Raw genomic sequence first — 126,042 nt, 5'->3', positions numbered from 1 at the left:
ATTTACAAGAGTTCGGCTCGATCGAACTCCTGGCCTCTTTGCACGCGCGCAAACGTTCGCGTGACCGTACGCATTGCGGTCATAAATTGCCTGCTCGACGTATCGCCAAGGGACCCAAGGTTGTTGTTTGTTCACCGGAAAGAATTTTCCAAAGACTTCCGTCGAGCTCGGCAACAAGAAAAAAAAAGGGTAAAGTTCGTAACATTTTTCGAGCGAGCATCTCTCGCAAGAAAAACATTAACGCTTCGCTAACTACGTTCTTCCGTGCACTATCGTCCGTAAGTGCAATCGCATTTTCAGATAATAAGATACTGTTTAATTTAAAATTTATAAGTTTTAGAGTCGAAATCAAATTGTTATTCGTACATAGGTGAGAAGGAATTAATTGTTATTCGTACATAGGTGAGAAGGAATTAATCGCGTGGGTATTATGGTTAAAATGTACAAGTACAATCGCATTTTTAGATACTTAGATATGCTGCTTAATTTAAAATTTCTTAATTTAAAATTTATAAGTTTTAGATTCGAAACGAAATGTTATTCGTACATGGGTGAGAAGGAATTAATTGCGTGGGTATTATGGTTAAAATGGTTAAAAATGGCCCCTTGGAATGAAGCACAGGGTGAAATCAGTGGCCATCCAGGGGTTTTAATATACTATGTAGCGCGAGGAGCAACTGCAATTTTGGAATATGGATAGTTGGTCTCACGAGAGTCGATCGATTGGTAAAGGAATGCACAATTGAGTAAATGGAATTGCGTTGTATCGGTTTCGCGAAGAATTGGTAACCGGGAGGAGCAACGACGTCGAGGACGTCGCGTTCATAAAAACACGCAAATTTATGCTTTTGAAATCCCATAAATATGCATCTGGCGCAGATCCATTAGCGAGAATCGTTAAGAAAAGTAACATTGTAGATAAAATGTTCGAGAAAAAAATTCGAGTAGGTGCCTTTTTTGGGCGAAATTGAACAATTTCAAATCGTTCTAGAAAAATTATTTTCGATTGCAGGAGTCAAATACAATCATTTTTGGTCGATAGACATATCCACGAAATCCTAACAATTTCCGAGAAAAAAATTCGAGTAGGTGGATAAAGTCGACAAAATTAAAAAATTTCAAATTGTTCTGGAAAAATTATTTTCGGTTGCGGGGGTCAATCACAATTATTTTTGGTCGATAGACATACCCACGAAATCCTAACAATTTCCGAGAAAAAAATTCGAGTAGGTGCCTAAATTGGGCAAAATTGAACAATTTCAAATCGTTCTAGAAAAATTATTTTCGATTGCAGGAGTCAAATACAATCATTTTTGGTCGATAGACATATCCACGAAATCCTAACAATTTCCGAGAAAAAAATTCGAGTAGGTGGACGAAGTCGACAAAATTAAAAAATTTCAAATCGTTCTGGAAAAATTATTTTTGGTTGCAAGGGTCAATTACAATTATTTTTGGCGAAGAGACATACCTCCGAAATCCTACGTACTTTCGAGAAAAAAATTCAATCAACAAATTAACATTTGCTTCCATGGCCATCTCAAAGTCCCGATCGAGTATTTGTGGGAGGAATTAGATCGTTAAATAATTGTAACTGAAAGATACACAAAATCAAAATTTATAGAAGCATTGAAGACAAAATAGAACGAATTAAGCTCCACAAAATGAATTAAGATGTGCGTTAAATTACAATGTCGACATACTTTTCGTCTTCAGTTACATTAAACATTCTGGTTTTTAGATAACTTTGAATCTGTATATAGGAATTAGTTTGCATTTCATGTATTTTCTTCTTTTCGTTAAACTTCACACTAAATAAGCTTTTGCATTTGTGTCATTAGCTTTATTTTCGATCGTTTATAACAGAACCTTACGTGTCAACATAAATACCGACGGGAGTGTATATAAGACGGAGGAAGTGTTTTTGTCAAGGAGCGCGATTGCTGCCTTTTCGCACCCTCTGGGTGCGCCATTGCATCTAACACGAGAATCGTGCCCTTGCATTTCTAATTACCGATAAACGACAGGCAGTAAGAAACGAAATGGATAAGAAGCCATGGCATTGGCAGAGAATAGTTATAAATAAAAACTTAAGGGCGATGAGTTTTCCACCACTCCACGGAATACATGGAATTTTCCAAAAGTGCTAAGGATGACAAACTTTTTGGCCATGCACGTGCAATGCATCAGTCAACGATAACAGCGTCGACAAAGCGCCAGATGTGATTGGAGACCCAAGTTGGGCGTTCCATAAATAACTGAAATCAATCAGCATTATTGTATTAAAATCTCGACTGTGTGGGGAAGGAAATGACCAGGATTATGGAGAAACGGTTGAGTGTTTTGCGTTGGGACGAGCCACTCTACGTCATGGTTTCCAAAGGAATTTTTAATCGATAGGATCGTCGCTCGATCGACTCTCAGATCTTGCTCCCGACGTCTTCCTCGTCTCCAAGATGCGGTCCGTGCTCAAAGGAACCCATTCTCTATCGATAGACAAGGTGAAAGCAAAAGCTCCTGAACAGTCTAGCAGAAAATGATCCGCACCATTGCTTTGAACAGTGACAGCATCGCATACAGCCGCGAAGTCAGCTCAGAAGGGGACTACTTTGAGGGCATCGTAATTTTCCACGTTACGCGATTAAAAATACTTGCAAAGTCAGTAAGACTCTATAGGCAATTAACCACATTTCTTTCAATTTTTCTTTATTTTGTTGTGTACATTGGAAAAATCGTTCCTTTCGTATAACCGTGTTTCAATATTTTGGCCGTAGGCTTTCTGCTTTCGATACTGCATTTGTTTACCAATGATTTTAATAACACCGTGTTACATTTCGTTAAGCTCATAAATTTTCGGTGTGTTTCAATCGATCAGGGTCTCCCTTCTGTCAGAAAATAATTTTATTTTTGGCAAATAGTATCGTCGAACGTACGTATTCACAGATATGCTGATTTATAGTACCCATAAGATGGCCACGTCACGACGGTGCCGTCGCCATATTTTAATGTTTGGTTTACATGCTGGGACCCGAGACATTTACCCGCCCTTTTCTAGTACAAGGTTCTACCATCTGATGACGTTCTATTGATTTTCGCTGAAACCTTGTACGTTTTTGCAAAACTTTAGCGAGCTTTTAGGTTTTTCTTCTAGAACGTTAGTTCCCGTTGTTATCCTCTGCGCACAGGATCGGCCAAATAAAACGCTACCAGCTGTTTATTCGGAAATTACTGCGGACATCGACTACGATGCTATTCGATTAAGTGGTTAGCTCGCCTCGTAGCGTCTCAAAAATACCGCATTTATGGACAGAAACACGTTTTTTTCGTAATCGCCGATTGACGATCGATCGTCGTTTATTACTCGAGAAACTTTAGAGCTGTAATTTTTTTTCAACGCAGATGCTCTGCTTGAAACTCGGAGGAATTTAAGTTTTCAACAAGATGGACCACATTTCGGTAAAAGTGTCAGGGACTTTTTGAATAAACAATACGGTTGCCGGGTCGATAGTAATGGCGAAGTAGTTTGGCCATCGTGCTCCTTGGAGTTAACACCGTCGGATTTTTACTTATGGAGCTACGCCAAGACTTTCGTGTACGGGAAGAGGAATGTAGAACGTTTGGAAACAGAAAAGACTCTCGAAAACGTTCACGAAAGGCTATGACGATTAATTATACTTCGAGCATTCCATTCTTCGTTGTACAGTTCTTTTACAGTACCTAGATTGTTTCAATTTTATTTATTCCTGTGTTCTCATAACACCAGAAAAGTGATTTATTTCTTTAAAGAAATGTCAAGTGAATATTCCAATGAAAAGTAGGGTAAAATTACCCTTACTGCCCTTATTACCTTACAGAATGCAAAATTATAATTAATATGTAAAAATATAAGAAATACTTGAAATAAGGTACGACTTATTATATTTAGGGGAGACAACCCTCTACAAAGCTCCCATTTCATTAATTCTATTAATCTAAATATAAATTTGCATAAACAAATCTATTTATCACTAGACTGTAAATGTTTATGCAAATGGACGTGTCTCTAGGAAGTAGATAAAAGAGCGAAACCTAAATAGAAGTTTCTTTCGTCATTAGAGGTTCTTAAAAATATATTTTTTATTTTACATATTTTGCATTATTTATTACATTTGTTTTCATCGAATAAATGCTTATATGAGCTTCCGAACATCTATTTTAATCTACTAATTCAACGTTTGTATACAATAGTCGTGGCAGAAATGACAGCATAGGTATTTATACGTCTCGTGTTTGCGTATAGTGAATCATTAATGGTAGCAGTTTATAGATTCTACGAATAGTATTAATCAGTTATTCTCAAGTATTCCTGGCTGATAGGTTCTACGGAAATGAATTTCATGAGGTCAGATTCTTAAAGAACCTAAAACAATCAAAGCAAATTATGCCCCAATCTTGCAATGTTGAGCGTTCGTTTTCAGCCTATAAATTGACTTATAACTCTGAAAATATTGAAAAAATACTGGTAACATATTGTAACTTAAATTATAATTGATTATTATTATGTTTAAGTAACACAATTATTTGAACATATCTTGAATATATTTTGCATATTTCGATATAAACATCCGCAGTGTACTTATCATACACTGTAAAATCCAATCTTGTTAGAATTTCCACAGTAGTAAAGATATTCCAATAACAGATTTTCATACGAGAAGGTAGTCTTTCCTTTGTTACCGGGGTAGTTGTTTCCAGAACACTTTCCAGTTTCAAACATTCGAGCATCTTGCGGACGAAGTTCCAAAGCGAGAATCGCGAAGCCCCCGGACTGCAAAGGCAGTCGAATAAAGTTGAACGTTCGCGATCCGCGCGAACGGAGGAAGCCTGGCGAACATTTTCGGGGGGTGGTGCGAATCGCAGCGTCAGGAAGGATTCGCAAGGTGTGCCGTAGTCCGAAGGGTGGGGGATGGCGAGCAAGGGCGCGAGCCCCGTATATGGGTAGAAAGCTGGCGGGGTGGCGACGGTGGGGGTTAGCAGCCGCGAAGCAGCAGTGCGTCGCGACGCTGCTTGCCACGCGGTTGCTGCTCCTCTCCTATCTCGATCCCTTTTTCTATCTCGAACTCTCTGTTTCACGGCCTACGCGCTCTCCTCGTGCTCGTACATCTTTCGTCCCGCTCGTCGTCCCATTGTCTCCATTCCATCAGCCACACTCCACGTTCCTCGATACCGTTGCTCTTTTCACCCTCGTCTCGCCACCCCCCCTCTCCCCCACCTCGACGTCGCCCCTCTTTCCCCTTTGCCCCGACCCGCGTCACTGGCTCCGTTCTTCCTTTCCCCGCCTTTCGAACCGTTACCCGTTGCCGATTTTCTCCGTTTCATCGCCTCCTCCGCCACATGATTATTCCGTTCACCCTTCGTGCAACCCTCCCGTCGATGTTTCCGCTCTTCTTCCTTCTCGTTCGCCACCTGCTCCGCGTTTCCCGTCCGTTACTTCGGACGAGCGCATAAGATCTCCTTTCACGGGACGGTTCTCACACCCCCCGCCCCCGGAAGCCTGGTAAAGAGAAGAGAATATTGGGCGACGCGTGCAGGGTGTTTGTGAACGTAAATGTCGCTTGCCGTAGAAGCTACTCCTTAACTAGCGTGAATTTAACACGAGTCGCGGAGGACAGTTTCCTCTGTTCCGGTGAGTACTCGACGCATTCCGTCTTCCTCTTCTGACGTTCCCTCGCGCCTGGTGTCCAGTTGGAGAGTCGTCTCGAGAGTGGCTACCAACAGTAAGGGCTCCCTCGAGAACTCATTATTGATATCCTCTCTGCGAAGCAAATTTTTATCCACGATCAACGAGTCCAATTTCTACGAACGAATCTAGAATTTTTGTTCGTTGGTCGCGAATAAAATTTCACCGACTCTGCTCCAAAATGGATACCACGGGTATCGTGTTTCTTTTTCTTTTGCGTTGAACGTTCTTCCTAAGGAGGTATTCTAGTCTAGAGACATTAAAACAAAATTTATCAGACAGCCACGTTCGTACTGAACAAAATGGTTTTTGGTTTGTTCGTTTTAGATAAGCAGAACGGTCGGAATCTAGGCAACCGTGAAGACACGTTCGAAAATGGGGCTCCGGCGAAACAACTGTGTCTTCGACGATTTTGAATATTTTTATACGAATTCTGTAAATTTTTTAAATATAAACCGAAACCATCCAACCGCTGAGAACAGAAAATATCGAGTCTAGACTAGAATACTAGAATATTTACATACTTATTCGACGTCCATCGGAGGGTTTTGTTCTCATAAAAATGGCTATCGAGGGCTCGTATGCGATACACGTATGATTGGATACCGATAGTACATGTAAACTCGATAAAACCGTTCTCGGAGACTACGGTGAGATCAAAGGTCTCGACACGTATCGTCGTGTGAAATAACTCTAAGGCTCTCCGGTTGACGCAAAGTGTAAGGGTTCTTTCACACGGAGGAATCGACCTAACGAGTGACCGAGGCAACTTTCGAATGGCTCTTCAGTTTGCCCCGCGTAAAAGAGCTCCCATTTTCGATACCGACTTTCGAGAGCAAAACTTTCGAGTGGACAACGGGCATTGACCTTTAGACGACGAACGATGGAACTTATGAGGCTGGGTCATTCGTGACCCGTTACGAGAATCGTGAGGGAATTTTTATTTCTTTCGTTCAAGGTCACGTTCGTTGCAACGCTATATTCGTTTCCGCGGTGAGGGATATTTTTGGCAATTCGACTCGTCTAACCAGGCGTCGCGTTTCCTTCTCGCGTGCCTTTGCAGTTCGTTTTGTCCGTTCGGTTGGTAACGCCACGTCGAGGGATACGATTTTCACCTTCGACTTTTTCGCACGAAATTCTCTACAGCAGCGATGCACAACTTTTCTCGTTACCGGGCCAAATAAAATAGCACTTTCTGGGTGCCAAGAAGAACGAAATATTTTCTACGGTCCGAGCGAAATAATACGATTTAAAAGTAACGATCGATTTATAGAAAATATACATTTTGAAGGATTTATCAAACTGAATAAATTTGAATTTTATTTTTATTTAATTTGACGCGGTAAATAACGATGAATATGACAAGTTGACAGAGATTCTTCCATAATGATATAGAATACTTTACGTAATACTGAAGTCATTATTTTGTTGGTTTCGTGACTCAGCCTCTTTCGTAGCAAATTACATTGATGTTGAGCAACTTCATATTGAGCACCACTGATTCGCGGTAATACATTTTCTGAAAAGACCAACGAAAGGTACCTTCGTATATCCCGATGATGGGATATCGAGATCCACGTTGCTGTCAGTGTTATTCGTTCCCCGTTGCGACGTGCTTTGGCGTACAGCGAATGAACGGCTTTAATGTTTCAAGTTTCAAGCATTTAACCCGTTACGAGCACTTGGAATTGGAGCAACGCTGAAGTAGTTGTATTTTTCGTATTTAGCGACGTAATTGGATCAGCCGGCGATCGAAACATTTCTGATCGCGACCGGGTACACGAGGGGCTGAAAATCGGGTAAAAGAAAATCGCGCAAAAAACCTCATGCAAATACCTAGCAACAGAAATACACGAAACCTGTTTTAAAGGATTGGAATTGCACGTGAAGGCATTTAATTTCGCGTAACGTTAAAATCGAAGAAAATAAGAATGTTCGTAAACATAATTTTTTCAAAATGTGGCATGAATTTAAATCACCCATGTATACGAGTTTTTGGAGCTGTAACTTGTATCTAAGCGAAGATATAGATTATTAATACAGGGAAGAATCGTTTTATTTTAAAATGACATGCAATTGCATATTGCGCTTAATTGTTAATTCGAACCGTGCTTCTTCCTTTATAGAAATTGGATTCTTTCCGTCGTTCGGCATATAAAAGTATACGATCGTTGAAAATGTAAAACTTTACGAGATATTTCATATTTTATGTTTGATAATTACTTTATTCCACCAGGTACTCCAAACGTCCTGCCATTTCAGCGCAACGATTTTATTACTGGTTTCTTTATATTTTTCATTAGAGTTTTACATTTGCAGTTACGATCAGGCAATTAGTTTTAGTTTGAACTTTCGCTCGATCAAAGGCAATAATTTTATATTTGTAAGAATGTTATTATATAACAGGAGGTGGGGATTCGTTAATAACAGTTGTAAAATTGACTTTGAGGATAAAAAATCTGCAAAGAACCATGGAGTTGAAATTAGATTGAAAAGTGGTGTTTTCCCCATAATTCTTGAACAGATATTAGGCATTTAATTAGATTAGGGTCTTTCATATCGATTACAATGATTTTGATGCGAATGTCGCTTTAGTTTTTAAAATATTCTTGCAAATCTATTAGAATGGACGCTTAAATTGACGCGAAGTCACGCTCGGGAATATACTTATTATTTTAATTTAATGTACGTAACGTTAATATTTCTGAAGTTTCGGCCAATGTATTAATCCAATCCTACAGGGATGTGACTTTGAGTTGCATACCAAGCTTGATTAACCGTGGGATCTGCAAGTAAATTTACAGTACGAATGGCACTGTGTGTATCGTTAAATTATAAAATACATCAAATTATTATATTACTTGAAGATCCTGCAGTTACTCAAACTTGGTATCTGACCTGAAGTTACATCCCGGTAGGATTAAGGTTAAGCCCCTTTCAAATATAACCTGAGGTGAAGATGATGAATTGATAGTAATACGAGATATAAAAGTGAAAAACTGAATTAAAATAAATTTATATCGCAGAAACTGTCTATATCGATAATTGAAATCATTACAATTCGAATAGAGTAACGAAAAGCATTCGTATGATTACAAGAAATATTTCTCGAATTTGTCTTCATGATGTTCTTCTATACTATTACAAGTTAGGTATGAATTAATTCGCGGATAGATAATCAAGAAATACTTTCTTTTTTAAAAGATCAAATTATAAAATATGAAATATTGCGTGTTTGGAGCTCGATTCACCGTTTCGAAGCTTCGGCCCGGAATTAAAGAAAATGCCAAAAACGTTACGAAAAGAAACGGCAGGGGATTTTTTAGGGGATGAGGCGAGCACGTTGAAGTATCATCGATTAACAGCACGGTCTGGGTTAGGTTATGTTTGCGAGCTATACCGCAAGAAGTTACAAAGAATGCCCCTCGAGTGATGCTCGCAACGTAAAAAGAAATCCTTCCCTTTCGCTTGGAAATTGCGTGTTCGCGATAGCAATGTTTCCCAAGTTAGGAGAATTTAATGGAAATTGTAAATTTTATTCTTTAGATCCAAATTTGGAAGCTGTACAACAAAGCTGTAACAATTGAAAGGTAAATTGGTAATGGATCGCGGAAGGTCGCTTGAATGAGTTATTAATGGTCGTCTAAGGGTGCCTTGGATGCTAAAAAGAATAGGGGCAGGGCAATTTTCATAGGATGGGAGGAGTTTAAATTTATACTTGGCTTCTGAAAATGATTATACGACAGGACCATTAATAAACACTAATAATAGGATAAAAATTGAAACGTGAATTATAGGTTACCGGGGATGAGTTAACTGAATGAGTTATTAATGAAATAATGCGGTGGTCCTTGTCGCGTGGTCGTTGCAAGGGTTGAGCCTCCTCGACGCCAAAAGAAGTTAGGGGCGGGGCAATTTTCATACGGTTGGGGAAAAAAATCTGATAAATCGATGAAAAACTGTCCCTCGGTGAAACGCATTGGGTCGGTCAAGGTTACTATTCCTTATCGGCGATGGAGTCGAGACGAAACGGGTCATCTATGAATAACGTTTCGAAGTTTCCTTTCTGCATGGACTCTGTCTTCTCGTCCATCTCGGATGCTGACGTAATTCCATTGTAGGTCTAAATGAACATTTGCAAGACGCTCCAATACGGAATCGAACATCCCTGGCGCCTTGTTCTCGCAGAAGTACGCGCGGTGTACATTGTGGTGTACACGGCCCAAACGATTCTCTGTGTATCCTAACGGATGCACGGGAGATGCCTATTCCGGATGCAACTTCCGGTTCCCAGAATACGAATCTGTTATTCCTTCCTTAGTTCCTTCCGTACATATTTTGTATAAGATCTCTTCTCTTCTCTATTCTGTATAAATAGTTTCAGATGCGAAACTTCGTACGTAAAGTTACGAAATTTTATAATCATCTTAGAGAAAGCTGTTATCGAAGGCTCGATATCAAAGTTCCAATTAATTTCCCAGAGGTTAATTAAAATGTCCACAAAACATGCGGAAATTGAGGAGAATTCCACGGTCGTCTTTACATAATTTATTCGATCTAAAAACCGGTTTACTTTAATTGAAATATGCGACAATAAAATATTCTTCTGCGATTGGTTGGAAAATTCGTACATATATTGCGCGTTAGCTGACCCGATAAGGCTTATCTAAAGGATCGTGCAATTACTTAATAATTTATTATTGCATAATCGGTTTAAGCAGACTGTACAAACGATTAATGGCGTCGCGTTTAATAAGGGTCACAGACGTATCGATTTTTCGATGCTTTGTACAATTATCGTTTGTACGACTGTTTCGACGATAATTGGGAGATAGAACTATGCTCGAAAAACCATCGATTTTAGACGATTTTAGGATATCTAAACGAAATTGGTACACGAACAATTTTATCAATTTGCTTCGAGTTCTATCTTGTATGCTTATGCGAGCAAAGGAAGAAAATCCAAATTAAAGTTATTTTCTCTGTTTTGTTCCAACGAGTCGATGAAAATAAAGTGGTTATTTAATTCTCGGGAACCTTGGCGCCTCCTTTTTCGTTTCTTTTCGTCGATCTGCACGCGAAACGAGAAGGAAGGTGCGCGTGTCCTGTATCGATGACGACGTCGATATCTTAGCACGACGCGACACAGAGACGCAGGGGATGGATACGTTAACGAAGTTAGGGCAACAATCTGCCACGGTATCGCCAACTCGATATCTTTTGTCTCGGGACACTCTCGTGTGAAGAAATTGAGTTAGGGACGACGAGAACTGGACCACGCCAAGTTTCCAAGTGGCCCTTAAACGTGCTACATATATTTGTCTTCCCTTTCTTTTGCTCGCCAGCGAAAAAGTTTCACCACATTCACAAGAATACTCTAGCTACAATGGGCGGGGAAATTATTTATTAGTAACACTTGTTAAAAGTACGTTTTAAAATTGACGAAACAACCGTTCTCGATGGAGTTCGCTCTTTGTGCTCCATTGGCGTCGCCACGATGACGCATACGCGAATGCAACTTGTTTCAAATTTAGAGTAACGCAAACCCGAATCGACAAAATATACGAATTGAATTTCAATTATGAATGTTTCTCAATTTTTCTGAGAAAAACAAACGCTTTCGATCGATGAGAATTGATGAAACAAGCATCCTCGATGGAGTTCACCATTTGAGCTCCATTGGCGTCGTCACGATGATGCATACGCGAATGCAACTTGTTTCAAATTTAATTTAGAATAACGCAAACCGAATCAACAAAATGGACGAATTGAATTTGAATTTAAATTATGAATGTTTTTCAATTTTTCTGAGAAAAAGGACATTTTCAGTTAGCTTTACACCGAAAACAATTCTTGGAACGTAAAGGGTTAAAATTATCTTGCCAATGCAAAATATTTGATGTGTTCGTCGATGCTTTTAATTGAAAGAATCGATATTTAATACAAAAATGTATTCAGAGTGTGTCAAGAAGGTTTCGAGCTAAGGTACTTGCAAATATAGCTTAACCTCGATTGTTGCACGAGGTCCTCGATCGTTGCACGGTGTCAACAAGTAGAGGGGACGATCGCTAAGCAACAAGTAAGGCTGGAAACATTTCAGGATACACAGAGTAATCGTTGCTATTTTTTCGTCTCAATTCATGGCCTGAAATGCTAATAAGGAATTTATTGCCATTTTTTATTTCGAGAATTTCGTGTACCGCGAAACGGTATTAAGTTTGGCCCGGATATACTCCATACAAAGTGTGAAAATTCAACGCTTCGACAGCTGCTAGACGGGAACATAAACCGCACGAAACTTGCATCGCAGTTAAGAATAATCCGGACAAGTTTTCAACCAGCAACACGAAATTGGCGAGATTCAAAAAGAAGGAAAGTGGGTTCCTAGCAAACTGGTACTTACAAGCAAAGTCCGGCTCCGATTTGGATGAAACTTTGTAAGCTTGTAAAACAACCGAAAATAATATTTACGTGTTTTTTTTTAACTACGGTAACTCAAGTTTGAGGGGTGAAACCACCCTTCAAAGTTTGACCCCGAAAGTGCCAACTCGGAGACGGTTAGGGATAGAAAAAATATATTTTAACAAAAATTTAATGCTTTTTGGCACATGAGAAGAGAACGTTTGGGTTGTCAAAAAATTTTCAAAAATATTTAAAACAACGCATCCGTCATGTTTAACTCATCCATATACATGTACTTATAGTGTTCTCGATAGTTAATACATTCTGTCAATACTAATTGAACAAAATAAAAATACGGTCGATACTGTTTTGCGCAATATACACGTATTTAATTAAAAATAGAAGATGAACATTTTACGACGGAATAAATTTATATTATTCAGCGAGGAAATAAAAATTTTGCAGAATTACTGTCAACGAAAGAGACGTCGGAAACTACTTGAACGAACGAATCTTCCGATTATTTATTTGCGCGCCCGGCAATCGCGAAGGTGGCGGGAATTGGATTTTCGTTTATCTTTTTCGAACGGAACGAAACGAGATTCGCGTTCGAGGGGAAACAGTCGCCGGCGATTTGCAGACGATTTCCCATAAATGCATAAATATTCTTGCGCGCTCTCCATCTTTCCGAATCCGTATGCAAGGGGAAAGAAAAGCTACGCTCGACCTAATTTCAGAGCTTTTCACTCGGTAGATGGTGAATTATAAATGTCGTTTCGCCTCGTACCGAGAGTCGAATTTTAAATGGGGCCGGCTTTCGGCGCCTACAAAGCGTTTCGTTTCGTTTAGCAGAAGAGGCTCGATCCTGGACGACCCAATGAACGGGTGCAATCGAAGCAGGACAACCGTTTGGGATCGACCGCTATTAAAGACACACGAGATGTCGAAGTACGTGAGCGTACGAATCGATCCGTCGCGGAACTTCGTCCTCTGCAACGTTTACGAAAGAACGAACGCTTGGTTTCACAGTTATGGATAATAGAAACAGTATAGCTAATTGTATAAAAGCTCACGTGACGTCTGATCGTATGTTTGAAACGATTCATAGTCGAAACTTTTGAATATACTGGGAAAAATTTTAATGGGAGATTCTAGGGGCTAAAATAAGACGAAAATCAAGAATACCAATTTGTTGATCGAGGCTTCGTTAAAAAGTTATTAACGTTTAAAGTTCACATTATCACGCCATGGTGCGCACGCAGCTGTTTGCAAATTGCTGTTCTACAGGCGAAACTTTAAACGTTAATAACTTTTTAATAAAGCCTTAATCAACAAATTGGTATTCTTGATTTTCATCTTATTTTGGATCCTAGAATCTCCTAGAGAATCTAGAGATTACATTTTTAACTCATTTTATACTTATCTCAGACCCGATGTCAGCTATCACATGCTTGTTTAACCTCGTGAAGACGGTAGAAAGGTGTTTTAATAAACTTGTCCATATATCTTTGTATCGAGTTATATTCGGAATGTGTAATGGACTGTTTAAACCTCGATTATACCAAAACGGTTCCCGTTGAGCTGAATAAAATCATAGAGGCTATCTTTGAAACAGGCGTGTTGCAACTTTCGTTATTATTTTGGTGATATCCGCCTAAAAACGCTCGGAGAAGATGCTTCCTTAAATTTTCATGTATCGGATGAATAGCTGCTGCGACATGAGGATCTAAAGCTGGTTCATGTTGTCGATACTCTGTTAGCGTGTCACTTGCTTCAGCTTTCTTCCACTTACGTCAGCTTTCCTCCACTTACATCAGCTTTCCTTCGTTTCACATCAAACGCCACTGTTTGCCTGTCGAATATTTATACAAATACGTCAAATATATTCTTCACTCCGGACAAATGATTTTTGCCCACGCAATCGTTAATTTCACACGAGAGGAAACGAAATATTTATTTATAAACATTTTCAGGCTCCACCAAAGTCCAACGATCCAATCTTTCTTTCAACCCAGGCATTCTTTCGTAGTCTCGAAGGCAAGTTGGCTCGTTCCTTTGATCAATTACCCTTTGAGCTTTTCTTTAGCACTCTTATTCTCTTAGGTTCTGTTCTTTGCAATATAATCTCCCTTTTACAATATCCAATTAGAGAAGTTAAATCCTGGCGCGATGAAAATCTTCTTTCTCCGCCGAGCACAAGTACCCCCCGTGACGTAGTAATTTTTACTGCGCTCGTTTAGGAGCAATTTAAATTCAGATAACGACGTAGAATCGTCTGCTATTATGTCAATTTTCCAAAACGAGTTTTTCGAAATTTTCAGCCCTAAGATGAAATAAGAATGTAGCACCACTATTTGTCATTGATTATCAACGCGATAGTCGATCATTAGGTAGTTGCAGGGACAGTTATTTTTACGATTTTTGTCATAATGTATTATACTTTGAAAGGTAAGTTAGAACTTCCAATCCAACCCCTCCAATCTCGTAAGCTTCGCGCTAAATCCGCCCATTATTAATGTAACGGACGATCTTTAAATAGTTATAGTGCCAGTTCCATTATTTTTATGGTCTCGGTCCATCGATGCAGAAGAAAGAATTTTTCTCGATTTTTTGAAACTTTCGATCCAACTTCTCGAGCTTCGTAAAAGCTTCGCGATAGATCCGTCGCTCATTATTAATATAATGGTCGATTATTGACCGGATCACCGAGCTTGCGTGCGGTTCGTTAAATCTTGATTGTCGGGCAGGTGAAAAAGGTGAACGGCGAACCGGAATCCGCAAGACAAGGGGCACGGGGACCCCCCCTCTGTCTACGGCGTTTCTTTAATTAGATGAAAGCTGCGTAGTCAACAATTCCGGAAGTACAGCAGGTATCGGAGAAATTATCGATTTAGCCGTTTCACTTCACGCCTCGTGTTCGCGGTTGTTCTTTTGAAACGGCTTCCGTCGCTGCCCCAACGATCAACTAACGGGGCAAGGGCCCGTGAAATTGGGCAATATCGCGACCGCGACCGCCAATAAACGAGTCGTACGGTTCGGGTTGGATTGGTTACCGAAACTAACGCGACCATATTACCTCAGCATAAAAAACGCAATTGCCAGGTGGAAGGAATTTTACGAGCTACCGATTGAAAATGAAAATTTATTAAAAATTCCCAAAGACACGTCGTTTGTAACATTATATTGACCCTCTAGGGGCCGAAATTTTCTCCTTAAATGTAAACTCGCAAGGCATTTACTTTGATATTTCAGGATGATGGTGGTATTGATCAGATACATTATACAGGGTGTTTGGCCAACCTTGGGAACAATTTTAATGGGAGATTCTAGAGGCCAAAACAAGACAAAAATCAAGAATATCAATCTGTTGATTGAGGCTTCGTTAAAAAGTTATTAAAAAATTTTAAATCATTCTGAAAAAATTATTTTCGGTTGTAAGGGTGAATTACTATCATTTTTGGTCAATAGACATACCCACGAATTCCTAACAATTTCCGAGAAAAAAATTCGAATAGGTGGACAAAGTCGACAAAATTCAAAAATTTTAAACCATTCTGGAAAAATTAATTTCGGCTGTGGGGGTCAATTACAATCATTTTTGGTCATTACACATATCCCCGAAATCCTACGCATTTTCGAGAAAAAAATTCCTTACCGAAAATCTAATCTGAGACATGAAATGGTTCCCCGAAATTTCATGCGTATCTTTAAAATGTCGTAACTTCTGAACGAATTGAGGGATTTTAATGTTTCAAACGGCAAACAACGCGTATTTTAGTGAAGAATACGTAAAAATTCCAAGAATATCAGAAAATTTGTTCCTTAACCCCGTAAAGTGAGAAAACCCCCATAAAAGTGGTCCAATCTTCAAACGACCATAACTCCTAGAATAGTGAGTGTATCTCATTAAAATTTTTTCCTGAAGTAGAGCTCATGGATACCTACAAAAGAGTATTAGACAAAATTTCCGTACATCATCAAACAAATTTATTAAAAATGAAAAACTAATCTTTAAGAAAAATCGACAGAGGGTACTGCTGAAATTTTTCGACGAAATTGAAAAGTGTCAAATCATTCTGGAAAAATTATTTTCGGTTGCGGGGGGCAATTACAATCAATTTTGGTGAATAGTCATATCCCCGAAATCCTATGCATTTTCGAGAAAAAAATTCGGGTAGGTGCCTAAATTTTTCGTCGAAAAACAAAATTTCAAATCATCCTGGAAAAATTATTTTTAGTTGCAGGGGCCAATTACAATCATTTTTGGTGATTTGAAATACCCCCAAAATCCTACGCATTTTCGAGAAAAAAATTCGAGTGGGTGGACAAAGTCGGCAAAATTAAAAAATTTTTAATCATTCTATAAAAATTATTTTCAGTTGCAGGGGTCAATTACAATCATTTTTGGTGATTTGAAATACCCTCAAAATCCTACGCATTTTCGAGAAAAAAATTCGAGTGGGTGGACAAAGTCGACAAAATTAAAAAATTTGTAATCATTCTATAAAAATTATTTTCAGTTGCAAGGGTCAATTACAATCAATTTTGGTGAATAGAAATACCCCCTAAATCCTACGCATTTTCGAGAAAAAAATTCGAGTATGTGGACAAAGTCGACAAAATTCAAAAATTTTAAATCATTCTGGAAAAATTATTTTCCGTTGCAAGGGTCAATTACAATCAATTTTGGTGAATAGAAATACTCCCGAAATCCTGTGCATTTTCGAGAAAAAAATTCGAGTAGGTGCCTAAATTTTTCGTCGAAAAACAAAATTTCAAATCATCGTGGAAAAATTATTTTCGGGTTAAATAACGCGTTAATGACGAAAGTGGTCTAGAGAAAATGTAAGTTAGATCGGAATAACAATTCGTACGTCTTAAAGATTTCTTTTTAATTGGCGAGCAACTCGGAAGAGGAAATGATAAATGCCACTGTTATGCAACGGAAGCTACACAAGAAACTGAAAGTTTGCACGGTTATACTACACGCTGGAGGTTAATAAGCACAAAATTGCGTTGTTGGAGATGTTAGTTAGCGATCAACCCCCGGTAGTTTCCTTCGAACAATCTTATAAGTTATATCCACGGAGCGATAAAGGATTTTTATGCTCCTTGAAATTCAGCTGGCGGATATTTTTTGGCCGGTGTGCCCGCCATTGCGTACGGTCGCTTTAACCAGAAGTCGTAAGGTCGAACTGCGGTTACATTTAGGTCAGCTCACGGACACGGATAATTTGCTGTTCCCGTGGCTGGGAGTCCGAAAAGTACCGTGTGGTTCGTGTTCTGCGAGAGGTTGCCACGTACAGACACACACACACACATTCGTAGACAATAAAAGTTATTGTTAATCGTGTATTGTATATCTTTCCGAGGTGGATACAATTTTTATCTAGAGGATCCTGTTATCCGCGGGGTAAAGATAGAAATACTAATTATAGAATGAAATATTCCACGGTGAACCAGACATAAATTTCAAACGTCGAAAGCAACGAGCGTTTAATCGCTCGATCGAATATAAATTGTTGTACGTCGGTTTTTATCGGTTATCCGCTGCCCGGATAAAAGTTTCCGCGGCTCTGGTGCATTTTACCGACTTGATTTACACCGTGCTCGTTTTTTATACGCGGAATAATGCGCGGCGAGCTTTTAAAAAATAATTACAGCCCAAAGGGTTGATACAGGGTTGGACTTAATGGCGGCCTATCGCTGAATCTTGTCCTTTGCGTTACAAATACGTGTCGCAAGCTGTAAAAATTACAAGCTACCGAATCGGAACGGAAACACGCGGTGGTAACGTATACATGCATGCAATAATAAAAACGTATTTTATAGGCAGATCGATAACTACGTTTTTCTGTCGATAAGACCAGCGCGTTAATTGAACTTTGGATCGAGAAATGAGAAGAATGTGTTGCTCTAAAGCACAATAGACATACGTGCACGTGTTATCGGTAAATCATCCGACAGTTCAAGTTTAAGCAAGAAATAAGATAAAACATACTTTTGATTGTTGTATTTTTCAATATTTCTACCGATAACGACTGTCAAGTACAAGAATCAACGTCATTTAAAGTCGACGTGAATTAGCAAACGGTAAAAGATATACATATTATTTATCGTTAGAAACAGGTGTTCAAGCTATCGATCGTTGGTGTATCGATACGATGCTGGAACTGCTGTTTCAGTCACATTTGTAACAATATCAGAATTAATTGATGCACAGGCTGCAGTAATCCGACGTTGAGATTGGTGGAATTGTATTCGAACAATAGACGACGAATAAAAGCACATTACCAGTGATTCATCGGCGTCATTTACTCGATCGGGCATTTATTCGGATAAGTTTCTAATCGTTCAACGCGGAATGCTTAATCGAGGCTAAAGACAGCCATTCACGTTTTTCTTTCTTTTTTAATTGCACGACGCTATAAATCCTTTCTTCGACGTCGACCGCGCGGATCGTTAATGTCGTCGAGATTCGTCGACATCGATAATGTTGTCGATCGTTCGCGGGCCCCCTTAAATCGAACTACGCGACGAAGCGGCGAGAGCAACGGGGCGTTCGTACGGAACGACGGTTTCGTACGGATCCGTGGCGAGATCGCAAAGAAATCGATCGTCGGGTTTATTTATTCTCGCCTTGTCCTCGACGGACCACCCCTATCTGCGTAAAAAGCGGGAAACGCGGGAAAAACGGTAGAACGGATTGAACGGAAGGGATTATTTTTAACGTCGTTCGGTGCGGTACCGTTTTGGTATCGCGTTGTCTTTATCGGTGTTTCGTTCGATCCAACGAACGACACGGCAACGGGATACGTATTATCGTCGAACGGCGAGACAAAGGCTAACACGACGGAAACGGAAGAGAGTCACGAAACGGGAAACGGTCGAAAGATAGTGCTCGATCCAGGCGCGAGATAATTATCGTCGGGGTATACGATAGAACCACCTACCCCCTTATTCGACCGCGTTTTAATTGGTCCCCGTTGTAACCAGGCATTCTAACCGCCTTCTAACCCTAACCGTAGCCTGGTTAACCGACGCGGATTACAGTAACCCATCAGAGAACCGGCTACCCAAGTCGTGCGGAGAGTTATTTAACCCTGAACGCTAAACTCTCATTTCACGTTTACGATTTGCGAAGCGATACCAAAGTACACCGTTACCATTTAATCGTGACATTATTTCCCAACGATAAAGTTAAAACTTTTAAGAAATTTAAAAGTGCTTAAGCATCTGAAATAATGTGTCAACGCGAGCATACTATTCGTGATACTGTATGTGACTGATATATTAACCAAGTGAATAATATACAGGGTGAAAGAATATCAATTTCTTGATTGAGGCTTCGTTAAAAGATTAAATTAAAAAATTTCAAATCATTCGGGAAAAAATATTTTTGGTCGCAGGGGTCAATTGCAATCATTTTTGGTCAATAGACATACCCTCGAAATCCTAACCATTTTTGAGAAAAAAATGACCGAAAATACAATGTCTGACCATGATTGACCAATGTCCGAGTCCCCTGAAATAGCATGCTTATGTTTAAAAAATCATAACTTCTGAACGGATTGGAGGATTTTAATGTTTCGAAAGGCAAACGACGCATATTTTGGTGAAGAATATGTAGAAATTCTAAGAATGTTCGGAAAGTTGGTCCTCAACCCCGTAAAGTGAGAAAAACCCCATAAAAGTGGTCCAATTTTCAAACGACCGTAACTCCTACAATAGCGAATATACTTCATTGAAATTTTTGGAGGAAGTAGAGCTCATGGATACCTACAAAAAGGTATTGGACAACTTTTCTGTAGAGCTTTAAACAAAATTACTAAAAATCAACAAATTAGTATCCTTGATTTTCGTCTTATTTTGACCTCGAACACCCTGTATATTATTGTACCTCTCTTATGTCATTACGAAAACTGTTTGACTTCACTTCATGTAATTTTTACACGTTTACTTATATTAATATTCAGATAAATTGTGTTATCAGTAAAGTGTCATTTTATATTCTTAATTGATCTAATTTAAATTAAGTACACCTCTGTTTAACAGAAAGCAATACCAAAGTATGCCATTACCATTTAAACGTGACATTATTTAATTTCAAATATAAGTTTAAAACTTTTAACTCTGTACTGTATACTAAATTTTGACACACACAGTATGTGTTACGGGAAGACAAATTTATTCGACTATTTTTCACCCAAAAACGAATAAGGTTGACTGTTAAAGCGCGTTGGACAGCTACTCGAGACCCCCATTCGCGACGCTTTTCAGCCGCCATTTTGATTTCTCCGTGCAACGATGCCGCGATTAGCCTATATACGAAACAATGGTTACAAGATGTTGAACATCAATGTTTTGTCTTCGCTCGTCGTTTTTATGACTTCAGAACGGATTGATAATATCTGGGGCATAATTGTTAAAGCTGTTTATGAGAATGGACGGCAATTTGCGTGCATTAGAAACTTGGGGAAGCTATTAGAGCAGATCCGGAGCAAAGCAGGCCTGGAAGACGTTTTAAACTCTTGCAAATAGTACGCCGCATCGCGTGTATCAAATTGTACTCGTTACGCGACTAATTATCATTATTATTATCGAAATAATGCATTTTAACGGGTAAAAACGGGATCCAAAATATTGTTATGCGCACATGCATTATGAAAATTAAAGGTTTTGGTTAAAAACTCGGCAGTGGCAATTTCAGTCTGTGAATCTGATCGATGCGAAAGGAAATAAACGGTGTTGTTATAGTTAAACCATCATAAATAAGATAGCATAAAATAGATATAAAAATAACAATTTAGATAGCTATTTAAAATGTTTAGAATGCTGTTGCAAAGGCTTTTTTAACGGTACAATAATTCACACACAAAGTCGAAGAAAAACTGACCAAGGAATTCACAAAATTAACTGAACTGCAGAAAAATTAGAGGTGCTTGTTAAAAGGAATGTTGAACTGGTTTAAAATGAGTAATACGGAAAGTAACGGGTTAGTTTTAATTCTAGGATATAGTAGATCTATGCTTTCGTCGCTCACTGACTTAGTTGAACGAACTTCATATGAATTGCTTTCGTTTATGTTGATAAACAGCACTAATGTTTACGTTTCGTCTACGGTAGTTTGTTCTCTCGACTGTTTCTATCAACGATTCCTATGGTGAAGGGCGAGGTGATTAACTGTGTGTAATTACTTGAACGTATACCATGGAACCGGCGGTGTCAGACGACGTTCCAATTTAGTTCATTAGACGTGTACAAATAGTTCTGTGTCTTGTTCCCTTGGTCGTAAAAACAAACTAAATTGAAAATCAATATTAGGACAACGACGACACGAATCGAAAATATGAAACGGTAAATGGTAACGCGATAAATAATATGTACTTTGCAAGCTAAACTCGATAAGGGCCACGCGAGCCGAAATTCCGATAAAATTTCTTTTTACGATCGTTTGAACGAGACGCCCAACTGTTTGTAATTTATATTAGGTTAAAAAGCTCGTGCGGTTCTCGACATGCAAATAGAAAGTAATTCTTTTATGGCAGGAAATATCTTCGATAATGAATTTTCTGCCCTAATTTACAAAACCATTCATAAAAATCCCCCTATTTTCTCATAAAAACCTAATCAAGAACCGTTTAATAGTCACTCGGGAATCGGAGCTTTATTCATTAAATTTGCAGAGAGCGAAACGGACGGTGAAACATTGTTATTTGAAACAAAACCACTTCCGTAATTATCGTCGTGCATTTTGCATAAAATTTTACAGGTTTTAAAATTATAAAGCAAATCCAATCTTCAAACATTTTTCGTTTTTTTTAGATTCAAATGACCTGTTTGGTTAATCCAATGTTCGTAGAGGGTTCAAAGGAGAAAATGATTGTTACGGTTTGTATTATTTGTGAAAAATTAATCGCCCGCAGACAATTATGGAAATTTTCTGCAGCTCAAAGGGAGAACCTCATTCAGACTTTCAAACAATTAAAGCGACACTTTGGTCCACGGGCTCTTTGGCTCGTACAAAGCCCGCCACTTTGAACAATCGATTCAATAATGTAATTGTATATTAATAGCATCGCTTATTATTATAGACATAAAGCTCGAAGTTAAGTGAATCTTTAAATTGTCTAGAAAACAGCTTCTTCGGTGAAGATCTCATTCGCAAAAATTATTTTCGGTGATTTTAAGGCCGCCTCTTGCTTTTTTAATTAGAGGCTTCTTTATTCGTGGCGGAACGGTGGATGTTTAGACGATTTCAACGATCTCTGGTACACGGTTGTTCGACGTGAAACAAAGGCACGGTGCAACGATTCTAATTGGTCCGTAATTACGAGTATCTGATCTCTTTCCGCCCTTATACGCCGAGATAACGGGACAAAATTTCCATTTAGAGGGAAGAAAGCCGGCTCTAATGGATTTATTAAAAATACGCCCCGAGATTCGTGTCGCGACAAATTTACAGGATTTGAATAAAATTGCCGGGATATTGTCATCGCCCGGATTACTCTCGAAAGTAAGAGGATTAAGGCACTCGAGTACTTCGCCTATATTAAAATTATAATGTAAGAACCGTCTTTTTGCTCCATTATTATTTATCGTCCAAGAACCTTGCGTCAGAAGTCGTTGAAATCGCCCAACCGCTAGTTTATTAGGGACAGAAGAATACAGCCATTTAACAAAATAAAGATCTCGATATTCCATCTACAAGAGAATTAAAACGGTTTGGTCAGTCTGTAATTTTGTTCACATTAAGTTTTCACTATTTTTTATTTCAGGATCATATTTTATGTAAAAAAAATGCACAACTTTTGTTCGAGACATTTTTTCGTAAGTTCAATATTTCTTAAAATATTCAGCTAATTTTTCGTAATTTTTATGTAAAAGATAATTTTGTTTTTCTATTAAATCGACAACGTTACTTTCTCCTGGAGGGCTTTTTATTTAATTTAAGAACATCATAATAAAACTTCTGGACACTTATCGAATCGTTTAAAAAACTAGTAGTGCCATTTGACTCTTATTTTTAATCACATGACTTCATCGTGTCAGTACCTTCGAGTTTGGGTACGACCATAAATCTAATGGTATTTGGAATTTTACGGAGTGACCTTTGAAGGTTAAAAATTTTATTGCCGATCGTCGAATTCCCGATAAATAAAACTAGTTGGAATTTGTTTATATGCCCGTTAGTCGCGCAATGACGTTGCCGATGGCCTCAGTTATCGATCAACCCTCGTATTTTCGTAATTACTGGTTTATCGAGGCGTTGGTCCGATCTCATAGGGGTCGAACAAAAATGTCTGCTCAATCGAACGCTGCGTTTCTCTGTCGAAGGTCGGGCATGGAGCGAAAAGGCGTGATCCTGACGGCGGTTTTCGGAACGCTCGGTGGTTTGGCGGTGCTGGTGGTCCTTGGATTGGCTGTCTGGCTCTACCTGCGCGCTAAAAAGTCGAAACAACGGGACGACGACGACGAGCCGCGGGACGAGCACGCCGACAATTTCAGCGACGATCGCCAGGGGAAAACGAAGAGGAATGGCTTCTTAAATCTGAAGACACCTTTGATTAGTACCAAAGTGTTTGGGTAAGCAGCAAACTTCAACCTTCTGTAACCACTGTCGAGAGAATAGTGATTTCACGAGGACAAGTTTTCTTTTTCGAATTTTGATATTTTAACGGAGTGTTCAGTGCGTGGGGATCGAAGCTTTATTAAAAATTGCAGCGAGCACGAAACGCGGAAATTACGATAACGGGCTTCCTTTTAGCGCGATACAGTGCGCGATAAAAAGATAGTGCGCTCCATAATTTTGTTCGTAACGTGAAAATAATTAAAAAAAAAGCACCTAGTATATTTTCATTACGGAAGATGAGCAAAGTTAATTTCAGCTAGGTATCCGACGTTCATTTTTTATTTAAGCTTCGCGGCTTCATAAACTCTCGCATATAAATGTCATACGAAAGACCGGGAATAAAAAAAATAATATCGAGCTAACGATATCGATGTAACGAAGGACTACGCTGTCGTTGCTATTCGTGGAAGATTTTAACGTTTTTCGTTAGAATGACTGAGCATTCGCGGTTAATATTTCAGAGATTGTTTATACCCACTGTCCCCTACACTTTCAACTTGGGATTCCCTATTTATAGCCCGATTCCGAGAAAGAAAGATCAATCCTAGGCGAGGGAGAACCTGGCACCGCGAGTAGAGAAAATTTGGACAATATCGAGACGGTATTCTATCGCTTATATGGGAGTTTTGTCTTTCTTGTCGACGGAGAGGTAGCCACGCGCACGAATGAGCAAACGCGCGCGAAAAAGAGCGACTTTCGTCGGTAAAGGTGGACGTAGGTTACCTCCGGTCGTCTATTATCGACCGACCAACCGTCCTATCCGCTGAAATTGCCCAGAAAAATCTAGCAGTACACGGTATAATACCGTCAGCGACGATCTATCCTCGTCTCTGCTCGTTGCATTAAAAGACAGAAAGTTTCGAATCATTTGGAACATTGTTAGAAGTTGGATGCTTTTGGAGACGGTGCTGCACCGCCGTAAAAAGCACAGACATTGTTCCCTTATTGACGCACGGTTACGAATTCGGCCGGCGACGCTTACGATCTTACCGACCACGGACAATCCGACTTTTTTACCTTCCGACGACGAAACGACGGGTGATTTGTCGTTAATTACGAGCACACTTCCGACGAGTGTACACGGAATCGGAAAAGTGAATTCGAGATCCGCCAATTCGCTTCCGTTTTTCCATTGAAAGGGCACATTGTGCGCCGGCCTCGCGCAAAGTTGCCTCTATGCTATCTGAAATGCATTCGAGTCATCGCCAATCAGCTTATGCATCCACCCTCGGTATTCCACCAATCGGAAATCGAAGGCCATCTGCGCGCCCCTGATTGGTAAACCGCGAATCGGTCCTCGCGATATCCGAAACGATCCTAACAGCTTAACGAGCAAACGTTTCAAACGTAACTTCGGTGGAATCGGCGGAGAAAAAACCGTTGGACGAATTCTCGTTGTCTAAATAATTCTAAATAAATAACAAATTAATTTTTCAGCGATATAAGTTCGAAATACGACTGCTCCTTTTATCGTTAAAATGAATTGCATGCTTTTGCGTAACAATTGAAAGCAGTTCCCGTATGAAAGGATCTAAACCACGAGATACACAGCCCGATATTACACTCTTGGCAATAAGTGTTTTTCCTTCTTTTTCCAACGTCGAGATGAACGCGCAACACACTTTTTTCTGTGGATCTCTTTTTGTCGCTGGTGTATTTGTGGAATGTCTTTCTGTCAAACATAATGGCGCTGACGTCGACGGACGATCATCCTCTTTTATTAGGCTGTGTAATAAGTCCGTTTCTTTACAAGGATCTTAAATACTGGCAATTTTCTTATGGAACTTGCTACGATCATCCGCCACCTTGGCTCGCAAACTCGTCGCTCTGTTTGTTAGAAATATTCAGGCGTATATTTATTTATTCGTACGATTTTCCATATTCGAGAGTAATTTTCAATGCACGAAAGAAGTAGAGATCGGAGAAGTCCTGATTTGATCTGTTATTCGCGGATAAAACGTTTCGTTTTCCTTATCAAAATGGCTGCCAAGCGTTCGCCGGTGCCAGCCAGACCCGAAGCGCCGTTTCTAAACCTAACCTCGTTCCCTTTCGTGGCTCGAACACGCGCGTCTCACGACGGATCAATATATTTCTAAAAACACTGCGGGCGATATTATTCCATAAAAAATATCGCCGCCATACGCGTTCGAATCATTCTTATCGCTACGAGGGGGAAAACTACGGCGTACGGGGACACGGATCGATGAATCCCGCGAGAACTATCGATAAGATCGGTAGATTACGAACGCCCCCGCGTTGTACGAATCGTAAACGCCCCGCGTCCGTGTGAACACCCAGTTACCGGTCGACAACGGCCAATAATTAACGTTCGAAGCGTTTTCGATCGACTGACTCGCTCGGAAAAAATCGGGAACAACGAAAAAGTGGAAAGCCAGCGCGTTATAAATTCCGTTATGCCCGACAAGGTGCCAATTGGAACCGTGCCAAGCAGTCGAGTGTTTCGTAGCACTTAAATCGACGAAACGCAACAGATGCCACTTGTTACGTTGCATACTATAACTGGCCTGGTCTTACTGTATCCGCTTCGTTCGTTCGTTTTTGATATTGGATTACGGTCGAGCAGCATCGGTTTAGGACGGAAGGAAGGGAAGACAATGAAGGATGATCGGCCGATTGGCCGTTTGCCCTCCCTCGCGATCCTCCGCGTGCCACACTCCATCATCGAATTTTTTTTCACGTATACCTGTTATTATTATCGTCGTTGAGCCTAAATATAAAAAAAAAACAATGTTAACTGGTAGGGACCAGAACAACAATACTCTTTATTTGAGAAAATGTCTTCCGTGTATTGAGAACATAATAATTTAAAAATAAGGAGATGGAGGATTGAATAGTTTCTTAGATAAAGAGCATTTATTATAAATTTTCAAACTTTATTTTATGGTGAAATTGTGGTCAGTAGGATGTGATTTGTAGTTAATAAGTCATCTTCCTCTTTAGTGGATTGGTATAACTAAATGTTGATCTTCCAAGACTGTTATTGGGAACACAATAATTCTAAGATAAAAAGATGGAGGATTGAATAGTTTCTCGGGAAAAAGGGCATTTTTTATAAATTTTCAAACTTAACTTTATAGTGAAATTGTGGTCAGTAGGATGTGATTTATAGTTAATAAATCACTTCCTCTCTAGTGGATTGGTACAACAAAATGGTGATCTTCCGAGTCTGTCATTGGGAATACAATAATTCTAAAATAAAAAGATAGACGATTGAATAGTTTCTTAGAAGAAGAGCATTTATTATAAATTTTCAAACCTTATTTTATAGTGAAATTGTGGTTAGAATTATGTGTTTTATAGTTAATAAATCACTTCTTCTTTAGTGGATTGGTATAAAAAAATATCGATCTTCCAAGACTGTCATTGTGAACAATAATTTAAAAATAAGAAAATGGACGTACATTACAAATGTTGAAACTTAATTTTATAGTAAAATAGTGGTCAGTAGGATGTGATTTATAGTTAATAAATCACTTCCTCTTTAGTGGATTGGTATAACAAAATGTTGATCTTCCAAGATTGCCATTGGGAACACAATAATTCTAAAATAAAAAGATGGACGATGAAATAGTTTCTTAGATAAAGAGCATTTAATATAAATTTTCAAACTTAATTTTATAGTGAAATTGTGGCCAGTAGGATGTGATTTATAGTTAATAAATCACTTCCTCTTTAGTGGATTGGTATAACAAAATGTTGATCTTCCAAGATTGCCATTGGGAACACAATAATTCTAAAATAAAAAGATGGACGATGAAATAGTTTCTTAGATAAAGAGCATTTAATATAAATTTTCAAACTTAATTTTATAGTAAAATTGTGGTCAGTAGGATGTGATTTGTAGTTAATAAATCACTTCCTCTTTAGTGGATTGGTACGACAAAATGTTGATCTTCCAAGACTCTCATTGGGAACATAATAATTCCAAAATAAAAAGATGGACGATTGAATAGTTTCTTAGAAAAAGAGCACTTATTATAAATTTTCAAACTTTATTTTATAGTGAAATTGTGTTCAGTAGGATGTGATTTGTAGCTAATAAATCACTTCCTCTTTAGTGGATTGGTACGACAAAATGGTGATCTTCCAAGACTCTCTTTGGGAACACAATAATTTTAAAATAAAAAGATGAACGATTGTTTGGTAATTGTTATTGTTGAATTGTGCTTGATTGGTTGATGGACGAATAGTTTCTTAGAAAAAGAGCACTTATTATAAATTTTCAAACTTTATTTTATAGTGAAATTGTGTTCAGTAGGATGTGATTTGTAGCTAATAAATCACTTCCTCTTTAGTGGATTGGTACGACAAAATGGTGATCTTCCAAGATTGTTATTGGGAACACAATAATTCTAAAATAAAAAGATGGCCGATTAAATAGTTTCTTAGATAAAGAACATTTATTATAAATTTTCAAACTTTATATTATAGTGAAATTGTGGTCCATAGACTGTCATTGGGGACACAATAATTCTAAAATAAGAAAATGGACGTACATTACAAATGTTGAAACTTAATTTTATAGTGAAATTGTAAAGAAATGTTAGCAGATAAAGCCAACAATCTTCCCAGGTTACATCCCCATTTAAATCTCATGTTTCGAGTCATGTAAGTGATTGAGACATTACTGTCAAACACGTATACACATACGACCAACCAACATATTAATTCCCTATCTAGTTTCTTCCTGTCGGGCCAAGAAATGCATTCTATCAGACTTTTTAAATATTCAAAGCTACGGAAATAATATTTAAAAATGTCTCGTTTCATATTTCCGTTTTATTATATTTTCAAACGTGTCCGTATATTTATATACGATGAAATAGTTTTCAAATTCGATTTCCAGCAAAATTATGCCGTGAATGTCGCTTTATATTTGGCATCCTCGGCAGTCTATTCTTTCCTGACTGAAATTCCGCGACATTGCGTAGCTCGTATATTAAGCTGTTCCACTTAATGTAAAGTACACGTCGTTACAGAACGATCGTCTAATTGGTCGGAAGCGGGGCCGAGGGCTGCTTTCGAAATCAACGCGAAAGCGAGGCGCGCAAGAAAATCGAAAATAAATCGTATTTGTACGTGTAGCGTTGACAACGGGAACGAAAGGAGGGAAAATTTAATCTTGACCTCGTTGCTGCCAGCCAAACACCGGTGATGCATTACGCTGTTGTGCATCTGACAGGTATATTGGAGCGATGTACGAGTAATCTATGCCGCGATCTACGTGTAATCTATGCAGGCGATGTCACCGAGCCAGCCGTCTTCGCCGTAACACTCGCGTGTCACTCGGTCTACACTTACGTGCTCGATTTATTTCACTTCCGATTTTCGTTATTGTCGTCGAAACATTTCGCGGTTTATTTCGAAAATTATCGTCCGCATCGACGCGGATCGTTCCAGACGATCGCGACGATAAACACGAGAGAGGTGGGGTGAAATAAATTACCTACTTTGGAGCAGAGATCCTCGTTTCATGCGTGAATCTCCGTTCGTAAATTTCGGAACAAAGTATAATTTATTTTACGGATTTTGAAACGAAAAACGAGAGAAAGCTTAATTAGGATGTGTTTGGCATGTATTAAAATAAAAGCAAAATGTCGATAATAAAAAAAAAAAAATATGGTAATGCTTCGATGTTTCATTATCGGGGTTTTTAATGATTTCCATCGTTTTTCGCGAGCTAAAAAAATATAAAAGAAACGGAAGAGTTCGTACGTACCGTTCGGATATTTTTTTTTTAATAATATTCCTCGCCTGAAGCGATTTTTTTGGAAGATTTACGAGCAAAGTATTAACGCGATAAAAGGATTTATGTTTTCTATATTAAAAATATTCTAGACTCCAAGGGTTGTGCACGGAGAATCTTTCTTATGGAAAATCGTGTTTTTAAATTCTCCGTTCACATGTATTTTTACATCGAAAATTTTTTAAAACACTGTTCTAAACAGTGTCGTCTGGCGATGTTAAATTCGATGCTCCTCTTCCGGCTCGTAGATGGAATCGAAAAGTTTTATTCGCCTTTTATCTTATAGCACCGGCTTAAAAGGCTTATAACTAATGCCGCGGATTAATGTAGAGCGCAAAGAATCTTTCGACTACTGATTAATGGAGTACGCGTCTCCAGTCTCATTCCACGAATCAAAAAGCCGGAGGCTTTACATTGTCCGTACGTCTGCGATACTATAGGCGGAATTGTTTGAACCGAGTGTATGTCAACTTCAAAGAAGTTCGTGGATTATGAAGAAGCGGCCGACATGATCGAAAGGTCTAAAGACGTACGCGGGAAAGTGGAACAAGGCAGAGTGATTCGATTGGTTAAAGGGGCAGTCGAGTCTGGAGCGAGCAAATTTAGGCTTCGTTCGCGTATTAGTCTAAAAGAATCTATCAAATCTTGTTCATACGTTTTACCCGTATTTCGAGTACTCCCACAGGTTTTTACAAGCATCGACCACCGTTCGTTCTCGAGTTATATACTGTTGTCTCGAAGTGCACGGACAGGAGTTTACGTTGTTTACGATTCGAGCAGCCGTTTCGTACAAAAAGTAAATCAAACTGATTTTTTTATTTCGGTAGAGATTTTACGACGCGATAAAAATTGGGTAAAAATTTTAGTGCTTATTGCGGAATAACAATAGAAGTTTCCAACGTAGAAAGTTAGTCCCAGTTCGTACAATAGAGAGACGTGTACTTTATGTGTGTGCAAAGTTTCGAGTGAATCGGCCCGGTACATCTTGAGGTATCGTGGGCATCAGTTCGAATAACGTCGTTCCGAGAAAAACGGCTTTAAAGTTTGACCTACAGTTTTAAGGTGTGCAAGATGTATGCACGAAATTTTTGCGATCTGTTTGTCAATGCATAGTCTCTGTACCGGGAACGTGGAAGCGTACGAAAATCGATTTTTCCAATTATCTAGACCGGGACTGCCCCTTTAATCTTTTCGCAAACGCGTTCCTTTTTTTCCCTCGACGCAAAGTATGCAATATGGCTGGTAATGGACTTTGACGGAAAGAAGTAACGTCCTTCGAGTCTTTCTGGCAAATATTAATATTAACATAATTAATCGCCGAAGAATATGAATTAAAATTTGCTCGTAGCCAGAGTTTGGTCAATCAATTTTAACTCTGCACAAAGAGTTCGGTCCAAAGCTCTATAAACTTTGCTAATTATTTAAAGTTCATCGTAATTGCTTTTAAGACTTTAAGAAAATCTATGAAAAATATTGTGAATTCGTGAATTTTTTAATGTTAACCTCCAAACCTCCGAAATAGTCGAAGCGAAAGAGCGATTTCGTTTTAAGGGGATGATCGCTTTTCCCCGGTTGAAAAGTAAGCATTCTTTGGGAATTTATACAAAGTAAACTGTGTAATCGATCCGCCGGTGGCTCTTGCTATTTATTTAGCATTGATTTCTATTGCAAAACGATATTTATGTACGTCGATAAAATAAATACCATTGGAGATATTTTTAATTAGAGAAACACGGTGCCTGCGTAATGGGATGCTCCACTTTAAATTGAGCTAGCTAACAAAGTTAGTTAGAGTTTTCCAAAACCATCCAAATAGTAATTTATGGCTTCTCAGATAAACTAGGATACCATGGTAATTTAAACAATTTACAAAGCGATGCTAATTTTTAGAAGAATTAAACTCTTTCGGGGAAGCATTTTCTCATTTCGCGAGCGTAAAAAAAACTGGCGGAAGTACAAGCATTATCCTGGTTCCGGTTATTGGCACGCTATAAAGGAGGGCTCGCTCTAAAGATGAAGTCAATCGGACTATTAATGTCGGAGTTATCCCTCCCACAATTACGAGAAATGTAGTTTCGAGAACAACGCGTTTAAAGTTCGTCTGGCATCTACTCGAACCGTGCTCGTTATACCTGCTCCCTTTATGCGCCGTGCTCTTCAAACTTTCATAACTTTTACAATTTTTCGAATGCGCCAGAAGTCAAACAGCGTTGTATTCTGTAGACTTCAAACTATTGACCAATGGAGGGGTGGGGGGGAAAGAATTTTTTTGCCATTCCGAACGCAAAGAACGATTTCACCTTTAATTAATAAAAATTTACAGAAACGCAGGACTGTGGGACAAATTTGAAATACTTTTATATGAAACAGTAAACATCGAAATACTTGCATACGTAAATACTATTTCATTAGATGTTTCAATCGTGAGAAAATACTATTTATTAATCACACTCGGTTTCAAATACGGAAAATAGTGAACTGAAAGTAAGAAATAAAAATTTTCAAACTAAACATATTTTGCAACTATTATTCGCTTATGTTATCGACATAAGTACATGGTATAATACTATTAGTTGCAATACCATTATTCTAAATCTATTTTAATGAAATACTTATTTCACAATATTATTGACACATGCAATAATACACACGAGTGAATAAAAATATTTATATTTACTATTTTTTAGAAATTATACTTTCACGAATATATTAATCGTTTCACCTCGGTAACACGATATTAAAAATAACATAAATCGTATCAACATTAATTTCTACAGTCGTCTGCATGCAAATGCAAAGGCGTCGAAAGAAACCATTAGGTTAAAATAAGTACACACGAAACCGGGGTAAAAACAGTGTTAAGATCGTCACCGCAAGTAGAAATGACCAGTAATGGTCAGACACGTTACTCGAATCGTGCTCAATTGCATGCCCAGCAAAAGATACGATTATGGCATAACGGCGAGGCGAAGTTTAATCTAATGGGAGTCTTTGAATTTATCGAAACGTTCGGACACGCTTGATACACTCGAAGTTCTAAGTATTCTTAGATCTTTCAAGAATTTACAGAGCACAGTTTTCTTTTACCTCTCGAGGAACAATTGTAAATTCGCAGCCATTACCTCGGTGTTACTCGCGTAGAAAAACTTTTCATCGTGTGTAACACCGTTTACCAGGTCTCACCACGAGGAGGTTGCTGCGTCCGGAGACCCAAAAAGAGATAGACGGAATTAAAGTTCCATCGATCTTTCTTTTATATTCTCAAAAACTAGATTGCTAAACTAAAGAGATAGAAGGAAACAAAGTTGCATCGATCTTCCCTTTATATTCTTAAAGACTAGATTGCTAAACTAAAGAGATAGGAGGAAACAAAGTTCCATCTTCTAGTTCTAATTATGTCAAGCAATTATTTCATGAAAGAAAACGAAGCTTTTAGAGAAACGCGACACGAACAGAATAGTGGGTCTAGGGGCTAGTTCGTTGCCTTTTAGCGATTCCGATCGAAAGGGAAGAGGCTCCCCAATTCTCCTATGCACCCCGCCAGGAGCTAAAAGAACCCGACTTAGGCTGACTGACGTAGGGAAGGGATCCTAAGTCGGAGGCTCCCGCAGACAGGCGAACCTCTCTACGGGCGAAATCATCTTTTTCTTCGATCGTCTCACCAGAGGACGGCAACTGACCTTTTGGACCAGCTAATCGGCCGATCGCCTGCTTGCTACATACAGGGTGTTCGGCCAACACTGGGAAAAATTTTACCGAGAGGTTCTGGAGGCCAAAATGAGACGAGAATCAAGAATATCAAATTTTTGGTTGAGGTTTCGTTAAAAAGTTAATAAAAAATTTCAAATCGTTCTGGAAAAATTATTTTTGGTTTCAGGGGTCAATTACAATCATTTTTGGTCATTATACATATCCTCGAAATCCTACGCACTTTCGAGAAAAAAATTCGAGTATGTGCCTTTTTTCGGCGAAATAGAAAAATTTTAAATCGTTCTAGAAAAATTATTTTCGATTGCAGGGGTCACTTACAATCATTTTTGGTGAATAGACATATTCCCGAAATCCTACGTACTTTCGAGAAAAAAATTCTTTACCGAGAATACAATGTCTGACCAATGTCTGATTCCCCTGAAATTGCATGCGAATGCTTAAAAAATCATAACTTCTGAACGAATCGGAGGATTTTAATGTTTCAAACGGCAAACAACGTGTATTTTGGCGAAGAATATGTAGAAATTCTAAGAATGTTCAGAAAGTTGGTCCTTAACCCCGTAAAGTGAGAAAAACCCCATAAAAGTGGCCCAATTTTCACACGACCATAACTCCTACAATAGTGAATATATTGCATCGAAATTTTGAGAGGAAGTAGTTGAGAGCAACTGTTTCTGTACCATGTCAAACAAAATTACAAAAAATCAAAAACTAATTATTAAGAAAAATCGACAGGCGAAAAAAAGAATTTCAAATCATTCTGGAAAAATTATTTTCGATTGCAGAGGACAATTGCAATCATTTTTGGTGAATACACATACCCCCGAAATCCTACGTACTTTCGAGAAAAAAATTCTTTTGCCGAAAATATACGCGTGGCCAGAAATGTTTCCCCGAAAATTCATGCGTATGTTTAAAAAATCATAACTTCTGGACGGATTGAAGGATTTTAATAATTCAAAATTCAAACAATGCGTATTAATGGAGCTCTAGACCCCCAAAAAATGGGCCTAAAAAATACATTGAATTTAAGGTCTACTCGTATATCTCGCACGCAGCTGTTCGCAGATTGCCGTTCCACAAGCAACACTTTAAACGTTAATAACATTCTAACGAAGCCTCAATCAACAAATTAGTATTATTGATTTTCGTCTTATTTTGCCCTCAAGAATCCCCCATTAAAATTTTTCTCAGGGTTGGCTGTACACCCTGTATAAGCAGTGATGATTGAGGCAAGGAACGGGAGAATGAGAGAGAAAGAAGCTACTTGTTCAATAATTACTTGGCAGGGTGCGGAGATGCGTGCAATAAAGAATGCTACGACGTTAATATTAAAATTATCGACTCAGCTTAGATCTAATCGACTTATAATTAAAAGTCCCTCGGCGGATGAAACCCTTAGCGGATGCGATGTCATCCTTCGATGCCCTTGCAATTAACACAAATGTAAACTGAAATTGAAATTGATATTTATATTACAGACGTGTGAAAGGAAACTTAAACAAATGTAGAAATAGAGAGAGGAACACAACAAGTCATTCTGAAAAAAGTCAGTGTGACCACGAATATCTGATTCCCCTGAAATTTCATGGGTATGTTTAAAAAATCATAACTTCTGAACGGATTGGAGGATTTTAATGTTACGAAATGCAAACAACGCATATTTTGATGAAGAATATGTAGAAATTCTAAGAATGTTCAGAAAGTTGGTCTTCAACCTCGTAAAGTGAGAAAAACCCCATAAAATTGGCCCAATTTTCAAACGTCCATAACTCCTACAATAGTAAATGATAGAAAAATCATCGATATTATGATTCATCAAGGTTTCCGTTGTGTGTATTTTATTCTGAAAGCCATTGCACAACATTTGGATCTCAAAATTGTATAAATAGATTACTCGAAAAAGCAGATATAATTGAACGATCATTATTATCCTTGCAGCGTATTGTAAATTAATTATATCGTTAAAGTGTTACAAAAGAGAACATTTACTACGTACAATCCGCATTTATCGTTCCTTGCATATTACATCTTTTGTAACAAAGGGTTTATTCTTCCCCTTAACGAATGAATAATAATAGTAATCAAAAGTCACAATGACCGTGGAAAAGCGTCGGGGCTAAGAGTTTCCATCGATCGGAAAGAATCTTCGAGAAGATCGAAACTCTTCTCGTGCGAGGGTAACGCGACAAAACGGCGACCGGTAATCACCGTCGAACGGCCGGCGCCCAGCCGTCGGGGGTTAGGCGAAAAGATTACTATGCTCGTAGCCGATACAGGTGGCGGCGATAACTTTGGACGAGATGAAGAGTTGAAGAGTAGAGCAGCGGGCGAGGGGAGGGGGAGGAAACGAGGAAGCAATAGGACGAAGCAGGACGCAGGATGCAGGAACGAAGGGGTGGGTGTACGGGTGTAGGGAGACGGAGAAAGAGGATCGGGAAAGGATGGCGAGCGTACCGTTGAAAAGGGACGTCGGGAGCGGGGTCGGGAAGGCAGGACGAGGACAGAAACGGGAATGACGAAGAGGAGAAAATGGTGGGCATCGAGAGGAGCAAGGGGTTGAGCGAGCAAGGGCGTACGGTGGTTGCGATGTAGAATCGGTCGGCAAAGGGTGGTTGGTAGGCTAAAACGGGAGGTGGCGGTGGCGGTGGTGGTGGCGACGGTGGAGGTGGAGGTCGAAAAGGGAGGGGAACACATGCCTAGTCGTAGCAGGAGTCGGAGGGAGGGTTTCGTTGGTCGAGGGCGAGGGACGCGTGGGGGGATGGAAACAGGACGGTTCGCAAGCGGGTTACGGAGAGGTAGGAACGGTAGGAACGAGGGCAGAGGCAGGAGGAGAAAGAGGAGCCGGAGGAGAAGGTAACGTGGATTGGTAGGTGGGGGACGACACAGGGGTAGCGATAGGATTCTGGGGGTTGGAAGCAGCTGAGAGCAGTACGCGAGTAGGTCACACCACAGAGGAGAGCGGTAGTTCGCGTTTGGCTGACGGTTCGTCCGTTCGATTGGACGGGACCTGCGATTCTCGTTCGACCGGCGCTAACGGTTACCATTCGCGATCGTCGTCGGGTGTCGAGGTGTCGGTGTCGTTTCGCAAGAACAAACGCTCCGGTGGCCGGACGGGTGAACGTTTTCGGCGATCGTCGATCCATCGGGCCCCCCCAGGGATCGCTGAACGACGACAAGTAAATTTCCACCGTTTCGCGAAACCGCTCAACCGCGATAGTTTTTTTTCCTCCCCCCCCCCTCTCTCCGGAAAAGATATTCCGTGTCTTCGGTGTAGGTAAGCCGCGCGCACGCACGCGACCCTCTTCGACGGGATTTCTCGACCAGCGATCGAAGACACGAAGGATCTTTTCGTTGTCTCGCATCTGGGCCAGAGAGAGAGAGAGAGAGAGAGAGAGAGAGAGAGAGAGAGAGAGAGAGATCGCTTACGCGCTCGCCTTCGACGCGTAACCAGCTTCGATCGGTTGATCATTTCGCGGCGAATTCGAATCAATCCTCGGAGCGACGAACGAAACCAAGAAAAGTGGGAAACCTCGGAGAAGGTGGAGAGGAGAACGCGCGACGCTCGACGGTTCTTCCAATGAATTTCTTCCAAGCCACGGAACACGGAGGAGACTCTTGACGTTCGAAAATATTTGAGAGAGAGAAAGAGAGAGAGAGGACGGGGTCGAGAAAAAGGAGGACGAAGTAGTTTGTTAGTTGCCAGTCGGAGTTTACCGCGTGCAAATTAGTCGCGATTAATATTGTTATCGTTGATTGTTATCCTCGTTTTGTACGTTTCTTGTTGTCGATCCTCGCCACCTGACGATGGCCGCAGTTTAGTCGGTTCGCGGTGCCAGGCGCGTAGACGAGGATACACGAAAAAGGTGGATCGTTCCGGGACGATTCGTCGCGTTATTTTTCTATCGATCTCTACCGACCCGTCGTCGGCGTAGAGAAACCGTTCTCGCGCTACGTGTACGAAATTTCGCCACCGAGGCCTTGGGTATTCGGGGGCTGTCATCTCGAGGGAAGACGAAACGCGCACAAGCCGAACGACCCCCTGTCGGCCAATTCGAATAATTCGAGTGCGCGTCGAGTTCGCCTCGAAGGCCGAATATCGCTCGTACCGAGCGTTGCCTCACTGGCTACCCAGACAGCCGCAGATTCCGTCGACTGTCAGGGATTAATTTTCTCTCTCTCTTTCTTAACCCGGAGGAACGTGGCGACGACTTGGAGAAAGGAAGAGGAGACCCGGAAACGAAAAGGAGGGAAACGCAGCGGAAAGGAGAGAAAACGATCGAAAGCGGTTTCTTCTTTTCTTTTAGAAGAGGTCGTATAGAGTGCGGCGGGTGGGGGGCAGCCAAGAAACGAAGGTGAATTACCTGTTTGTGCGCGCAAGAGCGTCGAACTTGTTAACGGGGTTCGTCGCCGGTTGCTCACCAGGGATAATAACGAATACAACGAAATATCACGAGGACGATCGACGACCAACGAGAGAAGAAGGGTCGCGATCACGGTCGTGAGAAAACACACACACAGGGGGGCGAAACGAATCATGCGATACGACTCGTTGTGGAACGGGTTCAGGGCTCGAAGCAACGAAATAACGGAGGAGAACGAGAACTCTCGATCGGAGTAATCGAGATTCGAACACTGGTCCTCTGGAAGCATATATACATATATATTACGTTTGGGTACCAAGGAGGGTCCCCGATAGATCGGAATCAACGACTCGCGGTTACGATTCGGTGAAACACGGTTAAAACCCGGTAGAAGGAGGGATCCGTCTGCGATCGGTTGGAATCGATCGAAGCCGTGCACGGCAAACTTTTCCTCCTTTAGTTCGGTTTGCCGGCGAACGATCGAATATGGAAATCGCAGCCTCTGCAATGTTGGATGGCCTGAAAAATAATCGAATCAGCAAGTTGGCACTGTCGCGGTTCTTGTCGCAGAGTCTGTGAGTAAATTAACCCCGGTCGTTGGTCACGAGCACGTAATCGATTCGACGCGATACGAGTAACGAGGGTGCTCGAAAGCATCGGCACGTAGCGCGCACTAATTGATTGCTTGGCTGTTGTCTATGCTTCTGCCGCGTTTCATCGTTAATTCTGGCCGGTTTGATACCCGCTCGCGTATATGCCTTCGCGCGACTCGTTTATATGCCCGTTTTGTTTGAACCACCCCCCCCCCCCCCTCGTGGCGCCAACGATCCCGCGCAGGCATAGCGTTACGTTTTTAGAGTCGTAGAAATTTTGTGGCGTAGATCGCGCGAACTGCAGGGTAACAACCACCGACGCGTCAGCTTCCCGTTGCCGCTTTCTAGTTACGCTTTTGTTCTCGCGCGACGGACAATCGGGGCGAGTAGCGCCCAACAGATTCGCCCGCGTTCACCAAAAGAACTCTCGATCTTTGCTTGTATCCACCCACCACCCAGCCCCCCCCCCCATATTTAGATCTCGACGGGATCTCGGACGATGTACGGTGCCAGACGACTCCCGAGACGCGATATACCAGTACGCGCGTTCGTAGAGGTAGAGGTAGTGGCTAGTAGGTAGAAGGTAGTTGTGAACGTAGACTGTAGAGGTAGAGAAACAGGGTTGATGAGACAGACGAAAAGATCGGGAGTGAGAAAGAGAGAATTTTTCGGTGAACGACGAATGGCATGGCAAGTATGCGGTTGGTGGCGATAACCACTGACAAAGGAACACTGCGGACTGTCAGACCTCGATTTTGTCGAAAGTTCGCACGAATGTTTCTCGATTACCACTACTTTTCGACCTCCCCTAATCCGTTTCGCTTTAACATCGATCGACCGCTCTTCTATTTGCCCCGTTCTATAATATGTACTCGGTTCTTATAGGTTTTAATCTTCCGTATTGCTCGAACGTTGTGGAAATTATACAATTTTATCGAGGGGGTGAAACTGGCACTTTCAAGCTTCTTCATTTCTTCATTATAATATATTTGGGCAGTCTATTATATTTTCAGTTGATCTATCGAGGCTATCGTAGACGACTCGACTCAAGGACGATTCTTCTCTATTAACGTTAAAAGTTTTCCTTTTTTATTTTTTTTTTTCGTAAAGAATCAAAAGTTCTATTCTACTAGACCCTTAAACTACACGAAAATATTTTTTTAGTCTTTTATTATCTTTTATTAAATAGTAGTTTTGTCTTTTAATCCTATTCGACGATGTTGACACTAGAACTACAATTATGGTGTATTTATTTGTACCAAAGAAATTAAAACGATAGATACTAGGAGAAATGTATAATGCAATGAAAATAAATGTGGATTCGTTCTTTTATAGAAAATTAGGGTAAATTTTCAAAAATTGAGTCGAGCATTGAATGGGTCATTTTCATCACTTTACAATAAACTGGTTGGTTTACACTAGTACTGAACCTATTTTTAACAAAAAAATATGGAAAATTTGAAAACCCATAGCATTTTGAAGAAAAAATTTCTATACCAAAAAAAGATTTTGTCTTCAAAAATAGTCTTTCAAATTTTCTATATTTTTTGCTTAAAATAGGTTCAGTACCAGTGGAAACCAACCAGCTTTAATTGCACCAACCATAATCACATCGTTCGATTTAAAAGACTTAACTATTTATTAAAAGATAATAAAAAAAGGACTACAAAAATATTTTCCTATAGTTTAAGGGTTTCTCTTCGTGTCCTTAAAGATCCGGTAGAATAGAACTTTGAATTCTTTACGAAAAGAATAAAAAAGGAAACTTTAATTAACGAAGCAAACGAAGAAATTTAATATTACGAGTGTTTATAAATTCCTCCGGGAAAGAATTTTAACATTCTTTAAAATGGCGTCGGAAGATTGGATTCGAGTAGCCAGCCACGTCAATTAAGATGGATTCTTGGAGTGCAACGGGTTAAAGTTGAGAAATGACAGGAACGAAATACGGGCATAGTTCTTAGTTTGGACCAGCGTTCGAACGTTCGCGCAAAGTTTCGTTAAAGTGGACGTCTGATAATTCGCAGTGTTCCCCCGCGAGCGACGAGTTTGCTCTACATGTGGCTACTGAATTTAAACGACAGAGATAATATAAATAATACAGGCGACAGCCACATTGTGGTTATGAAGCTTAAGGAGGGAACGAATCGTCGACGGCCCCGAATAGCTTAATCCTTTCGGACCTGGAATTTAAACGCGGTTTCCGGCCGGATTTCATTAACTGATAATTTCGTTTCAAGCACTTTCGGATATACCGTAAATGCACGCTGGAGAATATATCGGGCAAGATGCAAATACATATTGGACATCGTGAAATTATTAAATATTGGTATCGAGAGCAATAACAAATGCGATAGATAAGATTATTTTCAGTCTTTAAATATTCCTATTATCAGAACTGTTCTACTTTCTTCGTTCCCCTTATTTTTAATTTCCAAAAATCAACACAAGTTTAAACGCAAAAATACTTTATTTTCTTATAACCGTATTGCACTTGTCGTTGTTTTTAATACCAATCAAGTCACAAGTGAATGTTATTTGAAACTATCAAAAAGGAACTCCTTGTTGGTCTGTAGAATTATTAATTTTTGAATATCGTATCTGAAAAAGTTAAGAGTCATCGGAAACAAAAGATTCAGATTTCGATCGATTCTTTTTCGTCGACGATAGGAGAAAAGGTCTTCTGGGAATTCGCAGATATGAAATAACGTCCAACGGGGAAACGAGTCGCGTTCCAATTTTCGTTCAATTCGTTTTCCTAATTTGCTAATGTCGCCAGACACCGAACGTTCGGTTATTCCCATTTCGTTTCCATTGGCTTCAATTTGTTAGAGAACTGTCCGTTGCCTCATCAGGATAAAAATTAATCAAATTTCGAGCCGTGCAACGCGCGCTCGTCCTTTCAACTCCAGTAGTCGAATTTCGATCGGACGAGGAACATTTTAATCGGACAATAACGAGCGAAAACGACGTAATTTGTTCACAAAGTTCGTTCGATTGGACGGTTATACGTTTAAGCTTCGTTTCGTGGAAATTAAAATATCGTTAAATTAAACCTAAATGGTGAAAAAAAAGAAACTAAGAATAGTAACGAAAATATTAAAAAATGTATGAATCAGTTTCTACTGAAAAGTATTATACTGAAAAGTATTTGATAATTGGAAGGTTGTTAATTTTTACGATTCTACTCGTACAAGTTTGTCGATAAAAATATACTTTTAATCGTGAATTTTAAATAAATGCTTCTTAATCGGTTGGTTATATTGTGACCGATCTTTGTCTTTATTTATTTATGAATTTTTTAGCCGGTGAACCTAAATTTTTTTTAATACATTCACACATGTGAAGTACTTTGTTGGCTAGTTTGTGTGAAAAATTTATATACCTCTTTGTCTCCAATACATAGTCTTAATCTAGGGTATTTCATGTACTCAAGAAGTTTAAATGAAATAAGCCTCGTGTGGTCAGACAGTGAAAAGACCAAGGACTCTGTCAGCCATTTGATCACACATGACATTCATATCTTTTTACGGAATTAATAGAGATATGAGATTGAAACTTTTTACGTATATCTACGTACCTTTTTCTAAGCGTAAATAATTGATTTATTTTTAATGATAAATACTTTTGCACGGTGAATATACACAAACTTATGTCCGCGTTTGGCACGATACTTCTGTTTTGGTCATCCTATAAAGAATTTAATATTTTTGAAAGAAATAAGAAAACACGAATAATCGTAGCATATTTTTTAAAAATTCGATTTTTTCATCTTTATTGTTTCTTCAAATAGCAAATAGGAAATTTTCATAGGTATCAGAATTATTTTTGTTTGGACGAAAACTTTCGATTTCGATCGATCTATTAGCTCTCAAAATCTACAATTTCGAAGACTGTCATGGTCGAGGAAAATAGCTGAAGTTTAACGAGTCAGAGTTCGGCTGAAAATCCTATAACATCGCTAACTTTTCGAATTCCACAAAAATTGATTTCTGCTACCTTCGAACTGGTCAGCCCCTTCAAACTTTGTCGTACAATGTTACAGTATGGACGACAAGTCACCTGGATGATTCGCTTATTTTTAAAAAAAAGGAGAAGTCTGCTGACGTTTGTTTTGATTTTAGATGCATGCGCCAAGAACACTACATATTAATTAATTTTCGTTTAACCTAAACTACATACATTTCTATTTATCTTCCAATTACTTCAAAACCACAATTGATATATTGACAATAGGATTAAATGAGTCTTAAAAATTGCAGGCAATGTGTATTTTAAAGTGACACCAAGTTATGGCGAGTTAAGTGTTAAAAACGATGATCTCGATCGGTTATTGCATTTCATAGCGCGAGCTATTCATAACCGATTTTTTATGTCTTCCTCGGTTGTTGATACGTCGCTTTACGCTTCTGGACACACTATCGACTACCGTCATGTCCTTCGATATCAACGTGCAGCATACCCCCACACAATTATCATAATATTCTTTGTCCATGGCGAGAGAACGACGTGAACTTTTACTCTGGAAGAGCATTCAAACTTTTATAATGCTTGATATGAAAGAACAGAAAATCCATATTCAGCCGCGTCAGAACACGTGTCACCGTTCCAAGGTCATCATTTCGAACACTTAAATTAGAACCCGGAACATAAACATGCAAATCGATGAACCGTTACATCAGCCACGCGAAATTATCCTCCTTGTCACTATCTTTCAAAGACTCCGAATGACCTTGAACTGTAGGTCGTTGAATTCGTCTTGCAAGCCTCTGTTCGGAGAAAAATTTTTAAAATGTCTTCGCCGTGAAATTAAACAAATACGATAGAAACAAGGAGCACTACCGACAACTGTTCTTCAAGAAAATATAAAGAAAATTTTTTTTAAAGGTTTAAGGTAAAACACCCCCTTGATTTAATTCAAACTCCTATAATATTTAAAAATTTCGTTCAGTTTGGTTTTCTGGTTCTAAAATCAGGCAAAATACGTCCTCTCTGCCTAGCATTTCCAAGCCTATATTCCGAGACGGAGTACAAAGAGAAGAAATCGATACGTTTTTACCTTCTAACTCGACGGACGCGTGAAAGAGCATCTTGTCCAGAATCCGGAAACGTTTCCACGGATGGGAAGACATCCGGAATGGTCGGTAAGCGAGAAATTCGCCGGTAAGGTGTCGCTGGCCAGCGATTCTTTCGTTAAACGACGCATGTAATTCGGGAGTCGATACAATTTCCGCGACCGTTCGATCGTCATGCGCCGTTTACCGTCGACGGTTATTAAGACCCGAAAGGGACCATGGCTGAACGCGTAAGCGAGAAAACCCCGCGCCACAGGTGTGATAAAATGCCGGAAACGAGGGTCTGGCGCGGAGGACCTTCCGACGTACGACGCGTTTCTACACAAACGGAACAAAGCGCGGCGTCTGCTCGCGTTAGGACGATAATCGGTGTTCGTATCGCCCCGGGCGATAGGCATCCTGATCGGGACGCCTGCTACAGCGCGCGGCTCGGTTGTTTGCGCCCGAGGGGTACACTTGACGACACGGAACTTGTCCACAGTACGCGTGTTGCGTCCTGACTCTCAATTGGCGGAACACAAACCATCGTTCTACCAATCGGAAGCTTGAAACAAAATTTTTCGAGAAAAGAACTTGTATCGGTATCATAGAAAAGCCTGTAGTTGCAATCTGTTGCCTTGGACGCAAAGGATCTTAGTAAACTCGTACGAAAATGCAGAGTGTTTGGCTACCCCTGAGAAAAATTTTAATGAGAGATTCTAGAGGCCAAAATAAAACGAAAATCAAATGTACCTATTTGTTGATCGAGGCTTCGTTAAAAAGTTACTGACGTTTAAAGTTCCAACAGTTGCGTGGGTGTGATAGCTGTCCGCAGATTACCGTTCTACAGGCGGAACTTTAAACGTCAATAACTTTTTAACGAAGCCTCGATCAACAAATTGGTATTCGTGATTTTCGTCTCAATTTGGCCCCCGGAATCTCCCATTAAAATCTTTCCTGCACGTTCCTCGTGAATTTTAAGTATATCGACGCCATTTTGTTTCGCAAAAAATGTAATTGCCAGGCTCATTACACGTTTATTCGTGGTAACAAATATTCGGTTGAATAGGTCGTACGGTATTGTTATAAAAAATTGATAAAGACACGATGTGTATTGTCGCGTCGAAGGTGGCGTAACCCCTTAACGGTCGGTCCGTTAGCCGACGCGGGGACGCGCATGCGCGCACCCCCACAACCCATTTCCGTTCCTTTTATCCCTCCATCCGGTTTTTTCCTCTGCAACGAAGATACGAAGTAATTGAAAGGACACTGCTGGCCCAGTTTGTACCGCGATGCCTCGGGCTTTTTAGGATAAAGGAAAAAACGGGAACAACCTGCCAACCGAGGCCGTCGTTTCGTCGGTTCACTCGCGAGACGCGACCTCGTCGATTCGTCCTTTCCTCCGGACCTTGGTCCGTTCTTGCCGATTTCCGGTATGGAACAGTAGCCGTGAACGATCCTCCACGACCGTCCACAGGACAATGCTTTTTTGCAGACTCTACGAGGACCCTCGGTACAACAGAGAGTAAATAGAGTAAATAGTTTCAGGGAATTGTTAGGTTAGGAACACGCTATCGACATTCCGTCACGTGACAGCGAGCTTGTAGGTTGGAAACATTCAATCGACTTATGGGTTTATGTAGAGACGTCTGCCGGCTTGTTAACGACTATAGGGCGATGCTTCTTACCACCGCTGCTAGGTCTATACCGACTATAGTGCGACGGAAACTCGATAGTCTGAGGGAATCCTTAAAGTAGGGATGTAATATCAACTTTAGGTCGCATGAGAGTTTGGTTCAGGTTGTAAGACGCGTGTGAAACTAACAAAGCGACAGTTTCGTCTAGGTGGCGAAGAACAATGGCCAAATAAATTCGATCAAACTGACCGACGATTGCAGAATTTGTTACTGTGGATGGACAATCGATTAGTTCTCTGGAAACGGGACGCGTGTCGTACATTTTCAAGCTTATTTTTCTTGTGGAATCATGCTCTATTCTTAGTGGATTGTTACTTGCTTCCTCACACTTTGATACTAATTAGTTCTGAAGACGTATCAGTATCGATAGAAATTCGTAGATCAAAGTGTGTGGTACTTTGTAATGCTACAAGGGATTATAAAAGTCACAAGACTCGAACCTCCAAATTGATAAGTCGATGAAAGAATGAAATCACGCACGCGTGACTACGGCCGTTAAAGTGTTAAAACGAGGATAAGAGCGAATGAACGTAACATACGCCAATTTTCCAGGGAACTATCAAATTTAATAACGAAGCAAGGCCTCCCCGGTGCCATTAAAATTTTTTAATTCTTTTTACGAAGTTCCAAACCACCGAACACGGTGTTAAATCTGTCGGTGTCACGACTGTGCGCCCAGAGTTAATACTCTGGAATCATAGACGCGTCATCGATAAATAACGTCCCTTTCAAACCATTCTTCACGATTCTATGATTTACGAGACGATGCTTTTTATCGTCCCCACTATGTCCCTATCAATTCTCGCGCAACGAACAGTCGATGGTACGTATCTGACTTAAAGGCTACCTCGGAATCGATAGTTTATAGTATTTTTGGGCATATTTGCCATCTCTATAATTCTGTCGACTCTCGTGCGACGGAAAATCGATGGCCTTGATTGCCTATATTTACGATATAACACTTAAGTGAAGTTTCTTAAGAGCAATAGCCCATATTTATGCTACAAATTGTACCATAAATAAGTTCCACATCCCTTGGACTCTCCTTGTTGGATCAAAGATATCGACATTCTGCTCCACGATTGTTTTGGTCCAAATCGCTGAAGGGATCTAGATAGAGGGCGACTATAACTTGTTGACAATTCTTTGACTATAGGGCAATGCTTCTTTACGCCTCCAGTAGACCCGTATAACTGTCGCGCGACAGAAAGTCGATATGCCGAGCGAGCCCTTAGGCTAGGGACATCCTATTGACTTTCCAATCAATGACAGTTTGGTCTAGGTCGTGAAGGAAACCATGGACCTCTATGGGGACCTGTGTATTTTCGTAACATCCCCCATTCGAGCTACTCAGATTTATTTTTTTATGAATTTTATGCACGCAAAATAAACCTTCCAGAAATAAAGCGAAATTTATTTTATTTGACATTCGACATTCTTCCATATTTTGGTACAAAAATGCTTTTTTAGTATTGATAATAGACCTGCACGCGTGTTCTTGTAATCTTAGTATCTATCCTTTTTTAAACAACATAAATAGCAGAAACGGTATACTACCGAATAGAAGAATAAAAAACTTGGTTTTGAAACTGTAAAGATACATAAAATATTATTGCTCGTGGTATAGTAAAACACCACCGCTCCCATAAGAAGCAAAATACTTTACAGAAGTGCGGTAAGAAGTACAATAAGAAATAACTATTTGGCCTCGTAAACTTAGTGATATATTGGAGGAACAATAAAAAAAAAAGGTACATATTTCATTGATATAAGTTTCTGTGGTTTATTGTAGCACATTATGAGACACAAAAAACAACATTAAAAAGGAAAAAAGGAATGACATTCCAAAACTTTGAACACGTTTTTCTCGAAATTAGATCTTTGGGAATGGTGTGAACCGATTTGTATGAAACTTGGCATGCATCTTTAGTGTAACATTTATTAAGCATTGACGATCTAACATTTCCACTTTTGTAAAAATTATGAAAATATCAGTTATTTGTTGTTGATTTATTATAATTCATACCAAAAAGTTCTACGTTATATTTTTAATAAATATTACGCCAAAAATAAACACAATGTTTCTAAAAACCTAGTTTCGAGAGAAACGTGTTTAACACTAGGTTCACGGACACTCGTGCAAAGTATCGTAATTCGCTGTGTTTTCTTTTAATTAGGGTATATATTCGTATCATTGCATCAATTAAATTCAACATAAATTGCCAACAAATGAATTTTATGAGTTCTATAACGTTAGGTTTAGAATCTGAACGCGTCAAATTGACTTGACCGTAAAGCTAGTGTTATTTATGGTCTCATTTATAATTTTTTTTTTCAATGGTAAGTAGACTGTTGTGCACTGAGATTTTGCAGGCATATTTATTCATCTTACAAGGATATACAGTGTTTTTTTCATCTAAAAATATTAAAAATTGTGGGTGTTGTAGCTTCTTGTTTGATGGCTCTTCTGAAAAAGATGCTCCACTAACTTTCATGATTCCAGCCGATCCGCGCTAATGTGAAACAGAGGGGGCTAAAGTATCTATCATTAGGAAGGGTGTAGTTATAGTAGAAATTAGGTAGACGTCAAAATCTCGATAAATAAGGGAACGGTGGCACTTCAAGCTTCGAATTTCTATTTTTTAATCTTTTTTTTGACTTTGGCGTATTAAAATCGATAATATAACTCAATATTTGTTAAAATCTCTAGTTCCAGCGATGAAGGCGCGTCTGCTGAATATTCTCTCCAAATTTGAAGTCGATCGGTCCGCTAGATCTTGAAATATCATGGAAGTCAGCTGAGAAAAACGCATTTAAACAAGAAGTTATAATTCCTAGAATTTTTAATATTTTTTGATGAAAAAAATACTGTATATAGTTATAAGATGAATAGATATATCTGCAAAATCTCAGTATAAAATAGCCTACCTGCCATTAAAAAAAAAAAATCATAAAGAAAGCCGAACAAATGGCAGTTTAGACAGTAGTCTAGACAATACCCCCTTAACCCTTTGCACTCCTATGTCGAGTGCGATTCGACATCAATTTTTATCTCAGGAACTCCTTTGTCGAGTTCCAGTCGACATTTTTTCAAGTCCAAACCAAAGAGATATCTTGAAAATTACAAAATGCGACATCAGTGTAAATGAAACAGATATTTTAACAGGTAAATTTCGAAATAAAACACTTAAAGGCGTTGGGAGCTGCTGGTAACAAAATTGAAATATAACTCGGAGTGCAAAGGGTTAAAGTTTCGAAACGTAATTATTTTTCTCTTTAAAGCTTAAAGTCTTTGCACCTCATAATGTGTTAAAATAAAACCACAAAAACTAACGTCGATCAAATATCTACTTTCTGTTTATCGTTTCTCCAAAGTGTTACTAAATTTTAGACTAGTGACCTAACGATAAAAATCTATAAATAAACCGGTACGTGAATTTCGGATTCTACAAGGGTGACAATCGAAAATCACCGGTACAATAGCCCGTACCACGACGTTTTTCACCCCTTCCGGCGCGACTCGCAGCGACTTTTCGCGCAACGGAAAGTCGATAGTCTGAGCGCGGTCCTAACTAGACTTCGTACGATCGTATCGCGGCTTAATAGAAAAAGCGAAAAGTCCAATATCGATCGGACGCGGGACGCGCGCCGGTATGGAGCGTAATCCGCCGGAAATAAAGAGCCCGAGAGAGGTTTCGAGAGGGAAAGAGAGAGAGAGAGAGAGAGAGAGGGCTCGATTCGCGATAAGGCAAAGATTTTATGGAAAGTGCTGGCGGATCGAAGATGGAGGCAAAGAGGACGAGCGGGAAATGCTAGCGAGATAGAGCGAGAGAGGGAGGGGGAAAACTGCGAGACGCGGCGATGGAGGTGGGAGTCGGTCGGTCGGTCAGAGCGTAAGGGGATAGAGAGGAATATGATGAAGAGGGCGCAAGAGGCGGCTTCGAGGGTGGGTTGGGGGTCTGGTGGGGTTGGATGGAGGAGGAAGCGGAGACGCAGGGGGTGGGTTTGGTGCCCGGTGCGTAGGAGAGGCTCTGGCTATGGTGCCGGGAAATCCTTTGGTGAGCATCGAGGTGGCGCCAATGTATCGAAAGCTCGGTAAGCATCGATGCGTGCCGCGACTCCTACGGTCCCTTTTTCACGGGAGCGAAAGTTCAGTCGGTGATGCGACGCGGTTGCGGTCGGAGGGATGCGAGCTCGCGACGTCGCGTCTTGCGCGCAAAATCACTGGTGAAACGCAACAGGACGCGGTGCGTCGCGTCGTCGCGGCGTAGTCTCGCGACGCGTTTCGGTTCCAATTTCGTCCGATCGTTACTTTCGTTTCATCGATCGCGACCGGTCACCGTTTATTTTGACCCTTGGCCACCCGACGAACTCTCCGGTTCCTCTGTTACCCTCACCCTCCCCCCACCCGTTGTCCGTTCCTGGCCGCCGCACGTCCTCAGCCGATTCGACCGAGACCGTCAGGAACAGGGACAAGGACGCGCCTTTCCACGATTTTCGTGATCGACGACAGTTCCGTAAGTCGATCTCGTCGCGTATCGTTGCCCGAAACGGGGGGTGGGGGGGGCGGGGGATCAATCGAGGTTTAATGCGGTACAGTTTGCTTTCTATAACTCGTGCATCTTCAGTGACGTTCATCTGCACTTTCGAGTGGCTCGATGCACGAGTTCGAACCTTCGAATTAGTTTACTGCGGGTCTCGCGAGCCCTCGGTACTCCCCCGGAACACGTCAACACCCCCGCAAGTTTCGAGTGCTGCGGTACAACGTATCTCGCCGTCCGTAAAATTCCCGATTGTATTAACGATCCACTTTACGTAACGCGTAACGGCTTGTTGTTTTTTTTTTCTAAAAGTGGAAATTCCGATCGACGCGCGGTCGGCCAATATGGTCGCGTGCCACGCAACGCTCGGCCAGGAATTTTTCTCTGAACTCATTTTTCTCTCGTCGATACCGTTCGTGGAAGGCGAGGGGAAAACCCGGTCGCGAAATAGGCGCGGCGGAGACGAGAAAAGCGATAAGCGTCGCGTGTCGCGTGCCGCGTAGCGATCGTTAACGTGCAATCCCTTATGCACCTACGCGACGCGTTCTTGGAATACGCGAACCGAGTAACAGGTGGCACGAATACGGGGGTTCGCGAGTATCGGTAACGTCCGTTGCGGATACTACGTGTGCCGTGAAAGCCGCAAGATCCGTCCATGTTCGGGTACGCGCACCCAGAGAACGTTTCGAAAAGGAAATCGCAGTTGTGTAACACGTTTTTGCGCATCGTGCGCCACTCTTTGGCTCGCCACCGGTGCTCAATGCCTCTCCTCGGACCTTAATTAACCTCCTGGCGCGTGAGATCCTCGCTCCAAATAGGGAATCACGATTATTCGAAGGTAACAATCGGTTGGAAGCATAACTTCTCGTTGGACATCCATTTGTGTCGTCCCGGAGATTCCCGGTTGTCACGTAAGCGAACGGGACACGTTTCCTCCGTGGAAAGGACATATTCGGACCATTCTTCTTGTCAGAAAATGTGTATTTCTATTTCCATAAATTCTACCGTCTTCTTACGTCCACCTGGTAATATACGAGCGTTTTTAGTCGCGCTGGGAATTCAAATTTTATTCAGATTTTGTACTCGATAGCACAGAACTTGTAAATGTTATTGAAAGAAAAATTTCATTATAATATGAAATATCATCGCTTATTATTATTTCATTCTATGGTTCAGGCAACACGATCTGTCTATCGGTAAAAAGTCTTCCTCTCGCCATTTCGATACGATTTCCTCCGGCTCTCCGACGTTATCAGTTTTTCAGAACCACTCGTGAAATATTTATCGTCAGGAACGATAATTGCATCCGGTAGACCTAGATATCCACCTAACTCACCCCCCACGATCGCAAGCAACACGTTTCCTCGAAGGAAAAGAATTCTGTTCCTCTTGTCCATCGGTCAAAATGACGCGCCCGTCGATAGAATCGACCATTTCCGTTATCGGGAAACGTCCTTTTGTTCCTGCCTAGATAGGATCTGATTCGCCGACTTTATCCGCAGTCTGAGAAGTGTTCCTGAAATATTAACCACCCAGGCACCATAATTGCCCCTGGAAGACCCGTATCCATCACCCGAGATTCTCGACTGCCACGCAAGCGAGCGGAAACCTTCCCTCCGAGGAAATCTCCGTTCCTTCTGGCCATCGGTCAGAGGGGACGCGTTCATCGATAAAAACCGGCCACTTTCATCGTGAGAGGGAAAAGATCTTTCCGTTCTTGTTTCGCCACGATCCGATTGCTCGCCGATTTATCGACGCCTTTCGCCAGAACGAAAAGCCCCGTTGAGCCACGGAACGCGTGCCTCGGACCAGCCCCTAACGAGATACGATCGAAACGCACGTTTTCGGGGAACAAGGGACGCTTTTCCTTCTTTTCGTGGAATTTATGGCGCGCATATCCCGACCAGAAACCTGTTGCTTGGACGTTCTTCGGCATTGACCGAGCCCCGCCACGGCCAGGAACTCTCTTACCTTTGTCGTGCGCGTGCGTTCCGATCGATCGTCTCGACGATAATTTCCTTTCGTGCGAGAAACTCCCGGAGTTTTCGCTACTACAAAGTCACGCTGCCGCCCACTATTTCCAAACGAAACTATTCGCGTTCAGTCGCGCCGAGCTATTTCGCCAAAAGGTTGCTCCATTCGGTGAACTTTCCGTGGCTGTTCTCTCTATTGTCCGCCGCGTAACAAACGGAACGCCGTCGGAGGGGGGGAGGGGAAAAGTGACCTATAGAGGGGTGTAAACAGACGGGAAGGAGGGTCATCATCGTTAACCCTGGCAGTACTACGCATAGTCTCGTTAACGTTAGATGCACCGTAATCTCTCATATCTCGCGAAGCTACCACTAAAATTTATCGTTCGTGAAACACTTGTGTACGAAGACACGCTGCTATTGCAGCGTCGAGTGATCAACGTTTTACGCTAGAACTACCAGTAATTATAGTGTACTTGTTTGTACCAAAGAAATTCACCCTTAAAATAGGTGTTCGTTCTTTTATAGAAAATTACGGTAAATTTTTAAAAATTAGAAATCACGAATGGGTTTGGTGTTAACAAAGGGGAAGATTGTTTGGAATTAACAAAATTCTAGAAATAATTAACTGTTTCCCATGCTCTATTGCCTGCTATTTTTACGTTATATCGATCCCTTTATTGAAATTGCAAATCGGCGATAAAAATGAACGACGAACGCAGTCCCTCCCCCGTAGCGTTCCCAGGGTCGAATTCCTATTTCCCTTTTATCGCGTTGCTATATTTCAACGAAATTTGCATCGATCGAAAGCCCAATGTACAGTCGTATATATTTTCATCGACGACGCTGCCACAGGTACTGCACCCCAAATCGACCCTTTCGCGAATCGAATTCGCCCCGCAAATAACGCAGTGTCATTTTATCGTATTTTTTTTTCTTAACGATTACTTTGCATCGAATTTTATTTTCGTTGCTATACGAAAAATTTTGATTCGGCGAAGGGGTGAATTTTACCCGAATAGGGCCCGTGTAACTTTCACACGTCGACACTTTACCAAACAATTTTAGTTTTTTCCACAAGATGACTTAGAGATAATCAACTTAAAATATCAGAAAAAAATGCGCCCCAATGGAGGGTTGCTCGTAAAAAGGGTGAATGTGATAGGCGAAACGGTCAGTTTGGAGGGCAGAATTCGCGTAACGTTTATCGTAGGGGGTTTCGTCTTGGGGTTCGCATAAGCGGAGTTATGTCGGCGTTGACCAGTTAAGGGTGGTCCAAAAGAAGGGTTCGCGTGTCCAGCGAGATGCGCGCGCCGTGTCTATCGACCTTCGAGAACGTCGTTGCCACGTGCGCGACCCAATGCGTCCCTGACTCGATTTAGGATACATCGTTGATTTCGCAAACGTACACACGGACGATGTTGTGGACATTATCCTGAACGAGGGCAAATCGTCGGTTCGTTTCGTTCTATTCAACGTGCACGCTTATAGGTCGTTCGTGGTCGCGCGATTCCGAATCGCTTGTATTCTTGGTCTGCCGGTGGCGTTGTCACTAACAGCGAAGATACCAACATTGGCGTCGTTGATTGTACAGGTACAGTACTTGGTACAAATATTGTGACTTTCTTGAACACCTATCCGCCTCCTCGAGCGGTCTGTCATGCGATCTTCTTGCCGGGTACACATCAACAATAGCTTTGCCCCCATTGTCGAGCTGCCTACCACCCTCGGTGGATTTGAGTTAAGTTTACCGTTATCATCGTTATGGAACTTAGTTTTCACATATTTTCTCAACTGTGATTTCACCCAGGCGCGAGACTTTGGGTATTCACGATGTTTCAAGTATCCACGAGTTATTAAAATATTGCAACTTTCTCGTTATGGAACTTAGTTTTCACATATTTTCTCAACTGCGATTTCACCCAGGCGCGAGACTTTGGGTATCCACGAGTTATTAAAATATTGCAACTTTCTCGACCAAACCTCTGAAACGATCTGTCGTACAATCTTCTTGTAGGATACGCATCAACAATAGCTTTGCCCCCATTGTCGAGCTGCCTACCACCCTCGGTGGATTTGGGTTAACTTTACCGTTATCATCGTTATGGAACTTAGTTTTCACATATTTTCTCAACTGTAATTTCACCCAGGCGCGAGACTTTGGGTATTCACGATGTTTCAAGTATCCACGAGTTATTAAAATATTGCAACTTCCTCTGCAACGATCTGTCGTGCAATCTTCTTGTGGATACGCATCAACAATAGGCTTATCCTTATCGTGGAGACGCTTATTGGTTGCAACGCCCTACTTAGCGAATCTGGGTTGAGTTTATTATTATTTTGTTCTTTTTTTATCTTGGAAGTTGCTTTCCATACATTCTCTTCGTTATGATTCTATCGGGCTGCAACACGTATCCCCTTTTTGGACCCTCCACCCGAGAAGATGCGAATCTGCGTGAAAAAATAAGTTGAAAGTACAGAGCGACATCCTTTCGTACTTTGCATGGTACCAAAAGTGAAATGTGTTGCTTATCAGTTTTTTTTTCGACAAATAAATCTTCTTGGGTTATTTCAGAGACAATTAGCAAATTAAAAATGGCAGAATAAATCGATGTTGAAGAGTGCTCGTTTGATATTAGTAAATATCACTACACAGCGTCTGTGACGTTGCTCCAATTAATTAAATTAAATAGCGAACTCTTCTGGTCTCCAGCATCGATCTATTCCGTACGAAAAAAATGTCACTGTATTCACGAGTTTCTTTCATGTAAATTCACCCCTTTCCGTGGCGCGCGATCAGTACGAAAACATCCTGTATAAACTTATTTATAGACCCTAAAGTTGCTCGAACTTGCTATGTGACCCAAAGTCGCATCCCAGTAAGATTAGGGCTAACGCGTTCTCTGCCACCAATCGGTTGGAAAATTGTTCTCCAGAGACTACGTTATGGTTATAGTAATTTCATTAACACGTCGGCTGCTACGCCATTACCCGTGACATTTTCTATGGGGGATAAAATTTTACTTCCCGACACTTCGGAACTACGTAACTTCAACATCGTCGTGGTAATCGATTTTGCGACCTCATTGAAATTCACGAATCCTATCAAGATTTCTTTTCTAGCAAAATATTGGTAGACTTTCTACTTTCATCTCGTTTTTTTTTTTACTCACTTTGTACGTAAAGTACCGTTGGTTCGTTGAAAGAGAACGTTAGGCGAATAATCAAATGTATTGGTTCGAAGGTCTTTCTGACGTTTTCTGAAGGGTCACGCTTCGTGGTAACATAAACGTCGGTTAAATAAACTACTGTACACAGTATCGATGCCCGTAATTTCGAAACGAAGTGTACTAGCTTTCGAGCATAAAATAAAATTGAAGCGATAGAGCAGTAAAGTTAGGGGTATCATTACAGTCGCATATACGTGGCGTTGTTTCCTCACGAGATTCGCGTGTCACATATAGTGAGTCATAAAAGCTTTCGTATTGCATCATCTGCGGGCTTTAGATCGTTACTATCCGTTTCGAAAGGCGGGTAATAAATTTTATGGGGGTCTTAACCAGAAAAGTGTACATAGACCAAGATTTCCATCGAAGTAAACATCTTTGAAAAAATATGGAGAAATTTTGGAAATTTTTTTATTATTATTATTATTATTATTATTATTAAACGTGTTTATTATATACACGAGTACATATATTGTTCCACAATGGCGAGGGAGAAATTGGAGGCTATTTTTCAACACTGATCTCGAATATAGCGGTTCCATAGGTTCCATTAAATAATTATATTTTATGTGCAATAACAGATGAAGGGTTGTATGTGATTGGACCATGGTATTTTGGTATTTTTTTTTCAAATTAAATAAATCAAGCGGCGCAGCGTACGTCAATATTGATCACGCGTTACATCACGTTTTCAATTTATTTAATTTTTGGAAAAACACTGGCTTGAAAAAACCATGGATAAACCACCTACGGTCGTTGTGTATTATTGAGAAAGTAAAACACAATCACGGTAATATCACGTTGCAAAGCTGGTTAGTGACGTGGTTACGTAATCTCTGAAACATCGGTAGGAAATTTAAAATTCGTTTCAATCGCGTTTACGAAGTTTATATTAATTTTCGCTGTGAATGCAATCTCATTATTAATTTTACTTCCTGACGTTGACCTAAATGAAGGTTGGGAACGTCGGGAATAGGAAAGGGGTCGTGATTGTTCTGGAGATTCTAACAATTATTTGCCTTTTGCACGTATATGCAATTTTATTGTTTTAAAATATGGCGTACCAGTAAAATAAATTGGCAGAAACATTTTTAATAATAATATTACTTGGTAAAATCTTAGCAAGATGTGAAAAGACTTTTTAGACACAGATTTGGTCTTTTATTCACAAATAACGAATAAATCTTTTAGGTCCATTCGTAAACACAAACGATCTCTCTGATCGCGCATTGGCTATTAAAAAAGCTTTGTTTAAATCGTGTGGGGTGTATGTATGTTATCGGATTTCAATAAAACTATATTTAAACTCCATTCCTTCGCTTCAAGATCCGATTCGATTATCCCTCGTGGGCTCTCGTTTCTTTAAGTCTCCTTCTGTATTCTAATTTGTCACATTTTCCCGGATTATTGCGGACCATTAAACGTTGTCCCTTCGCGCGGTAACGAAGTTTCGTGCAATAAAGTTGCCCCGGCTTGAAAGTATTCGCAGTAAGTTAACCTCGTCTTTTCAATTTTTAAGAATGGCACTCGCAACAGGACAGAAATTTTTCTCATTATCCAGCCCGATTAAGAAGCTAATGAAGCATATAACAACGAGAAACGGGAGGTTCTTTCGGAATTTTGTACAAAAGTTTATTTTGAGAAATTTTCAGAAGCTGATAATACATATAATAACGATAAATAAGAGATTTTTTAGACCTTCGTACAAATGTAGTAAAAATTGTCCCCAGTTATTTTTAAAAATATTATTCTACGTGGGTGATTATTACCTTCAAATATATTAAATAGGATCGAAGTTTATTTTGAGAAATTTTCAGAAGCTAATAGTCCATATAATAACGATAAATAAGAGATTTTTTTAGACCTTCCTACAAACTTAACAAAAATTGTCCCTAGTTATTTTTAAAAATATTGTTTCACGTGGGTGATTATTACCTACAAATATAAATAGGATCAAAGTTTATTTTGAGAAATTTCCAAAAGCTAATAATGCATATAATAACGATAAATAAGAGATTTTTTTAGACCTTCGTACAAATGTAGTAAAAATCGTCTTCAGTTTATAAAAATATTGTTTTACGTGGGTGATTATTACCTTCCAATATATTAAATAGGATCAAAGTTTATTTTGAGAAATTTTCAGAAGCTGATAATGCATATAATAACGATCAATGAGAAATTCTTTCGGAACTTCGTACAAACGTAAAAATTGTCTCCAATTTTTAAAAATATTTTTTTACGTGGGTGATTATTACTTTGCAACTGGAATAGGATCAGAGGTTATTTCGAAAATATCTGTTAATTCGATTGAATGGTCTGGCGAGAGGCGCGAGGGAAATCTAGTTTACGATGTGATCTAAAATTTTTATTCGTCATTCATGAATAAAATCTGTGTACCGTCTTGGCTGCTCGCGTTTACGAGAGTCGCTATATTTGTTCCACCAAGTATAGCAGCGGCGGTGGTGGTGGCGGCGGTGGCGGTGGTACCGGCGAGTAGCTAAGATCGATCCAACAACCCCCTTCTTTCGACCGACCGACCGACCGACCGACCGACCGACCGACCAACCGTTCGCCCGACCAATCCAACAAGCAAATTTCTCCCTTTCCGTCAACCTACTGTCCACCATTGTCCTGTACGTGTCCTGTACATTCTCGCCGTGTCGTTCAGCCGTCGCCCGTTATTTTCGCCATATTGGATAATTCGAAGCGGCGGTTGCGCGCGTTACGGATCACGTTCGTGGCCGTTCGAAGGACGACGTTCGCACGCGGCCGCGAGACGCTTCCCGAGATGGCGTCGCGACGCGTCTCTCCTATCGTTTCACGCGGTGGAACGAACTAATTTTCGATTTATTTCGCTACCTCCCCCACGCAGGCCCCATATCGTACACCCTAGGCAATCTTTGGAATTTATTTTCACCCTTTTCACTATGAAAAAATTCAGCTAGAATATTGCCTTCCTTTTGTAACGATAGGAATATTCGTTTAAAATTATATTTATTCTAGGATCGTGGTGCACCATACGCCAAATTAACAGCTCGTGCATCGCGAGTAAGACTTAAAATTTATAATTTATTTTCATGATGAAAAAATTCACCTAAAATATTGCCTTCCTTTTGTAACGATAGGAATATTCATTTAAAATTATATTTATTCTAGGATCGTGGTGCACCATTCCATACGCCAAATTAACAGCTCGTGTATCGCGAGTAAGACTTATAATTTATAATTTATTTTCACTCTTTTCACGACGAAAAAATTCACCTAAAATATTGCCTTCCTTTTGTAACGAATATTCATTTAAAATTATATAAATCAAAATTACATTATTCTAGGATCGTGGTGCACCATTCCATACGCCAAATTAACAGCTCGTGGCATCGCCAGAAAGACTTATAATTTGTAATTTATTTTCACCCTTTTCACAACGAAAAAATTCACCTAAAATATTGCCTTCCTTTTGTAACGATAGAAATATTCATTTAAAATTATATTTATTCTAGGATCTTGGTGCACCATTCCTTAAGCCAAATTTACAGTTCGGACATAGCGAATAAGACTTATAATTTATAATTTATTTTCACGACGAAAAAATTCACCTAAAATATTGCCTTCATTTTGTAACGATAGAAATATTCATTTAAAATTATATTTATTCTAGGATCGTGGTGCACAAATTTATATTTATTCCAGTATCGTGATGCTCCATTCGATACGTAAAATTAAAAGCTCGTGCATCGCAATTAAGAATTAGTAATTGGAACACTCTGTTGGTTAACAACTGCAGCAATTTTTATCAATTATTTCCACTATTATTCCCGATGGAAAATCGTAAAACTAGAAAAATAAAACCACATATATGGACCACATGGCATATAAGGGAGACCAGGAATGAAAATATCATATATCGAATGTTTATCAGCACTGTTCGATGAATTTTCATTTTCCACGATTTTTAAAATTCTTTCAAAGCCAAGATTCCTTTCCTTGACCAGTGTAGACAAATAAAAGTACACCGAGTGTCAATATAGGGGCGTTCAAGATATCAAATGAAATGTTTATCAGCACTGCTCGATAAATTTTTATTTTTCGACAGCTTTTAGAAATTCTTTCCATAATTATTCCCGATTAAGAATCTTCCCTAGCTCCGATCAGCTTCCCAAAATCAAGATTCCTTTCCCTGATCAGTCTAGAAAAATGAAAGTATACGTGTCGATATAGGGGAGTCCCAGGGATGAAAATATCGTTTACCATCCAATGAATTCTAATTTCCGACAGTTTTTAAAATTCTTTCCACCTGGAAATGTTTTGATTTGATCCGAGTTCTCGTACGATCAAAGCACCGGTAGAGAATGGTCGAACCGATGCTTCCGGGAACCGTTGCGCGAGCATGGCATGATCACGATCGAGCATAGCGGATCCCGCAGCCAGCGGGATCGATCTCGCGTCGTGTTTTTGAACGACGAGCGTGTCTTCGATTTAAGAGAGAAGAGATCTACGCATCTTGGAAGAGAGTGAGGCGTGCGGGGGCACGCGACTCGCGCGTCTTCGAAATCGTACGAACGGACTAATTGCACGCGTTTCCGGGAAATGTGAACGCGGTTACGCGCGATAGTCGTGACTGTAAACAGTTTTGGAACGATAGAAACCATGTGGGCTGCCGTCTCGAGGTCTTTGGAAATACTGGTTGCCTTCTTCGAGTATTACACCGCCAGGTAAGAAGTGTCAACACGGGAAATTGATAACTAATGATAGAAATTTAGGGGTAGCGATCCGGCGACAGGGCGAGAACTCGCGTAGCGTTCATGGGGATGCTTCAACGAAGACGGATACGCAGTTTCGTCGAACGTTTCGCTGTTGATCAAAACAGGAATTCTCGTTCTTGGTCCTTTTTAAAATTCTCGATGCAATCATTTTTTGAAGATCAAGAATCTTGGAGTCGTGACAGTGAGAAAACAATCTGTTACGTGACGAAGTCGAGGAATTCAGGCAACGTAGCGGAGACTCCATATTGCGAATCTCTGAACATATACCAAACGAAAAAACCCTTGTGCAACTGTGAAAGGACTTTTTTAATTTCTTCGACATGTATACTGAAATTGTTCATGATTAGATATTTCTCCGTCGAGCATGACTGACGGCTAAGGGTTGCATTTTACGTAGACATCTGAAACAAAGTTGACTTGTACATACGTAGATTTAAAATTGTATATTAGATTAGAGCTTTTAGAGAACCCTTTACTCGTTGGAAGCCTCGTAGCTCGTTCTGTAGCTAATATTTCCGTAAATTGTGTAGCCTGTACGTAAACAGTAGCTAAAAAAATTTCGTCCGGTTTGGACGGAAATCCACAGATTTTTGAATTTTGTATTTAATAATTACCGCGAATTCTCTGTGAATATAAATCTCCATATTCCTGGAAAACCCCAAAATAATGTTTACGAACGCGATGTTAAATACAGATTTTATGCACAGGATTTTAAATATTAAATCTTCCTTCTCGTTACATTTAGATTTAAAAAATAAATAAAAATACACGTAAATTCCCTTCTTTTGTTCCTTTTTTATCATCGTAACGTTTCTTGATTTTCTTTTTTTCGAAATTGAGTTATCTTCGACAACAGATTCTTTACAAATTAATACTTAACATTTACGAACTATACAAATGATAAGACTGATTGAATTTGTTACTACTATGAAGAATTAGATTTAAAAAACGGGTGCGTTAAAAATTTTGGAAACTAGAGCTACTGGTGGAAACTAACTTTGTTACTTTTGTTTCTTTTGGCTTTTCTATCGGTAAATTAGAAATAAAATAGACAAAATTCAAATTTCAAATTGCGTTTTGTATTTATATTAGCTGCAGCGCATAAATGCACCGTATAAGAACACTTGACACTTTCGCGACCAAATGGCAAGCTGAGTGCCTTTGCCGTGATGCGACCTCACTACTTCAATCAAGATGATTATAATTGGCAGCATTCAGTCAGCTTTCGTGATTATATGGTGTGCTTTTGCGAGGGGTTAAACTTTGAGCATTCGATGAATAAATCCGCATAATGCAATTAAAAATCCATTGAATTCGCCGCGTACGCTAACAGTTGCACGTAAATGTTCTTACGTAACAATATTTTACTCGCATAACAAGCATTTTATTATTTTGATTTCGAGACTTCAACAAATTATTTACAATTTCCTATCTAATTCATAGTTTATTTTAAATAGCGTACCTAACTTTCGAACTTCTGCATTTAAAATCTTAACTCGACGTCGAGGTCGCAGCCATCTTTATAATATTGACCTCTCCGACGATATTACTCAGTTATCTCCGAGGACGTTCAAATTGAATAAACTCTAAAATTATATACTCAATAATTATCGCGTGATTAATTAAACGATTTTATAATCAAAATCGTTAGACAGAATTGCCTTAAAAACGACCGCGAAACATCTTCAGAGAGAATTTTATTAAGATGATCACGACCACCATGTTGCGTTAAGAAAACTATCACTATCTTAAAACACACGAATACAAAAGCTTAACAAAACAAGAAGTACATGCACTAACAACTTTACTTTTTTATAAAATTAAACAACTTCATAACAAACGAAAAAAGGGAACTTACGTGTGTCGAAACTAAACGAAAGCAATCGAAACTGACTGGTTTGTACAATTCGATGAAATTGCATAGCCAACTTCGAGAAAAAAAAATTCCGAGAGTTACCCTGTTCGTCAGCCTGTCACCCTGTCGTAACCCCTTAATACGATCGATAGCTTGTCCCAGCAATTTGCGAGTCCGCGAGCGATTTATGCTTCTTGGACGACTATTCGCGACACTCGGCGCATCTTTCTATCTCTTTCTCTCTCACTCACTCTGACTTTCCCTGTCTATAATATCCGGTTCTCTCCCGCTCCGAGTAGCCTTCCTCTCGCTGCTGCTTTCCAGATTTTCATGCGGCGCCGGTGCTTGATGCAACCGTTCGCGATGCACCCGACTCGGACGATGATTTTGCTTCTTTCTTCCCCTCGATTCAGACGTACGAAAGTACCGTTAAAGGTTAAGGTTGCGACCCTGCGAGACACGCCGACGCGAGAGCCTCGAATCTCACGTGGAAGCGAAAGTTCTCCGTCTCTATTCTTCTTCTTTTTCCCTTTTTTTTCTTAGTTCTCTCTCCTTTCGTCTATCGAAATCCTTCACGACGAGTTCAGGTTCATCCAAATTCATTAACTCCTGTTACATTTTCTTTTGTTTCATGCCTCCTTTCGGCGTGTTACCGTTGGAATCCAGAGCGCAATTGGAGTAAGTATACGAACGTGTTGGAGAATAGCGAAAACAATTTTTACTCGATACCTATTGTTTCTCTCATACTGCTTCACTTGACTCTTCTATCTTCTCTTTCAATTTTTCCTTCCTAATGGAAATATTCCGTTCTCGGATGGGCGCTGCTTTAATTGCGTAAGTAGTTCTATTCGATTAATCTGTCTTTTAGACCCTTGATCCCTTTGGGCACACCGTTGCGATCGCACACGCCGAACGTTTTATCCGTTCGACCGACGAACAATGTACGCAACTCGTGTACGGCCACGAATTTGTACAGCAACGTGTCCCTCGAGTTGTCGCGTAGTTAATTCCCCCATCGTATCCTGAGAAAACACTCGCACGAACCCTGTTCCCTGATCCCCGATCACGTTCATTGTTTCACACTTCGCGTCCCCGTTGTAAAATACTGTCTCTCAGGTTGTCACAGTCGTACCCATCACCGACAACCACATCACACTCTCATTCTTTCTCACTCTCGTCCCCGGTGTGTACAAAGTCGCGACCGGTGAACAGCGATCTAAATTTCGCCTGTGCGTCCCTCAAGTTGCCACTGCTCATTGTCAGTCCCGAGTCGTATAACAACCCGAGAGGCAATATACGAATACGAGCGCGTCGGGGAGACACAACGGCAAGCAAATTTCACCAATCTGTCTCTCAAGTTGTCACAGTTTCCTCCCGAGCCCCGTAACAACACAAGAAGCAAAGTACTGTGTACAAAGACGAGCGCGATACCTGAGAGATAACTGCGATAAAATTGGACCTATAAATCTCTCAGGTTGGCGCAAGTCGTGTCCCCGTGCCTTGTAACAACCCGAGGAGCAATATAATGCGCCAGCTAGAAAGATAACCATCGAATGAAAAATGCGAGCGTGTTCCAAGAGATGATTCCTACCTATTTGTCTCTCAGGTTATTACAACTCGTGTCCCAAGCCCTGTAACAACCCGAGAGGCAATATAATGCACACGATGGTAAACGAGCCGGGGAGATAAGAGCGACCAAATTTCACCTATTCGTCTCTTAAGTTGTCACAGCAGAGACAATATAGCGTGCACGAAGTCGCTGGAAAAGTAACAGCGTTCAAAATTCACCTTACTGTCTCTCAGATTGTCGCGACGATACAAAACCAGGGCTGTGCCTAGGTACTTTGGTGCCCTTCGTTCCCTTTGCAGTAGACATAGATACACATTGCGTGTTCTGCATCGTTCTGATAACAAAATTTCGATTCCCAAATCTTCGTAGAGAAAACCGACGTAGAAAATATCGTTTTATCTATTCTTTCGTAAGTTTTTAGTTATGAAAAGTAAATTGATCGTTTCAGTATCGATTATCAAGATACGTAAAATAGTTTCACGTGATCGTAATTTGTATTCCGCAAATAATAGATAAAGCGTTAGAGCAGTTTAACTCTTTTTTTTGTAATGTTGGATAATGCATGCGTTAGAAGAAATTATGTCTCATAGTCGAATCAGGCGGTTTATTTTTACGAGTATGGATAAGGATAAAATAAGAATCGATTACGAGACATGTAATTATTTGTTTGCTTTTAACGACGATTGCCTTCTGCCCCTGCCTTGTCACAGCCCTGAAAAAAAAGATCAAGTTTCATCTACCTGTCTCTCGGGTTGTCGCAGATTGGTAGAAAGCCAAAGAGACGATATACGGCATAAAATGTCGAGTTCGTTCAGAAAGACAATTAGGATCAAATTTTGAATACCCGAACCTCAGGTTGTCACACCTCGGTCCCGAACCTGGTAACGATACGACAAGCAATATACTGTACACGAATGAAATCTGAGAGATAACAACGGTTAAACTTCACCACTCTCAGGCTGTCGCAGCCAAGTCCAGAGCTCTGTCACAACCCGAGAGGCAATATACTGTGTACAGTGCCGGGGATGAACGGACACCACTTAATTCCTGGAACATTTACCTGTCCTTCGGGTTGTCACAGGCCACGGAACAGCCTGGGGGGCAACACTGTACCCGATCTCCGGTTTCGGATATTCGCAGAATATCCTTCGAAACGTACCGTCGCGCCTGTTTAGTCTGAATGTTTTAGAGCTGGGTAGAAAAAGAGACGAACGCAATATGCGCGATGCTTCGTAGCCTGCGTGCTTTAGATACTACCCCTGAGACGTTGTTCGTCGTAGTCAATAGTTCCCTCTCCGGTCGTCGTTGTCGTTGATTTCGTTTTCAACGACGTGACATTTACCCTCTATAACCAAAACTGTTTTGGCTGGTCTTTAAGTCAACCCTTCTACTTTGCTGTCTTGTGCACACTGTGGTAATCGTAATTGTACTTTGGGACAACATGCCAGGTTTGAGTCACTATAGGGTCTTTAGACGAATTTATATAGTAGTGATATTTCACGTATTCTGGAAATATTAAATTTATTTTTTATCTCTGGTAATCACCACCAGAGGGATCGCTCTCTCGCAAGCGCTTAACTGATACACTCCATGATTGACTACCCAATATCTCTTTTCCTTGTTCTGCCTTCAGGAGCACCACAATACGATAAGAGTTTGAAAGGATGGTTACCAAGAATAGTCAGTCACAACGGTCTTAATAATACCTAAAATGTCCATTACTATGTGAATCTTTTCACCCAGTTACTCAATCTTGGCAAGCGGGTTCATAAAAACGAACTACTGCCTCTCTTCTTGCAATCGAACAGAGATCGTCAGACTTCGTGTGGAGAGCTTTTCTCATCCTCGGATCTGATCGAACTCGGAACAACAGCCACTCGATAGTGTAATTAATAATGCAGCCGCCGAGGAAAACTTAGACGGCGGGTGCAGGTGATTGCAAGTATCCGTAACGCAAATTGGCTCAAGAAGCGAGGCAGTATTGCGCGGGTAGACGGGGAATGTGCAACTCGAGAGTCCACCACACAGGGGTTATAGAGGGTTAATTAATGGAAATAGGAGGAAATCGATAGCGAGAAATGTCGACAACGGCGACCTCGATGAAAGCAAAGGGAGGGGAAGGGGAAAGAAGCCGTCGGGGTAAGAAGAAGATGTAAAGGAGTGGTCGGTGTGTCGGTTTTGTTTCAGAACGACCGGTAGTCCGGCGAACAAGGCGGCGGGTACGACCGGTGGAACCGGCGTCGGAGGAAGCGGCGTGGTCGGGTCGAGCGCAGGAAGCGCAGGAGCGAGCGGATCGACGTCGAGCGCAGCACTAGGTGGCAGTGGTTCCGGGTCGGGGTCGGGGTCTGGGTCGGGGTCTGGCTCCGGATCCGGCATCGGGAATGCAAACGCTGGAACCAGCGGCATCGGGTCAGGCGCGAACGCCATTTCCGGCAGCGGCGTCGCCGGCGTCGCCGCTGGGACGGGGGAGCCCCGCACGCCGACCGCTGGCGCGCAAAACAAACAGCTGCAGAATGTCAAAGGGGATCACCCGTCGGTACGTTCAGTCGGGAAACATGTTCTTTTGGAGAAAAAAAAACAGATGGCGTTTGCGGACGAACACGCGGGGGCTCCCGATCGTTTTTCCAGCGGCTCGTAAAACGGTGATTCCGTGCCAAATCCGGACGCCCCTTGGAACAATATTTTCAACCAGCTTTTTCTCCGCGCTCCCGTTCGTCGGAAGTATTTCCCCAATTAACAGTTACCGTTTTTGTTTGCCCGTCTGTCGGGAAAGTATTTAAACAGGTTTTGAAGCATGCAGATTGCATTTTGGCTATTAAGATGATATTTGTGTTCTCGTTTCGAGAAGGGATTAGATTTCGAGCAAAATTTGTGTGTAATCTTATTTCTAGAATTTGCCTATGTAATTTCTGGCCAAATCGTTATTATTTATGGACAGACTTGGCCGAAAATCAAATCTCGAATCGAGAATGTATAATATCGAAGCGTCTCGTCGACTCGTTATCAAAAGTGGAAACACGTGTCTATTTAAACGAACTTGGAAAGAAACAAATATTGTTCACATAGAAAAATAAACTTTCTTTTTATTGACTCGTTAAATACCAATTTTCATATAGAAAATAACGTATATCGAAGTGGACGGAGGCTAATAAAAGACGCGAAATAATAATTACAGTTTCATTCTAGCAGCCATTCTCATTAGTCTCATTTTATAGATTTTCTTTTTTTTGTATCGAAGGGGGAGGGGAATTTCAACCCCTGTGGCAATCTTCCTCTCCCTGCTTTGTGTCCGCTACCGAGGTCTACATATCGTCTATTAAATAGAACACTGTACTAACCTCAATGTTAACGAGCATGTGCATATCGTGTGTTGATCCACATGTTAACGTTATGTCACGTAAAACACAGATGACGGGACTGTGTCTTGGAGCAATTTAAAAATAACTGGAAACCCGGTGCTCGTGTTTCGCGTACACGTAACGCGATAGTAATGTGTTTCCACTTGTATTGTTAGACCCGAGCGTTGTTCGGGAAGATCGGAAAAGAAAGAACCCAACGATCGATTCCGTTTCGATGTATCTCGTTTCAGAAAGCTTTCCTACAAAGCAGATCCATGTCCTTGGTCGACATGTACATCGACAACTCGGAACCTAGCGAAAACGTTGGCCAAATTCATTTCAGCCTGGAGTACGACTTTCAGAATACCACGCTCATCCTTCGTATTATACAGGTTAGTGGTTCGATGCGGAAACCTTCTTTCTCCCGTGATTCCGCTCTGGGACTTTGGCTTTTAATTTTTGTCGCTTCGTATCGCGTCTGATTGCTCTGGAACAACGGTTCTCGATGCACGCTCCGATAAATCCATTCAGACATTCTACGAAGTAAAAAATTCTTTTATAATATATACTGGTAAAGGAATACATCAAATATTCGTAGCTTAAATCGGTCTTGTTCCCTTTCAAATATTATCTTTTTAATTCACAATTTATTTTCTACCAGGTACTCAATGATATTGCGTCATAGTTTTTCAATTAAAACTGTGTTAACGAACGAATGGCGGAACCGTGTCTATTCTGACCCACGCTAACCTCTTAATAAAAATGTAATTTCACAATTTAGTTAGTTCGACAAAATTAGTTTACGAATATATTCTGAAATTCGTCGTATTTTATCCTATATTTACAGTGGCGGGACCGGGTCTATTCTGATCCTCGCTAACTTCTTAATAAAAATGTTATTTCACATTTTAATTAGTTTGATAACATTAGTTTACGAATATATTCTGAAATTCGTCGTATTTTATCCTATATTTACGGTCGTTGGTTGTGCACACATAAAAGATGGAGTAGCTTTGTTCCTTCTCGAAATTCCGTGCTCGATGTTCTAATTAAAAATGATTGCATCGCGTCTCATTGTAGTCCTCGTTGCCCAGAGGGACCATTTTCTTATCGCCTACTGTGCGACAAATAGAGTCAATGAAAACATCAAGTGACCGGGAAGATAACATAAACAATGTAGAAAACGTTTGATAACAAAGACGGAATATGGGTCAGAATTGATCCACATTCAACGACGGACTGCTAATTAATCATCTTTTTATTGCCTTAACAGGGAACACGAAACGAGCACGCGAACGTTCCCGGCGATATTATTCCACGACAATTTCATTAAACAGAATTTTTCAACCGCGGCCATCCTGGTCCGAGAAGTTATTATTAAATAACCGGAAAAAGTTCGTGGGGATTTACACTGTGAACTTCAAACAGTCACAACTTTCTTGCAATACAATTTTCATTCCAATAAAACAGTCCAAATTTTTTCCAACGTTCCGCGAAGCTCGCGAGCTACGGTAATGCAAAAGTCTCGAGTTTCTTCTCGCGAAAAATTAGGTAAAGGCCGTTTTAACGTTATCGTTGTTTCTGAAATGCTTATTTCCGGGAAAGTTCGTCGTGGACGAAAATAGGTGTGCAGTCGCGGAGAGATTCGAACCGTAGGATGTGGTGAAACTTTCCATCCGCCATCCCTTATCCGTCGAAAGTTTTATTCGCGTAATTCTTCATCCCTGGTGACGAATGGACGCCTCGAAAATTACTCCAAAACGTGTTCTAGCGTTCCGTTGCTTTGTTTCAAACCATTTGAATCAATTTCGCGCCGTCCCGCCAACTTTAAACTCGCTTCTGCGAAACAAAAAAGGGACGCATTTTTATGGTTTTGCTAAAACGTAACGAACGTATGAAAATGGAGAATCAATCGAGAAACTAGATAAATTTTCCATATTAATATCGTCACACTGTGCTGAAAATTGCTTGGAACGAACTTTTTCCGGTGTCCATTGCATTAAACATGAATAAATATTGAAAATGGAATCGAATCAGACTTTGAAAACGCAGATAATGAGTTGAAAGACACACGTGGAGTTATAGAAAGTTTAAAGCTTTAAAGCGTAATGCGACATACATCGATAGATACCACGTTGAGCTTCAAAGAATGCTTTTGAGCGGTGTTCACGATGTGAAAGAAATCCGTCCTTTTGTCCATAAAGTGCGTTTCCATGATACCACAGTCCTCCAGTTACGCGGATTTGTAGATGTATACATTGTTCTATCTCCACTCGAGTCTCTGTAAATATTTTGTATAAAAGTTTTATTTTCTTCAAATCTCTTCACAACATAAATTCGTATCTGTTTGCCTTCGACTTACTTTTTTAACGTGGATCTTACAGTAAATGCATTTGTAGGGGGAAAGAAGGATTGGTTCTTTAAAATGTTCCAAATTTTCCATTAGAATTTTCGAGATTTCCAGAGTATTAATCAATGATTTCTAGATATTAATAGTGTCTTTTAAAGAAGGCTGAATTGAAATTATAGTAACGAAAAAAGAGGGAAAATTACATTTATTTAAGGCAAAATATAATAATAACATGAGTATTTTACGGATGCACAACTATAGCGCCATTAGAATTTTTCGAGAGTTCCAGAGTATTAATCGATGATTTCTAGATATTAATAGTGTTATGGAAATAAGGCTGAAGTGAGATTATAGTTATGAAAAAAGAGGGAAAATTACATTTATTTGAGACAAAATATATTAATAACATGAGTATTTTACAGATGCACAACTATAGCGCCATTAGAATTTTTCGAGAGTTCCAGAGTATTAATCGATGATTTCTAGATATTAATAGTGTTATGGAAATAAGGCTGAAGTGAGATTATAGTTATGAAAAAAGAGGGAAAATTACATTTATTTGAGACAAAATATATTAATAACATGAGTATTTTACAGATGCACAACTATAGCGCCATTAGAATTTTTCGAGATTTCCAGAGTATTAATCGATGATTTCTAGATATTAATAGTGTTATGGAAATAAGGCTGAAGTGAGATTATAGTTATGAAAAAAGAGGGAAAATTACATTTATTTGAGACAAAATATATTAATAATATAAGTATTTTACGGATGCACGACTATAGCACCAATGAAGTTTTCGATTTCTAAATATTAATAGTATTAACATATGTCATATATGTATATTGCATTTCTTTTAATAAAATTACAAAAGAAGTACGTCAGTATTCTCCACTTGTAAATAATTTAATATCTCCTATTAAAAAAGTATTTGTCGAAATTATCGAAGAATTTTAGGAACACATTGTAACTGACATTATAATTGATTATTATTATGTTTAAGTAATACAATTATTTAAACATAGTTTGAGTATATTTTGCATATTCCTGTATATTTTGGCATGTTATTGATACATATTTGACATATTTTATTGACATAAGCATCCGCAGTGTAGTTATAATATACTATAAAAATATAACATAAAACTCTTTTTCCGTAATAATCTATCTTCTAATATAATATTTCTTTTTTCAATACCCTATATTCTATCCTATTATATCTTAGTATTGTAAACTTCATTAGTTACAATGCTTCTTCACGTTGTACAATTACTTTCTTTCAATTTTTCTTTCAAATCATAAAAATTTAAAAAATCAGTCAGTGGTGCTATAGTTACGCTCCACAGTGTACAAAGATGTTCTTTTTATCAGTAAAAATATTTATAGGAGTATCAAGTAAGTAACTTATTTATCCAAAATAATAACTCGTGGATGCTGGGAATAAAATGAAGGTATTATTATCGATTTTCGTAGAAATAACTTTTTTATAAATTCTTATTTTACAAATAACGTTTCACAAAGTTTTCTTCGCCCCGAGGTTCGCTGCGCGTCGGCCATTTTGTAGCCAATTAGTACGCGAGTTCGTGACGCGGCTATAATTGAAATATTCGAACGGTTCGAACGGAGATAAATTCGTCGAGCATCACCTTTCAGCGGAGACTCGTAACTTGATTTCAGGGTAAAGATTTGCCGGCGAAGGATCTGTCCGGGACGTCCGACCCTTACGTTCGCGTGACCCTTCTGCCGGACAAAAAGCACCGGCTCGAGACGAAGATAAAAAGGCGCACGCTGAACCCACGGTGGAACGAGACGTTCTACTTCGAAGGTATGAGGGAACGCGAAATCGAGTAAAGTCGAATTTCAGCACGACACGGCTCCGTGTACCCATTCCGACAACTTTCTGCCCGTATCGCAGGTTTCCCGATTCAAAAGTTGCAGAGCAGAGTGCTGCATTTACACGTGTTCGACTACGATCGATTCTCGAGGGACGATTCCATCGGGGAGATGTTTCTGCCTCTCTGCCAGGTAATTCTCGTTACCCGCCATGTTCGTTTCTACGGACGCTCCGAGGCTCGGTATCGTCGTAGCTGGCCATTAATTAATTGCAAGTAATCACGGGAATCGCGATCGTCAATTACGTATTCGTCGCGCGGATTAATCAACGATAATAAATTAGATTTCTAGCCTGCAATCACGCGGGCTATTCCAAAGGCGTGGATGGTAATTCTTGGGAAAGTATGCCGTTAATTTTTATTTGCGTCAGAATCGATGGATTCTAATGTACAAACAAAGTTAGGAATAGAGCGTAAACGGAAGCTAGTCTACTGATGAATATATAATTTCCCTTCGTTGATCGTGAATAAAATTTGTTACGTCTTTAAATCGTGTCAGAATCGAAGCGTCGGTGATTCATAATATTTTTAGCTTCAAAAAAAAAGACCATGTACAGGATAGGTCGTTACACATATCCCCATCTAGAATTACTGATTTTCTTGTAGGTGGACGTGTAGAGGGCACTTGAAGGTCAACGATTATTTAAACAGAATTATATATTTTTTATTGCATCAATCGATACTACTTGATATTCTCTACAAAAAAGTATTAATCCATTTATGTTAAAAAATCATCAATTTAGGAGATATTTTAATTTTAATGTTGCCAGAGACTCTCTCATCAATATTATGAATTTAATGTACATTACACAACACTTCCTGCATCGATAATACATGTCTTCGTACTTAGTGCTTTGTTTACAATTTTACTCAACATGTGAAAATAGTTCGACTTGAAAAATAAGTTGTATAACTACCATGGTTAATGTGAGTGATCGTGTCATTACTGGAACCATAAATCTATCGATTCAGAAAGGTCATCGCATTAAACGTTTCCTGTAGATAAAACCATTACACCATTAACAAAGTAGTCATAATTTTCTGATAACATTAATATTAAAATATCTCCTGAACTAATGATTTTTTATTACAAATAGGTTAACACTTTTTTGCAAAGAATGTCGAGGGGCATCGATTGATTTTAATTTCATTTAGAGAATCTCTACTTTGAACGGCAGCATGTAGCGACCCGCCCCGTATGTTTTATGCCGGCTGAAACATTCCATTAAAAGCAAATTAGTTTCACAATCGATAAACCTAATAACTTAACAAGTGTACAATCTCCGAAGGGTACGTTTAAGTATCGTTATTAGCGTGCCTATTATCAACTTACTGGCTCGATAAAAATGAATACTGTAATCGTTTCCGCCATTAACCGGCTACCCGTGTCCAATAATTGCCCGCGGTTCGATTACACGAGCCATTTATTAATAATTTACTGATTACTCAGCATTCGTAACCATGCATCATCGGGTTTGATCGCGCAGCAGTCATAATCGTTAATCATCGATTATATTACATTTCGCCCGACACTGAATACCGCAGAGCTTGCACGTCGACCCCCCCTCCTCCTCCCCCTCCCCCTATCTCTAATCGATTCGACGGTTCGTAGGTCGACTTCTCGGAGAAACCTAACTTTTGGAAAGCTCTTAAGCCTCCGGCAAAGGACAAATGCGGAGAGCTATTATGCTCGTTGTGCTATCATCCGAGCAATTCCGTGCTGACTCTGACGCTCATGAAAGCAAGGAACCTGAAGGCGAAGGATATCAACGGGAAGTCAGGTGAGACGGGGCGAATGCAAATGGCGGGCGCGGAACGGTGGCGGTAACGGGGAACGGAGAGCGAGGATCCCCCTTTTTCTGTCTCGTTGTTTAGATCCTTACGTGAAAGTGTGGCTGCAATTCGGCGACAAGAGAATCGAGAAACGAAAGACCCCGATATTCAAGTGCACTCTGAACCCGGTTTTCAACGAAGCGTTCTCCTTCAACGTGCCCTGGGAAAAGATTCGTGAGTGTTCGTTGGACGTGATGGTAATGGACTTTGATAACATCGGCCGGAACGAGCTGATCGGACGGATCCAACTGGCAGGTAAACCAAAGCGTGGAAATGTTAATTTTATTTTAATTCGATCGGTAGTTTCCCGACTATTCGATTCGAACGCAAGCATTTTTTATTGACATAACCAACGATGTCACTACTATTTTTAGTAAAGAAACGTTGACTTATTTTTCAAATTTCTATTTTTTGACGTATACATAAATTAATTCGATTCGAATCCAAGCATTTTTTATTGACATAATCAACGATGTCAATACTATTTTTAGTAAAGAGACGTTGAATTATTTTCCAAATTTCTACTTTTTAACGTATACATAAATTAATTCGAATCGAACGCAAGCATTTTTTATTGACATATCCAACGACGTCAGAATTATTCTTAGTAAAGGAACGTTGACTTATTTTTCAAATTAATATTTTTTGATCTACTTTAAACACATGCATGAAACATTACGTATCCTTAAAAAAAAAGATAGTTAAATCGACAGTGTCGAATTTAAAAAATAATACTCTAAAATTCGTATAATATTGAAAAATATTTTCTTACATTTTCCATGGAGTTTATTGAAACTTTTTGAACGAAGACGAGATGTTCTACTGTTTATGCATTTTTCACGATAAACTATTTTGCAACAGATCGAAGCTTTTAAAAATATTACGACATGTTAGAAGCTCAGTTTGCACAAGATAAGATAAAATAACATTAATCGTAATTTTATTAATATTTGATAGCACTGGATTAAAAAATAATTCTTTAAAATTCGTATAATATTGAAAAATATTTTCTTACATTTTCCATGGAGTTTATTGAAACTTTTTGAACGAAGACGAGATGTTCTACTGTTTATGCATTTTTCACGATAAACTATTTTGCAACAGATCGAAGCTTTTAAAAATATTACATGTTAGTAGCTCAGTTTGCACAAGATACGATGAAATAATATTAATCGTGATTTTATTAATATTTGATAGCACTGGATTAAAAAATAATTCTTTAAAATTCGTATAACATTGAAAAATATTTGCTCACATTTTCCATGGAGTTTATTGAAACTGTTTTGAACGAAACTGAGGTTTTTACTATTTATGCATTTTTCACGATAAACTATTTTGCAAAAGATCGAAGCTTTTAAAAATATTACATGTTAGTAGCTCAGTTTGCACAAGATACGATGAAATAATATTAATCGTGATTTTATTAACGTTTGATAGCACTGGAGAGTAGAGAAACGAAAATAGGACAGATTGCATTTAACGCGATGGACATGTTTACTTCGTCGCGAGTCGATTGCACACCGGAACATACGAGAACAAAGCTACTCGTATATCTAATAGACTATTGAACCTGTGTCTTTCCTTTGTTTTTAATCGAGTCAAGGCTGGGAATCCTGGTTCACGCGGAAGGTCGTCGCGAATGATAATAACGATAGAATGGGTCTTTCCGTTGAATAAAGGAAATTCTTCAATTTCAGTCCGCAACAATGACGAAAAATTTCTTGAAAATTATTCTCGAATTCCTCGACGAATATTTTTCAATGCATTAGTCGGGGAATCGCGAGTAATTTATTCCCCGCTTGCGACGTCAAGTTCAACTCAATTATCGACCGAAGACTTTGAAAAGAAAATGAATCTTCGCTTGATCGGCACGACCTACTATAGAGATTGATTGATAGATAGCTTCTTTATTACCTTGATTACGCAAATAAAAAGACCGTGGATATATTGTACGTACAGGGTGTCTCGGAGATATCTTCCATCGGAGATACGAGAACAGTTTTAACAGGGCAAAATTAACCCTTCGTGATATTATTCAGTTTCGTTATCGCGTCACGTCGTTGCTCAAGAATTATTATACGTTCTGCTGCTATATGATTTTCCATGCACGAATCAATTCCTTGGTCCTCCCTACGTGCAACAGCGTTATGGTAATATAAACGTAAACTCAATAGTTGGCGAGATATTACAACTTTTTTAATTATACGTACCTTTAAACATTCTCTTATCTATACGACCTTATTCACGCTTAATATCGTACCGTGTACCAAGAACGTTGAAATGTCTGGTGTAGTTTACTTTCGTATTACCATAATACATTTCGCACACAGCCCAAGGAATCGATGTATGCAAGAAAAGTTACGTAATTGCATTTATTTTTAAAAGTTCAGCCTGCACTTTGCGAGCGCATTAATGCACAAGCACGCATACGAGCAGTACAGAAATGTGGGATACATAGCACCATTTAATTTTGTTCTCTGACATTTTTTCTCTCTCTGTGTAATTATACATTACGCTTTTAAATTCGACTTTGAACGCGTTACACGGAACAATTAAACGCGAAATATTACGAAAAGTTTCAAATCTGAGAGGTGAAAAAAGTCAACACTTTGGAAATAAATTGGAAACAAGGAAACTTCGAACGCGTGATCGTTAGCGTTCGTGATTTTCACCAAAACGGTGGAATAACATTTTTCAAAAACGACACGCAATTCAAATATTTCGATAAATGCTCTTTTCCACGAGTATATCGATTTACCATTTGCGAACAAGGTATAACGAATACGAACAAAAACGAAAGCTTGGAATCGAATGAAACCTTAAAGCCAATTCTATTGTGCTTCCACGTTTTTGAATATTTTTATAAAATTTTTGTATCTCTTTTTACGAAGCCCAAAGGGCAATTTCACCCCCTATAATTATGAACACGTACCAGAACTACTGTCAAATATTCATCTATGCGCTACGCACAACCCAAAGTTTCCAAGCAATCGGAGACAAACGCCTAAAATACCTCCTTGTTAGACATAGTTTGTAGAGTTGGCTTGTTAGTTTGTTTGTTGGTTAGGGTTGTTTGTTTGTTAGTTCTAGGTTGACTCGAAATCTACCGAACCGGTTTTGATTAAACCGCCACGGTTCTGTTTCGTGTGTATCGGGGAACAGTAGAACTGCCCTTAGAAACTGCGAAGTAATAAAACCATCTAATTAGAAACAGATAACCGTATCACATTAGCTCATGGCCCTCCGGTTAGCCATTAACCAAAGAAGGTTTCGAGATAAAGTTTCTAGGCCAATCATATTGACTCCATTGCCGTAGGATTGCCTTCGACAGCCTTCCAACTCAATATTTAAATTTAAAACTGTTTTTTTCTCGAGCAAATTTTCAAACGAAGTGCTCCTTAATTTCGAGCTTATTCTTCTTTGGATAAAGATACGTTAACAAACCTTACAGTCGTAGAAATTGCTTCACCCATGGGAAACAAATTTTAATGAGAGATTCTAGAAGCCAAAGTAAGAAGAAAATCAAGACTATCAATTTCTTGATTGAGGCTTCTTTAAAAAGTTATTAAAAAAATAAATTAATAAAATTGAAATCATTTAAAAAAAATTATTTTTAGCTAGGGGGGTTAATTGCAATTATTTTTGGTGAATAGACATACCCCCGAAATCCTACGCAGTTTCGAGAAAAAAATTCGAGTAGGTGCAGAAATTTTTCGGTCAAAAAGAAAATTTAAAATCGTTCTGGAAAAAATATTTTTCGCTGCAGGGGTCAATTACAATCATTTTTGCTGATTAGACATACCATCGAAATCCTACGTAATCACGAGAAAAAAAATCGAGTAGGTGTAGAAATTTTTCGGTCAAAAAAAAAATTTAAAACCGGTCTAAAAAAATTATATTTAGCTAGGGGGTTTAGTTGCAATTATTTTTGGTGAATAGACATACCCCCGAAATCCTACGCAGTTTCGAGAAAAAAATTCGGGTAGGTGAAGAAATTTTTCGGTCAAAAAAAAAATTTAAAACCGGTCTAAAAAAATTATATTTAGCTAGGGGGTTTAGTTGCAATTATTTTTGGTGAATAGACATACCCTCGAAATCCTACGCAGTTTGGAGAAAAAAATTCGAGTAGGTGAACATTTTCGGTAAAATTGAAAACTTTTAAATCGTTATGGAAAAATTATTTTTAGTTGCAGGGGTCACTATCAAACATTTTTGGTGAACGCGCATATCCTCGAAATCCTACGTACTTCCGAGAAAAAAATTCTTTGCCAAAAATATACCGTGTGGCTGGAAATGTTTCTATAACTTTTTAACGAAGCCTCGATCAACAAATCAGTATCCTTGATTTTCGTCTTATTAGTGGCTGAATACTCTCTATATCTAGTATCAAAAGACCCTAGTAGGTTTCTTCGCAATGGGCCTTCGTTTTCAAGATATTTTCATTTTACGCACGTAATAAAACAATTACTTAAATTTATTTTGCAGAACAAGTTTTCGATAAGTGTTATTGGTAGTGTGTTCGTATCCTCGTAAAGTTACTTTTGTGAAGAAACCTATCAGAGTTATTCGATACTAGGTATATACTATAACTTGCAACTGCTGCCATTTCAAAAGCAATTTCCACGACTGTAAGGTCCCCTTGTAACTTATTTCTCCCCCAATGAAGGGGAATGAGAGGGTAACTTTTTACCCCCACAGAATTTAGGTAAATATTAAATTAAATTGGAGTTTCAAAAGTTTCCCATCTTTGCAGTGCTAATCGAACGCGATAATCTCGCGACGTTCGTTCTGTTTCAGGGAAAAATGGCAGCGGGGCGAGCGAAACGAAACATTGGCAGGACATGATCACGAAGCCACGGCAGACGATCGTACAGTGGCATCGGCTCAAGCCGGAGTAAAACGTTCGAGTGCGCGGCATAATTCTGTATTTCGCGGGAGCGAAATCGTCGATCTTAACCTAGACCAGTACCTCCCGATCTCTCGAACCTACTCGACTTTGGTATTCGTTGTCCTCCGACGGCGCGAAAACCGATCGAAAACCGTTCTCAAACGTCGTCGTCGCGAGTCGACTTCGCTAAATTTTGGCTTCGTAGCCAACTCGGTGAAAAGAAGCCGCGATCGTCGACCAAACGCGTATCTGTTTCTCCCCTGTTCTTTTTACGTTTCTTTTCTTTTTCTTTTAGATTAACCGTTTCGCGGAAAACGGAAAGATCGAGCGTGCGCCATCGAACGTGGCGCCCTCTGCTTTCCGACGATACGACGCCACGGACACCGCGTGGTCTCCGGGTCGACGATGCCCCGGCGAAGGCGATGATACAATTTCCATACTTGATTCGCGTATTTACGAAATATCCCCCGCTACTTCGTTACCACGTCCACGGCCGTGGCGCTTTACATATTTCGCCACGGCCATCGATACTTCCCGTTTCGTTTTTTTCTCCCCTTATTTCCCTTCGTGCACGACAACGACTCACGGCGAACGTATATATTCGAAATCACCTCTGACACGAACGACAACAAGAGAGCTCGTTTTCCACGCGAGATTGCGTGCCGCGGGCGTATACATACATTCGAGCGGCCAAGACGCTCGAAAACGTGACCGATCGATGTTACTTTCGCGACTATTATTGACATTTACATCGAACGTTATTTTTATGACTGTTTTGCACGCGTAAGTACGTACCGAGTACGTAATACCGTTGCTTCGAATATAACCCGTTGACGCGATCAAGCGTTTCCTATGTCTCGTGTATCCGGTGTCTTTCGATTCCAGCGCCATCCAACCATCCGTCAAAACCCCGACCCCACCCCCCCCCCCCTGAAATCGAACGGAAACGTCGCGAAACACCGATTGTTCGAGCCACCAGTTCGACCGAACGTTTCTTTTTTTCTCATCGGCGCTGCGGACTAAGCAGGTCGTCGGCGGTCGATGCGGTCGAAAACGTTAGAGAAAGAGCTGTAAAACGAAAAAAAAAAACCGGGACTCGACAATTCGGTACCATTTTCCGTTCTTGTATCGCCACCGAATCCTCGATATCGATCGACGTACACCGTTTCACTTACTCTTCGCCCCTCTGTCTCCCACCGCCCCCTCACCGCCACCCACACCCTCTCGTCTGTCACATATGCCCAAAGATTGGACACGTGTGCTCGCACCGTTTGTCCTTGTTCCCCCCTCCCCTCCCCTCTCCACCCACCACCCCTTACCCTCAACCCCAAAACTCCCGTCCATCCACCCAGTTCGCCCCCAACTCTTCTTCTGTTTTTACCCTCGCTTTTTTTCTTGTTTCGTCCGTTCCCTCGATCCTCTTCGCGTCGCGTCGCCCGTTTTAATTTTCGACGAGCGATCGGAACGGGACACCGGGACGTAATGTTGAATTCTTACTAGTAGAAAACGATAAAGCAGTGATATTTTTGACGGAACTTTTGTATCGACAAAGTCGGAGATTTTTTGGAAGCGACGAAAATTGTGATCGGTGTTATACCTTGAATTAATCTTAAGAGTTACACATCCAAATAGTTTGCTGTTGTTGACGATAAAAGAAAAAAAAAAATACGTAGAGAACGATCATCATCCCCCTGTATGATCGACAGATTCAGATTTTTTGCAGCAATTGCAGATTTTCGCGAAATATATATATACATATACATATATGTATTTGCGCTCGGTGAGTGTGAATGTGCGTGTGCGTTTGCGTGTGCAATGTCGAACGAGAGAAAGAGAGAGAGAGAGAGAGAGAGAGAGTGAAATACTACGGCGCCGCGTGAAAGGGTTACTTGTAACAAGAACGAGACAGTGCTAGATCACGAGCGTCGAACACAACCAAACCAAAAAAAAAAAAAAAACCCCCCCGTAGCTTTAGGTTTACGCGCGTAGATGATGCGTATCGCGCCTCAAGAGTGTACCGCGACGTCGCGAACAAAAAAACTGAAATGAAAAAAAAAGAGTAAGAGACAAAGATGGTAGCGCGACCACCGCAGTCGACGAATATTTTTACATTCAACGATTATTGCGAGCTAACGAATTGCAAACGATTTCCGCGCGAGCGTGGTCGCGTGCGCGCGTAACTCGTTTTAACAATGTCACGTCGTTAAATCACACGAACACAACGACAACGTACACAAACCATACACACACGAACACGTACACATTCAGAGACAGGGCGTACGCAGCGCGACGCACAAAAAATTCGGACAGGTCTGCACGTACACGCATCGCATATGTGTACACGCAAGTATCGACTAGCACAAACAAGAAAAAAAAAATGGTAAAAAAATACAGTTAGACTAACGTTTGTATGTTGTGTAGAGACAGTGTATTATACCGTTGCACACGAAATGCAGAAAAAAAAAAAAAATAATTTCAACTGGTGAATTTCGATTTTTGGCGCGAACTCGTCGAAACGGGACGCGTTGAAGCGTTTACGAGCGAGAGGGGGGAGGGGGGAGGGGGAGGAGGGGGGAAGGGGAACGTTCACGAGCAATTATACGCGACTTGGAAAGTCCCCTATTGATCAAGTGCCAAAAACAACTACGCGCGGACCTCTGCTTTTCTTCGATCGTCGCGCGCTCGTACGAATTGTCGCGTTCGTGACAACAACAACAAAAAAAAAGAGCTTAAAAAGAGTACCGTGCATTATCGAGTAACGTCCGAGCACGTACGATAATGGTCGACAGACGTTGAACGTTGCTCCGTGTACACGTAGACTTTAGTCGTGTCAGTTGTTCTGTGCTAGAGCCAACTATTTCACGTGTGCACGGATTACACGTGTATTGTTCGGCCGAGCGAAATTGAGGTTGCAGACGCGCATGCGTGAACCGGCGCGGAGTCCTGTGGATCCCCCGCCACTTTCCATTCCGTGCTTGAACGTATGAACTTACATCGCTGTACTCCTCTACCCCCACTGCTACTCTACACCTACGTCACATGGTACGAGTTTGCATCTTACGTTTGATTTAAGACAGTTATTTGTCCCCTCTACCTTCCGTTTGTTCGCGGTTCTGAATCGTGAAGTCGCTGCCTCGTTATGTACACCTGCCCCGCTACTTAGTCTTATGGTAGCACCCCGCTCATCGCTTTTCTAAGTGATATCAACCCTTTCGCTGCCTATCGCCTCTGTCGCCACCTGTGGTACCGTTTCAAAAGTTCATACGATCTATTATTACACCGGATGTTGTTTACGTTTTAATCGCATATACCGGTTATTGAATAGTTAATCTTTCGCTCGACACAAACACCGGTACATCAGTAACAAATATTTTGTTTCGCTCGACGGGCTTTATCTCGCGATGTATTTGCAATTTTTATTCGGTTGATGCTTAACGAAGTGATTTCGCAATATTCTTACATTATTGGTATAAAGTTTTCGTAGTATTTATAACTGCTAAGATCACTCGGCTGTATAATTATATCTCCGTGCTCTTTGATATTTACATAGTTTATTGTACGTTTATATTTTATTGTTTTGGTTGAAGTTTCCCTATCCACCAAGCGCAGCAATCCCGAGACCTCACTCTCGCTGGGCCAAACTATACACGTGAAATTTCGATTATGCGTATTTCAACGAACGACAGTTATTTCAGACGATATTAATAGATGGATAAAATATTGCTCCTTGTTTCACATGATATGAATAGATGAGGAAACGATAACATATCTTATTTCACGTATATTTAATGCAAAGTTAAACAAATTTCTGCTTAAATTCTTACCAATAAATAACGAACCTAAATAACATATCAATGCAGTATAAAAACTTTGTTTAATTTGACTTTTATTTATTATTACTTTAATCGTCACTTTTCACGAACAATCGATCATAACTATTGAGTTATTGATCTTCCTCATGATTTCGACTATTCCTTGTCAGATTCTCATGAAAAAATTACGAAGCAGTTATGCAATTATCCATTGCTATTACTAAACAAATATATTACCCACTATTTGCAATTGATAACAGTATTCACTCATAAGAATTATTTCTTAGACAATGAATAGACAATTTGCCCGTATTCTCTGGTTAAATGATAAAAATAATTTATTCCTATTTTTGGTCTAAAAAATATAGTAAATATTTTTCCAGTCAATTGCGTTAAAAAATGTTATAATTAAATAGTTATTACAATAAATAGCAGGTAACGGAATATTTGTCTTGGTAATGCCATTGGTGGTTGCACAATAACTTCATAATTTCCTGATGAGGGCTCGAAGAAGAAAATGGAAGCATCAAGATTGAAATTTCGTTTGTAATTGTTTTAAATCGATTATTACAGAACAACGAATCAGTTATTTAATCGTATCAGTCAATTAACGCCGTTTATATATTGTGAAATAAGGAGCAGACCTCTCTTCGTGAAATATATCGATCCATATTTGATTGCAAGAAGAGAGGGTCGATACTGTTTTCCAATACACGTACTGTCCATCCACGAAAAAAGAGGCTACCAAGCGTTTAGACCCGTAAATGAAACCTAATGTCGTAAAACTTGAACAGAATATCAACGAAGAATACATTTCTCGATTACAAGACTTCTATTTAGACATCGATGCTAGTTTCTTTTATTCTTAAGAAGAACATAGAACATACTATTATATTATTCCTATTCTTAAAGAGTTTTAGTGAGAACCTCTGTTTGAAGCATATTTCAAAAGCTTGGCAGCCATCTTGTTGTGGACGAACAGTGCAAGATCGTAGTCGCTAATTTATTCGACGTATCATTTCCTTCGGGTTAATTTTACGTAATTGATACGTTTAAGAATAACGAAACGCAAACCATCATAGGCTCTAGTCTGTGCATACCGGGTGGATGACGATCACCGGTACAGACTCGTCGACAGATCAACGACAACGGTCGCGAACGTTTATCGGCTCCAACGCGTTCCGTCGCGACGCTGTGAGCGCGCGTTAATTCTAAAACAAAAAAAAAAAAACTTTTAGAGCCAAACGAATCGTCGAGATTAGGTAGGGTATACAGCTAACAGTACGCGTTAGTTCGAACTGGATGCGAATTGGGCCTTATACCATGGATTACCTCAATCGTAAGCGGCTTACGAGTCAAGTTCGAGTTTGCGATAAACGATAGCGAGCGCTAATAGGATTTTAATACGCGCGAGAAGAAGAATACAAAAAAAAAAATAAAATAAAAAAAAAAAAAATAATAAAAAAAAATAATAATAACGCGTCGTCGTTGCTCGACGTTTACGAGCTTAGCGATCGAATCCCTTTACCGAATCCGAGTTACCGGTTCAGCTGGTCGCGGTAGAATCGCGTATTACAGTACCAGTGAAACGATTAATAACTACTTCATGTTGTAGAGTTTTAACCAGATCGGTGTTCTTTGGTCCTCGCGATGATACTCGATGCTCTGTGAAAGGCACTTCGATAGTTCAGGGTTGAACATTCTTAATTTGACTATTTTGCGTGGCAATTTTGTTTGGAACTGTACTTGGAAAGAATTATATTGTTTTATATTATCGTAGTTATCGTCGTGAAGTTATTTAATTTGTTTCATGCTTTGGAACATTTCTATGAAATATCGAAATAATTGAAGAATTTTTTTAATATTTAGAACATCGTAGAAATTATAAACGACGTGTTCTACTTATTTTTATAAATTCACACACTTTGGATAGTCTTCGTGGCTTTTCGTTTTCGAGAAAGGAAAATTATTCTCTATAAAACTATACTTATAAAAATTATAGTTTACCCTTATATTAATAATTGGTGAAATATCCCAATTTTACGTCTATTTGCGATCTTAGAGTAAAAATTTATAACTTTTAATTTAAATGTATTTATACGCTTGTTCGAATGTCCACGTTACAAAATTATTATCATGAATATCGATCGACTAAAAAAATCTATTGTTTGAATTTTAACGCGCCTATTTCTATCCAGAATTTCTTTAATTTTCGAGAATATTCTTGTCATTTTAAAAAGATACGATCCTAATAGAAGTTAGTATCATTTTTCTATTTTTTTAATCTCGTGCACGTGGCATCGTCCAGTGAGACCAAAGAACAGCGAACGTTTTCGAAACTCTACGATAAATCTAATCTCATGTGCGCAAATCTTCTCCGAGGAACGGTCGATATCTTCGGTCTCTCGCCCTCTTTCTTCTATATCGTGGTTTCATTTAGTCGGCGAACAACAACAACAACACCAACAACAACAACAAAAAAACAACCACAGAACAAAAGTAAACGAGAAAAAACAAAAACAATGAAAAAAAAGTAAAACGCGTACCGATTCGGCGGAGCTGTATCCGAACGTGAACGAGGGGAATGCGAGCAGGAAGGGGGGGGGGAGAGAGTGAAAAAGGGTGGGAGAACACGCTCGGAGTGTGTCGTTGGAACGCGCGCGCGACTATAGATCCTGAGAGCCGCTGAGAGACAAAGCCGTGAAACTCGTGAATAAAAACAGTAAAAATAACCCAAAAAAAGAAAAAAAAAATGATGAAAAAAAAAGTATATATAAAAGAGATAACCATGAAAAGCGATGGAAGGAACCGAGGCGGCTTGGAACGCATATCAAACGGTGGAGACGAAGGCGGCAGAAAATATGTATAGGGAAATACGTAGTTAGAGAATGTAGCGGATACAAAGTGATGCATTCTTCGCTCACTGGACACGCGCGGGGGGCGCTCGAAGGATCGACTATCGAGTGTCACGGAAACGGAGACGAAAGTGAATTTTTTTTTTATTTCTCTAAGGGATGAAAGGGGTAGAAAATTATCAGCGATCGATCGTTCGAGGCTGGTCCCTCACGCGTGTCCGGTCCTCGCAGCGCGCAACACTGTATATTTTTTAGCTTCGTATTGCATACACGTACGTTACAAAATCGATCGTATCGAGAGAACAGATCAAACAACTAAACTAACCTATGTACTCGTGGATGTTAACAAAAAGACGAAAAAACAGCGGACAAAAAATAAGCAAAAGAGCCGCGCAGCGCGCGGAGAAGAAACCGTAGCGCGCGGGCGTTTTAGAGATGCGTGGCGTTTTCTGGCGGCGATGTCCGCGGCCAGTTCTTGCGCACCAGCTCTGTCGGTCTGGCTACGGGTTTAAAAACGTCGTATCGTTTCCGTGTCGTAGTGTCCCCTACTGTTATCCCCCTCCCCCAGGTGCCCACAAGCCCGCCCACCACCCCCGTCGAAGCGCATCAATTAAACTCTTTGCCGCTTAGCCGTAATCTCGATATCGCTGTGTGTTTTCCTTCGTGATATCGTTTTGCGTTCAAGTGCAGATCGAACGGAGGCGTTTATTATTTCCTGAATATCGCTTTGATGCTCGATATACGTTATGTATTCGAATAAAAAGGAATTTCGTTTCGGAAAAAACCCCCCCTTGTGTCTAATTCGTTACCCCTCCATTCTTGTAACCGATGCCCCAAGCGATCCATGGCGTTTCAGATTTTTTCGTTAAATTATTGCAAACTAAACGTAAGAACTGTCTGTCCTGTGTATAGTAGGACATTATTTTTAAACCTTGGAATATTTCTTGTAACACCCCCCTAGAATTATGCCATTATATGAAAAGATTTCAAGGTTTTTCTCTGTTTTAATTCACAGTTTCTATACAGTTTTGTATATCGTTGAATCGGTGTTTTTGTGCTCTATAAGAATATACCGTATCGTTGCATTGAAAAAAAGAATAAGACTTTGAAGGATCAAAAATTGACCTCGAAAAAAATTTATTCCTTTGAAGTTACATTTCATTCAACTTTTATCCGAAAAAATTTTTTTTTATATTCACAAATAGCAACGATACACAGTGTTAAAAACTAAGACTAAAATGTTACATAACAAGACATCCATAAATGCTTTGTTAAAAAGTTATCACAAAAATATGAAATGTGATTTGCAATTAATTTACCTCTTCTAACTTTTATAGGTTATTTTTTCATCTAACAGCACAATTTCAAGGGGTGTCCCGAAAAAAATGGAAAAAATTCACAAGTATAACTTCATTGAGTATAACTAAGGTCCAGCCTAGTGTATACTAGTTGACCCCCTTTAGAAAACAATAAACCTTGAAATCAATATCGTCTTACGCCACGAATCGAGGCAGTTAAAAGAAAAAATTGGAGTAACGTTGCATTGCCTCGGAGGAGCTCGTTTAATTTACACGATATTATTCGTTGCCATTCGAATTATAAATTTTCCTACATCATTATTCTTCTGTCGCGTTGTATTTTAATTACATCGACTGTAAAGTTCCGGTTATTATTTCCTGAAATGGGTCACGCTCCTCGACGATTGAATAAACCCCAGCATCGATGCAATTCACAAGAATTCTGGAAGAATGATCGTGTCGCCGATAGAAATGCTCTTAAAACTCTCTTGAAGCTTTTATTTAGTCGTTGGGGGACAATGGCGTCCGCTGGCGCTCTATTCAACATTTCATATCGAGTCAATAATTTATTCCCTGGCTATTTATACCAGATTCGTTCGAATTTAAAACTTACATCGTACTTTAAAGCGTCTACGGTTTACATTAATTTTATAATACAAATTCCTAACGGATCGACGCTGTTGAAATTTGTTCAAACTGTAGTAAGAGATACTCTATTATTTTATAGCGTTTCAATTGGTATTATTTAGAATTTTACAATTATCGGGGTTTTTCGATTTTGGTAATCATGACAGCCAACGCGTTAAGAAGACATGCAAATGACGTTGGTACGCTCGAGAAGACGCGCGACAGTGGTCATCTGTTTGAACGACGTTTGTTCTATCAAGAGACGAGTCTTGATGCCGGCAGTATTCATAGCCAGTTGATAAAGGTCCGCGTAGAACTAGGAACAGAAACAAAAAAAGTATAATTGTAAAAGAAACAAAAATTTATAGAGTTTACCTTGGTGTCCTCGTCCTCCAGAGGCAAGTCTGAAAACTCTGGGCTGACCTCGGTGCAACGTATCCGCATAGTTTGCGAAAGGGTGACCAACAGCGTTATATTCGTACGCTGACCAAAAAGAAACGGAAATTCTACTGTCTAAATTTATTCCGTTAAATTTAGAACGTGTGGCAAATATTTTCTGTTTCGAGATTCTCTTTAATCCTCTCGATATATTCGCAATCCCGTCCTCTGTACCATCAGAGTAGTTTTTTTTGCCCGTAATAATATCATTCTAATAATGTTGGGGAAATAAACCACGTGTATTCCGCTTGGGGATATTCTTGGGATTTTTCTTGATTTTTTTCCATTCATTTATGTTGATAGATGCGGGAGACACGAGGAACTTCGCAACATTGTGTCGATCCTGCATATGACAACATGAAGGAATAGAAGAAACCCGAGTTGGCCAGCGGAATATAAATACATGGTTCGTTTCCCGAGCAAATAACACGCAACCGTTATTTTAGCGCACGATAGTTTGTCGTGCATCCAAGAGATGATCCGACCGGGCAATTACGAGGAAAGAAAGGGATTACCTCTTTGGCAACGCAACCGTGCACCTCTTTGAACTGTAGGACGATCTCCCAAAAGTCTCGAGTAGCGTTCCATCGAGACCAAGCGAAGGTGTAGGCTCTGGATAACAAAGCCATACACTCTCGCAAGTGTTTCTCAGCGATCGGATGCTTGGTGGCTAGTCCTTTCAAATAGCTCCGGGCGTCTCGTTCGGGAAAGAGGTCGCATCCGACCTGTTGCATTCTCTGCAAGTAGCGAACGTTTGCAAGAATTCACGGTTAAGGGGGTCTTCTACTGTGAAGGCTGTTTTTTTCAGCTTTCTTTCGGAATTTTTTTTGAGGAATAATGGAAACACACACAGTTATAACTTTTATATCGAGTGTATTAATTATTGAACTTTGTTTACAAATTTTTGTAAAGCATAATAATAACAATAATTAGCTTTATAGCACTGGAATGATGACCATGTATAAAAAATGTTGACGGATGGCGCCCATGATTGACGATTTTTTATTCATCTGAAATTGGAAAATCGAATAGCATTTTAATATGTAGATCTATGGCTATCGTGTGAACTAGAATTAAATAAAAATATTCAAATTTGAATATTTGACAAAGCTTTTAAGAAAAAAGTCAATTCTTCGTATTTTTTTTTCAACCTTTTAAGCTAAAGAACAAGAAATTAGTAAAATATTTGAATTATCCTAGTTCACACGAAAACTAGAGGTGTATGAAAGATGTGTACGAGCGAAATCGGTTGAAGACTTTTTGAGATATCGTGGGCGCCGCTTCAAGAAAATGCGTTTCGAGAAAAACGCGTTTGAAGTTCAAGTACGTATGACACAAAGATAATTTTACTTACCATTAATCTGCAATGCTTGGACCATACAGTACACCTTCAGTTTATTCCTGGAAGTCATGCAGAAGTGAATTTTCTTCTCGATTTTGAATCCGAGATTTTTTGACGAAGTCAGACGATTTTCGTTCGGAGCGGTACAGGTGAGCGTTGTCACGGTGCGTAGAATATGTGCAAGAATTGGTGCCAATTTTCAATCCCATTGTTACCATAATTTTTAATACTCCTTCAAATCCATCGTTAAAAATGATAACTGCCAAAGAAGTAGCTATTTCAACCACCTTAGGCCCAGAATGAATGTGTTTTGGGGCGAATGTCCAAATTAGGGAATTCAATGACTCGTTATTATTTTGGGTCTCAGCTCCCAAGCATCTGATTAATAAATCATCTTTTGATAAGTCTTCGTAAAACGGCTTAATTATTTCTAAAACTTGACTTTTTAAAGGAACTCTAGAGTGGTTAAAATTCTTGAGGAGTCCTAAAGCTCCTGCTTTACGCCAATTGCACCAGCTGATTTCACCCTTCGGACAATAATCGTGCTGCGGATTATCATCAGAAGAACTGCAGTGATAAAAAGAAGCCCAAATCTCTCTCTTCATATCATCTATTGAATCAGGATGCCGTCGTATGGCTAAGCCATAGAATTTCGTCAATTCACCAATGACTTTTTCAGTTAGTTTACCGTGTCCTTTTCCACCGATTCCCTAGTGATTTTTTTTAATGTTGCGAAGTCTCGTGGCCATCCTCTTTTCCACATGACCTACGCACTCCTTTTTCACAACTTGTTTTTCATTTGTATACGGATTAGCATTCAAAATACCTTTTAATGTTTTGCTATCTCCGTCTCCAACGTATGTTAGGTACTTTACGCCATGTTTCTCCATAGAACGTGAAAACATTTCAATAATAGCGTCAATTTCCATTTTACCAGAGCTGCCAATATGATTTATGGAACAATCCTTGTGGCTCGATAACCATTCTTCGTGGAATTGGAGTTTTGGAGTTTTCAGTTTCTCGAAATATCAACAATTGTCGCGTACTACGCCGACTAAGCGAACGTACTTAGAAAGTTCGTGATTGTTCACATATGTAATTGTCAATTGTCACAATTGCGTCTGCTATGAAAAAAGACTCGGTCGTTCATATGCAGAAATCATAATAAACACAAGTACATGCCCGAAGAATGACATAATATTGAGGAGGAAAGCGCGACAGCACCCGCCACCAGCGCGCTCCGAACACCTATTTCGTTCTACGCCTACAACTTCTGAACGGCATCGAATCTCAAAAAATCCATTTAGCCACGTATTCTACATGAGTTTTAGATGTAATTCATCTAAAAAAAAAAAAATGAATTTTTTCGACCCGACACTGTAGAAGACCCCCTTAAGCGAAACGATATCCACAGCAAAGTGGTCCGGGACCGGTTAGGTACCTCGATCAAAGATTCCAGGTCGATGAATTCCTTAAGCAGCCCTTCCAGCGGCTTCGACGAGCCACCCACCAGCGAGTTCAAACAGACTTGATCGTTCTGTCAACAAATTAAAAACCCTTTGCACACCCTTGTGTCAATTACTCGACGGATTCATCTTAACCTCGATACCCAAAAGTGTCTACCTTCCAAAGAAAACAACCCCCATTTGAACGCTTCTCGATCGCTTTTAGAACGATAGAACAAATATTTTTAACGATGTCTGTGGGGGGAAAAAGAACTGTAATTATTTAATTTCGCGCTTTCTACGACATTTCATAGGCTTACACGGAACAGACATGTAGATACAAGTAATTCGTAGAACTTCTTGCGATACATTAAAAAGATTTATTTCATCCATCTACACTGTGTGTCGTGACTATAAAACCATTCTGAAATTTTCAATTGTTATATGTTGCTGTTAAAATAATGAAAAGCAAAGTGGTACCGTATTTGAAATTGTGTTAAGAAGAACGATATTCTGCCAAAGAAGGGTAAATTGTGTCTACTAGAAAAAGGAAGAATTATAGTAAGCTGATTAATTCTTGTTTCGTAACTATAAAACCCGGAATAACGGGGTATTCTTATTAAACAATTTATACAAATATTTCGCTGAAAATAAAACTATAGTAGCTTGTAGGTCCTACCTTATTTTCAAGAATTAGTCGATTTTTCATACTTCATTTTTTCATCGCAACATTGTGAGAACGATTAAGTCTACGTGCAACCTCACGTATTGTCACATTACTTTCGTGAAAGGCTACAATTTTCCCTTTTTCTTGCCCACTTAAATAACATTCACGTGGCATTATTAACCAAATTCATATTATTACACTTTCAACACACTCGACAAAGCAAAACTGACGAAATATAAACAGAAAACAACGTTTGAATGCTTGGTTCTATAATTATGAAGCAGTAGCGAATCAGTTTCCTGTAGTTCATTTTTTTAGAGTAAATATAATTCAACTGTTTCGAAGGAAACATTGATATCAAATATGGTAAGAATATATATAAAATTGAAAATTTTAGAGTAGTTTTACAGTTATGACAATGTATTCGAGTTTAACACTTTGACGGCCGTTGACACGTATACGTGACTTTGATCTACCGTATCAGTTACCATTTCATCGTGCATTCAACTTATCACGTTTGTTGAGGTTACATTTATAATTCCTTACACTTTGGCGTGCAATATAAAGATGTTTGGAAGTTTGTAGCTTGTCCAAAGTGCTGAGAACTTCGAAACCTGATCAAAATGGTCGAACAACGTACCCTGACGATGAACTCTGCTTGGACCGTGGCTCCCGTGACGCTCAGAACGACTCCGCCGTTCAGTCGACCGGTTTTCCCCATTTCCGGTTTCAGTTCCCAGCTCTGGAACGGTAGATTCGCGAACTTGTAGGCGGCCAGCCCATGGACGCCCAATTTACCGCTCCTGAACGCGATCGTTTGCTTCTCCTCGTTGTATTTGATATCGTGGACGTCCCTGGTCGACCAGATATTCTTTTCCGGTATCCAGTGGGCGACCAACGGCGGCTCGAACCAAAAAACCGTCTCTGGTAACCTGGAATTGCGAGAAAAGGACGGAGTCGCAGGATAGAAAACGAAATGAACGTTCGAGGACTGATTTATTGGGAATGGAAACTAAAAATTTTAATAGGAGATTCTAGAGGTTAAAATGAGACAAAAATCAAGAATACCAATTTGTTTATTGAGGTTTTGTTAAAAAGTTATTAACGTTTAAAGTTCCATACCGAGCGGAAAATTTTTCGGTGAACAAAAATTTCAAATCATCCTGGAAAAAATATTTTTGGCTTCGGGGGTCAATTATAGTCACTTTTGGTGAATAGACATACCCTCGAAATCCTACCCACTTTCGAGAAAAAAATTCGAGCTGTGAAATTTTTCGACAAAATTAAAACATTTCAAATTGTTCTGGAAAAAATATTTTTAGCTTGTAGGGTTAGTTACAATCATTTTTTATGAATAGACATACCACCGAAATCCTACCCACTTTCGAGAAAAAAATTCGAGGTGTGAAATTTTTCGACAAAATTAAAAAATTTCAAATCGTTCTGAAAAAAATTATTTTCAGTTGGGGAGTTAATTACAACCATTTTTGGTCAATAGACATACCCCTGAAATCGTACCCATTATGTAGAAAAAAATTCGAGAAGGTGTGAAATTTTTCGACAAAATTAAAAAATTTCAAATCGTTCTGGAAAAATTATTTTCGGTTGCGGGGATCAATTGCAATAATTTTTGGTGAATAGACCTACCTCCGAAATCCTACCCACTTTATAGAAAAAAATTCAATACTTCTAACGAAGCCTCCATCAAGAAATTAGTATTCTTGATTTTATATCGTTGACTATATATTGTTGCTGTCTTTGTAAATATATAAAAAAATTCTTTACAAATGTAACATCAAAGAAACAATTTTCTTTCAAGGTCAATTTTCGAAAATTTAAATTCTTTTTTTTTTAATAGAATGATATATATTTTATCTATATTCTATAAAGCCTAAAAAGACGAATTCGACGATATACAAAACTGTGTAAAAGCTGTGAATTAAAGCGGAGAAAAACAAATTACAAAAATAATAAAAATTTTTAAATTCGATGTGCGCAAAAAAATTCAATTGGTCCCAAAAAATTTCAAGGTTTAAAAATAAGGTCCACCGTACTCGAGAGTAATCAGAACGAGCGCCTCCATCGCGGTTTCGAGGGCCTTTATCTCGGCTTCGATGACTTCCGGCGTCCTCTCGGAATCGGGCGCTGGCTGCGGTGGAACGTAAGGCCTCGAGAATTGCACGAACTTCGGTTCTTTGGGCAGCTCGACTGGAATAAACGACAAATAAGAATCGTAGATCAACGCTAAAGCTACCAAGTTTTTAAATATTTGTCTATCAAATTATTGACTCCATGCACAAATGTTGAAATCGATAACTTTTATTATTTTTTCAAATGTTTTACCTGGCATTTGCCAGTTTAGGCTAAAAGGTATGGATCTATATCATTTTATTCGTTTATAGAAATGTTAATCAGATAACAATCCTTTGTTCAATTGTCTATGAAAGAACTTATAAGCGAAGAAGAAATCTAGTACTCTTTAGATTGTGCAACAAAGTTGTTTTGAATGCAACATACTTGTGGTGAGTGATCTATCTGCAAAAAATGTGTTTTTTGCAAATTTTCTGATTAATAATAAATAATTTTTTACGAATGCAGTAGGAATCATTGACCGGAATCGTAGTACAACTTAAGAATAAGTGGTTTTTACAGGAGGGAATGATTTTTCTAATAAGAATTGCAAAATGAAATGGAGCACTTTATTGTTCTCAGATTGTACGCGAGCGGATCGGAAAAATTGAAAGATTTGGAACGGATAAGGTCCCAATTTACAATTCAGAATCCTCGTTTTACGTTCGAGAATCTCGCAAGACGTGGGATTACATTCCAGTCTCGTCCCGTCTGGAATATTCGGGATTTCCGGCGTGTCCAGGGATTTCGAGCAGGTTTAGACTTTACTCACGAGTCGTTAAGCTGGTCTCCTCCCCTAGATCCTTAGGCTGCGGCGGTTGATAGATGAGATCCACGTGAAACACGCCCCTGAGGATTCTGTATTTCCGTAAATTGACTTCCGTCTTCTCGCACCGAGTGAATAACAACGTTCGAACCTTTTCCCTGTGCTCGTCTGTCATCGAAACAAACATCATTTTTTCCCAGACATTAAAAAGTTAAATAAAACGATTAAAATTACAGTGTTCCGTTTAAAAAAAGAATTGCAGCTTTTACATTCAGTTTGCATATCGCTCGACGCCATATTGAATAAACTGTTATATTCGGTCATAAACTATCTTTCACCTAAGCTTTTTGGTGGTTTGATTATTGATTTCATAAATACGATGATAAGATTCTAATTTATCATTTATTTACATATTTATTTATATATACCCATTTAAATACACACAGTTGCAGGTAAAATTAAATGCATAGGTAGGGGAAATACGAATAAATTTAATCAAAGTAATATATCTATTATGCAATAAATTATTCTCTACATACACAGGGTGTTCGGCCAACCCTAAAAAAAATTTCAATGGGACATTCTAAATGCTAAAATAAGACGAAAATCAAGAATATATTAACAGTTATTAAAACATTAAATTAAAAAATTTCAAATCATACTGCAAAAATTATTTTCGGTTGTAAGGGCCAATTGTAATCATTTTTGGTGAAGAGACATACCCCCGAATTCCTACGGACTTTCGAGAAAAAAATTCGAGTAGCAGAAATTTTTCGGAAAATTAGAAAATTCCAAATCGTTATAAAAAAATTATTTTTGGTTGCAAGGGTCAATTACAATCATTTTTGGTCATTACACATACCCCCGAAATCCGACGTACTTTCGAGAAAAAAATTCGAGTAGCAGAAATTTTTCGGAAAATTAAAAACTTCCAAATGGTTATAAAAAAATTATTTTTGGTTGCAAGGGTCAATTACAATCATTTCTGGTGAATATACATACCCCCGAATTCCTACGGACTTTTGAGAAAAAAATTCTTTACTGAAAATATACCGTGTGGCGGGAAATGTTTCTATAACTTTTCAACGAAGCTTCAATCAACAAATTACTATTCTTGATTTTTATCTTATTTTGGCCTCTAGAATGTCCCATAAAAATTTCTGTCCCAAGACTCAAGTGCATAATAGTTATACTACTTTGGTTTTTAATTTATTCTCATTTCCTTTACCTGTCCATTTAATTTGCATCGCGTGAAGTCAGAGGTAACGACGGATTAGATGGATCTTGGAGAAGAAAAACAGAATGAAATTCTGTCCCTCACCTTCCCTCTGTCGAATGATCTCGTTGGGCGTGGGCAAATATGGCAGCAACTCCTTCTCCGTGGGCAGAAAAGACATAAGCGTCTCCTCGAATTCCGGACGGGCTCCTCTCGCCGATCGCGGTCTCTTCTGCTTCTTCCCGCGTTTTCTTCTTTGAGCGCTGCGCAGAACAGGCGGGTTCTCCATCCTCTCGAGTATCGTCTTTTTTTCCTCCAACCGTAAGCGTCGTCCCTCGGCCTGCTCCTCCCGTATTCCGAGCTTCTCTTCGTACTCCCTTCTCGAAAATTCTAAAAGGTCTGAAGATCGATCGAAATTCGATAAAAGAGCGATTGAGGACCGCGCTGGCCAGCAAAAAACCCCGTACAAGCTGGTAAAAAGGACGAAAGCTCCTACAACTTGGAAACGAGGCTAAATTGCATGCTTGTGGAGAACTTTCCTCGTTTTTCCTATGCTCCCTTTAGGTTCATTTAAATTAGGTTTATCGTGTAACAAATGGTTCGTCTTATAAGTTCGATGTAAGAAATTATTTATTTGTTCGATAAACGGAAAGCCCCGTTAGTGTACAAAATTAGAACATGATAGTCAAAATAAGGTTATAAAGGTAATTTTAACGCGAAAAGGGTAGACAACATAAGGACAAATATGTTAAAAAAATTAAGTACACAAAGAAGTATATAAAAAAAATATTTTTTATTTTTTACATAGAATCTTAATCAATGGTTGAAGAATATTATGCATTTCAAGGTCATTTAATAATAAAAAAAATATTTTTAGAATCTCCTAATTACGAAACAAATTTCTGTCAAACTTTGCCTATTTCTTGCAAAAATATAAATCTGCAGAAACATCCACAGTCTAGTTACCATTATTTGGAGTGACTTATGGTTGCTCGAACTCCATGTCACACCCCAATTGCGATCAGGGTTAAGCGTGCATTTTCGTCGAACGCCTATAGTTCATCGCACGCCTATAAATGTCCATTGCACGGTGTCTATTGATCGATCGAACGCTTATAGGCACCGATAGCATTGTCGGGCATTGATCAATTACATTTTGAATCGACCGATCAATCAGCCGAACGATCAATTACAATTATCTTCGGTGACGATCGGAAAAATCGGAGCACGGTTCCAATTAAAATGCGACGTTATTAGCTTTCGAACGGTACGAGACAATTAATTCTTTTTTTAGCAATGGATGACACGATGCAAAAACAACAGCAGGTTATCATTCCGCGCAATCTGAGTTGGATTACGGAAATCATGCAGCCAGACATGCTCGTACTCGACAAACAAACGCGAAATCTTCTCTGTAAAAACAACCACGCCAACCGGTTTCTTCAGATTGCGTCTCCAGCGAAGCTGGTTCGACGGAGCTCGGTGTGAAAATATTAAAAATGTATTTTATTAAGAGAAATCTTGCAATTCATACGTTCGTAAAAAATTTCAATTTTATACATTTAAAAAGTTGAAATGAAAAAGACGAAATGAAAAGAAATTTTGTCCACGAACTCCTTAAAATATCTTTTTACGAGCGACTACTTTCGAATGTATTGGCAAAGGAATATCTTGATTTGCTAAAAATATGCTTCTAAACTTTCGTAAACGTTATTTTATAATTCTTCGAAACATTTGCACAGAATAGAAGGGAAATCAACGCACCGAGAGAACGATCCCACACTTGGTGAAGTTCCTCCGGAAGCTGAGGAATGCGACACGAGTTCGTTTCGACGGAATAATGATCGTAAGCCAGCCAAAGTCCTCGAACCGCCATGCTGTAACAATCCACGTCCGCCGGCATTTTGATCGTTAATTTCATCTCCGGGAATTCCACCTCGATCGGCCGTCTATCGTAATCGCCGATATTTATTTATTATCATTCATTGGTAATCAAAACAAGTTACATTTATTCGCTCTTTCAATTTTTGGACGCTCACTTCTCCTTTTCAGTCAGTCGTTTCATTCCGATTGGTAGCGCTATCGGAGCCCAAACGCAACACACCAGTTTATTCGATACGCGCACGTATCTGGTCGTTTTCATGTCCTCTCTGATCATGTTTGCCTCGATGTTGCGCAGCAGTCGATAGCACGCGTGATCTATCCATAATTGTAGCTTCTTTCGGATTTCTGTGGCGATCTAGGAACAGAGACAGTCAAAATGTACAGTATTGCCCGCTTATGTGACACTGGGGGTATTCGCGATATTTCCTGGAACCTCAACATCATCTGTACTTTAAACTCGAGTCTCCCTCTAAGGAGACGCAAAGAAATTATTGCTTTGAAATGATTATATGAGACAAAATTTTAGAAAATTACTGAATTTGTGGCGCTACTTCGCCAGTAGTGAAAGTCAAGAAAGGTCGTAGGAGGGTAGAAAATGAAAGGAGTGTACTATACAGACTTGATGGCTACGCTGCTAGATGATTCCTAGGTTGCTAGCTAGCAAGGAGTGAGCAAGGTAGCTAGCTAGCGAGGAGTGTGCTAGGTAGCTAGATGGCAAGGAGTGAGATAGGTAGCTGGCTAGTAAGGAGTGAGCAGCAAGCTAGCTGCCAAGAAGATTGCTAGGTAGCCAGCTAGCAAGGAATGAGCTAGGTAGCTGGCTAGCATGGAGTGAGCTAGGTACCTAGCTAGCAAGGAGTGTGCTAGGTAGCTAGGTTGCAAGGAGTGAGCTAGGTAGCCATCTAGCTGGGAGTGTGCTACGTAGCTAGCTCGCAAGCAGTGAGCTAGGTTGCTAGCTAGCAAGGAGTGAGCAAGGTAGCTAACTAGCAAGGAGCTGATTGGCCGTAGCTTAATAGCGACGCCTGCTCTCACACGCATTGTCATTATTAGACTGCGGATGTTTATGCATTTATGGGGAATTTTAATTCTCAAGAAACTACAGAATGCACTTAACATGCAAAAATATAAGAAATACTTAAAGTAAGATACGAATTATTATATTTAAGGGTTGAGACAATCATCTACAAAGCTCCCATTTCATTAATTCTATTAATTAAAATATGAATTTGCATAAAGATCCGCAGTCTAGTCATTATTGACTGAGTCGCACACAACTACAATTCCATCACGAAACGTATAGGAACAGAGTAGGATAGGACAAGACTGAGAGGCATTGGCCTAACCGTACGTTCAAAATACTAGCCACGAATAGACCAAAAGTAAAAATATCTCTCGTGGTTATGGAGACTCTACTACTATGCAGCGTGAAGTCAGAGTGGGCCTCTATGGTGGGAATAAAGTGACGAGTAGACAATAGACAACAAGTCATCTCTGTATAGTGTGCATAGTAACTGAGGAATCGGTCGAGAGCTTGCGAGAGAGACAAGAGCGTAGCCCTCTGGTGGCGAGTAAAAAAAATATGTTTCCTTAGAGTTTTATCTATTTCGTACTATGTTGTATGCAATATTACATAACGTATGCAACGGTTGATTTCATTGAAGTGATGAATCGTGGAAAGTTAGCTGTGCATTATTGGGTAAATCTGTGATTGGAAGATCGACGAGAGGCGATTTCCTCGTGTAACGAGTTCCAGGTTACTCACCGCTTCGCATTCGGCCGCGTACTCCCTCGAGATGATCGTCGAGAAACGAATGATACCCTCGAGCTTGGCCAACAGCTGAAACGAACGTCGTCGCTGGGTTGATATTTGTCTTCGGAAGCGTATCCTCATTTTCGCGATCAATCTTTTTAAGGGGGCAGGACGGTTTAACGGGACTAAAAATTAGCAATACTTTGAAGGAACAATAAGAAAAAAAGTACATATTTGATTGACGTAAGTTGTTATGGTTTATTTTAGTGCATTATGAGGTAAAAAAAAACAACTTTAAAGAGAAAAAAAATGACGTTCCGAAACTTTAAACACGTTTTCCTCGAAACTAGGTTATCAGAAACGAAGTGCAAGATATCTCGTTGAACCAACATTTATTAAATATTGGCGATCGAATTTTGTTTAATTGTTAACAATTTCGAAAAATATAATGTAGAACATTTTGGTATGAATTCGATAAATCAACACCAAACAAGCTATTTTCATAATTTTCACAAAAATGGAAACGTTACACCTTTAAACTTTTTTTGATTTTTTGTTGCAGTCAATCCTGTTTGACTGGAATCATGCCAAAGCTAAATAAAAGCACCTTTTTATTTCTTTTCAATGTCGTTTTTTGCACCTCATAAACCAAAAACTTCGTTTAATCAAATATGTATTTTTTTTTTTATTGTTCCTTGAAAGTATTACTAATTTTTAGACTCGTCCAGCTGCTTTCACATACTAAATTAAAAGTAACTAAACGTGTTGATCAATTTTTGAGTCTGGACAACGGTAATATTTTAATCGATGGCTATAGTGGAAGTCAAAGGTTAAAGAATCGCCTCCCAATCGTTCCAAGAAAATTTAGTCGCAGAAATGAGAAAACATTCGCGACATTTTCCTCTTCGAAAATGGAAAAGAGTGAAAGTTGTGCGTATCGCGAAGCAAACGTGCGTTCTCAATGACGTCACCTACATCAGTGATTACGTGACATCTGTCCGCCATTTCATCCATAGTCGTAGTCTGGTGCTCTATCGTCCAAAGGAACAAGAACGTATTCATGTCAGACAGCGATCCAGGATCTGGCAGACCGTCACAAGTCATGTATCTGTCCCACTGTAATTCAAAAGAACCCTGGAAATCGTAACTAGAACCGTGAAAGCCACGAAAATCACTTTAAAAATTCCCACAGACGCAATATTAGGTACTTATTACTAAATTATTGGAGAACTTATAAGCAGAGCTATTAAAAGGAGCAGTTTCATTAAAAAAATATATAAAAAATAGATTCAGTATTCGCCAAACGGAGAAATAAAATTCTAATAATTACAGATTGAAAAATTAACATTTTCGGAATTGAACTTAGTTTAGCAGTTATGTTCCAACGAAGCTCGTTGAAAAGGCACATTAACATGAACAAAGTTTTCTTTTGGTGTTTTAATTACAACTCCATGAAACATTGATGTTTCGAAGAAATGTCTTAACCAGGGGAAAAAGATTGAAAAATCAATGTTAATTCTTAGCCTAACGTTTTCTGCTTCTTCCAAGATACGAGCGTTCTTCGTGTACGCTGACCAGTGCTGAGCAAGCACCTCGCGTGTCTTTTTCAGCTGATTTTCGCGATTCGCCGCCTCCAGAGCCTCCAATTCCGCCTTTTGTTTCTCGTAATACTGTTCCAACCGGACCTCCTCTTGCATATCCTTTATCATCCGATCCCTGCAGTACGCATTTAGTAAATACAAAATACTATTAGTATTTTAAGTTGAGATTGTAAAGAGTCTCGAATCGTGTGATTGAAAAAAAAAAACTGAGACATGTTTTTTAGTGTTTCGAGTAGGGAGTAAAATGGCGCTACTAGTTCTTTAATGCGTGGAGGTTTTCAAGGTTATTTCAAAGTCATGTTCCCTTTTCTCATCATAAATCCATATTTGTTATTTTCAAATCATATTTTACGTAAAATAATGCGCAACTTTTGTTTGAACCATTTTTTCGCAAATTCAATATCTTTTAAGATACGTAGTGAATCATTTTTCACAAATTATGCTGATACCACGTCTGGTAGATTTGCATCGTTGAGTATTATTAATAGCTCAAGATCCAGAATGTTTTTATTGTATATTTCTCTCTGTCGAGTGCAATAGAAATGAACATAGCTACCATGATTGTGTTTGTAAATGTATCTGACAAAGTGCTATCGAAACAGGATAAGCTCGTAACTGAATTCTCTGTCATAGTAATGATACTGTATCGTCAGTTGCAGAAAAGATTGAAGTGATTCTTCTTTATGGTGAATCAGGACGAAACATTTACTATCTGTTCATGAGTCTTTTGTTAAACGAATTAATAAGTGTCTAGAAGTTGAGGATAAATATTTCGAGCTTTTATCATTCTGTTCTGAAATGAAATAAAAAACATTCCAGAAGAAAAGAACGCTGTTATTTTAATAGAAAAACTTAAAAATATCTTAAGAAATATCGAACTTACAAAAAAGTATTTCAAACAAATGTTGTGCATTTTTTTACGTAAAATATGACACCGAGATCAAAAATATAGGTTTACGATGACCTTGAAATGACCTTGAAAGCGCTCAGGCATTAAAAAATTAGTGCCATTTGACTTACCACTCGAAACACTAAACAACATGTGTCTTCTTACAAGGGGAGACCACGTCCCATGGAACACCGATTTTCATTAAATTTGGCACAGATGTTCTACTCGAAAAATAATTATACCCATATTTTGCCAAAGGCGTAGATAAGCCGCCGTTTTCGAAAAATTTTGAGTTAAAAATCAACGTTAGATCTCGACTTAAATGGGACACCCCGGTACAGTGACCAGAAATTACTATTTACCTGATGTTCCTAGCATCCTCGACGCCACTGGCGACAGTGGCGTCGTCGCCGACAACTGACGCGACTTCCGTCTTTGGCGACGGTTTTCGCGCCTTTCGTTTCATGGCTCTGGAACGCGGTGACGCGTCCGTGATCTGCTCCGCGGCTTTCTACATCGATCGAGATCGAGGAGGATCGAACACGATGTCGTTTCCAAGATCGTCTGCGGCGTTCGCGCGACGCAAACCTGCCGGGGATGTGCGACAATTCGCGATTGACGAATAAAAATTTTAGATTTGTTCATAAATTAACCGTATTCGAAGAGAATCTTCTACTGTGAACCGCCAAAAAATTAAATTTCTTTTTTTTTGCATTTTCTTAAAGGACACACATAGCTTTAGAAATATGTGTGCAAAAGTATATCATCGAACTCCTAAAATTAACAAAAGTATACAAATTGTTCGATCGATTCTATTTAAGGAGGCCTTCTACTGTAAACCGCCAAAAATATCGATTTCTTAAAGGATATAGTCTTAGAAATATAGATAAAAAATTAGATAAAAATTGTAGGAGTTATAACATCTTATTTAAACGCGTTTTTTTAAACTGACTTCCATGATATTTCAAAATCCAGCAGACCGATCGATTTCAAATTTGGAGAGAATATTCAGCGAACGCGCCTTTATCGCTGGAACTAGAGATTTTAACAAATGTTGAGTTTTACTATATTTTTTTAATATGTTAAAAACAAAAGAAAGGTTAAAAAATAAAAATTCGAAGCTTGAAGTGCCACCATTCCTTTATCTATCGAGATTTTGACATCACCCTAATTTCTGCTATAACTACACCCTTCCTAATGAAGACACTTCAGCGCCCTCTGTTCCAGATTAGCGGATCGACTGAAAACGTGAAAGTCAGTGAATTACCTTTTTCAGAAGTGTCATTAAACAAGAAGTTATAACTCCCACAAATTGTAATATTTTTTTATGAAAAAAATACCGTACACACGTATAAGATGAATAAACATATCTGAAAAGTTTCAGTACAAAATAGCCTACCTACCACTAAAAAAAAAATTTCAAAGACCGAAAAAATGACAGTTTTAGACAGCAATGTCCTCTTAAGGTCTGATCTAAATATTTTATTCGTTAATCGCGAATAAAATTTGTTCAACTTTGAATTTCTATCGAAAACTGTTACGTAGCGACTTCCATTTTGTTTTAATCGCGTTTACGAGTTAGCGTGGCATTTACCCGCCTAGATAAATATCCACGGACGTTCTGAATTATATTTATAGCCGTGGGCAATGCTAGCCAATCTAATCAAATTGTTTTCTGACAGAATTCGGGTCGCGGTACGCCGTAGACGAATGAAATGACTCTTCGAGAGAATATGTACTCCTCAATAGCGAACTTAACCTGCCACCCTCGCCATCTTTCGAGCTGAAACGAACGAACGTCGCGTGAATCACGAGAAAACAATCGGAAAACTTGTTATGCCACGAAGCGATAAGGCTTCTTTTATCACCCTGTACAGAGCGTTAAATCACAGACGGGCAATCTCTCAAAAGGCGATTCTATACGCTGAAATAAGACGTAATCGAGAACGATGTACGATTAACAGATAAAACGCATATTATTCTGACGAATTAATTGCTGAAAAAACATCGTAAGGAACTAAGATTACGTTTAATCTTTCGAAGATAAAGTTTATGTAATTGATTTGTGTAAAATGTAATACACGATTACTGGAAGCAGGAAAGTTCTTAAATTCGCTTGGAAACAAATATTTTCTCGTGTTGTAAATAAACACTCTGAACGTACAAATGGAAAGAAATTGAATTATGGCCTACCAAGGATAAAACGCGACGAGGTCTATCCGTAGGTTTCACGAGTTCCTTCCACTTGTCGACGTCCCTTTTCTCTTCTTCATATTCGTCGTACAAAATTTCAGAAAAGACGCGCGTCGGTTCTTCCTGTTCTTCCTCCTCGGCGATCGATTCCCTGAAAAGCCATAAACGTACATTGGGAGGCTAAAAAATGGCCCCGACGTCACAGGTTTCGAGGCTTTCCATTGGTTGGGAATAATCGAAAGCCTTTACGCCAATGACATTCTACCAACCGGTGAATCACAGAGGTAGAATCCACCTGTGGTAACCGTGACATACAGGGTGTGTCAGAAACATATGAAATATTAATAGAAGTAAAAAAACGTCATATGAACATACAGTGTCGAACAAAGGCTATTGACAGTATTTTATTAAATTTTTTTTTAATTCAAGCCATTCAATTGTATATACTAAAGACCAGTAAAGTCGAAAAACTGCATGTTTTTAATTAGTGGTCATTTAGAGAATTATAATCACTATCGTTATATTATTAAAAACTAAAGTAAAAGTAAAGTTATTGATTGTTAAGGTGAAGTATGCCTAATTCTGGTAGATTGGGCTTCTTAAGTATTTCCATGTATGTCTGAAACGCCCTAGTGTGATTCACAGTGGCGGATCCAAGGAAGGGGAGATACAAATATTAATAAATAAATCTTCAAATCGTGTAAAAGTAGATCCAAGAGTACTTCTACACTCCTGAGCGAGGCTTCTGGATCCGCCGCTGATAGTTTCGACTGGTTCTCGTTTCCGTCCGATTGACGCGCCGAACCTCGAATCATGTTCGCCGTCCGGGAGCTCCGAGATCGAACGAGCCAAAGACGCCGCTTTCCTACTTCCCCGTTTGGACGCTGTGGTCGATATCGACACCGTCGTCGACATCGTGCCAATTCAAATAATCGATGAAAATGGCGCTTCAGGGTTCCTATAACCTGAATACTATGTTCGTGGGATTGTAAAAAAGTTTTCGAACTGGCTCGATCGAAAGTAACAGGCCAACCCAATGTTTTTCAAGGAGGGCAAAAGAAAATGTCAATGAACATCTTTTTTCATAATTATGAAGTTTGTATTTCTCGAGAAATTTCGTTCGTGGAACACCTCCATCTTCGATTGCTCCAAATGTCCATCCTTCGAGCGGAGTTTTCGTTCTAAGCAAGATGGAGACGTCCTGGACGACCAAAAATCAGAACAGATAAGGTCGTCCCGGCCAGAACAAAGACAAAGCTCGAAGATCGTTTGCAGAGATTCGAGAAGAGACGAGAAATGTGTCGACTATTCGAAGATGGAGGACTTTCTGAAGGCGTTCGAACAATAGCGGAATTTCCCAAGGGGATGACTTTGGGGGTGAGGGGGGAGGAAGGATGGTGGCCACTAAAATCTCAATTTCAGGTTAGCCTGTCACTTTTCGTGGATCCATTTCGGAGACTTTTCGATGTCAACACGTACTGCGATCCAGTCGAAGCTGCCACGGCGACTGGCTCGACGCTATTCGTCGAAACGCGTTTGTCGAGAAACACGAAAGGGTGGGTACGAAAAATAACAAAGTTGGGCGATTGAATTCATTTTGTTCATATGTTTGTCATTGGGTAACAATATACAAATGCATATGCAAGGTGTTGATCTTTGAACCGATCGTTCGGAATACGATTACTGGGCTAGCTCTGCCTCGTCATTTCCCGCGAGCTTCGGCGATCGGTTTATTCGTGTTTTTGTCTCCGCGAAGGAACGAACGGAAAAAGTCCAAAATCTTGTCGAGAAACAACGTACGGGATCGCCACCACAAACATTCCACACGATGGCAGTAAGTTTTTTTATTAATCACTTATAAAAGAAATAAGTATAAATTTTTAACCAAAGTTTTATATATTATATAGCTTTATGGTCCATAAATTATTTTACGTATAATCGACACTAATATTTACAATTGTGTTGAAATAAGGTATATTTAACGAATATTTTGGTTGATTTCTGAATGGCAAAAATAAGTAGACGGGCAATAAAACATATAAAAACATAAAATCAATATTTAGTGCGACCACTCTTCGCTGCAATAATTGCTTTTGAACATCGTGGAATGCTGTTTATCAGACTTTCATTGTAATTTTTATCAATATTTCCAAACACCAATCGTAAATATTTAAAGCAATTGTTCTTATTCTGTCATTTTTCTAATCGTATATTTGAATTCAACACGCTTCATAAGTTTCCAATATTTTAATATTGGAATTCTCCAAAAATTTTGTTTTTTTCTGTTAGCTTTCTTTAGTTTCTTTCTTCTGCGACATTTTCACAATTGCCTTTTCTAAATTTTCCTTTATTATTTCAATATACTTGTTTGCACTCATTATTCCGAAAATCTGTACCAAATTGCTTCCTTTTTAATTGCTGCAGTTTAAAATGACACTGGTATATTTACATTGTAGCTAAAGGTTAACATTTCCCCGTGTTGATGTTGTTAATGTGCCGTTTACTTTTGCATTTATAATATCTAGACCCCGTTTCCTGCAACCTGAGACTCTTGGGGTTTGTCAACATTTACGAGTAATTTGACGATCTTCTAAACTTTGTCGACCGCACTTTCAGAAAAACTACCTTTTTGCTACTATACAGTAAATTCATTTATTTCGACACACTAATTTATTAGAATTTGATTTGAAAATTCTTTACTCACTGACATTCTTCCGTTTCCTTACAAATAATCTGTTTTATGCAAAGCTTACACATCAACCAAATAGTTCATTTGAGACTTGTGCAAGTGTCCACTCATTTTTATCCCTCGATAACCAACCAACGTTTTCGTTTAGGTTAATTTATTTCAACACAATTGCAAATATTATATATAATATATAAAATTGATTGCATAATAGATATGCTACTTTAATTTAATTTAATTCATACCTATTTCCCTTACTTGTCCACTTAATTTCTCCGCAACTGTAAGTATAGCATACATATATGTAAAATTTTTTTTTAAATTTAGTAATTTATTTATTATAAATAGAATCGAAACTAGACACTGATTATTACAAATCTCGTAGTTACTAAAAACGAAAGAAGATGGCACAATGTCTAAAAACTATAATATAACTCTGTGAAGAACAAAAATTGGCTCGAACGTCCGTCCATTTTGATGTATTCTTTTAAACAAGTGTTTCGAACAAAGAATTTATTAACCATAACATTTTTGTTGAATTTTAACTTAGTTCAAACTCTACGATAAACGAGGTCAAAAATTTTCGATTCCCGTTTCTCGAGTGAGTCATTTTGAAATTCGTTTAATTCCCAATTCCCGAAGAATACTTGAATAGCTGATAATGGTAATTTCATTAACGGCATCGAGACCTCTTAACATACAAAGATAGAACGTTAATGACAGCGTTTATAGTACGATTGCAAAACAATTATTCGGAATTAGACGCGCAGTGATAAGAAGACGATGGAACGGGCCTCGATAACCGCGTTCTACGCCGGAAGGAGCATCTTCATCACGGGCGGCACAGGTTTCCTGGGCAAAGTGTTGGTCGAAAAGCTTCTGAGATCCTGTCCAGAGATCCGAGAAATATTCCTGTTGATGCGTCCAAAAAATGGAGTGGGCATCGACGACAGATTGAGACAGATGCTGCAGTGCCCGGTAAGTAAAATCAAAGTAAATTCATGACACAGTATTGCATCCTAAAACGTTCAATGGTAGTAACATTTCGATCCTTTTGAGCTTAAAAACGACTATCAAGAATAGCAATCAAAGAGAAGTGAAGATAACAGCTTTCGTAACAAAAGTAACGACTTCACAAACGCGAACTTAATTTTATTCAACATGGCGGCGTGATACAAGTTGCCCAACAATCCCAGATACAATCATCATTCGCGTCGTCGTGTCGTCGATGGTTGTGCAAATTATTGTACGAAGAATCGTTGCGCTCTGTGACGAAACACGCATAACAATTCGTTTGTGCAGCTGTTCGACAAGTTGCGGGAAGAGAAACCGTCCACCTTCGAGAAGCTAATTCCTGTAGGCGGCGATGCAACGGTCGAGGGATTGGGATTAGGTACGCCCGAGAGACGATTGCTCACCGAACGAGTTTCGGTGATCTTTCACGTGGCTGCAAACGTCAGGTTCGACGCGAATCTGAAGAAGGACGTATTCGCGAACACCCGCTCGACGAGGGACGTTTGCATTCTGGCGGGTGGGATGAAGAACTTGGTGGCAAGTAGAACACGTTACCACTATCTAGCGGCTATCGTCTTCTTTAAATCAGCCATTGAACACGATCGACGTTTCTTAAAAGGCCTTGGTGCACGTTAGCTCGGCGTTCGCCCAATGCGACAAGCCTGTCGTGGATGAGATAGTTTACCCTCCGATCACCGACTGGAGGAGCGTCATTAAGATAGCCGAGAACATGGACGAGAAGACAATAAAAATCATTTCACCCAAGTGAGATCCTTCTCTCTTTGCGGTCATTTGTTCGAGTAAATCGAAAATAAGAGTGATAAAACTTTAGGATGAAGTTCCAAGTGACCCTTCCGGTAGCCATTTTTTTCACGTCTATTTTTCCAAATTAGAGTAATTATTGAAAACTTGAAACGTTGAAACCTTGTTTAAATTGCTAAAGATAACGAATTTTCCAATAAGAACAATAGAATGTTGCATTGTATCAACGAAATATCATTTAAATGGCGATCTAAAGTAAAGCAGTATCTATCGAACAAGGGACCAACAAACATGGCTGCCGTGACAAAAGTTCTATCGCTTTTATTGAAAACTCTCGTACCACGAGCAAGATTCACATTGGACCGATTTCTGGCAGGTATTTGGGTTCGATGCCGAACACGTACACGTTCAGCAAACGAGTGGCGGAGGACGTGATCAGCGATTATGGGAAATCTCTGCCGTCGGTGATTTTCCGGCCGTCGATAGGTAAAGCAGCTATATTCTTATTATACCGTCGCGTTCGCCTTGGTCGGAAACTGTGTATAGAAAGGATCGTTGTTGCGTTGGCCAGTGATATCGACGATCCAAGAACCGATAATCGGCTGGATAGACAATTTCAACGGCCCGGTAGGAATGCTGATAGGCGGTGGAAAGGGAATACTGCGAGTGGTTTTCATAAATCCGTACTCTGCCAGTGATTATCTCCCCGTCGATGTCACCATCAAGTCCATGATTACGGTCGCGTGGAAACGAGGAGTAGAAACGTACGATTTCGAAAGCATACGGTAACACCTTGGTAAAACGTTCGATCGATGCGTTTTAACGAGGTAGGAACGCGAAGTTGATGGGTCAATTACTGTTGAAAGATCAAGCGCTTGCGAGAGAGACAAGAGCGTAGCCCTCTGGTGGCGAGTACGAAAGGTACCGCCACAATCTCACCCCCAAACGTAAACGACGATCTTAGTTTTTGGTCTAGCATTTCTCCAAGTCGGAAACCTTGACAATAAAAATAGCGAAGACGATTCGGGACGTTTTAACAAGGTGTTGCTGTACTTATTACCAATCGATACCGACAGTCTCGATGATTTGAAATATTTTTAGGATAACCAAGGATCCCACAGTCCACGTTTACAACTGCACGTCCCACGATATTCGTCGAATCGTCAATAAAGAACTGGTCGCAATGGGTATGAGGATCAACAGAAAACTACCGCTCGATGGAATCATCTGGTATCCGCGGACCCTTTTGACAAACAATCGTGTCCTTTATTACCTGCTGACGTTGCTCTTTCACATCTTGCCAGCTATGCTCATAGACGGGGTTCTGAAACTGACGGGCCGAAAACCGATGTAAGCGGACACAATTTTTGTTCGTTGTTCCTGTTTGCCTAATTCAATGTGTCCCGCTACCAGACTGCTCGGGATTCAGGAGAAAATCTACTTGACTGTGGTTCAACTGGGCCATTTCTTGCACAACGAATGGATCTTCCGCAACGCCAAGATGTTGAACAGTTTAACGAAGGACGTCCCACCGAGCGAGAAGTCGATCTTCGGATACGACTATAGTCATTTCGACATTGAACGATTCTTCCAGTGAGTAGAATCTCGCGAGCCCGAGAGCTTCTTAATTATTGCGTCTTTGCTTCTCTTTTAAGAGATAACAGAATTACTCAGTCTGAAGAATGTCCCTCGTTTATTTGGTAGCTTGTCAACTCCTGGTGCAAAAGACAAGCTTCTTTCATTTAAATTGTCCTGGTTCTATAGGGATCAAAATAATTACATCCACGAGTACTGTTTCTTAATATTTCTTTCTCATCGTCCAACATTTTTCTCGATTAGGGACGCGTTGATTGGAGCGAAACGGTACCTTCTGCACGAAGACCTGTCGAGATTGGAAGCCCTCAAACGCCATTACAACAGGTAATATTATAATTAAGTAAGAATAATCGAGTTTTCTTGGATAATTACTTGAACGTTCAAGCACTTGACCGAGTACGTCACTACCCACAACGCTAGGTATTTCCCCCTTAAAACTATACGCAGAAATGAACAATCAGTGGATTTAAATCTAAGAAACAAGCTGAGTAGGCGTTAGGTTCTGCTCAACTTCGCGTTTCTTGGAAAATTATTAGTTCAAGAATCGTTCGGTATCTCGACTGAAATGCGGTGGTGCACCGTCACGCACAAACCACAAACAAGCGTACAGCATTGAATGGGGCACACACATACAATTGAGCTGTCCTCGCGAAGGAAAACAGGTTTGATTAAATTATCGCCAATTATATTTGCTTCTACGTTTCCACTGGCTTGTCTTTGGCGATTAAATTAAAGAATGTTATGAATCAAATAAATAGTAGCGATAAGAGGAAAAGTCACGTGGCGTTGGCAGGTGTGTTTACGTTCAACAGTTAACGCAGTTTTCGAAATAAAAGGAAAAATTCTATTTCATCACAGGTATTCGAATCATCCTCCAGAATAATGCAGAATTTCGTCACATTTTCTCGTTGAAGTTCGTAAACGTCGAATCACGGTTTTTCCACTATTTCATAATTAAAAAAAAACACAGAGAACTACTGAATTCTAGACGAATATGTTACCTAACAGTATTTTGCTCGCTTTTGATGGTCACTCGAAGTTTCGATTATCAAAAATTACCAGCTTTATTCTTTACTAATCTTCTCTTTCTGTCACAAACTATTACCCAGCAAATTTAACATATTCAATATCAGATTTTTTTTTAAAACGCGTATCGGTATTTTCGTAGACGAATCAAATTGTTACCGATTACGTTCGACAGTGTCCAACACGGAATCATAATTTACGAGCTGGCATTTATAGGATTAATTCGATACCGCTCGCATCACTGATCCCTGTATAAACTATTTACTCGATCTCGTCCACTCTGTTCCAAATACTTACCATTCATACTCGGTCATACGATGCACAATATACGTGACTCGCATTTAGAGTATTCTATCGATCGAAAGGATTTTGTCCATTACATTATGGCCAGCATTGTTAGAGCTAGGTACATACACATGGAATTAAAACTCATTGTCAGTGATTAAATTTTTGGAAAAACTTATTTCATCAAGGTCTCAAAATTTTTAAATGCATATTTTTGTTAAAATTTATCAAATCAGTTTAAGATCTCTTTCTTTTTAAGAAGTTTTTATTTTAACTTTCCTATAGTGGTAAGAGCTTTTGTTAATTGTAGATAAAAAGTCGTGCAGCCATTTTGTAACTATAATTGAATTCTACCGGTGATTTGTTACTCGAGTAAAAATTAGTCTCGACTACGATCGCGCGACAATATGACATATCGCGACATAAACATTCGATATAATGGCGACTGAAAATGGAAAACGTTCCTTTTACGCGAAATGCACGGAATTACTATGAAACTACGGCATTTCCTCTTACCTCGGGGCACATATTCTGCAAGCAGTTCGTTTGATCGATCGTACGTAGCCAGTCGGCCTCCTTCCTTCTCCTCTTTTCCATCAAACGCAATAACGTGCCCTTGATTCGTTCCTCTCTCCTTCCGTTGGTTTTCCTTTCTTCTCGATGTTTACGAATCGCTTAGAACAACTTGAACGCTTGGCAGCTCGATAGCGAGTGAATTTCTATTTTTCTTCGCGAACGGTGGGGGGTGGACGCAGGGTCGAGTCAAACTACGGTCTCCAGGGACTATAGTGCGGCGCAGAATTAGGCAAAACGTAACCTGATCGATAGAGACCACGATCGATGCATCATCGTGCTATGACTCATGATCGCTGATCATTAAACATTAATTGATTAATGAACGAGGTCGAAGGTCAACAATAACAGTAATAATAACGATTTCTTATAGATCGAAGAGTAAAAGAATCATAAAGACATTTTTATAGCTAAATTTTTCTTTTTCATTTTAAAAATATTATTTGGAGGGGCCTCAAGCCCCTAAAAATATTTTAATATTTAATCCTTATGATATTCCTTTATTAAATTCAATTATTTTAATTTCTTAAGGATTTGTAATTACATGAAGACATAATTTATTATTAAATAATAAATTATTTACTACGAAACCTTGATACGATTTTGGGACGAACGATACGCGATAAACGGCCGCGTGACGCTCGATCGTGAGAGGGAAACCCGGGACTAATAACCATAATAATCGAAGTGCCATAATGTAGCAAACGTCTCCTCAACCTGTTTGATATTTTTAGTCACGTTCCATAATAATTTTAGAATTTCCATACGTCGACAACGACGATTGATTCGCGGAAGGGCGACCTTGCATTCCAAACGTTTCGTAAACGATTTTTGGGACAATAATGTTACAGGATGGAGTGGATCGACAGGATATTCAATGTGTGCCTAGCGACGGCGACGATGTGGGTCCTTTGCAGGGTTGGATTCTTTTCGTACGTCGCCGACAAACTTACGTTCAGCATGACCTAATCGTACCTGCGAAACGAGTATGCTCTCGCGCGTGTTTCGTAAGTTCAACAAAGTTGATCGTCGACCACCGAATATCAAGATTGTTAAAAATAAAAGGACAACATCATAGGTATTTTTTCAATTCTTTTCTTCGCCGACCTCATTCGTCGTTTCCTCTGGATCAATATTTTCTAGAAATGGGAGCGTGAATCTTGGGGATCGGGGGGCGTGTAGAAATTTTTATTGGCAGAAAATTGGATATTTTTTTTCTTGCGTACCAAAACAGATAAACTTTTATACGAAAGGAACGGTTAATATACTTTTTCTTGTCCATGTTTATACGACTGACAAAATGACGAACACGCAATAAAAATGCAGCATGGAATACGAGAATCTGAATCATCCATACTACTGTTTATGTTTCCTCGCAGCACACGTGTTTTTTATGAGAAATTTTTATCTTTTTTCACAAAAGTACTATCACGACCTTGTTTAGACTATTTTTCCATTGTACACACTTGAAAATGGTTCAAGCCAACTGTAATAAAATGTGGTCCGAATATGGTCGTGTTTAGACTCATTTTCATCGGTAGAAACTCCACAATCCATTGATATTACTCTCGTAAAGATTTAACGATTACAAAAATTTTTTATCGTATTAATATTTGTTCGCCAATATTTGGTATCGTTTCCAAGTTTAAAGTACAGTTGTTCTATCTCGTTCATTCCCGATATCCCTCTCACTCTCCTGATATTCGCTGCTCTCCTCAAACAGCCCATTTAAGTTCGAGCAGTTAGGAGAACGAGTTCTCTACCAACCTTCGATCCAATAACTAACGTTTACAATTTCTGGTCTTAAAACGAACGATTACATTACGTAATCTATGCGATGTGTCGAAAGCAAATATTTCCAAAACAAATATACTTGCTGTAAATAGAAACAGATAAAGTAAACAGTTATTACGCTTGTCAACGTAATAAAGATACATCCAAATGAGGTCGAATGTGTTAATGTATTTAAACGAAAACGTATGAATATCAATTATTGAACATAAAGAAACTTAGTATATTTTCTCTGTTACTGTGACATGCATTAAAGTCAATGTATCGTAGAAACAATGTTCTCTGTTATTCTATGATGTAATTCTTTTCATTCATTTTCTTTTAATAGAATCGTCCGACTTCGTTTCATGCATCGATTCCTTGGATTATTTTTTGCGTAACAGGTATTAGGTAAGGTCATGAAAAACCCAATACTTAAGAGATATTATTTTTTTTTTTCTTGCAACAATGGGAAACATCGCACACACGATTAATAAAGCATGCGACGTGGGATTCTGAACTCGTGTCTTATCTACTCGTATTTTTTCTCCTTTGACACGTTAAAGAGCGTTTGATATCAGCGTTTTTTTAACTTTATCGTAGCTTTCCTGTCTAAACAGTCTTCTGCCACTAGTAAGATGCATTATAAAGTGTTCTCAATAACACGAGGCGCCGGGTCATAGCTCTCGGATCGTAACGAGATATTTATCGCAAACGTACAGAGAAAAATTCCACCCTCAGCCACCTCGTTCATCTGATTTCAATTTTTCCAATCAAAATCAGATTCAATATCTTCTGAATCGAACCCGAGGAATTGTTGGGTTCGATCAGAAATACCATTGCGGTATCTCAGAAACATAAACACGGCAGATTTGTACGGAAAAAATAAACAGATTGCAAGTTTTGTGACAAATCTTTCGTCCCGCCCCGCGAGGCTATCGATAACCCCCGGTTTCGTCGACGATATCGTCCCTGGCGACGCTGCTCCCATCCTCGACCTGCTTCGCGTTCGGTTACCGGCGGCGGCACGCGACCACAACACTCTTCGCCCGTGTATCGTCGTTGCTCGAGATACACTTGCAATTAAGGCTCGAGAACACTGGAAAGAAGAGGCTGAAGTGGCGGACCGCGGCGGATTGAGATGGAGGAGCGGGAGGGGGCGTTGCGAGAGCCCGGCGAAGATTGAATTTCGCGACCAGCACGGTAAGGTAAAAAAACCAACGACGATTTTTTTCTCTTTTTTTATTACCGTGCACGGTCGCGAGTTCGCCGCGCGGCGATCGACTCCACGCGCGCCGCCGTATGCAAATGGCGGACATCGCGGAGGCGCCGACGTCATCGGGGGACCGCGCATGCGCAGCCACTATCGCTCGGTCTAACTGGAATCGTAATTGCCCGGCGGATCGAGTGAGCGACTAGTCGAGCGTGGTTCGATTTCTTGCGCGATCGATGGGTACGTCGGTTTCGGGACGAAAGATCGTGTTCGTGAAACACAACCACCACAGACTTCGAGTAGAGTGACGGACGTAAAGGCGGATCCGCGTTACTGTCTTCGAGGAGGTAAGCTTACGTTTCTATTTCTACATCGATGAATCAACCGGTGCCGAAATCCGTCGAACGTACCGCCGACCAATATGCGTTTCAGGCGTGTCGCGTGTAGCACGTTTGCGCGTTCGCGATGGCGCACGAACATCAGTGCGCGTGTGTACGAGCGAATGTACGCTGCTGTGCGATTCCATCGCTCACCCTACCCGTCAACTGCACCCGAAAACCGACACGTATCCTCCAATCAACGCTTTCACCGTGATGAACTTGTTTCGTGAACTTTCACCGTGCACCGGCGGGTCACTTGCACTCCGCCGTTCTCAGAAAACACGTTCTACCGGGTCGTATGGTACTATAGACACCATTCGCGATGATAAATTATTGGATCGGATGGAAAGTTTGAACGCTCTCAGTCTAGATAAATTCGACTGTATTGTTTTCATACAAAGTGATTTGTTTCGTTGGTATCCGTTACCAACTTCGTTCAATTTTTGTGGTATAATTTAGTAACGACAAAATGAGATGATATCCTCCATATTTTCTCATTTAAGTCCTGATGGAGCACGACGAGATATACACGATTTATTGCGAAACATTTGTTTTCCCGTTGCAGCTGTAAACTTCTGAATTAATCCAGTTTGGTGGCAAAAATTCGTGCCCCAATATACACAAAACATCAGCTTTTTCGGATGCAAATCTTTCCGTGGGATAAGTTCAAGTCATGTCTGAGTTACATCCTTTGTATGAAATATTTTTCATCGCATCTAACCACTCATTTCGAGAATGGTTGAGAGTTGATTCAACGATTTGTGGCGACTGTCGCCCGAGAAAATTATCTCCGTTAATTTGGTTCGCCCGAAACGCGGCGCGTCGTTTAAACCGAAACGATCGGAATTCGGAATTTTTGGAATCAGTATTTTTTTCGGCTCTCATAAATATATTCATTCGTAACCAATATGTAACAGTTTGAAAACAGTTATTTTCGGAACCGTTTCTACCACTGCCGAGAATACTGTCTCGAATGCACGGTCATTTAAACCGAGCGTACCGGACAAAAGCTTTCTTCTGGCTGTCCAATAATACACAAAGCATAACTAATTTCTGGCGGAAACAATGACGTCGTAACTGGTTACCGTACGATCGAAGAACGTGCATGGAACTAAAATAACCCTTATATTAAATGCGATTAAAGTATAATAAATGTGTTTGTATTTGAAAAGCTGCTGAATAAATATTAGGCATCCTCTGATTTCGCGCCTTGTGGCGCATACATGTTCATGAGACCGAATAATATACCGAATAAACACATAACAAACACTACTTTTCCTCAAACATTTCCATGTTTGTATTTCCATAAGAGTGGCAACTTAACACATATTTATAGCAGCATGGAAACCCTACACCATGAACTTCTATTCGCCTTTTTCGGTCGTTACCAACGTTTATACCAATTTGACTATTTTGGTTTTCCTTTCTTGCGTAACAAGTATTGGTTAGGCAGTTCAGGAGAATTTCTCCGAGAGGCAACGACATCAAATGATTCCGTGTGTTATGGTCCATGCATGTGTGGTGGAATAGACGAGACTCGTTCGAGGCGAGAGGTGAAGCGCCTAGAGGCATTCTTAATTTGAATAAAGTGGAACAACACACAACCCTTGAGGGGAGTTTTAATTTGAACCAGAGTTCTTCACCTAACCCTCAAAGGCAATTTTTGTTTTAACCTAGCGTGATCTACAAAAAATCTTCATTCGAACCGAGGTTCTCCAGTGGCATTTCAATTTTTAATATAAACTTAGCAGACAGCTCTAATAGGCCCTGCCTTAGACGCTGGGACATTTATTGATCAGTCCAGGAGGGTAAATATGTATAGGAATCGACGGTCGGTCGAGTGCTTGCGAGAGAGAAAAGTTGAGTGTAGCCCTCTACTGACGAGCGCGAGAGGTGTCGTTACGCTATTAACAAAGAGACCTTACCTTCTAACAGTCGCAAGTACAGTAGTAAAATAGCACTATATGTCAACTTTAAAAATATCTCGAAAACGAAGGCCTGCTATCGTTTCAGAAGCAATTTCCACGACTGTAAGATCCCATTGTAAGTGCATTCCAGTCTTTTTGGCTTAACATATTCTCCCATAGTCTCCATTTGAGATTTGTATCAAATGTATTCTCCTTGAATGCATTCTTCCTCGGCACCTATCGCAGCTTAGATCCGTTACTCGTATTAGCATCCACTTGCTTTCGTTCGCCGTGGCTGTTTAGCCCGTAGACCGCTTTAGAAACTTCCTCCTCGGCTGCCAAACGCTAATGGCTGATGGCTAAACGCGCGAAGATGAAGAGGCAACGACGCGTGAACCAGACTATCATCTTCCGAGCGAGTGTCGGCGACAGGTGTAGCTTTCGGTTCTCTGTCGGCCAGCGAATTAAAGTCGAACCGTGCAACCGGTTGCAAACGAAATGATTGATAGCGCGCGTGACGCGCGCCGTTGCCTCATCCCGCCGCTCTCCGTGGTGCAGCAAACGGGACGGTCGGGTCAAAACAATTAATGCACTTCGAACGGGGCGATTACGTGAACAACAGGAGGTTTCTCCGAATGCTTTCAGCGAGGTTATCAGAAGTTGGAAACGTTGACAACAGCTGTGAACGCCTAACGGATTACGCGTAGAGAAACAGGAACACAGTTACACATTGCCCGGGCGTTATACAAGCTCTCTCCCCTATCATCAGCGCGTCCTTCGACTTTGCGATAATTCGCTACTGCGGTATCACGACGCTGTCTCCGCAATTTAGAGTAATCGAATAGTAAACGCTTTCCTTCGGGGATATTACTGTACGATTTAACGAAGGGAATTTACTTGAGGAAAATGAATTGAACGTACATATAAAGATTATTATTACATAACCGAATTTGACACACGCAAACTTTTTACAGAAATTAATACTTGGCAACGCAAATTAGAATCACGTCTGGCTTTCATGATCACTCTTTTTATACTTCTTGTCTCGCTGTGCCTGGTTACTCATTCCTTTATGAACACTTTCAACCCTTTTGCACATTTCTACCTTTTGCACATTCATAAAACTATAGCGCGGTACAAATAGTCAATAGAAATCTCCTACATTGTTGTGACCAGAATAGAGAAGAATCGTATGGGAACGTCTAGTCTTTTTCATTGTAATATTTGTATTTACAAGTGACGATTGTAATACGTTCGTGATGAAAATGTAAATAACATCTGTTCCTACTAATACATAGATCATCGACTCTTCACGACACACTTGTAGCAGTTTAAAGTCACCGTTTGTCTCGAACACATAAGTTTTTATCTCAAAGAGGATAGAACATCCTTCAAAATATTATAATATCCGTTTAATTGTTTTAAATCAAACGCAACGGCTTTTGTTTCGTTTCTCTGTTTAAAATATTGCACGAAACGATTTAAACGGAAACTCTGTTTGCAACATTTATCGAGGCTAGTCACGTCAATAGGCGTACAATCGCGCAATTTACAGTCGGATCTCGATACATCGATGTTGCAAAGAAATAAAAACAATTCCATTTGCACAACTCGCTTGCAAGTTCCAATGCAGTTGCAACTATAAGTTTGTTACAATTAAGCTCGTTACTTGCTTTTTTTGGTTGTTTTTCAACAAATTAATGCAACACGTGTATAGAGGTGACCGATGCTTTCTTATTGGCGTATGATTGCAAAATGAACTGTATATACAGTTAATACACTGTATAAGACGAAAATCAAGAATACCAATTTGTTTATGGAGGCTTCGTTGAAAAGTTATTAACAATTAAATTCAAAAATTTCAAATCGCTCTGGAAAAATTATTTTCGGCTGTGGGGGTCAATTACAATCATTTTTGGTCATTATACACACCCTCGAAATCCTACCCACTTTCGAGAAAAAAATTCGAGTTACTGAAACTTTTAGACGAAATTAAAAAATTTCAAATCATACTAAAAAAATTATATTTAGTTACAGGGGTCAATTACAAGCATTTCTGGTGAATAGTCATACCCTCGAAATCCTACCCGCTTTGTAGAAAAAAATTCAAGTAGCTGTGAAATTTTTCGACGGAAAAAAAAATTTCAAATCGTTCTAGAAAAATTATTTTCGGTTGCGGGGGTCAATTACAATCATTTTTGGTGAATAGACATATCCCTGAAATCCTGCGCATTTTCGAGAAAAAAATTCAATTCGGGCGGAACTTTAAACGTTAATAACTTTTTAACAAAGCCTCCATCAAGAAATTGGCATTCTTGATTTTCGTCTTATTTTGGCCTCTAGAATCCCCCATTAAAATTTCCCCCAGGGTTTTTCACCTTATATATGTAGAGAATAATTTATTGTAATATTTTTGTATGCGTTAGAAGGTCGTAATGCAGGTCGTAAATTCGCTGACCAAATCCATCGATGAACTCATAGAGTAAACAAATAAGCTTGTAAGGTGTCCCTGTAGAAAATATTTCCACTCCGAAGATATAAAAAAAAATACTGTGCGAACAGCGTAATAAAAATAAAACTAAAAAAAATTATAATACCAAGAGTCGGTTAAAGAGAACGATAGGCTTGTAAAAGAACTTATTTCACTACGGTACAAGTTGCACGAACTCGTTCAGGGGCCAAAGTTTATCCAATCTATGGTAGTTTTCTAATTCAAAGCATCGCATTAACCCGTTTGCATGAAGAAGCGGAATTTTCCGCGCGCGGCATCTAGGCCATATCATTAGGCACGGAATAATCCCCATGTTACCTGTATCAGCAAATACGAAGCGATTCTCAAGCAGCGTAGGGGGAAAAAAAGACGAATTTGTTGATAAAGACCGATCGTCTATCTTGTGTCGAAGCACGTTTATTAGGTCACTGACGCAAACAAACTTATAACACTATTTTCTTTAGAAATATTTAAAACTTTGTTTCTTGATTCGACTTTATCTCTAATCGTTTCATAGTAAAGTCAGGTAAGTCGTAGCCAATTTTGAAATTACACGGTTCGATTCTATACGTAGTTAAAAGATACGATATATGGAATTATTCCATATTCCAACATTTAAACGACATTATACATACAATAATTGTATTGATTTTGTTCAACCAGTTTAGCCAGTGTCTGGACTTCTTTAACGGTTCTTTGTATTTAAAAAGCGTATCACTAGTGTTGTACGCACTGCGTCCTATAACATACGCAATTAACGAGATTTTTAGGGTGTATAAACCCGTAAATAACTAAATAAAATTATTACAAGGTTGTGATTAAGATAAATGATAGATTGTGGTAACTTTCTTCCCACAGGTGAATTCGTACAAGACGGTATAAGGTCGACAGGTGTCGATGGTGGAGGACGACGCGCCCTCCAGCAAGGGCCATCGTGAGGATTCGTCGAAAATGGCGAAGTCCACCTCGATACATCTCCCTCGCCTCGAGAAGAAAGCCATGCCCGTATACGCGTCGAACGATCCGCTCGTCGTTCGCCTTTCGAACGATTTCGAGGGTATAATCGAGCAGATCGGGAGCCTTCGACTCACGCACGATCGAGAAACTGGTAAATGCGAGCCCGTGGTCGATCGAGAGACGCGTGAAACGACCGATCGACCGAATTTCGATGGACCCGCGATCTCGATCTCGAGCGAGGACGACAGCGAGGACGAGGACAAGGACGAAGACGACAGCGGCCATTGCGGTCGTCTCGTCGAACGGGGACCGATGAAACCACAATTCATTTCGACCCCACGCAATCAACCCTATTTGCCACCCGACGGACTGGTCCATTCTTGGAAAACGAACCAAGTCTCTGTGAGCGACTACACGTTGTACAACAACAACAAGGAATTGATCTCGCGTCTCGATCAGCTGCAAAACGCCACGAGGAACGTAATAAACTCTTGGAACGGAAGGGATCGACACGCGTCGGAGACAGACGTAAGTTTTGATGATTAATATACGCTGTCGTGTTGGTTATAAAACATTGCAAAACTTGGCTAACATTTCTTGCTTATGGAATTTCGTTGGATAATAATATCCTGAATATCCTGTAAATGTACAATAAGGTTTTCCAATAGGAGCGTTAGAACTTCCAGGTGCCGTAGCCGCCATATTTGTTATTCGCTTGGAGGTCTTTAACTCAAGAATCGAAGCCTTGGCGATAACAAAATTGTCAAATTTGGGAAGATAACGATCCTCAGTCAATAGTCGAGTGACAAAAGTTACTGTGTGGTGTGGTTTTTGGACTGGTGAAGTCATGAACCTTTATTTCTTTCAAAACGAGGAGACTATAACTGTTACTAGTAAACATTGCTATCAATGGCTTCATCTTTCCTTTGTCGTCAATTGCGCGAATCTGATTTATCTGAGATGTGGTTTCTACAAGACGGTCTCATATGCCATTCTTCCGCTGAAATTGTTATTTCATAGAGATCGAAGTTCAACGATAAGATTACTTCGAGAAATGCAGCTTTCGATTGATCGCCAATATCTTGGGAATTGGCAACATCAGATTTTTATCCTACCGGAATGCGTTAAGTTTCATTCCAACAAACATAAACTGTTTACGGTCTGAAAACAAATCTCGTTCGATGTTTATTGATGAGATACAATCTAATTTATGTGATAGAGTCATACGAAGTTGAAAGTTTACTGTGTAAATTTTACGTACATATTTCATGTATTATATCATCGAACGTGAATCAAAATAAATCATCATCGATTATCTTCTGTGGGTTTCATTTTATTTCGAAGTATTATCGCTCTTATCGAAAGACCTCGTCATCTTTTAAAAATTTCTCAGATCCCAAATGCTCATTGTTTTAACAATAGGAAAAAAAAGTTCCATTTACATTTTACTGACCTACTTCTATAAATAACAGTTTGGCTAGCAACATTGCAATCACATTAAAACCACAATGACGCAAAGTGGTAAGAAGATGAAATCAGACTTTGAAAATACAGATATAGTACGCTATACAGAGTTTTCGTATCTTGGTTATTCATCGGAACGTGTGTTTCAGCTTGCAAGTCTGAGAGATCCAAGCGAGGATACGTTGTTAATGATCATCAACCGCGGCGCTTTCCAACCAGCGCAGAACGACTCGGAGGACAATTTCAATTTACCAGAACCGCCAACGGAATGGCAGATTTCTCCTTGCAACCCAATCGGTTCTCCACAGGTAACAAATCTTACAGCTAATTCGATTGTTTGGATGGAACATCGTCTTCGTATATCGCCTGACGTTTTATTTTATCCTCGTATGCCTGTATGTGTGGACATTAGTGACCCAAAGTTAGTGGTACCAATGGAGTTAGGGAGTGTGGCGTCACCTCTCATGCTCGCCACCAGAGGCGTCGTGCTCTCACAAGCGCTCGACCGACCACTCCTCAACCGACTTCCCAATATTCAGTCATCTAAGACAGAGCCTACTAGAAAGCCTTACTTGATGAGTCCACTAGCAGACCCGGATTGAAACGCTCTTCCCTTCTTCCTTTTCCTTCTCTACCCTCCTACGATTTTTCTCAAAGAGATTTTGTGAAATCCAAGAACAACAAATGTGAAAATTAGTCGAGTACCGCGTTACCTTTAATTTTGGGTCATTCTATATATTCTTACCCGTTGTTACCAAAGGGTTCCTTCTCACCCCTTTCACCTGGCCACCGTCTAATTAATTCCGAATTAACAGGTGCACACGGCAAATTACAGACCGCCACAGGTTCCATCCGATTCATCGAACTGCTCGTCATCTTTACATTCCTTCTCTCCTTCGTCGAACCAATCGTACAGCGACACACCGAGTCCAGACAATCAAGTGAACGAACAGTTGGGCGAAGATCTGAGGAGCTTGACCTGGAACGGCGACCATCTCAAATCGCTCATACATAGTGAGACAAATAACACAACAAATACAGTCGACACGATCGACGAGTGGCAGTTGATCGAGGAATTCCTGAGAGACTTGGAGAAAGAGGAGCCCGAGGAGAAGGAAACGCAAGAAGAAAGCAATGCGTCGAAATCTAGTAACGTCTTGTACCCGATGCAAAGAAATATTCCGCAACCGGACGCACCTCAAACGAGCAATCCACTCGAGAAGAAGGAAACACGAGAAGAAAGCAATGCGCCGAGATCTAATAACGTCTTGTACCCGATGCAAAGAAATATTCCTCAACCGGACGCACCTCAAACGAGCAATCCACCATTCGCTGGTCATCATCATCCTTCATCGATCATGGGCGCTAATATCGTTTCTCCATTCGAACGGCCACAGAGGGAACGGAAACCCTCGAGTCCTCAGCTACGACAGTAAGTCCCGATTTATCGAAACCTCAACGATTGCAAACCGTCATAGTAATCGATTCGTATTCTCAAACCAGTTCTATTTTATAGACATTGTTTCCAAGCCTTTAACAAAATAACAATTCGTTGATTATCGCAGCATACTGCCCTGGCCATCGTTGAACCTGCCATCTACAAACGCGAGCGAGAGGTTAAAAGAAGAGTTGGACCCAAAGGCGGTGGAGAGGGCCATGAGCTGTTTGTTGAAACGATCGGTGTCGGAACTGGCCAAGCAGGACGAAGATGGAGACACGTAAGAACGTTCGTGATCGCGAACAAACCACCGTGAAACTAGCTTTCTATTCCGCGGATTTATTTCACGCTTCCCAACAGCATGCTGATGTGTTTGGTGGGCCATCCGGAGGAACTGGCGCAGAAGAGGGCTTACTTGGTGCCGCTCGTTGAACGGTTGAGCATGTCCCCGGGGGCTCTGACGGTTATGAACAATCGCGGCGAGGACGCTCTGTATTTAGCCGCTCTGAATTGCCCGGAATTTTCTTACGTTACCGGATACCTAGCCGCGACGATGTTACAGAAAGGGATCGACATCAGTCAAAGACTGTATCACATACGTGTAAGCTTGTCAAGCATTCTACCCACTTCGTCCCTCAGACTGTTTAATTCGCTGACTGACTATTCGCAGGGCAACTCGCTGATACACGCGGCCGCGGAGCAAGGGGACTCCCACGGCGAAATACTCGCGGAATTATTAGCTTTAAAAACAGTCCAAGGGCATGCAGTCTTCGACCTGTCGAGGCGCAATTACGACGGTTTGTCTTGATAGTTTCTGATAAGGGTGTGCGGGTAGATCGATAGATCTCAGGCAGAATAGTGGTCCAGAAACCATTCCGAGTTTCGCGCTACCCGCATGTATCCATACTTGGTTCAACGATAATTGGCAGTAAATATAAACAAACGAGGCAAATCGAGGCAGTCGACAAATAGAGACAGATGCTGCCTTTTGTCATTGAACGAAGTACAGTTTCCGAGTATCGGTTCGCGATAGAACTAATTTCGATTTTCCCGCTGATTTTCATAGGGAAGACCGCACTTCACGTCGCGGTGCGATCTCACAATCCTGCTAAAGGAGTCATATGCGTGGCAACTGTGAAATTGCTGTTGAAGCACGGTGCCGATCCTAAAATAACGGAGACGAAATGCGGGGACACCGCGCTGCACATGGCCGTATCCTTGAACTGCGATCCTGTTCTCGTAACGGTAATTCCACGAGTCGCTTACCTTGGTTCTAGAACCGAATTTACACCTCCTCGCTTTGAATAATCATCCATAGTCAAGATTACAAACTGCATCCGCGTTTCAACCTGAGAAAGCAATTGGCGAATTTAGACTTTGCACTTTATAGTGAACGTGACGAATAAAAGCTGAAATACTTACACCATTCAATGATCGAATTCGTTTCAGTAGCTTTCGAAATGGCAGGGAGTATTGACATTCGATTAAGAATCCTTGCAGCAATAAAAGATGTCCTTTTTGGGTAAAAAGGACATAGAGTCATGAGCAAAGCAAAAATAAAAACCATTCGTACTCGCCATTTTTTTTAACGCAGACTGAAAGCAAGTATAGTATTTCTACACAAAGTCTAGGAAAAGCAAAATATTTAAATATCACCATTTATTGAGAAGAGAAACTTTAATTAGCACTATCAGTACCATTACCAAAATCCTTAACAATTTCAAACTTTACTGTATATTTATAGATGGTTAAATAATAATCATAATCCTTAAATAAAATAAAAATGATTTAAATCTTGTATGGATGAGCATCCTGAGTCTAAATTCAACTTAATCTCATTAGAGCCCCTAATTCGTTGATTCGCTTACAGGTATTGTTGGATACGCACGATACCGATCTGGTGAACATGACCAACTATAATCACAACACGGCGCTGCACCAGGCGGCGACCGTTTCGAACAGCTTTTCTCTGGAGAAGCAAAGAGATATCTTCTGGCAGTTGGTTTACGCCGGGGGTTATACGAACGTGCTAAATCGGGAAGGAAAGACACCGTTGGCTCTCGTCTCGCCGGAGAGGAAAGATGCGATACGAAAAATTGTTTACAAGAGGTCGTGAAACGAAGGGAATTCTACGACGCCACGGTATACTCGTCCAAAGATGAACACGAACGCTTACGAAGTCATTCTTAACGTAACCGCGCCTACTCTACGTACAATGAGGCTAGCTACTCGTATACCATCCTATCGACGTTTTGTGATCAGCCCCAAAAAGGTCGTGTTCTTTTTTTAATCGCAGAACGATTGATATGTACATGACTGTTTCAAAAATGTACGGAGAAGGAACGAACACGAGAAACTGAAACTCAGCTCGTAGAGATATCGTTTTGCATGCACGGTTAACTTTCATATGATTTCGAACCTTAACAGTGCAAAGTTGCGTGCGACGGATGGCAAATTTCTTTGTAGAACCGATCTCGAACATTGTTTGACAAAGAAAAAGAATGGTTATAACAGGAGGAGAGTAGATGGATATAGCCAAGTGACATAAAACAGACTCAGATAAGGGCTCGGATCACGGTCAGGGTTGCAGTAAGAAATCTTTCACCCAGTGTCAATGTATCTACTTATACAACAGATAGGGAGACCAGAGAAGGTAATTAATGTTTTATAATAATAAAACAAGACTAAAGTAAGTTCTTAATAACATTAGTCAACCTACCTCATACTGTAACTCTACCTAACCTAACTACGGTTGACTTTGTAATCAGATTCAGTAAACTTTAATTATGTGATCAGTTAAAACAAGTGTACATTTTATCAGACATCAAAACTTTCATAATAATAAACTAAAACACTGGTCTAGTCTAAAAATGGTACCAATACATTCTTTGGATTCTATATCACACTACTTTTAATTGACTTAATACACACAATGACTGGTTTCATTGAACTTAAGATGCAGAGTGGAAGGAATTGTAAGGGTTGAATCGTGGGAAGTTAACCATGCATTACTGCAACACGATGGAACAAATGTAGCAATCTCACAAAAAATGTTGGATGCATCTTTTTGTAATGTTATACTATAAGAGGCTGTTCATCAAAAGACGAGCAGATTAAAGACTAAACACGTTGCCTGCCATGGTGGTCACTTATGATGGCCAGCACTTTAATTAGGAATAATATAAAATAACTGGTATATTACTGAATTATCGAATATTTCTATTTTTTATAATTTGTACAAACGTCGAAGACGTCTCTAAATGTGGAAGACTGGCAGTCAATGTGTTAAGCAGAGTGCTATGTTTGTTCGACTATACATAGAGATACTCACGCTCTCTCGCGCGTGTACAATATTACAAATACACATGGTACAAACGTTGCCTTTATTTTCAATAATGGAGCCTTGATTATTCGCACAATGATTACCTGTTCGCCGTACCGAAAGTAGAGTTATAATTTTAAAAACTCTCGGGCGAGACGAGAAGAAATGAATCACCGAATGGACGGGGAACGGAGTCTACGGAGGATAAAAACCCGCCAAAAGCAATGGCAAACCTCTTTGTGTTTCTATGACATAGCAGTTCCGGTGTATTCACGCCATGGTTTTCCAGCGTGTACTCGTGTACTCGAATACCCGACAGGACGATCCCAATCACCTCCAACTAACACAAGTTCACCGAACCGATTCACGTCCATCTACCGGCCAATTTATCGAATGAAACGCGTCGCGATCGAGCAATGCGAATGTCACTTAACATAAAAGCGGCACCTTAATCTCGATGATCGCAAACGATTTTTATTCGGTGCTAGTCATCCGCAACGACAGCGCGACTTTTTCGAGAACCAGATTGTCGAAAACGTGTTCGTACAAGTAGAAGAAAGAGCAACAAATGAAGAAACGAACACCGGAAACGAGGTAAGCGTAGAGAGAGACGTACCAACGTAGATAATTATTAAAGATGAAAATTACAAACATAATAAAAGTGTCAAGCAAAAATCTCTATACATGGGAATACTTAAAAGCCTTAAAAGCTGTAAATACTGGAATAACTAGAAAAATATTTATAACTTTATAACGTTATATTTTTACAAAAAGGATAATGAAATCTATCAGTATACGAAGTTACAATTAAATCGACGTCCCCAAGGTCTTGCACTTTCCTTACGAGGATCTGTAAAAGGTAAGACCAGGACCTCCTTCGTTCTATGAGAGGTCCTGGTCGCGACCTTTGTCTTTTAGTCACGCTTGCTAAAGAATATGTTATTTTTCAGGAATTGCTCTTACGACTACGAGAACGTGACGAACCTGCAAATCAGTTCCTGCAGGTACGCGAATCTACACCTTACCGATATCATAGGGGCGAATCAAATAACAGAGATAATCGTGCAAAATAGCTGAAGTT

At 39.8% G+C, this 126,042-nt stretch overlaps 5 protein-coding genes and 1 long non-coding RNA gene across 14 annotated transcripts in view; 3 read left to right on the top strand and 3 right to left on the bottom strand.

Annotated features, from left to right (window-relative positions):
* The first annotated feature begins 5,043 nt into the window (after nt 1–5,043).
* On the top strand, nt 5,044–84,525 carry LOC122405528 (synaptotagmin-7). 8 transcript variants are annotated; one of them, XM_043410349.1, is made up of 10 exons: nt 5,044–5,665; nt 23,459–23,707; nt 61,962–61,973; nt 65,053–65,401; nt 66,455–66,595; nt 70,232–70,379; nt 70,470–70,579; nt 72,059–72,227; nt 72,322–72,534; nt 77,077–84,525. In XM_043410349.1, exons 2-10 carry the CDS (start codon nt 23,466–23,468, stop codon nt 77,175–77,177), a joined length of 1,485 nt encoding a protein of 494 aa, XP_043266284.1. In that variant the 5' UTR covers nt 5,044–5,665; nt 23,459–23,465; the 3' UTR covers nt 77,178–84,525. The 8 variants fall into 8 exon arrangements, with proteins under 8 accessions (XP_043266284.1, XP_043266287.1, XP_043266286.1 ...); XM_043410352.1 differs by lacking the exons at nt 5,044–5,665; nt 23,459–23,707 and adding exons at nt 36,199–36,410; nt 37,539–38,170 and having other exon boundaries at nt 65,065–65,401; XM_043410351.1 differs by lacking the exons at nt 5,044–5,665; nt 23,459–23,707 and adding exons at nt 36,199–37,586; nt 37,657–38,170 and having other exon boundaries at nt 65,065–65,401.
* Nucleotides 84,526–85,621: 1,096 nt separating this feature from the next.
* Nucleotides 85,622–100,594, bottom strand: LOC122405527 (dynein axonemal intermediate chain 7-like). Its single transcript, XM_043410348.1, has 14 exons — nt 100,247–100,594; nt 98,924–99,110; nt 98,370–98,510; nt 97,407–97,481; nt 95,803–96,002; nt 95,528–95,712; nt 93,869–94,162; nt 92,554–92,715; nt 91,706–91,859; nt 90,292–90,583; nt 88,981–89,076; nt 86,713–86,934; nt 86,135–86,242; nt 85,622–86,075 (listed from the first exon to the last, which is right to left on the bottom strand). Exons 1-14 carry the CDS (start codon nt 100,348–100,350, stop codon nt 85,935–85,937), a joined length of 2,361 nt encoding a protein of 786 aa, XP_043266283.1. The 5' UTR covers nt 100,351–100,594; the 3' UTR covers nt 85,622–85,934.
* Nucleotides 100,595–101,410: 816 nt separating this feature from the next.
* Nucleotides 101,411–110,857, bottom strand: LOC122405562. The gene is made up of 3 exons (XR_006259782.1): nt 109,963–110,857; nt 102,078–102,228; nt 101,411–101,667 (listed from the first exon to the last, which is right to left on the bottom strand). It is a non-coding gene; the product is annotated as an uncharacterized LOC122405562 (long non-coding RNA).
* LOC122405560 (putative fatty acyl-CoA reductase CG5065) lies at nt 103,770–111,097 on the top strand. The gene is made up of 10 exons (XM_043410428.1): nt 103,770–103,911; nt 105,526–105,741; nt 106,066–106,314; nt 106,397–106,542; nt 106,916–107,025; nt 107,111–107,303; nt 107,641–107,889; nt 107,953–108,132; nt 108,379–108,459; nt 110,871–111,097. Exons 1-10 carry the CDS (start codon nt 103,906–103,908, stop codon nt 110,986–110,988), a joined length of 1,548 nt encoding a protein of 515 aa, XP_043266363.1. The 5' UTR covers nt 103,770–103,905; the 3' UTR covers nt 110,989–111,097.
* Nucleotides 111,098–113,039: 1,942 nt separating this feature from the next.
* Nucleotides 113,040–123,983, top strand: LOC122405559 (NF-kappa-B inhibitor zeta-like). Its single transcript, XM_043410427.1, has 9 exons — nt 113,040–113,349; nt 118,639–119,265; nt 120,351–120,509; nt 121,017–121,633; nt 121,767–121,919; nt 122,000–122,240; nt 122,310–122,436; nt 122,706–122,884; nt 123,510–123,983. The coding sequence occupies exons 2-9, from the start codon at nt 118,678–118,680 to the stop codon at nt 123,753–123,755; spliced, it is 2,310 nt and encodes a 769-aa protein (XP_043266362.1). The 5' UTR covers nt 113,040–113,349; nt 118,639–118,677; the 3' UTR covers nt 123,756–123,983.
* A 1,903-nt stretch (nt 123,984–125,886) lies between these two features.
* Nucleotides 125,887–126,042, bottom strand: part of LOC122405561 — a 2,432-nt gene continuing 2,276 nt past the window's right edge. For both annotated transcript variants that reach the window (XM_043410430.1, XM_043410429.1), the window contains one exon: nt 125,887–126,042. This exon is cut by the window's right edge. The gene's annotated coding sequence lies outside the window, so the exon portion shown is untranslated.

This window comes from Colletes gigas, unplaced genomic scaffold (genome assembly GCF_013123115.1).
Source record: "Colletes gigas isolate AHSC1104 unplaced genomic scaffold, ASM1312311v1 Colletes_gigas_Sc00004, whole genome shotgun sequence".
Taxonomy (NCBI): Eukaryota; Metazoa; Arthropoda; class Insecta; order Hymenoptera; family Colletidae; genus Colletes; species Colletes gigas.
The sequence above is the reverse complement of the archived record's forward strand: the minus strand, read 5'-3'. Positions and strand labels throughout refer to the sequence as shown.

What these genes read in the sequence shown, in the direction of transcription:
- LOC122405528 (XM_043410349.1), top strand. Translation starts at nt 23,466, where the DNA reads ATGGAGCGAAAAGGCGTGATCCTGACGGCGGTTTTCGGAACGCTCGGT. An exon ending in GGATATCAACGGGAAGTCAG is followed by an intron (nt 72,228 to 72,321) that starts GTGAGACGGGGC and finishes CTCGTTGTTTAG; the next exon opens with ATCCTTACGTGAAAGTGTGG. An exon ending in CGGACGGATCCAACTGGCAG is followed by an intron (nt 72,535 to 77,076) that starts GTAAACCAAAGC and finishes GTTCTGTTTCAG; the next exon opens with GGAAAAATGGCAGCGGGGCG.
- LOC122405527 (XM_043410348.1), bottom strand. Translation starts at nt 100,350, where the DNA reads ATGAAACGAAAGGCGCGAAAACCGTCGCCAAAGACGGAAGTCGCGTCA. An exon ending in ACGCGGCCGAATGCGAAGCG is followed by an intron (nt 96,003 to 97,406) that starts GTGAGTAACCTG and finishes CTCTGTTCCTAG; the next exon opens with ATCGCCACAGAAATCCGAAA. An exon ending in ACCTGGAATCTTTGATCGAG is followed by an intron (nt 86,935 to 88,980) that starts GTACCTAACCGG and finishes CGCTACTTGCAG; the next exon opens with AGAATGCAACAGGTCGGATG.
- LOC122405560 (XM_043410428.1), top strand. An exon ending in GTGGGATGAAGAACTTGGTG is followed by an intron (nt 106,315 to 106,396) that starts GCAAGTAGAACA and finishes GTTTCTTAAAAG; the next exon opens with GCCTTGGTGCACGTTAGCTC. An exon ending in CTCAAACGCCATTACAACAG is followed by an intron (nt 108,460 to 110,870) that starts GTAATATTATAA and finishes ATAATGTTACAG; the next exon opens with GATGGAGTGGATCGACAGGA.
- LOC122405559 (XM_043410427.1), top strand. Translation starts at nt 118,678, where the DNA reads ATGGTGGAGGACGACGCGCCCTCCAGCAAGGGCCATCGTGAGGATTCG. An exon ending in GACACGCGTCGGAGACAGAC is followed by an intron (nt 119,266 to 120,350) that starts GTAAGTTTTGAT and finishes CGTGTGTTTCAG; the next exon opens with CTTGCAAGTCTGAGAGATCC. An exon ending in GCGATCCTGTTCTCGTAACG is followed by an intron (nt 122,885 to 123,509) that starts GTAATTCCACGA and finishes ATTCGCTTACAG; the next exon opens with GTATTGTTGGATACGCACGA.